General features: G+C 36.9%; 2 protein-coding genes across 4 annotated transcripts; one reads left to right on the top strand and one right to left on the bottom strand.

Moving 5' to 3' along the window:
- The first annotated feature begins 48226 nt into the window (after nucleotides 1-48226).
- Nucleotides 48227-72165, top strand: CLDN16 (claudin 16). The gene is made up of 5 exons (XM_061194344.1): nucleotides 48227-48820; nucleotides 62076-62178; nucleotides 65531-65695; nucleotides 68639-68830; nucleotides 69490-72165. Exons 1-5 carry the CDS (start codon nucleotides 48650-48652, stop codon nucleotides 69621-69623), a joined length of 765 nt encoding a protein of 254 aa, XP_061050327.1. The 5' UTR covers nucleotides 48227-48649; the 3' UTR covers nucleotides 69624-72165.
- Nucleotides 72166-83674: 11509 nt separating this feature from the next.
- Nucleotides 83675-104423, bottom strand: TMEM207 (transmembrane protein 207). Of its 3 annotated transcripts, XM_061193278.1 has the most exons (7): nucleotides 104171-104423; nucleotides 102271-102308; nucleotides 101733-101774; nucleotides 96519-96563; nucleotides 94867-95009; nucleotides 89711-89748; nucleotides 86697-86784 (listed from the first exon to the last, which is right to left on the bottom strand). In XM_061193278.1, the coding sequence occupies exons 1-6, from the start codon at nucleotides 104243-104245 to the stop codon at nucleotides 89717-89719; spliced, it is 375 nt and encodes a 124-aa protein (XP_061049261.1). In that variant the 5' UTR covers nucleotides 104246-104423; the 3' UTR covers nucleotides 86697-86784; nucleotides 89711-89716. The 3 variants fall into 3 exon arrangements, with proteins under 3 accessions (XP_061049259.1, XP_061049260.1, XP_061049261.1); XM_061193276.1 differs by lacking the exon at nucleotides 89711-89748 and having other exon boundaries at nucleotides 83675-86784; XM_061193277.1 differs by lacking the exons at nucleotides 89711-89748; nucleotides 101733-101774 and having other exon boundaries at nucleotides 83675-86784.
- Between the last annotated feature and the right edge of the window lie 13538 nt (nucleotides 104424-117961).

Genomic DNA, 117961 nt, shown 5'->3' with positions numbered 1-117961 from the left:
GCTGCTCTGTTATCTGTGTTAAACTGCACTGTTAGTTCCTAGTTCTTGTTGTCTTATCAATCTGATGACATCCAGGGAGATAGACAGTTGGCGAGAGCTATTAGGGGCAGGTAGGCAGGCAGGATTTGGGCTTGGATGGATACTATTAGATAACAGGTCTTTCATAAATTCTCTGTTCCTTCTACGGTATATCTCAATTTAGGGAATTTCTCTTCTCTTCCTTCCCGGATCACACACTTGTTGCACTTCAGGAATTTAATTTATCCTCCCTTAGTTACACATCCTCTGACTGCACTTAAGGAATTTGAGTTCCTTCCTATCAGTATTGACTCACCCTATTTGACAATCTTGGAGTCATTTGAACATATCCTCATCTCATCACTATTATTTCCATCCTCCGTAAACAAGTCTCGTGTTTTCCCCAGGTTCATTCCTTCAGTTGCATTATCTCTTATTCATTTATTTTTTAAAGGTCCCAGATCCATCTCTCTTAGTATAAGCAGCATAATGCTGTGGAAGAACTCTTTGGAGAGGAAAAGGAACACTGGTTCTAGTTTTGCCATTGATGGCTATTCAGCTTTAGGCAAATGCTTTACCTCATTCAGCTTCTGGATCATAAAATACAGGAAGGCGCTAAAATAAATGTGCTTCGGAGACTTCCTATGCACAAAATTCTATGACTCGCAGTTTGTCCTAGGTGGCCTGAGAGCCTACCCATCTGTTCTCCCTTTGTGGGCTATGATTGTATCTTTATTATTGTATTTATGGCATTGTAATTAAATAATCTTATTCATTTATTTATGTAATATATATTTATTGAATTACTGCTGACTGTATGCCAGATACTGGCAAGCACAAAGAAGAGAACAGTTGTGGTCAGTCCTTTTAGAGTTTACAGGGTAGCTAGGAATGTGATATGATGATATATGACTTGATGAAAGTAGCAGAAGATAAAAGTACAGAATATTAAGGGATTCAAGAGAGATCTCTCCTAATCAGGAAAGCCTCCCTTAAAGGACTTTATGCAGAGTCCTAGAGGAGGAGAAAGGAAAGGGAAGAATGCTCCAGACAGAAGGAATAGCATGTTAGAATGCTTGGAGATGGGAGAGCACAAGGGTTTCAAAGAAGGTCAGTATAGTTGGAGAAGAACGAATGAAGGAGAAAGAAGTATACAGAAGCTGTCATGTGGTCAGGTTTTGTTCAGGGCATTTTGAGCTGTCTTAAGGTTTTAGATTCTATCCTGTGGGCAATAGAAAGCCTCTGAAAAGTTTAAAGTAGGAATGTGCCCTAATCATATTTACATTTTGAGTTTCGATCTGGATTCATAATGATAATGAAAATAAAATAATAACTAATTTTTATTGCATGCTTACTGTAGGCACGGCTATAAATTCTTTACAGAAATTGTCCTACTTAATCCTCACAGTAACTATATTAGTTTCCTTGGGCTGCTGTAACAAATTGCAGCAAACTGAGTGACTTAGAGTAACAGAATTTTTTCACAGTTCTGGAGTCCAGAAGTCTGAAATCAAGATGTCTCCTAGGTCATGCTCTCTCTGGAGGCTCTGGGGGAGAATCCTTCCTTGTTTCTTCCTATCTTCTAGTGGTTGCCAGCAATCCTTGGCATTCCTTGACTTATAGATTTATCATTCCAATCTCTGCCTTCATCTTTACATGGCATTCTTCCCTATGTCTCACATTTTCTTCCCTCTGTCTCTGTCTCTGTGTCCAAATTTCCCTCTTCTTATAAGGATACCAGTCATTGGATCAAGGCCCATCCTAGTGCAGTATGACTCCATTTTAACTTGACTACATCTGCAAAAACTCTATTTCCAAATGATTACGTTCTGAGGTTATGGGTAAACATCATTTTGGGGGGACACAAACCTACCACAATAACATTAAGAGGTTAACCTAGGTTGAGATGTGAGGAAACATAGGCGCAAATGACTGGCATTTATAGAGGTTAGATTAATTAATGGAACCTTTTATTATTGTTGTTGTTATTAATATTACTTCTTAGTTGTTTTTTTTTTAAAGTGAAAAACATGCATTAGCAGGTCTGGGCTGAGGGCTATCTGTTGCTAGGGAGAAATAGGTATAAAATAAATGGAAATGAAATAATAATCAAGAAACACACTGTATACACAATTAATGCAAATATAAGTAGTCAAATAAATCACAAAGATGTAAGATTATTTCACTTGTTAGCCATCTAAAGTGAAAGGTGATATTTGATCCCAGGTTGAAGTAACCTGGCCTTGGTGTTATAGAGACACTGGGGACTGATTTTTCTTTTGATGATGGAAAAATTCAAGAGCATTCAGGTTAAACCAGGCCATCATTTCCCAAGAATAAATCAGTATGTCAGAGAGAGGTCTAGCAAGTGCAGCAAAATGTTTTTTCCTGGCTTGAATTATCCCAGTAATTATATACATTCTACATTTTGCTTAGGTTGAGGGCACACAGGTAATTAATGGTCTTAATTTGATAGTGATTACAATTTGGATCATGCTTTACTCAACATTATTTGACTGAAACTGGAGGGCAACTGAAGGTGGTTTTTTTGTTTGTTTTTAAGGAAAATAACTTAATAAAACTTTAAAGGGGAAGGGAGTTCAGGATTGCTTCTTTCTAATGTCAAACATAATTAAAAATTTTTAAACAATAAGGAAGGATTACTGAGGGAATTAGTTTTCTTTTTCAAAACACTGTGCCTAGCATGTAAATTTTCAATAAGTATGCTGTATTTAATTGTACTGGAATATTTCAGAAACAGGATACAGCATTGGAATCATCTTTATGTAGGTCTGCCCTATATACCTAAGTAGAAGGATGAATGAGATGATCATTCAAGATCATTTCCAGCTTTCGGAATATTTATAACACTATTTTGGAATGTTTAATCCAACTGTAAATTCCACTTTCTAGTAAAGTGCTGTTTGAATTACTTATTTCAGACAGAGCTAATCAGGTTAACTTCTAATCATGTAATTAGAAATCAAATTAGCTATAGCTGGGAAAAGTTGAACAAAAAAATTTCTGTATTTGTTTTTTTTTCTTTTTTGGGGGCTTATTAGTATAAGTCAAAGCTACAATTCTGGGACATCAAAAAGACCTTGAAATGTTGCTGTTGCCTCAGAAGAGTTTGGGACCCCCAGTGAGCATCTCTTAGAGTTTATCAGGGTTCTGTTGGTTTCCTCATATTAACTCCTCCAGGTAATGAGTAGATCATTGGTTTTAAGCAGTTACAATAGTGCTAAATTATTTCATATTTTACTCTCCTCTTTTTTCTGTCCTTCATTCTGCCCTTCAGAAATAGGTGTCACACAGACCTGAATGTGACAGCATCTCAGTAAGTAGAAGTTGTGTGTCCTTGGGAAAGGACCTTGACCCCAACTTAATCTTAATTTCCTCCCCAATTCCTAATAAACTACTAAGCCCATAGTAAATACTCAATAATATTTGTTGAATAAATGATTTTGTGAAATGGAATCAACAGGGTATTTACCCCAAATAATTATTATGAGTATTAATACAAAGTCACTGAGACTGCCACACACTTGTCAATCCTGTATGTTGCTAATTATTATATTATTAACTATATTAATGATAGGACTGTGCTACCTTCATTCACAATTCAGTTTGAATGACCTAGTGTGAATAATCTACTCCAATAACCTCTTAACCGCTCCCTGTTTTCTGTCTCTTCTCTTTAACCCTTACTTTCCACAATAATACCAAAAGTTATTTTTTTAATATATATTTTAGTACGACAAGTCCATGACCTGGAGCCTCTAATAGCTCCCATTTTTTTAATGGAAATGACCTTCAAACTCCTAACAGTAAGAAAACCAAAAACAACAGAAAACTAAAGCTCATACCCCCGAAATATGTATATTTAATTATTTATTTATTATATCCATGGACCACTAAGTTGTCATACTACTTACATTATAACACCTAAAAATAAACCTTAAAAAATTTGTGATCATGATTAAAAGGTTTTGCTGATCATAGTGGCTCTATTTTAATATTCAAGCCACCATATACACTTAGGATAAAGTCCATATTAATAATTGAGATATCAGATTGTCCTCTTGATACATATATATATATATATATATATATTTTTTTTTTTTCTGACCTTGCTAGACCTGCTTGAAATTACAGTTTTATTCATAAAGTTGCTGACAGAGAGCTGGTTCTAGTATTAAAAGTGACAACCCTGCCCTTCTCATGGAGTTGGCCTCTTTGTACATGATTAGTCTTACCTTTAATTCATGGTCTCTGTGTTCATTTCCTATGGTTACTGTAAAAAATCACCACAAACTCGGTGGCTTAAAAGAAAAAGAATGTATTCTCTTACAACTATGGAGGCTAGATGTTTGAAATTAGTTTCACTGGGCTGAAAACAAGGTGTTGACAGGGCTGCATTCCCTCTGCAGGCATCCTCCAGAGGACGATCCTTCCGTTGCCTCTTCTAGCTTCTGGTGGCTGCAGGGATTACTTGGTCTGTGACCACATCACTCCAATTTCTGCCTTCATAATTACATTGCCTTCTCTTCTGTCTCTAACAAATTTCCCTCTATCTCTCTTTTATTAGGATGCATGTGATTGCATTTAGGGCCTGGATAATCTACCCATCTCAAGATCCTTAATTTAATCACAGCTGCAAAGTCCCTTTTTGTAATATAAGATAATATTCACAGGTTTCAGGGATTGGGACATAGATATCTTGGGTAAGGGAGCATTATTCAATCTACCACAGTTTCTCTGCAGAAATGTTTAATAAACCTGGGTAGGCAGAATTCTGCAATGGCTCTCAAAATTCCCACTCCCTGGTGTGTATGTCTTGTATGAGTCCCTCCCCTTTAGTGTGGGTGGTGCTGTGATAGGATGGATTTCATTCCTATCGTTATATTATGTTATATGGCAAAATGGATTTTGAAGATGCGATTCAGGTCCCAAATCAGTTTATTCTGAGTTACTCAAAAGGAAGACTATCTGGGTGGCTCCAACTTAATCAGGCAGAAGCCCTTAAAAAGGAAGAAATTTGAAACATGAGAGAGATTTTTCTCTTCCTGGTGTTGGAAAAGGTGGAAGCCATTATGAGTTCTACAGCCAAAAGGAAGTAAATTCTGCCAACAACTTGAATGAGCTTGGAAGAGGATGGAAAGTCCCAGGTAGGATGGAAACTCCAGTCACCACTTTGATTGCAAACATATGAGACCTGAGCAAAGAATCCAGCTGACCCATGCCAGACTCCTGACCAATGAAAACTGAGATAATAAATGGGTGTTATTTTAAGCCACTTAATTTGTGGTACATTGTTAGTCAGAAACAGAAAATAGTAATAGAATAGCAGTACAAGGCCACTTAGCCTTTTCTGAGAATGAGATTAGCTAAACCTAGACAAAATTGTCCACTGATAGGAACCCATGTAAACTGCCACATGTGGCTGTACTCTCAATGAGAATAAAGGAGAGGAAGTGCCATTGTCAATCTCTCAGCCATGTGGGCCTCCCAATTTATTCATCTTAGGATACTTTGTTTAACATGTATTTGACATATAACTGGTTAAGTTGAATATCTGGCTGGTCTAACAGTATCTGAAATTATCACCATGACATTTAAGGACCTCTACAGTGTGATGTCAGCTATGTTTTGATTCCTCTCCCTCAGTCCACCTCTCATCCTCTTGGTCCATTTGTTAAATGATGCTGGAACACTCACTGCTCTCCAAATGCACAGTTCTGTTTTCCACGTTTTTTAAAACTGTATTTCAACAGCTTCACTATGAATGCCCTGTTTCTCTTCACTTGCTAAACTCTCTTTCATTATTCAAGTTCCAGCTCAAGTACAACCTCTTTAGGAATCCTTTTCCACCAAATACCATATTTGGTAGAGCTAAAATTTGTCATTGTCCATTAGGCCTTTGCCATATCTTGGGTATAGCACTCATATTACAGTATTATAGTTCATTTTTATTGCATTTATTGCTAAATTGTGAATGTCTTGAGGCCAAGAACTGCATTTTGTCAATGTCTCATTTCCCTATGGTGGTGGGCATCCTCCCTTCTGGTAATAGCACATCCTTTTCCTCGGGAAGCACTTCTTTCTCCATGTGTTTTGTGTTGACCATCACGGTTTTCTTGCCCCATGTTGGCAAGACAGGTGGACCAATCATCATACCTTGATGTCTGAGCCAAAGGCTGGGATGGCACAAGACATAAACTGGGCCATTACAAGCCCTTTCTACTTTCTAAAAATGATTCCAATAGGGAAGAGTTCTGTTGTCTTTGTAAGATTGTGGAGAATGGAAGTCTAGAACCTCCTGAAACCATAAGCTGGGTCTTGTGGAGTTTCTTTCATTAAAGGATGAAGCCAATAGGTAGGAGAAGTAAAGAGAAGAGATGGGAAATCCTAAAGGACCCTGAATGGAGATGTCCCTGAGACTAGATATAACCCTGCCTTTTCAGATATCCCTACCTTTTTATATTAGCTCATAAAATCTTCTTTTTTGCTCATGGCAAGTGGGTTTCTATATACTTTACAGAGTTCTGCTTAATACTTCTAGAGTACCTAACAAGTAGACTGGCTCACAGACTGTGCACACAGTAGTTGTTCAATAAATAAACATTATTCTAAAGATTTTTAATTTTTTGGTGTGTGTGTGGGGGCACTATTATATTTACCTGAAGAAAAGAGATTAAAAGAATCTCAAACATACATGAAACATTAAAAAGTTATTGTTAGAACTCCATTGTGTTGGCCTTACTCTTCCACACAACAAATCCTCCTAGTAATCTGGCCTCTGTTTCTTATACCATCATTACACACTTTCAGAGGTAATTAAATGTCTATGATGAGTAGGGATTACCATGGCTAGACTTAGACTCATTTGCTTTTGACTTGTTGACACCTTTAACTTTGTTGTTTTCATATTTTCATTTCTACTAACACATTGATTTCTGTGATCTTTCTTTACCCCACTTCAGCCAAATACTTAAACAATTACTGACTTGTGGAAAATCCCCAAGTCCTAATCCTTTCTCTTTCCATTTTTGATTTGGGAATACAAGGGCAATGTACTATGCACTTCTGTTTATTCATTACTTTTTGAAAACTTTCTAAGAAAAACGATTTGAGAAACAATTTTGTAGACAGCTTTACTTTTTCTCTAGGATGATGATTTATAATAAGAATTTAGAAAATCTCAGGTCTCACATTATTACAAAATGTGTAATTTATGGGCTTTAAATATCATTCTCAATAATTCTAATAGTAAAAACTTAGGTTGTTATACTTTCTTAAGAGAAAAATTTCCTCACAATCCTGTGAGAACCAATATAGGACATTTTAATGGAGTGTTCCCATTCACAAACATCCCAGTGGCATGCTCATAGTCAATGCCAGGAGATGACCCATATAGAAGGAAAACTGCAATATAATTAATTATTACTGGAGCTTAGGTATGCAAACAAAAAAGAATGGAGCAGTACCCAGGTCCATAACTTGATTTTTAATTTGTGGATTTTTTAACCTATTTTATTTTATTTTTTTACTTTTCTATTTGACAGACATCAGAAGTCCTCAACTTTTACCTTTTACGGTCTGTCACATGAGGATCTTCAGTCATTAAAAGTTGAACTGAGCCTAAAAGAAATTAAGAGGAAAACCAGTATGATTTTTGCAGAAAATAGTAAAAACCATCATCTTGGTGCACTGCGAATGTGACATCTTTTTTCTTTTCAGGTTCATACATCAAACAAGTGCAAACAATAATTAATAATTACATCTTTATTTTTATAACTGTATTTTATGAGATTAACAAACAAGCTTGAATATGTCTTTTTTCAGAGTGTTCTGCTTTAATTACTGGTAAAATACTGTTATAGTAAGCATAATATGATCAGAGAGCTGCAATAACTTTCAGATTTAGATGATTCTTTTTTGTAACACAATGTTTGTATACATGGAGCATAGATACATCATGTCTGGACAAATCTGTAGATTTTCCAACTAATGGAAAGTTTTTGAACTGCCAGGCACAAATAATACTGCAGTAAATTACCTATCTGTGGTAAACCAAAGGCATGTTTAACCAAAATGATTATATAACACTTCCCTAGTCTCATCTAAAACACAATGTTATTCATATTGAAACATATAAAGTAGTTTGTAACAAAGCTGGCGTTTAAAACCGTAGGGTTATGATATTCAATAAGTGGTATTGAAATAGCTCTCTATTTTGAAGAAAATAAAGTTACATCTTTTCCTTACACCATAAAGTCTTGCTCAAATAAATATTCAGTGTTATAAAAGAAAGCAAGGATTATCATTATGACTATAAATCATTTATATCATTTTGAATTTTAATGATTACAGATAACATTAATCATTTAGGTTTAAAATACCTTATTATTCAATGATTAAGCATGTTATGCAATATTGTATTCAAATTTGGAACTTATCTTGTGTGAATTAGTAAATAAGGACATTAGTATAGTAGGTATATGATTCTTTGTACTAGATTATACACAGTCGTGCATTTTATATTCTCAAAAGATAAAAATTAATACTTCATATTATGGAAATACCTTCTGATTGTTATCTGATTATGCAAAATCCTTTTCAATATACCCACTTTAAAGGAATTCAACTTAATCATAATCCTCATTTTTTGTTTTTTAACTTAAGAAATTGCCTCCATTTTTACAGAGGATGTTCATATGGCATGAGTATCCTATGGAGTGTGTCATATTAACTAAATTTTGGCAGAATTCAGGAGATGTGCTTATAAAACATGAAACTTCTCCAAGACTATGTAACTAGTAAACATCAGAGCTAGGATTAGAACCAAGAAAACCTTGACTATACTTAATCATTAAGCTATACTCTTCCCTGAGAACTTTGAATTTGTCTGAAAAATTTCTCATATTCATCGCCTCCTCTTTATCCTCACAGCCAACACTTTGGTTCAGATGCTCTTCACCTTTAAAAAAAATTATGTGGTAAAGTACATGTAATAAAATTTGCCACCCTAACCATTTTTAAGTATACGAGGCAATGGTATTAAGTACATTCATAATGTCATGTAACCATCACCACCATCCATCTCCATAACTCTTTTCATCGTGTAAAACTGAAACTTTGTACCCATTAAAGAATAACTCTCCATTTTCTTGTCCCACCAGCCCCTGGTAACTACCATTCTACTTTCTGTGTCTGTGATTTTGACTACTCTAAATACCTCATATAAGTGGAGTCGTACGTACATGTAAAGGTTCTAAGATCCTATTACAATGTTGGGGGTGGAGGTCACCTAAATATCCACCAAGCAATTCTCTGTGGCCCTAGCTGGGTGTACTACAATGTAACTCAATTCTGACACTATCTACCTGGAGATGGTGTCAGATCCCACGGGCTCAGTCCCACAAGATGCCCCTCCCCTGCCACACACATCAGAAGCCCGGTGCAAGCCCAGGTAATCACCTGTGCTTCTGACCAAACAGCTATAGAGCAGAGGTTCCAACTACCCTGTATTTGGGTTCAATTAGTTTGCTAGAGCGGCTCACAAAACCCAGGGAAACACGTAGTTTACCAGTTTATTACAGGATGTGATAAAGGATACAGATGAACAGTCAGATGAAAATTTACCCTAGGGCAAGTTCTGGGACAGTCCTAAGTGCAGGAACTTCTGTCTCTGTGGAGTGAGAATGCCTCATCCTCCCGATGTGGATGTGTTTGCCCACCTGGAAGCTCCCTGAACCCTGTACTATTAGGGTTTTATAGAGGCTTCCTCATATAGGTATGATCAAATATTTATGCCATTCCAGCCTCTCTCTCCTCTCTGGAGGATGAGGATGAGGGTGGGTGGAACTGAAAATTCCAAGCTTCTAATGCTGGCTTGATTTTTCTGGTGACAGCCCCTATCCAGGAGTCATCCAGGAGACTACCTAGAGTCACCTCATTAGAACAAAAGGTTGTCCTAGTGCTTTTATCACTTAGAAATTTACAAGGGCTTAAGGAGCCCTGTGTCAGGGATGGGCTCAAAGACAAATATTAGAACAAGAAATGCTCCTGGTGCTCTTGTCACTTAGAAAATTGCATGGGTTTTAGGAGCCCTGTGCCAGGCACCAGGCCCAGAGGCATATGTGTATGAATGTGTGTGTATATATCATATATATATATATACAGAGAGAGAGAGAGAGAGAGAGAGAGAGAGTTTTTTCCCCCTCTTATCTCAAATACAGTATTTGTCTTTTTTGACTGGCTTGTCTCACTTAGTATAATGTTCTTAAGATTCATACATGTTGTAGCATATGTCAAAATTTACTCCTTTTTAAGGCTGAATAATACTCCATGGTATGTACATACTGCATTTTGCTTATCCATTTATCCTTTGATGGGCACTTGGACTGTTTCCATGTTTTAGTTGTTGTGAATAATGCTGCTATGAACAAATATTCTTCAAGACTTTGCTTTCAGTTTTTTTTTTGCCTGTATACCTAGAAGTGGAATTACTGTATTATATGGTAATTTTATTTTTAATTTTTTGAGGAACTGCCATACTCTTTTCCATAGTGACTGTATCATTTTACATTCCCGACAATAGTGCACTAGGGTTCCAATTTCTCTACATCCTTGCCAACACTTGTTTTCTTTCTTTCTTTCTTTCCTTCCTTCCTTCCATCCTTCTTTCTTTCTTCCTTTCTTCCTTCCTTCCTTCCTTCCTTTCTTTCTTTCTTTCTTTCTTTCTTTCTTTCTTTCTTTCTTTCTTTCTTTCTTTCTTTCTTTCTTTCTTTCTTTCTTTCTTTCTTTCTTTCTTTCTTTCTTTCTTCCTTCCTTCCTTCCTTCCTTTCTATCTTTCTTTCTTTCTTGACAGTAGCCATTCTAATGAGTATGAGGTAGTATTTCATTGTAGTATTGATTTGCATTTTCTTAATAGTTAGTGACATTGATCATATTTTCATGTGTTTATTGACTATTTGCATATCTTTTTTGGAGAAATGTCTATTCAAGTCCTTTGGCCATTTTTGAGTTGGATTATTTGTGCTTTTTTGTTGAGTTTTAGGAGTTACCTATATATTCCGTTTGTTATTCCCTTATCAGATATATGATTTGCAAATATTTTCTCCCATTCTGTGCATTCCTTTTTTATTCTGTCAATATTGTCTTTTGATGCATACACTTTTAAATATTCATGAAGTCCAATTTGTCTATTTTTTCTTTTGTTACCTATGCCTTTGGTCATATCCAAAACATCAATGTCAAATCCAACGTGAAGATTTTGTCTTCTGTTTTCTTCTAAGAGTTTTATTGTTTTAGGTATTATATTTAGGACTTTGATCCATTTTGAGTTACTTTTTTAGTATGGTACTAGGTAAGAGTCCAATTTCATTCTTTTGCTTGTGGATATCCAGTTTTCTCAGCACCATTTGTCAAAATGACTGTCCTTTCCCCATTGAATGGTCTAGGCACAGTTGTTAAAATCATTTGTATGTATACAGGAGGGTTTATTTCTGGGCTCTCTATTCTATTCTGTTGGTCTATATGTCTGTCTTTTTGTCAAAACCACACTGTTTTGATTACTGTAGATTTATAGTATGTTTTGAAATCAGAACTGTGAGTCCTCCAGTTTTGTTCTTCTTTTTTATAATTGTTTGGGCTATTCAGGGTCCCTTGAAATTCTATATGAATTTTAAGATGTGTTTTTCTATTTTTGCAAAAAACATCATTGGGATATTGATAGGGATTGTATTGAATTTATTGATTGCTTTGGGTAGTATTGACATTTCAACAATATTAAATCTTCCAATCCATGAACATGGAATGTGTTTCCATTTATTTATGTCTTTTTAATATTAACATTATGTCTTAATATTATGTCTTCTTAATTTATTTCAGCAATGTTTTGTGGTTTTCTTTGTACAAGTCTTTCACTTCCTTGTTTAAGTTAATCTCTAAGTATTTTATTCCTTTTGATGCTATTGTAAATGGAATTGATTTTGTAATTTTATTTTTAGATTGTTCACTGTTGGTGTATAGAAATGCAATTGATTTTTGTGTGTTGACTTTGTTTCCCACTATTTTGCTGAGATTATTTTAGTTCTAACCGGTTTTGTGTATGTATGTGTGTGTGAAATAGTTAGCGTTTTCTACATGTAAGAGCATATCATTTGCAAACAGATGCTTTTACTTCTTCCCTTCCAATTTGGTATTTCTTTTTCTTGCCTAATTTTTCTGGCTAGGATTTCCATTACTATGCAAATGCTCTTTATCTTTGCCTGGACTAAAACAATAAGTCTGAACTATTTTCCTTGTTTTTATTTTTTTATTTTTCTCTCCTCATTTCAGTTATTCTTTCACATTTTATTCTGTTCTAGAGGAATCTTTCTACATTTCAAACATGATCTTTAAGGGCCTCTGATTTCCCAAAAACTAAAGTCCAATTTCTTAGCACTATACTCAGAGTTCTTCATAAACCTGATCTGAACTTACCTTTCTGATTCCTATACCACACCCTGCAGTCTATTACATAGACTACCGTTTACATTTTCCCACTTTGGTGCTTTACTCATGGTTTTCTGTCAGCCTAGATTGCAGGTCTTCCTCTTTCTTGCCATTCATAAATCTTCTCTTCCTTTAAAATCCAGTTTAAACATCTCAACCTGTCTAAAGCCATCTTTGAATCTCCCTGTCACTTACATTTCCTTCTAATTTATCCTATGACACTTTATACTAGTCTCATGGCCCTTTTTACACTTTAGCATTAGTTTATCTCTCTGCCACAACCTTTAAATTCCTTGAGGGAGGGATTGTTTATTTTACTTTTTATGTTTGCATCTTCTCCAGGTCATAGGGAGTAGCACAGAGGCATGTTAGTAGTAAATGTTCAATACATAGTTGCAGATTGGGATTCTAAATGTGAGATTTATAAATGTTGAGGAACAAGAAGTACAAAATAGTAGGGATCTGAGATTTTGATTTCTGTTCCTTGGGTTCTCTAATCTTTACATTTCTTTCACAAATGAGATTAAATATAATTTTTCTTTGTGATATGGGGAAAATTATTTTCTTCCTGTCTCAAATTCCTGTTTTGTAAGCCCAGAGTGTGACTCTGTGAATTTTATACCATAATACGGGCCACTGAGAGATGCTATAAAGATAAACCAGAAATAAGTATATTTTATAGAGCAAGTTTTCTCTCACAATGTAAGAAGAATATCTAACCATTAATGCACTCATTTCTCCAGTTCAGCAATTTTCAAAGTAGAAATGCTACATAGGCCTGAATATGTAAAGTAGAATGAAAACCTGGCAAATCCCTCCTGGGTACAAAAAATGGATCAGTCAGATAGAGAAACTCACTCTATAAATTCTCCAGCACACATAAAAGGTGGATTAGAGAGTAAGAGCATCCCCAGAGACAGCACCACTTGCAAGAGGATTGTAAATTGTGTGGGATTTTGAGATGAGAGCTAGATACTTATTCCCAGTGTATCATAATTAGTCTCTGCAGTGAATTTTTTCTGGAAAATTCAGACTTAAGTTCATTGCTCGAGACTTTAACAAGCCAAGATTATATTAGAAAACAGATGGTGTCCGGAACAATTGTATGGGCCCATCTAAATTGACATACAATGAATGTAATATTTTAATTCAATCAAATTCTGCTACAGATCATATTTCTTTCTCCCAGTTGTCATTCTTGGAAGGGCTTCAGTAGTTCTTGAAATTTATATTTCAATTTAGTTGGTAAATTTACCTGAATAAGAGATATTATGGCCCTTCCTTTGGAAAATATTCAAGATCCAGGACATTACTGAAACCTAATTTATTATTATTATTTTTAGAATACAATCTTACAAATTGCAGGTGGTCTCATTCTGGAATAACTTCCTAATATTCTGTTGTTTTGATACATACATTTATTCAAATTAATTAATAAACTGTTGTTGAAGCCTTTTGAACTTTTCTTATAGCACAGTAAGTATGATTTGTAATCCGAGTATCAATTTTCTGTATTAATTGGATACTTAAAAAGTGCTAGAATTTGGTTATCAAAGTGTTTTTAGCACTTTCCTCAATCTTGTTTGTACTATAGTTTGCCCTATCTCTGCAAAAATGTTGCCGAATAAAGATTATTATAAATTTTGTTCCTGAACAAACGTAACATTTAAATTAAGTTCAGACTTTACACACCTTATATGAGAGACTTCTAAATTTGACCTCTCTCTACCTATTCTGTATTATTAACCATAAGTTCCTTCCCTAGACTCTTGAATTCTAACTCTATGTAAGTTCTTAGTGAATTCTGCTTGAATTAAATGAGTGAATTCAGTGCGATTTTATTGCAATCCTACACTTGTTTCTAACCAGTTAATCAGTATAACTCTCCATTCTTTTTTCATAGGTTTCATGTTCTAGGTTGTGACAAACTATGTTTCCTCAACTGTCACTTAGTGAAAATCTTTTAAATATTTTCATTAGTAATAAGAGCAAAGAGGATACAATGATAAAATCTTTTTCCTCACAGGTTAATGGTTGGAGAAGGCAGACAGTACTTAACAATTTAATGTGATCTGTCCTGGTTCAAAGTAGCTTGGGACACTGAGGAAGAGGAGGCAGACTAACTCTGATTATTATAGTAGGTGTGAGATTTCAGCCACGTCTTAGAGGATGAATAAGAATCCCCAGAGCAGAGAAGGTGGTTAGGGTATTTCAGAAGGAAGAGGGAGCATAAAAATGCAAATGAATGACATGGAAAGGCATGTCCAGGGAATTTCTGAAATTTTGTAGCTGTAAGCTATGGTTTAAGAAGGAGCTGTGGGGCATGACATGAAGGAAACTGTGTGGTCGAGCTTTGACAATGCAAAATATTTGAATGTTCCTGCTGGCCAAGCTGGTAATATTCTGACAAAGACTGGGATTCTTAACTGGGTTTAGCTACCTATGTTGTTGGGTTGGGCTCGTCGGGATTGAGGCTTGGTTGACCTTTTGCCCCTAATTGTGGAGCAAAGAAGAGACTGACTACAGTATTTAGGACAAAGTAAACAGGAAACAAAGAAACCTTGCAAACCAAGTATAGATGCCCGAACAACTAGAACAGAGAGTCAGAAATCTAGTCCAAGATAAAAGGTCTGCAAAATTCTCTAAAACAGTAGAGGCTATTTCCAGGAAGGGCAATAGGGACATTTCCCCAGATTCCAACATACAGCTCCAGACCTCTTTTGTAGATAAGAGACCTGTAACCGTATATCTAGGTGGAAAAGTAACTGGTCAGGCAATAAGCAGGATTGTGTGAGCTGTTCTGTGACAAAGTTTGGGTTTCAGAAAGATTTATCTGGTATTGGTGTGGCATGTGAGGAAGCTGAGGCAGGAAGACCATTTTAGGAAGGCTTCTCAGTCATTAAAATGGAGATGATAAGAAACTGAACTGGTACAATAAGAGAAAAAATGGGGAGGACGAGTGAGGTAAGAACAATGTGTAGCTAGAGTTTTCAGGCCATTTACATTTAATGCAATTATTAATTTGGTTGAAATTAAGCCTACCATCATGTTATTTGTTTTTATTTTTCCCATTGTTTTTATATGTCTTTGTTCCTCTTTTGCTGCTTTCTTTAGATAAACTTTGATATCTTCTTAGAATTTCATGTAATTTTCTCTATTGCCATTTTGACTATGTCCTTTTTTTTCCCCCCCCAATGTTTACTCTAGGGATTAAAATATGCATTCTTAAATTATCACAGTCTATCTAGGGGTAATATTATAACACTTAGAAAAGTAAGACCCTTACAAAATATACATATATTTGCCCCTTCTCTTCTCTGTGCTATTTTCAAATGTGATAAAACCCATAATTCTTTGTTACTATTCTTGCTTTAAACCATCAAATGATTTTTAAATAAATTAGTTTAAGGAAATTAAGGCATTATGTTTAGTGTGAGTTTTCTGGGAGGAAATAATTCCCTAAATTTTTATTTATCAGAAAATGTATTTTTCTTCACCTTACTGTTATTTTTTCTGATAAAGAGCAAACATTTATCATAATCACACAGACAAATGTAATGAGGTTATTTCATTCTTTCATTCAGCCAATATTTATTGAATACCCACTACATGAGAGTTACCTAATAGTCAGCGAGAGCTTAGTCTTTATACTATTTATGAAATGTTCATTATTGATTGGACATTTGAGCATGCATTATCTCATTTAGTCCTTATTTTAACTTCATATTTGAAGGGTATTTTTATTGGATTAAATTTATAGATTGACTTTTTGTTTTGATTTGCTTTGTTTCTACCCTTTAAAGTGCCCTTCTATTGTTTTTTAACTTGCATTGTTTCTAATGAGAAAACAGTCATTCCTGTATTTCTGTTTCCCTATACATTATATATATATTTTTTTTCTTTTTTTCTTTGCCTCTGGCTTCTTTCAAGATTTTCCCTTTATTTTTGGTTTTCCTCAAAAACATGTCTAGGGGCTTCCCTGGTGACACAGTGGTTAAGAATCTGCCTGCCAATGCAAGGGACATGAGTTTGAGTCCTGGTCTGGGAAGATCTCACATGCTGCAGAGCAACTAAGCCTGTGCACCCCAGCTGCTGAGCCTGCACCCTAGAGCCCACGAGCCACAACTGCTGGAGCCCATGCACCTAGAGCCTGTGCTCCGCAACAAGATAAACCACCACAATGAGAAGCCTGCCCACTGCAACAAAGAGTAGCTCCCACTCACAGCAACTAGAGAAAACCCACATGCAGCAACAAAGACCCAATTCAGACAAAAATAAATAAAATAAAATAAATAAATTTATATTAAAAAAAAACAAAACGTGTCTAGGTGTGCTTCTCTTTGTATTTTTCCTGTTTAGGTTTACTGAACTTTTTGGATTTGTACATTGATATTTTTTCATCAAATTAAAAAAAAATTGAGCAATAACTTTTAAAGTATATTTTTCCCTTCCAATTTTATCTTTCCTTTCTTTCTGAGACTCCAATTACGACCCTGTTACACACTTGCTATTTATTCACAAGTTACTAATCCCCCCAATCCCCACCTTTTTTCTCTCTGTTTCAGTTTAGTTTAGGTTATTTTTATTGGCTTATCTTCAAGTTTACTAATTTGTTTTTCTTTTACTTTCCAGTATGCTATTGAGTCCACTCAGTTAATATTATAATTTCAGATATTGAATTTTTCAGTTATAAACTTTCCTTTTGGTTCTTTTTAGAGTTTCCATTTCTTTCTCTCTCATTGTATCTATCTTTACCTATAAAAGTTTTATCACATTTATAATTTTAAAGTCTTTGCTAATTCCAATAAATAGGTCTGGATCATTTGTGAGACTGTATCTATCAACTGTGTTTTCTCTTGATTATTGGTCACAAGTTTCTGCTTCATTGACTGCTTTATACTTTTTAATTATATTTTTATTTATAGTTCAGATGTTGAGAATAAAAAGACAGTGAAGACCAAAGTATAATTTTGCTTTGTTTTGTTTCTTTCCTCTGTCTGGCAATTAGGGTAATGTGCTGGTCAGTTAGATTTCTCCAAGTGTTGAGTTGAGGCTAATTTATGCAGCTATGCAAACAAGTTATACTTACTGACTGATGTCAACTGCCTATTTGATTGTTTATTGCCTCTTTCGTAATAGATATCCTCTGGTGGGCATTAACATGTGATCCAAGGATCACACTTTGTGCCCAGCCCCATAGATCTATCCCTAGACCTCCTTTTTCCAAATCTAATCTTTCTTCCAATCTCCTGGCCAACCATTTGCCATTGTCCTTGAGGTTATGTATATTCTTACTAAGAAATATTTATCTTATCACACATGGTGAATGATTACTTGTACTACCTGAAGTTCTGCCTACTAGGAGGATTTCTCCTCCCTGCTGTTTTTAGTGCTGTCCTGAATATGGCTGAAATGTGAAATGATCCACTTTTGGTTCTCAGCACATGTTGAGTCAAACTATCTGTGAATGAAACTTGTCCTTTTTCCCTCTTCCTTCATCCAGCCAGATATAAGGAAGCCCTATGTGAACATACTTTTGGCTCAGAGACAGGTACCAGTATTACAGTGATATATGGGTTGGGAGTCCAGACCACCTGTTCATGTAGCTCTGGCCCTGTTCATGCCATCCTGGATGTACCTCTTCGGTCTAACAATAAATTGCTGTGGACATACATGCCTGATCTTATGACTTTGTGGTTCTGATAGGATATAGTTCATGATGGGTAGCTCTTGCTAAATGTCTTTTTGTTGTCCCACGGATAGATACTCTATCTCTACCAGGCCCCAGTAACCCATCAGGAACTATTTTCCAAATGGTGTTTACTTGCATGGCCTTTTACCAGAACTTGCTCCATAAATCTAGGGATTTATATGTTATTCTCCTATTGGAACTTGCCATACTTCTAGTAACATAAAGGTTTGCTTGTTCATATGGCTCAAGTGATAAGGCTGCCTTCACTAGCGTCTAAATTAGTAACAGAACCCTTTATGATCTGGGCCCTCTCAAAGCTGGCAGACTTGCATATCATTTGGTAAATGAGACAGAATATATTGTCGTCAAAGAGGGCTGCTCAGTGTTTTTTGTTTGTTTGTTTGTTTCTGTGAGAGAAGCCTTAGCATGTCTTGCACTAGAGAGTCCCTCAAAACTTCACTGGTGTGGCAGGCCCCTGGATATTTTTAGATGTTCTCACTGGGACCTTGTCTCTCATTTCTCTCCTTTAGCCAACGGGTGCCGGTCTTGAGAACTGGCTCAGATCTGGAAACTAGGACTTTTATTAGGACAGTTGCTCCCAGCCTCCTATTTATCCATCCTTGATTCATTTGGTTGTATAAATTAAGCAACACATTTTTGGCTATCCAATTATCTTGTGCCTGAGAACACCATGGTCTATCAACCATCTTCGTAGGTGTGCACATCTCTCACCTCCCCTGGCTGCCACTTTGACCTTCACGATAATTACATGTCTTTGGTTCAGATGGTGAGTTGCCACCACTGGCCTATGTTCTTCGGGAATCCTCATTATTCTGTAACTGCCTCTCCTGTCATCAGTTTTGATCTACTGATGACAGCCATGACTGATCTTTTCAACCATGCTGATGCCCCACTCATTCTTTATTATATTGGTAAATGGAACATCTTTTGGGCTTTTCCATAGAAAATAATTGGGTGGTGGACTTCCAGCCTTAGGTAGTATAACTATTCTGGCATCCTCATGTCTTTAAGCCACTTGATATCTCCTGTCACCATCCTCCATGAGAGTTCTAGTATTTTTACTTCACCTAATATGAGCCATTTCTCTCCTCAAGCTTCCTAGAGCCATCCTAGAAGCCTGTTAGTACTGTCTTCTAGAGTCCTTGATCGAGCATTAAATCTTGCATCATGGAAGAGTGATTCCCATATCAATCTTCCTTACAGAGCTTTGAGTTCTGCCCACCCTCTTTCATTTTGCACTCTTAGGACCTCATCCTCTACATACTCTCCCACCTCCTGTCACTGTATTTTGGCTAAATCCAGTAATTTCTTCAGCATTGTGTCTCATTCCTCCCTTATGTGGCCCAGTTCTTCCCAGCCATGTTATGTTGTTACTTAACCCTAATTACTGGTCTAGAGGAGAAGTGTTGGTATATTCAAAGGTGGGGGGGGGCAGGTATGTATTGCCTTGCAAGGCAGAAGCCTCTACATAATTCTCAAGTAGGGGGAAACTAGTCTACAACTTGGAGCAGTGGGCCACTCTTACAGGCCCAGAACATTCAGGTTGAGTTCTTCCAGTTCATAAACTCAGTTATTCCCATTCCAAATCTAAGGATCCTGCTCCATCCCAATCAGAGCTCTGATCTTGGCATAGCAGACTTTCCAGGCAGCAGTTCAATACTCTTTGGAGCTCTTGAGTCCTGGTTTGCTCCCTTCAGCTATGAGAGGTGAGAGTCTTTGTATATATTGCCTCTGAATTGTACTTTAAATTGGTAATTTATATAGGTAATTTATCCCCTTTGTCTTTTTGTTGTTTTTCTTCACATGTATGGCATATTGTACCATCAGGGTATTCCATTCCAACATTATGCCATCCAAGTTAACCACCAGTGAAAGTTTTAACAATTTCACTAATATAGTATGACAATAACTATAAGTACTACACCAGCAGGTAATCTGGCTTCTAAAATCCCATTTTAAAATCTGTTTTTTAGTCCCACTCTGAATACTAGTGGTCTTAAGTCAAATTCCCTGGGAATGAGGATTCGGAGATGGAGACTAGGAATCAGATTTACTGAGACATACTCATTAGAACATACCTGTGAGTGGTGAGGGGAGAAGATTGGACAGAGGGAGAAGTTGAATTGTGATGCAGTTGCAGCAAGGACTTGGCTAATCCCATAGGGAAATCTTGACTTGGGATGACCAGAGTTGTCCCAAATTGGGGAAAGGGGCCATGAGTTTGTTTCCCTACATTCCAAGACATAAGCTGCTTTCGAGGAGGGAGTATGTGCTTGGGTGAGAAGTTCCCTATAACTGAGAGCAATACTGGAAGAGGGGTTTAGTTAGCTATGATTCAGCAGTGTCCAACACTCCCAGAATCTTAATGGAGTGAGTGCTTTATTTTTTAGGGAGGTTTGGGCAACATACCACAGCTTCCACTATATTTGATATGGCATGAGCTGGGGCCTCCAAAAATAAGAATGTCTGAAGATTACAAAAACCTTAAAATTGCTCCGGGGCAGGAAGTGGGAGTGTTCAAGGAACAAGATAAATGAAAACATTCAAAATGTTCATTTCAACCCAAGATTTGAAACCATGAGTTATTTCTAAATCCTTCTTATTGTAAGTGAAGACTATCTTCCATATTCTGCTTCTTTTTGAGTAGGGAGATTAATTTTTTATTCTGAAAGAAAAGTTTTTTCTTCTTTGTTTTATGACGGGGTAATATATTCTGTCCTGATAACTACAAACATTTGTATTTGACAATGGATATAAAAAGTGCAGCGTGAAACTGTAGAGTGGGATAGAAAGCAGGATAATATATATCATTATTACTTCCATGAAACAATCCTTCTATCCTGTGAGCTTCTGGAAAATTGGTGATGCCTAGGACTTGAAACTATAGGCATAAATTATCTTCCCTCAAGAATTTACTCACACTCCAGCTGAAACCTATCAACTAGTGAATTTGGCCCGTGAACTAGAGACTCAGAACTACTATTCTAGTGTGAATTTCTCCAGTGGGGACTTTCACTACACACTTGTTGACTAATCAAGGAGTATATAACATATTAGGATTAGAGGGGGATCAAGGTGAAAATTTTCTCCAAGTGTCCAATTAATTTTTGCCGAAGAGAATTCCATAGAAAACAGGGCCCACAGAATATTTTGTTTTAAAAAAGTTTTATTATCCAAAAAGAAACACGTTAGTTTTGTGTTGTTGCCTGAACTCTTCTGGTCACAGACTCCACTTTTTTGTGAAACTCCTTATAATCCATTAGAATTAGTGCTCCATGGGAATACAGTGAGGTGTTCCCACGAGGTGTTAGGGAAGTGGATACTGCTCCTGGTTGCAGAGTGGTACGTGGATGGGGTAGCCGGCCTCCAAAATAGCCAGCCTCCAAAATAGCCCCTCCAAAATATCTCCCCCATCCTGGTATTCACACCCTGTGTAGTCCCCTCCCACATTTTACAAGTCTGACTGGTAAAATTTGGCAGAATTGATGGTATTTTTGAGATTAGGTCATAAAAATGACTGCAGCTTCCTTCCTGGGAGCACACTCTCTCTTTTTCTCTTCCTGACCACTAGTCTGTGGGAAGTCAGCTGTCATGTCTTGAACACACTAGGCAGCCAATGGATACACCCATATCATGAAGATCTGAACTAATCAGCCAATAATCAGTGAGGACCTAGGGCCTGCCAACAATAGTGGAGTGGAAGCAGAGTTCTAAACTTATTGTGATAACAATTTCATGATGTATGTAAGTCAAATCATTATGCTGTACACCTGAAACTTAGTGCTGTAAGTCAATTATATCTCAATAAAACTGGAAGAAATATAAGTATATATATATATCTGATGGATATATTTTAGATTATTTTAATTGAGAGAGTGGTTTACTTATCTAGATTTTCTTTTTCTACAATGAACATTCCCTGAATAATAAAAATGATAGAATAATCAAATTTCACCAACCTTTCACTTCATGTTCCTTTATGAACATTTATTTCTCAAGTTTAAAAGATCTCTTATGTATCCTATATACATTTACTGAGCAACTATTATAAAATCAGACCTATACACAATTTCATTTGAATCTCATAATGGCTTCGTGAGTGAGTCAGTTAAAAGATATACTGGACCTGGGACCTTAGTGGTAATCACCAGATAGAAAAGAAAAGGTATGGCCAGGTAGAATGGACCTGTAGAATAGACCTGCCTTTAGCCTGGTCTCTCAAAGGCAGTTAATATCTGGAGATGGTGTCTGAATTAGAGAGTGGCATATGGAAGCAGGATTTGCTACTCAGTAGACAAATGGGGTGAACAACAGAGTTATGTCGAAAGGAATTCATCTGTTAAGAAACAAGACTCAAGACAGCATAATCCAGAGAAAGGGAAAGGAGAGCTAATCAGGTTGTTAAGCTCTATGACCAGGTGTTTGAGATCCAGAGAATCAGGATGTTTTATAAGACTAGTCTTTATGCTCTAATAATACATTATAAGCTAAGATGCTTGTTAAGGTTTAAAGGCATAGTCTTTGCCTGTGTATACACTGAGATATTTCTTTTGGTAGCAAGTTGACAGAAAACCCAAATCAAATTAGTTTAAACAACGGAAGTGTTTGGTTGGCTTGTATAAGTGAAAAGATATAGAGGAATGATGGAAACACAAGCATTTTTTAAAAATCACAGTTCTGGGTATGTCTCCACAATTCTTTATGTCCTATCCTCTTCAGAATGACAGCTTTGTCCTCCAGGTGGCTTTCCTCATACTGGCAGAATGGACCCAACATTTACATATGCACATTTTACCATCTAAGAGACAGGAGACTCTCCATGTACTGGAATCCCCCTAAGAATCTTGAAAGTCACCCCAAATGCACCAACTTAGATCAAATGCCCACCATTCTATCACTGTGGCAAGAAGAATGAAATGCACTGATTGGATTAGTTTAAATTATTACAATAGGTATCTAATGTTGTATTACAAATTATCCCCAAATTTAGCAGACTGGAATAACAAACATTTGTTTCCATGGGTCAGGAACACAGGGTCAGCTTAGTTGGGTGTTTCTGATTCAGAATTGGTCAGGGCTGCAGTCTCATCTGGAGGCACAACTGTATATATACAGGAATATTACTCAGCCATACAAAACAGAATGAAATCTTGCCATTTGTGTTAACATTGATGGACCTAGAAGGTATTATACTAAAAGGGAACTATTGACTGTTTAAATTTTGTAGTAAATTATCCTAGCCTTTTTCTTACAAAAACTGAACTCAGTAGGTGCAAAATAAATTATTGATTTGCTAATTAATGGATAGGACACTGGATTATTCTGTCCAGTTCAACTGGCAGCTGAGATTTTGCCCACTCCTGAACCTTAGTTCCAAGTTAGGCACCCAGACATCTGCCCTCACACTTTCTGCCATTCTTCTTGGTTCTATATGTTGCCAGACCCCAGACTCTCTGACACTGGAGCTTACATGCCTGCTGCCCCAGGTGGTTGAATATCTGCCTGGCTGGGCTGCTCCCTGTCCATGGCTATCACGATCTTTTTTTCTGTCTTCTACCTCGTGTGCTGTTTACCTTCATATCTCAGTGGGCTTAGTGTGGCTCTGAGCACCTGCTCTAACATGAAGTATGTCTCATCTCTGGGTCCCAGGCCCTACCTCCTAGCTTTCCTCATTTCCTACTTAGCTCACATCCTGGCAGGACTTACTGTACTTGAAGTCTGGTTAATGATAGATCTTTAATTTTGACAGCATTTGAAGGTTTTTTGTCTTTTTGTTTTTCCCAACCTAAAGAATTGAAAAGCTTTGCAAAAAGAAACAGGGTTCACTTTCAGCCAAAGGGCTCATCACCAGATCCTTTCAGAATTGACACCCAGCTCTTTCATGCCCCCTTGAACCTTGGGCCAGTTAGTAACACTCTCTGAACCTCAGTTTCCTCAAAAGCAAGTGGAATTAAAGAGTTAGCATTTGTGGAAGTACATAATATGGCCCTTGGCACCTAACAATTACATGCAAATTAGCTCTCTATTCCTTTTCTTAAACAGAAACACAAAGGCTTGGGAATTGGCAAAAACCTACCTTAGTTATCAAGGTCTTCGTAATGCAGGTGGCTTGTTTCTGATCTGTGTATCTGATCTGCTTGCCAGGGCCTGCTTCTCAGGCTCCTATTCCTGACTATTGGCATTAGCCTTTGACCGCTCACCTCTGGTATTTTTGGCTGCCTCTCATTCCTTATTGTATATGCTGATATCTGCCCAGTTCTCAAAATGCAGCCCCTTTGTTTTTTCTGCCTCCAGTTCCTGACATAACTAACCCTACTCTGTCCCTGTTCCGTGTTTGACATATGTAGGGTTTAGGAAATTCAAATTAGAATAAGACTTTTACAGAGCTGAGAGTTCCCTTCCCTTCCTCCCCTTGCTTTGAAGATGAGTCTAAAGGCAGTGAAATATTTTTCTTAAAATAATGAATATATGTCTGAGTCGGAGCTGAAACTTGGGTCTTGCAGAGCTTTTGTCCATTGAGTCATTCGCCTTGCTCCTTGTTCCTTATCCATAACTTACCTCTAACTCAAGGGTGTCACTGAGACTATTAGCTAACAAATTCTTACTTCATACCTATGACAGTAGAAACATTTTATTAGTGATTCCATAAACCATACAGGCAAAGAACATGTTGTAATTTTTTTTTAAGTTAATTTTTTTTTAATATTAATTAATTAATGTATTTATTTTGGCTGTGTTGGGTCTTCGTTTCTCAGCGAAGGCTTTCTCTAGTTGCAGCAAGTGGGGACCACTCTTCATCGCGGTGCGCGGGCCTCTTACTATCGCGGCCTCTCTTGTTGCGGAGCACAGGCTCCAGACGCGCAGGCTCAGTAATTGTGGCTCACGGGCCTAGTTGCTCCGCGGCATGTGGGATCTTCCCAGACCAGGGCTCGAACCCGTGTCCCCTGCATTGGCAGGCAGATTCTCAACCACTGCGCCACCAGGGAAGCCCAACATGTTGTAATTTTAAGAGTGACTCATTTATGAAAAAGAAATATGTTCCCTGGTTCCTAGTCTGCTTGGCAAGCTTAAGTAGAGAAACTTTGAATTCATTCTGTTTTTTAACAAAAGTCTTAAAAGAGACTCTTCTTTTTTGAAACTTCTTTAGTATGAGGAGTGTATATGCCTCAAATATAGCTGTAACACATGGTATTTAACTAACTTACATTACCCCAAGTGATGCTATTATGCTCAAGGTAGATTGTGAGCTCCTAGAAAACATTCTGTTAGTCATCTTTGATTATCCAATATCTAATACAGTGCTCAGGCAACAGTTTTTTTTTTTATGAATAAATTTCTCAGAATCCAGCAATGATGTAGAAAATCTATGACGGGTTCTTCAGAAGCAATCAATGACATAGAAAATATATGACAGTTCAGAATGTGCCCATACTTTTATAAACAGAAGGCAGTCATAGTACTGTTTTTATAGTCTAGTTAGAGATCCAAGAGATCCTTATACATAGTTACCCTGCAATTAAAAAGCTCTTCTTGCTTGTTAGGAAACTCCTGACTCCCCTTTTCTTCTACTTTTGTAAGGAGAAACTTCCCAGGGGTTATCTCGGGTGCTTCTCATCTCTTATGCTTGATGACAGTAAGAGGAGGGATTTTAGGCAGCAGAATTTGAGCTTGTTAGTTTATATCTTATGTAAGCATAGAACTCAGACACAGAAAGGTTCTATAGAGATCAAAATACAGATCAAAAAACTCCAGATACCGAGAATCTATATTGATCTACCATGTGAGAGGTAGGACCATCCATCACTGGAAGCAACAATAAGAGTTTCTCCATTTTCCCTCAACATTGAAAATAGCCTGTGTGTGTGTGTGTGTGTGTGTGTGTGTATGTGTGTGTGCAGTGGTGGTGGTGGTGGTTTCCCCTGAGACAGTCAGAGGTCCTTAATGTGTACAGGGTCAAACATGTAAGTTTTCAACAAGTTCCATGAACTGCTTTAGATCTGAAAAAGTTCAGTTTCTGAAGGATGCTATTGAAAGGAGTGGCAAGCTGACTGTTTACTTCCCTCTCCTCCTTCCCTTTCTAATACCATGAAACACTCAATTCCCTAACACTCTGCAGGACTGGACTCGCAGTTGGCCATCTGTTTGGAAAACAATCTTCTTCTGGTTGAACCTAGTACGTGCAGCATATGCAGTTCATCACGTAAGATTCATGAGTTCTCGCCCACATCCAGACACCAACTTACCTAGCTAGATCCAGGCACATCATTGGTTAGAATTAATTTTTCAGTTGACACCTATTTAAAAAAAAATTCAACAATACCAGTTATTAAACAGAAAAGAGTCTTTTTTGTTGTTTAAAAAAAAAACCTGAAGGCTACAATACCTAAAAGAAGATTCTAAAAAGTTTATACATACCATATGCTGAGTTTTAATACTATATTTGCCCTAATTTTAAGCCTATTTAATAAGAATATAACCAAAGAGTAATTAGGTCTATCATTGTATGTGGCATCTTCAAATTCAAAGTAGCAGAGTAGGGAACAGTTAAATAAGTTTAAATGGCATTAGATTTATAGGTCTATGGATTTATATCTGAACCATGTTTCTTTATAAAAAGGGGTATATGTTTGCAAAACTTTCAAAGATCTCTTGTGTGTTATTGTGAAGTACTATATTTCTGTTTTTCTCCTCCCTACACCTACCCCTCTTATTTTTATATATTCAGAAGGAATGTCCAAACTCCAGTTTAGTGAATTACACTTTAGGATAAATGGTAAGCAGTCCTACCTTTTCCTTTCACATATAATTCTGGAAGATCAAATAAATGGTGTTTGCTTAAAAACTTACTGACAGCATTTTTGCAAATGTTAACTGACCAAGGGGATTTAGGCTCTTTTATTTTGTTTTGAAGACTTAGCATGTAATTTTGCTTCAACCTCTGGGCTCTTTGGAATGTCAGGGTTATGAGTATAGCCTCATTATAGGTCTGAGTTGGGTCAGACCGGAGAAAACCCTTAGCCATGCAGGACCTCAGCTGAAGGGAGACCGACATGATGGGAGTAAGAGAAAATGCTTCAGACATGGATGTGGCTCATTAAGGAAGAAACCAGTTTGTTTTGTGTTGTAACCCAGTTACAGTTGAGAGATTTAGACATGTCTGCTTAAAGAGGATGGCAGAAGTTTCAAAGAACAGAGTGTAATGGTACTACTTGAAATTATGGACATAAATTGAGCCAGATATTCTTTCATGCATTCATTCATTAATTATTGATCTGTTTATTCAACATTTGCAGTTGATTCCCTTCAAGAGTCTACCCTCTACCCAACAGGATATTTGTGAGTTAATCCAAAGTAAGTGATTCATAGGTTTTCTATTTTTAGACGATTCAGCTTCTCCAACTCAAATGTTACCTTCCCCTGGTCATGTTCCTTCTCTAAACCTTGTCCATTCTTCACTCTTTCCTTAGCTTAGCTCTTTCATTTAAAAAATACTTGATTAGTTACCTAGTTCCAAATTTATGTCTCTGTTGTCTCAGTATTTTGATTTCAGATTTTCACATCTGCAAGAGTAAGTCCAGTAACCACCTCCTTCACTTTGTGAAGCATCACAACCATTCTCACTTACTGTTTTACTGACAGGTCCTGCTTGGCATAGCTTGGAACTGAAGGAACATTGGGGTTGGCTGGTTGAGGCACAATTTGCAAACTAATCCACACTGCCTTCAGAATAAATTTTTCCAAAACCGTCTATTACAGATTTATTTATCATTAAGAATCTTGTCTCTTTGGAAGAGCTTCAGGATGGTGGAGGAGTAAGACGTGGAGATCACCTTCCTCCTCACAAATACAACAAAAATACATCTACATGTGGAACAACTCCTACAGAACACCTACTGAACGCTGGCAGAAGACCTCAGACTTCCCAAAAGGCAAGAAACTACCGACGTACCTGGGTAGGGCAAAAGAAAAAAGAAAAAACAGAGACAAAAGAATAGGGATGGGACCTGCACCTCTGGGAGGGAGCTGTGAAGGAGGAAAAGTTTCCACACACTAAGGAGCCCCTTCACTGGTAGAAATGGGGAGTAGGCAGGGGGGAAGCTTTGGAGCCACAGAGGAGAGCCCAGCAACAGGGGTGCAGAGGGCAAAATGGAGAGATTCCCACACAGAGGAAGGGTACCGACCAGCACTCACCAGCCTGAGAGGCTTGTCTGCTCACCCGCCGGGGCGGGCGGGGGCTGGGAGCTGAGGCTCCGGCTTCGGAGGTCAGATCCCAGGGAGAGGACTGGGGTTGGCGGCGTGAACACAGCCTGAGGGAGCTAATGTGCCACAGCTAGCCGGGAGGGAGTCCAGGAAAAAGTCTGGAGCTGTCTAAGAGTCAAGAGACCATTGTTTCGGGGTGCGCGAGGAGAGGGGATTCAGAGCACTGCCTAAATGAGCTCCAGAGACGGGCGCGAGCCGCGGCTATCAGCGCGGATCCCAGAGACGGGCATGGGACGCTAAGGCTGCTGCTGCCGCCACCAAGAAGCCTGTGTGCGAGCACAGGTCACTTTCCACATCTCCCTTCCTGGGAGCCTGCGCAGCCCGCCACTGCCAGCGTCCCGTGAGCCAGGGACAACTTCCGAGGGAGAACACAGGGTGCACCTCAGGCAGGTCCAACGTCATGTTGGCCTCTGCCGCCACAGGCTCGCCCCGCATCCGTACCCCTCCCTCCCCGCGGCCTGACTGAGCCAGAGCCCCCGAATCAGCTGCTCCTTTAACCCCGTCCTGTCTGAGTGAAGAACAGACACCCTCAGGCGACCTACACGCAGAGGCGGGGCCAACTCCAAAGCTGAACCACGGGAGCTGTGCGAACAAAGAAGAGAAAGGGAAATCTCTCCCAGCAGCTTCAGGAGCAGCAGATGAAATCCCCACAATCACCTTGATGTACCCTGCATCTGTGGAATACCTGAATACACAATGAATCATCCCAAAATTCAGGCAGTGGACTTTGGGAGCAAGGGTAGACTTGGGGTTTGCTGTATGCAACAGACTACTTTCTGATTTTTATGTTTATCTTAGTATAGTTTTTAGCACTTGTTATCATTGGTGGATTTGTTTATTGGTTTGGTTGGTCTATTCCTTTTAATTTTTAAATTAATTTTTAATTTTTTAATTTTAATAATATAGTTTTGTAATTTTTTATTTTAATAACTTTATTTTATTTATTTTCTTTCTTTCTTTTATTTTTTCTTGCTTTTCTTCTGAGCCATGTGGCTGACAGGGTCTTGGTGCTCTGGCCGGGTGTCAGGCCTGAGCCTCTGAGGTGGGAAAGCCGAGTTCAGGACATTGGACCACCAGAGACCTCCCAGTCCCACATAATATCAATTGGCGAGAACTCTCCCAGAGATCTCTGTCTCAACACTAAGACCCAGCTCCACTTAGAGACCAACAAGCTCCAGTGTTGGACACCCCATGCCAAACAACAACCAAGACAGGAATACAACCCCATCCATTAGCAGAGAGGCTGTCTAAAATCAAAATAAAATCACAAACAGCCCAAAACACACCACCTGACACACATCAGAAAGACAAGATCCAGCCTCATTCACCAGAACACAGGCACCAGTCTCCTCCACCAGGAAGCCTACACAACCCACTGAACCAACCTTACCAACCAAAACAACAGGAAAGCAGGAACTACGAGCCTGCAGCCTGAGAAAAGGAGACCCCAAACACAGTAAGTGAAGCAAAATGAGAAGACAGAGAAACACACAGCAGATGAAGGAGCAAGGTAAAAACCCACCAGACCAAACAAATGAAGAGGAAATAGGCAGTCTACCTTAAAAAGAATTCAGAATAATGATAGTAAAGATGATCCAAAATTTTGGAAATAGAATGGAGAAAATACAAGAAACATTTAACAAGGACTTAGAAGAACTAAAGAGCAAACAAACAATGATGAACAACACAATAAATGAAATTAAAAATTCTCTAGAATAAATCAATGTCAGAATAACTGAGGCAGAAGAACGGATAAGTGACCCGGAAGATAAAATAGTGTAAATAACTACTGCAGAGCAGAATAAAGAAAAAAGAATGAAAAGAATTGAGGACAGACTCAGAGACCTCTGAGACAACATTAAATGCACCAACATTCGAATTATAAGGGTCCCAGAAGAAGAGGAGAAAAAGAAAGGAACTAAGAAAATATTTGAAGAGAATATAGTTGAAAACTTCCCTAATATGGGAAAGGAAATAATCAAACAAGTCCAGGAAGTGCAGAGAGTCCCATAAAGGGTAAATCCAAGGAGAAACATGCCAAGGCATGCATTAATCAAACTAACAAAAATTAAATACAAAGAAAAAATATTAAAAGCATCAAGGGAAAAACAACAAATAACATAAAAGTGAATCCCCATAAGGTTAACAGCTGATCTTTCAGCAGAAACTCTGCAAGCCAGAAGGGTGTGGCAGGACATATTTAAAGTGATGAAAGGGAAAAACCTACAACCAAGATTACTCTACCCACCAAGGATCTCATTCAGATTCGATGGAGAAATGAAAACCTTTACAGACAAGCAAAAGCTAAGAGAATTCAGCACCACCAAACCAGCTTTACAACAAATCCTAAAGGAACTTCTCTAGGCAGGAAACACAAGAAAAGGAAAAGACCTACAATAACAAAAACAAAACAATTAAGAAAATGTGAAAAGGAACATACACGTTGATAATTACCTTAGATGTAAAAGGATTAAATGCTCCAACCAAAAGACCTAAACTGGCTGAATGGATACAAAAACAAGACCCGTATATATGCTGTCTACAAGAGACCCACTTCAGACCTAGGAACACATACAGACTGAAAGTGAGGGGATGGAAAAAACATATTCTATGCAAATGGGAATCAAAAGAAAGCTGGAGTAGCAATTCTCATATCACACAAAATAAACTTTAAAATAAAGACTATTTCAAGAGACAAAGAAGGACACTACATAATGATCAAGGGATCAATCCTAGAAGAAGATATAAAAATTGTAAAAATTTATGCACCCAAAATAGGAGCACCTCAATACCTCAATTAGCACCTAATTGCCTCAATTAGGCAAATGCTAACAGCAAACAAAGGGGGAAATAGACAGTAACACAGTCATTGTAGGGGAGTTTAACGCCACACTTTCACCAATGGACAGATCATCTAAAATGAAAATAAATAAGGAAACACAAGCTTTAAATGACACATTAAACAAGATGGACTTAACTGATATTTATAGGACAGTCCATCCAAAAACAACAGAATACACTTTGTTCTCAAGTGCTCATGGAACATTCTCCAAGATAGATCATATCTTGGGTCACAAATCAAGCCTTGGTAAATTTAAGAAAATTGAAATAGTATCAATTATCTTTTCTGACCACAATGCTATGAGATTAGATATAAATTACAGGAAAAAAATGTAAAAAATACAAACACATGGAGGCTAAACAATACACAGCTTAGTAACCAAGAGATCACTGAAGAAATCATAGAGGAAATAAAAAAATACCTAGAAACAAATGAGAATGAAAACACAATGACCCAAAAACTATGAGCTGCAGCAAAAGCAGTTCTAAGAGGGAAGTTTATAGCAATACAATCTTACCTCAAGAAACAAGAAAAATCTCAAATACACAACCTAACCTTACACTTAAAGCAATTAGAGAAAGAAGAGCAAAAAAATCCCTAAAGTTAGCAGAAGGAAAGAAATCATAAAGATCAGATCAGAAATAAGTGAATAATAACTGAAGGAAATGATAACAAACATCAATAAAACTAAAAGCTGGTTCTTTGAGAAGATAAACAAAATTGATAAAACACTTAGCCAGACTCATCAAGAAAAAAAGGGAGAAGACTCAGATCAACAGAATTAGAAATGAAAAAGGAGAAGTAACAGCTGACACTACAAAAATTCAAAGAATCATGAGAGATTGCTACAAGCAACTATATGCCAATAAAATGGACAACCTGGAAAAAATAGACAAATTCTTAGAAAAGCACAACCTTCAAAGACTGAACCAGGAAGAAATAGAAAATATAAACAGACCAATCACATGCACTGAAATTGAAACTGTGATTAAAAATCTTCCAACAAACAAAAGCCCAGGACTAGATGGCTTCACAGGCGAATTCTATCAAACATTTAGAGAAGAGTTAACACCTAACCTTCTCAAATTCTTCCAAAATGTAGCAGAGGGAGAAACTCTCTCAAAATCATTCTACGAGGCCACCATCACCCTGATATGAAAACAATACAAAGATGTCACAGAAAAAGAAAACTACAGGCCAGTACACTGATGAACATACATGCAAAAATCCTCAACAAAATACTAGCAAACAGAATCCAACAGCACATTAAAAGGATCATACAGATGATCAAGTGGGGTTTATCCCAGGAATGCAAGGATTCTTCAATATATTCAAATCAATCAATGTGATAAACCATATTAACAAATTGAAGGATAAAAACCATATGATCATCTCAATAGATGCAGAAAAAGCTTTCGACAAAATTCAACACCCATTTATGATAAAGACCCTACAGAAAGTAGGCATAAAGAGAACTTACCTCAACATAATAAAGGCCATATATGACAAACCCACAGCCAACATTGCTCTCAATGGTGAAAAATGAAACCATTTCCACTAAGATCAGGAACAAGACAAGGTTGCTCACCCTCACCACTATTATTGAACATAGTTATGGAAGTTTTAGCCACAGCAATCAGAGAAGAAATAGAAATAAAAGGAATCCAAATTCGTAAAGAAGAAGTAAAACTGTTACTGTTTGCAGATGACATGATAGTATACATAAAATATTCTAAAGATGCTACTAGAAAACTCATAGAGCTAATCAATGAATCTGGTAAAGTAGCAGGATACAAAATTAATGCACAGAAATCTCTTGCATTCCTATACACTAATGATGAAAAATCTGAAAGAGAAATTAAGGAAACACTCCCATTTACCATTGCAACAAAAAGAATAAAATACCTAGGAATAAACCTACCTAAGGAGACAAAAGACCTGTATGCAGAAAACTATAAGACACTGATGAAAGAAATTAAAGATGATACAAACAGATGGAGAGATATATCACGTTCTTGGACTGGAAGATTCAACATTTTGAAAATGACTATACTACCCAAAGCAATCTACAGATACAATGCAATTCTTATCAAACTACCAATGGCATTTTTCACAGAACTAGAACAAAAAATTTCACAATTGGTATGGAAACACAAAAGACCCCGAATAGCAAAAGCAATCTTGAGAAAGAAAAACGGAGCTGGAGGAATCAGACTCCCTGACTTCAGACTGTACTACAAAGCTACAGTAATCAAAACAGTATGGTACTGGCACAAAAACAGAAATATAGATCAGTGGAACAGGATAGAAAGCCCAGAGATAAACCCACACACATATGGTCACCTTATCTTTGATAAAGGAGGCAAGAATATACAATGGAGAAAAGACAGCCTCTTCAATAAGTGGTGCTGGGAAAACTGGACAGCTACATGTAAAAGAAAGAAATTAGAACACTTCCTAACACCATACACAAAAATAAACTCAAAATGGATTAAAGACCTAAATATAAAGCCAGACACTATAAAACTCTTAGAGGAAAACATAGGCAGAACACTCTATGACATAAATCACAGCAAGATCCTTTTCGACCCACCTCCTAGAGAAATGGAAATAAAAACAAAAATAACAGATGGGACCTAATGAAACTTAAAAGCTTTTGCACAGCAAAGGAAACCATAAACAAGACAAAAAGACAACCCTCAGAATGGGAGAAAATATTTGCAAATGAAGCAACTGACGAAGGTTTAATGTTCACAATATACAAGCAGCTCATACAGCTCAATATCAATAAAACAAACAACCCAATCCAAAAATGGGCAGAAGATCTAAACAGACATTTCTTCAAAGAAGATATACAGATTGCCAACAAACACATGAAAGGATGCTCAACATCACTAATCATTAGAGAAATGCAAATCAAAACTACAATGAGGTATCACCTCACACCTGTCAGAATGGCCATCATCAAAAAATCTGAAAACTGTAAATGCTGGAGAGGGTGTGGAGAAAAGGGAACCCTCTTGTGCTGTTGTTGGGTATGTAAACTGATACAGCTACTATGGAGAAAGTATGGAGGTTCCTTAAAATACTAAAAATAGAACTACCATATGACTCAGCTATCCCACTACTGGGCGTATACCCAGAGACAACCATAATTCAAAAAGAGTCATGTACCACAATGTTCATTGCTGCACTATTTACAGTAGCCAGGACATGGAAGCAACCTAAGTGTCCATCAACAGATGAATGGATAAAGAAGATGTGGCACATATATACAATGGAAGATTACTCAGCCATAAAAAGAAACAAGTTCTTGGTAGTGAGGTGGATGGACCTAGAGTCTGTCATACAGAGTGAAGTAAGTCAGAAAGGGAAAAACAAATACCGTGTGCTAACACATATATATGGAATCTAAAAAAAAAAATGGTTCTGAAGAACCTAGGGACAAGAGAGGAATAAAGACACAGACGTAGAGAATGGACTAGAGGACGTGGGGAGGGGGAAGGGTAAGCTGGGATGAAGTGAGAGAGTGGCATGGACATATATACACTACCAAATGTAAAATAGATAGCTAGTGGGAAGCAGCCACATAGCACAGGGAGAACAGCTCGGTGCTTTGTGACCACCTAGAGTGGTGGAATAGGGAGGGTGGGAGGGAGACGCAAGAGGGAGGGGATATGGGGATATATGTATACGTATAGCTGATTCACTTTGTTATACAGCAGAAACTAACACACCATTGTAAAGCAATTATACTCCAATAAAGATGTTAAAAAAGAAAAAAATAATGTTGTGTCATTGTACTCTTGTACAGATTTTGTCCTACTCCAAAGGTCTGAAACCTCACCTCTCTTCTTGTTGGAGATGTGTGTGTGTGTGTGTGTTATACATACATATATATATATATATATGCATACATATACATATGCATACATATATAGATATCACATTGATATGAGTGTGGTCCTCATAAAGCTTGGGAATCAAAAGCTTTGCATATGAGATCAATTTAAGATTATTGGATGTATTTCTGCATGTTATATGTTATGTGATCATAAGGATTTTATTTACTCTAGGAATATGAAAGATTAGAAACCTAAAGAAATTAAAATTTTGGTTTAATTCAACAAGTATGGATAGCGTATATTGATGATTGCTTAAAGAGTCACAAAATTGAAAAAGACTTAGTCTCTGATATCGGGGGCTCAGAATTCAGAGGGAGCCATGCACAAATACATAAATATAAATCAGGCTATAAAGTGTTACAAGAGAAAAAGAAATAAAACTATCTGCCATAGTAATATACAGCAAGGAGAGATTAACTTTAACTAAGAGAATCTGAAAAGGTTATCAGAAAATAATGGTGTAGATATGCTCATGTATAGCCAGAGGAAACAATTTGAGCAAAGATGCTGGTGATTTGCCCACTTCATTTATTCATCCAGTGTTTATTACTGATCTAATGCCAGCTAGCATTAGAGAAATGCAAGGCATGTCTCTGCTGATAAAGAGCTCTTAACCTGATAGGGAGGAGAGATACAGACAGTAACAGTCTGATGTAAAAGGGAAGTTATCTATGGCAGTGAATTCCCCGAATCTCTGGGAGATATTTTAAGAAGTTATGATGTTTGGAAATCACAATCTCTGCGCGTATCTACTTTTTGGTAACCACACCCCAGGTGATTCTGTTGAGCAAACAGGTTTTAGAGTCAACCAGCTATGAGGTAATGAAACCTGAGTCCAGAAGGAGGCAGAGGAGTTAGTTAAGTGGTGAGGAGAGGGGAAGGGCAAGAATCTTCCAGGCAGAGGGAAAAGCTTTTTCCAGATGCTGGAGAGATAGTCATTGGTTCAAAGGAACATCACTGCATGTTAGAAGTCATAACAGGTGAATCTAGAGAAGCAGAGAAGGGTCAGATTGAGAAAGATCTTGCATGCTATGTTAAACACTTTGTATTTTATCCTTAGAGTGATGGGAATCTTTAAAAGGGTAATGGGGAGCAATGTGGTAAAGGAGGCATGAAGGAATTACTCCTAATGCATTTGATCCCCAAAGAATTTTTTTCACTAATGTTTGAATTTTGTAGTTGGAACATTTCACTAAAATGGAGGAATCACATGATTGGTCTCCTTCTATCATAAGAATTCCCACTCTTGGGCTCCATTTTGGGCTTTATCAATTTTAGTTAGTTTTATCTCTGTAAATCAGTTTAGCTTAGCAGAATTTAGTTGGTCCCAGGTTAAAAAAACAAAACCAAAACCAACTTTTTGCCCTTCTGTTTTAACGACTCCTTAGATATGCAAGTAAATGATAGTTACTAGTGTGTATTCTATGTGTGTAATTAATAATCATGATATGCTGTAATATCTCAGTGTGTTCTAATTAATGATCTCCGATCACAAAAATTCCAATAAATTGAATTCTTAAGCACTTGCTATAAACAAGATATCTGTGCAATACTGCAGGTGATAAGAGGATGAGGAGGTGCCTTCCATGGCCTTATGAATCTCTCAGGCACTATGTAAAGTGTGAAGTGGAGGGGTTTTGGGTCTAATCAATCTCAGTAACAACTGAGTCACCTAGGATAAGATATTTTCCTGGAGCCTCAGTTTCCTCATCTGTTAATCCAAGGTAGCTTTCCAATTTTAACCATGGGTTTCCAGTGACCTAGTAGAAAAAGGTATGGTGATAATGCAATGTGGAAGTCTATAGTGCATAGTGATATCAGGATCACCTTCCCTGGAGTGAGTCAGACCTGGATTTGGATCCTGGCTCCATTATTTGCTAGTTGTGAAAACTGGGATAAGTTACAATATCACCCTAATCATCTGTTTCCTTATCCGTAAAGTATATGTTTATAATAGAACTACCTCTTATGATTGTTGGGAGAATGTAAAAAGATAACACTCAAAAATCAATTAGCTTAGTCCATAGCACGTAATAAGCCCTCAATAAATGTTATACAAGCTAAGAGTTAATATTGATTCAAAGGAGAGATTACATAAAAATAGGAGCCTTGCAATGCACTGAAACAATGGTAACATTTGAGAAGATCCTGGAAGATGGAAGAGCATCTCAGCAGGTAGGTTTGGGAGACAAGAGTGAGAAGAGGCAAGAGTGGGAGGAGAAAGTTTTCCTGAAGGAGGGTAGAACTTCACAGTATTTATACACGTGCATAAAACAGGACATGAAGTACAATGGAGCTTTCCACCCTTCATGAGTGATGTCACTGCCTCCCTGAGGGCAGATTGGTTGAAACTATTTCACTGATAAATTCAAACAAGTAAAATGACATGCTTCATAGTTTCAGCAGAGAGCTTTCATCCTACCAGGATGGTAATCCAAATATCACGAGAGCCAGGTCCTGATTCTTTCCTATTCAGTGGTGGTTAGGACGGATCTTACATCTGACTCCTGCTTTAGGATTAAGGAGTCAGAATGTTGGACAGAAAACAGGTGGAGTGGAACTGTCCCTGAACACTTGCCAGGTTTAAGTGGGTCTGCTGTCCTCGGGAGGACTTCCATTTCCCTGACTTACCTCCATTGGCTTTTATAGTTTCCATTGGCTGCTTGCCTCTGCTCCACTTTGGTTGCCTTGGATCCAAACCCTGATTTTGCCACCTTCCAGCTCCATCAGGTTGGGTAAGTAATTAAACAAACGATCCTTATTTTCCTCTTCTGTATGTGTGATATGATGCCTCTCCAATTGTGTCTTTAATACAAAATGAAATAATACAAATGAAAATGTCTATAAACTCCAATTAAATATGATTAAAAGTAGGAATGTTGATACAGAGTTTTTTCATAAATTCTTTAAGCACTGGTATATAGACCATTTTGCTCATTTGATGCATAAGTAGAGAAATATACTTGATTTTCTTGTTTTAAGCCTCAGCTATATAGATTGGCTATCTACAATGATCAAATTACTGGACAGTTGTTAAAGGACCTTTTTAACATTTATTTTATTATTTTATTTATTTTGTTTTACAATATTGTGTTAATTTCTGCTGCATAGCAAAGTGATTCTGTTATACATATGTATACATTCTTTTTCATATTCTTTTCCATTATGGTTTATCACAGGATATTGAATATAGTTCCCTGTGCTATACAGTAGGATTAAAGGTCCTTTATTTTCATGTAATACAAGCTAAGAAAATCTAAAATGTACCTTGGACTGAAACCAAGTATATGGAATTCCAGCCCAATATTTTCTATTAAAATGCCCTGCATCTAGAATATAAGATACATTTCAAATAAGCTTTATTATAACTGGGCCATCTTTGAAGGACCTCTTTAGAATACTCATGGTAAATTTATAGCTTCATCTCACAGAAAAACATCAAATATCTATTAAGAGCCTAAATACTATTGAATATCTTTCCTCCACTAGAATATTTTGTTCTTTGATGTGTTTCTAGTGCCTAGCATGATGCCTGGCACATGGAACTTATTCATTCACTCAACACGTCTTTATTGAAACCTAGCATTCAGTAAAGCTACTCACATAGTTCCTATTTCAATGGGGCTTAAAATTTTAAACAAACAAATAAACATCCCCAGCACGTGAGCTTCTACAATGATGCCATCACTGTACTCGATATTGTGGAGCATTTAAAGTACAGACAAAAAATGAAATAAAATAAAAAAGGATTCCTGCTTGCTTATTGGTGCTTGTCACAAACTCATTTCTTAATAATGTGATGCACATTCACACACCTCTCTCTTTGCTGAAGATGTTTCCCTTGTCTGTTCTCTTCCTTTATGTTTAGCGAATTATTATCACTTAAGAACCAAATCAGCCATTTTCTTTTCCACGAAGCTTTTTGTAATGATTGCCTAGAGATATCAATCACTCCATCATTTATGCTCCTAAAACATTTTTCAAAAACGTATATTTCAATACAAGATCTATCTATCTATCTATCTATCTATCTATCATCTATCTATCTCTTCATCTCTTCTCCCAATCAACTGCAAACTTCTTGAATGGTGTTTTATTAATATTTGGATATGAAGTAACTAACCCTGTGCCTGACACATACTTTCTACTTGGTGAATTTTGTTTGTTTGTTTGTTAAACATCATCTGGAGACATCAATCTAATGTATAGAAAACTTGAAATGATGGCATGCTAAACTATGTGGTTATTGATCACATGTCAAACAGACAGAGAGGTGAGTGAGCTAGAGATATCATAGAAGGCTTTGTGAAGTTAATATTCATCCCTTGGTTCATGATTAGGATTATAATAAATGGTGAGAAAAATAAAAAGCATTCCATCCAGAAGAGATAGCATAAACATATGTTAAGAGACAGAAGTAACCAGAGGTTAAGAAAGAAACTGCATCATGTCTAGAACGGAAACTCTGTTGAGAAGGACTGAATGAGCAAAGAGAGGTGATATATAATCTTCTTATTAGATGTGTATTAGGGTTCTCCAGAGAAATAAACACACACACACACACACACACACACACACACACACACACTCTATTATGGAGGTGGGCAAATCAAATCCCAAGATCTGCATGGTGAGAAGGCAAGACCCAGGTGACCCAGGAGAACTAGATACAAAGTGCACAGGTCTGAAAACCAGGAAGACCAGTGGTGTAGTTCTCATTTTAAGGTTGGCAGGCTCTAGACCCAAGTTCAGTTTCAATTCAAGGCTGAAGGGAGGAAAAAAGCCAAATGCCAGTTCTAAGGCAGTCCAGCAGGAAGAATTCTCTCTTATTCAAGGAAAGGTCAGAACTTTTGTTCTACTCAGGCCTTCAATGGATTGGATGAGGCCCACTCACATTAGGGAGGGCAATCTGCTTGACTTAGAGTACTGATTTACATGTTAATCTCACCCAAAACACCCTCACAGAAATACCCGGTTATCTTGACCAAATATCTGGTCACCCTCTAGATCAATCAGTTTGACACAGAAAGTTAACTATCACAAGATGTATAGAGGAAACATTAGAAAGATAATTTTCATCCAGCATTATTAGTAAGAGGCTTTATGAAAAAGACATCTTTAAGGATATATAGGTTTGGGATAAGTGGACTTTGGGTTTTATTGGGGGTCATTCCTGATGACAAAGCAGCATGAACAAAGGTATAATTCAGGAAAGGATAGGGTATTCGTGGTTCGGGCAATGGTCACCTACATGGAGCATCAGTGAGGATACAGGAAGGGAGTGGCAAAATGACCCATCCTTACCTCCTCTTCCCTCAACAGTCAAGACCTTTGAGTTTCTGTTCGCTTCTCATTCCCTCCTGCTTTTCCAGCTCAAAAAGTTGACTGTGAAAATACTGCTGGAAAAAATTACGAAGATTTACAAAACTTAGGCTGGTGGATTTTTTATAAATTAGTAAAATTTTAGCTCACCTGCCAAGGAATCAGAGGGACAATCAAGGCTTGGAGTTGCTTCCCCTTGGTGGGCAGAAGGAAATAGATCTTGCAAATTAACTGATACCAAGTAGGGTCCCCAGGACCAGAGCTGCAGAGGATGCAATGGAGGTTATTCAGATTGGCCAGGAAGGTGAGCATGAGCTACGCCTTAGGGAGCACCAAAGGTAAAAACTAGGGAATACAGTCAACTTCCCAAGTCCAGGGGGTCAGTGCTCGGATTTAAATGACAGATAAACTACAAAGGCTCTGGATCCAGGAAGACAGGGCAGTGGTACAGGGTGATGTGCAGCAAAGTGCAAGGGACAGAGTGAAGAGGAAGGACCCGAAATAGTTTCCTAAAATATAATTAGTTGACTAGAACTTGTTTTTATTAGCTTTCCCCACACCTGGTTGGTAGCAGATCTTCTGGTTTAAAGGCTAAGGATTAGGGCAGTTAGGAATTAATTTTATTAGTAGTAGTAAAAAGGGAGGCTACCTGACCTGTCTGCTACTTGACCACTCTCACTCTCTTGTCTAAAACCTTCAGTGGCTCTCAACAAATAGCACGTTAATCCACACTCCTTAATCTAGGATTGAGGATCTTCTGCAATGTGACTCTAACTTGCCACTCCCACTTTCTTTTCCTCTACTGTCCTAAACGTATACTTAACTCTCTGCACAGCAGAGCACTCAGGGCTTATTCATCATATACTTTGTCCTTCTGCCTCTAGTCCCTTTATACTATTATTTTTATCAGTGATGTCATCTAGCACCAGTGTATTGAATGAAACCCCAAATTAGTCATCTATTGTCTTAGATAGGGACTTTGTGCAATTTTCATTCCAAATGAGCTGAGTTAAGAATACATCAATTGGGCTTCCCTGGTGGCGCAGTGGTTGAGAATCTGCCTGCCAATGCAGGGGACACGGGTTCCAGCCCTGGTCTGGGAAGATCCCACATGCCCCGGAGCGACTAAGCCCGTGAGCCACAATTGCTGAGCCTGCGCGTCTGGAGCCTGTGCTCTGCAACAAGAGAGGCCGCGATAGTGAGAGGCCTGCGCACCGCGATGAAGAGTGGCCCCCGCTTGCCGCAACTAGAGAAAGCCCTCGCACAGAAACGAAGACCCAACACGGCCATAAGTAAGTAAATAAATAAATAATTTTAAAAAAAATTAAAAAAAAAAAAGAATACATCAATTAAGCCAACTGGATTGTAAAGGTGAGCACAAAGGCAATGATAAGGACACAACCTGATGCTTTATAAGAACATCTCCTACAATTTCCTGACAATTTCAATATTTTCCTGCTCAACGTGGACTAAGTATACACTGAACATTCACCATTCATATAGCCGTCATAATTTACAAAGAAGAACTGAAACTGACTCCCTAAGTGAATGCTTAAATATGCGGAGAGAAAAGAAGAAGAAGGAAATGCAAAATGGTGAGGAAAAAAATCACAATTGTCAAGTGAATGCGCTTGAGTCAAATGAAGAAAGTTCAATTTGTGAAATAAACCCTGATTCTGATAGATTTATTTAATACTAATTTAATAATGAACATAAGGATATATATGGAACCGTGCAGGCCATTCAAGAGAAAAGTTTCATGTTAGAATGGCTTCATGAGTTACCTGTTAACTCAAAGAGAATAAAATGCTAACCTTTGATACCAGGTTTATTACATTTCAGTTCCCCTAGAGCATCCTTGATAGCTTAATCATACTGTACCATGATGAAAATCTTGTTTTTCAAGGTGAAGTAAGTTACAGAATGAGTAATGATACATACATTGCTGCTGAAGTTGAGGTGTGATTTTTGACGAATGATTCACTGAGTCATCGTTAAGGTTTGCTTAAGAAAGACTCAAATTCTGTGTAAGGTAAGAGATAAATTAGGAGCACAAGTTTTCCTGGACCCCATGCTCTCCAAGCATTCTCCAAATCAGAGTACAATTACCCCATCATGAACTGATTCATGAACCCTCTGCCAATGGTAATCCTTTCTCTGTTTGAACATCTCCAGTATCAAGAAACCCATCAGACCAGACCACTTCCCTTTCAGTCAGTTCTGATTTTTGGAAATTCTTCCTGAATTGAACACAACTTTGCCTTTCTGTGCTTTTACAATATTTTCTAGTTATGTGTTCTGAAGCCTCCTAGAAAGATTATTACTCCTTTCCCATTTGACAACACTTCCATTATTTAAAACCCACTGTCGTGTTTACTATCTCCTTTATTTAGATTTAAAATACCTTCTTCTTCCCAACTTCCTTCAGTTATACTTAATATGAGATAGCTGCCAATCTCCTCACTAACTTCACTAACTGGAACCTTCTCCTCTAGGTGGGCTCCAGTCTTTCTTAAATGATGGTACTCAGGAGTAAACTCAGTGAATCCAGCTGTGGTCTAGCCAGGATGAGCACTAGAGTTTCAGTCTAACACTAAATGAGTGTGTGTAGAGGTTTTTCCATTGAAACCATTTTAGTCCCAGTTTTGACTGAAGTCACTAGACAGTAAATACCACACTCCGAAATGAGATGAGGGACCCCAAGCAGGAGTTGCAAAAGAGGTGTCTTAGAACCAGTTTTGCAACTCTTAGTGGGCCAGCTATCTCCACCCTGCCCACTCTTCCCCATCCGTCAACAAAAAAAGACAAAGTTATCTCCAAGAAAAGAGATGAATATTAGGAGAGCTTTTTGGAGACTGACGTGTATTGAGTCCCACTTCCCTGGCACCATAGAGGAGAATGATAGTTCTAATACCTTACTTTAAGCCCAGAGAAAGGAGTTCCAACTCACCTACACTGAAAGCCTGGTATTTGTTCCCTGGACCTGGAGAGACATAATGGACTGCTGTTCGTCTTGGGCCCAAGAAATCTAAAGGGCAGAGACTGTGGCAGGCGCGTTGCTATGAGGGAGGCCTGCACGAACGAGGATTGGCTACAAAGGGCTTGGCCTCTGTACACTAGTACAGATGTTTACATAACTGGAATGAGGCTGTGTCTTTGTGCCTTGAAATGACCAGAGGAATTTACACTACGTAAGAATGACAGAAATGTCATGGGACCTACCCTAGATTTCATCCTAGAGGCAGGGGAAGAAATGGCCCAAAACGAATGGATTTGAAAGGATCATGGGAGAGAAAAATGAAATTTCTTCATGGTTACACCTTTTGTTTCCTCTGTGTTCAATTGACTAAGTTGTTTTACTATGTATCTATGTATGTATCTATGTATCTATGACGTCTATGTGTACGTGCATATATGCATACACCACGTATACATACCTATACACACGTGTATATATATTGATATATATATATATGGCACATATGTAGAAGAGCAAGATTGTAACATAAAAATAATAATAGCTATAATTTATTGATTGTTTATTATGTTCCAGGTACTGTATTAAGACCTCTACAAATGTTATTTATTTTTCACAGCCATCTTAGACAGAATTTGTCATTTTCATTTTATTGAGCCAGCTATTAATTAAGTAGCAAGTAGTGTGCCCAAGAGCTCACGTATGTTAAGCGGCTTAGTCTGAACTTGGGTCTGCCTGACTCTGAGGTCCACACATTTTAACCACTGGTTTATTTTGCCCTTAGTTATAGGCAGTATGGCCTTTGACAACAACAAATGATTTTATTATGTACTGTTTTTCCAGTGAACATTGGGCAATTAAAAAGGAGTGAGAAGATTATTCATAAGATGTGGTATAAATCAGCTTATTCCTCCTAAGGACGTATAATGAACATAGAAGGAACAGTGTGTGACCCTAACAGAAACAACAGTTAGCACAAAAACAACTTGCTGTTTTTCTCAACTGAAAATGCAGAGCTACTTCCACCTGCAGGCCAAAGGGACAACTACAGTATTTCCAGCTGAGCAGAGACCGACAGTTAGGGTGCTGGACCCAGGGCACCACTCACTTCATCACCAGGTGGCTCTAAATCTTCAACCAGGAGGAATGCACGTACTGGGTGAGTGGGAACACAGTGCTAACGAATCGACCACGATGTCTTAGGGATCCTGCAGAATGAAAAGCTCTGGAGCTGCAAAGATGATTGAGCCACTTCTGCCAGCCCAGTATTTATCCTGGGGGACCCTGGATGATTCAGAAAGAGCAAGCCCACCTTTACTATCTCTTCTGTCAAACATGGAGGCTTTGAGGATTAAATGAAATTCATCACCTAGTTGTTGAGAGCCTACTATAGGCCAGGCAGAATTTTAAGCATTTGGGGTACCTTGGTGAATAAAATAAAGCTGTCTGTCTTCATGGAGCTTAGATGAGATAATGTATTTGAAAATATTTTATAAACACTACTGGGTCACATGCAGAGGGATGATTGTCCTTTGTGTTTATACTATAATGGGAATCCCTGCATGTTTTTTTTTTTTTTTCTTTTTAACATCTTTATTGGCGTATGATTGCTTTACAATGGTGTTTTAGTTTGTGCTTTATAACAAAGTGAATCAGTTATACATATACATATGTTCCCATATCTCTTCCCTCTTGCATCTCCCTCCCTCCCACCCTCCCTATCCCTGCATGTTTTTAAGCAATGTGCCCGTGTACTACTATTGGAAGTCATACTATCACTTAAGACTGTACTCAGGGTTGCCTGAACGGAGCTCTTCACTTCCTCTCATGTGCCGGGCTCTGGTCCACTCACTGTCGCTTCTCAAGGACAGGGACCAGGTTTTCCATATTCTATTTTCTCTGTGTCTCCAGGACCTAGCATAGTGCTGGTCAGAGTAGGCTATATGTATATGTGTACTGAGTGGAATGGAACTAAAGTAGGATTGAGTAGATAAAGCTAAGTATTGGAATCTAGAGCATGGGCAGAAAGAAGAATTGATTTAATTACATAGGCTCATGAATGTTTTTTTGTTTTTGTTTTATTGAAGTATAGTTAATTTACAATGTTGTGTTAGTTTCAAGTGTACAGCAAAGTGATTCAGTTATATATATATACATATATATATATATATATATATACACACACACATATATATACATATATATAATTTCTTTTTTCAGATTCTTTTCCATCACAGTTATTATAAGATACTGAGTATAGTTCCCTGTGCTATATAGTTGGTCCTTGTTGTTTACCTATTTTACATATAATAGTGTGTATTTGTTAATCCCACATGCCTATTTAACCCATCCCCCGTCCCACTATCCCCTTTGGTAACCATAAGTTTGTTTTCTAGACTCGTGAATGGTTTATTCTGCATGTGCACCTCCGTGCTCACAGCTCCCAACACATTTGTCTCCTCCTTTGAAATGCACTCACACTCCACTCATGGAGTCCTTCTTACTCATCGGTTAGTCTGCATGTCTCTCCTTTCTTGGATCTCCTATCATATTATGGCCTCACCCACAGAAATAGACCCTTAAGCATGCTTGTCTTACGTTATTCTCTAAAAGTACTATACTTTGATTCAGGAACAGCTCTATAGTCACATTAATAGTCTCCCAATCCTTAACCACATAAGACGTCCAGTACAATTTGGGGAATGAAATAAATTAAGGTACAGCCTATATATTTCTTGTGAAGGAATCTCTGATTTCCAGAGATATATGTGTACTGGTGTGTGTTTGCATGCATAGTGCATGCATGGTGCTCGGTGTTTTTTTCCTTTACTTCACCTTCTTCATTAAGTCCTGATATTTGGATTTGGGACCTGTTATGGTACTAATTAGGGAAGACTTTGGTACCAAAGATGTAATTCTGGTGTCCCCCTCCTGCAGCTTTGTCTGTGAGCTATAGTATATGAGTCTGTAAAGTAATATGCTGGTTTTAATGCTGGTTTTTCTTCTCTTCTTCTTAGTCTCTCAAAGCATGGTCCTCTGGTTCAGAACCAGAATTTTATACAAGACATTTACAGGATGTGAACTCTTAACTTCTGTTCCCAATTTCCCGAATCCAGATCTCTGAGGGTGGACCTCCCAAGTCTGCATTTATAACAAGTGGCTTTGGAGATTCCATTGTGCACTCAAGTTTAAGAACCATTGCCCTGGGGTGCACTCTTAGCAGGAAAAGTACATTGTGGAAGGTCCCCGGGTGGCAAGCTAGCAGCCAAGTCCAGGACTTTTCCTGTAATGGGCATGTGCTTTTGGAATTGGTTTCCCTCCCAGATCAACAGAGCATCAGCATTTTAGATTTTAGGGCACAGGGACAGATTCACTTGTGACTCACCGAAGCAGCATGTGTGAGTTGTAGCTGCCTTACACCATAGGTAGTTCCATTCTTTGAATGAGTACTTTAAAAAATAAGTGTTCTTTTCCCCAATTGTTAAGTGAAGTAAGTCAAATAAAATAAATAAAATTAAAAGCAATTGTAATGCCGCTCACAAACTAATGATAATTACTGATAACATATATACTTTATTTATAGCAGTAAATAGACATATTCCACATATGGTTTTACAAATGATTTTACATTTATATTTACAGTTTATACTTTTGAACACAAATCAATTAAAATTAGAAAACAACAAATTTTAGTCACAAAAGTTTATTATTTTAATATAGACTTGAAGGATGTTTTATCAATACTGATTTTAGTCTTTTACCCTAAATATTATGACTGAATCATTATTAAGTGGAAAAAAGTAATCCCTTCCTGAGCTGTCACTAAAATAACTTTCTTAGTAGATGATTCTTCCCAGAGTAATGACCTATTTCTAATCCTTTTCCCTTGTTCCTCTTTCTCTTTCTCTCTCAATCTCTCTCTCTCCCCCTGCATTTCTCATTCCCTCTCTTGCATTAAGAACCATGTAAAATATTTTTTATTATCACTTAAAAATCTGTATTTTAGTGTAGAGAGGTCTATCTGATAATGATTAAATGAGGGTATGTATGCTCTTTTAAGTATTTTTTAAAAAATTCTACTGGTTATGGAATATTTATACTCAATAAGGCTACCCATTTGGGTGTAGGTAAAACTCTAGTTGCCCCTGCTATATCACAGACTTAAAAAAATCCTTTTATTCTAGAATAAACAGTTTCTTTTTCAAGCATATTTTCAAACATTGGTTCATGGGGGAAAAGTAATCATATAGGGAATTCTTGGTCATGTTAATATTTACCATTTAGCTACTTTTGTCAGACACTGTTCTAAGTGATTTACAGACACAGTATCGTTTAATTTTCCCAAACATTTCATGATGTCTGTTTGTATTAATATCCCCATTTTACAGAAACCACAGCCCAAGTGCCTTCAGCCTGTAAGCTTCAGAGCAAGGATTTATACCCAGAGCTCTTTGGGTTAAAATGCGTACTCTTTCCCACTGAATGATGTCGAAAGGTTAGGAGCCATGGCTCTACCTGGGGCCCAGGTGCTTGGAAACCCTTTATGGGCTGTTCTGCCCAGCACTTTGGAATGCAAACTCCCTTGAGCAAGCCCTTGTTAGCATAGTTTCACCAGTGGCCTGTCTGTCTAAGGTAGTCAGCGAATATTAAAATAGTCCTAATAATAAAAGCACTCAGTCAACCATATAGCCCCCTTACTGAGGGGCGGAGGAGAATAGCTCACTTTCTCTGGAGGGCCTGAGAAAGATCAGTTTACAGGCGTCAGCATGGGGTGTGACCCTTCTTCCTTCTCTCCATCTTGGCGCTGGCACGTGCCTCTGGTGACCATCATCTCACATTAGCCCACGGTCTGGGCAGAAAACATTACCGGGGCTCCTTTTCTCCCCCACCCAAAACATTCTCAGTCCTTTCACTGACCTGGCTTCTGATTGGAGGCTCGTTGCTTCAGATAATGACCTCCAGGACCCCTCTGTGGGTTACAGCCTGTTTGTATTACTCTTACCGCAGCTTAAGACGCCTGCAGTGGGGAGTAAGGAAAAGGAAAAGACCAGCATTTTCAACATCCCCAGGTACCAGAAGCACAGAAGACTGACAGCATTCCAGCTACCTGCATGGGTCCAGGGCTGACAGCTGCCCATGTGTCCCTTGCAGACAGGCTGTTCGTTAAGATGAGGGATCTTTTTCAGTATGTCGCCTGCTTCTTTGCATTTTTCTCTACTGGGTTCTTGGTTGTGGCCACCTGGACAGACTGTTGGATGGTGAATGCAGATGACTCCCTGGAGGTAAGAAGTCAGCAGCTTCTTTTACTGACCCGAGCCTGTCCAACTTTTCTCTAAGCCCCACTGGCCCATTACATTCACTAGGACTAAGATAGTAATAATAGCCAACATGGTTGGACTTGCTTCTTACTTACTATTTACTGAGTCTTTACATTATTAGCTTATTTAATCCTCACAGCTCATCTATGAGGTAGGTATTGCTGTTATCCCATTTTACAGATGAGGTAACTGAATAAGCCCTTTTTTCATAAAGGTAAATTTACACAAGCGTAATTATATAAGCTTTCCAGAAATTCACCTCTTCCATTGCTGCATATACCAAATTGAATAACATTCCATTAACATCCTTTCTCACAAACAGAAATTTGTTAATCTTGAAGACAACATTAAAAGTAGTATGATAGACTTTCTTAAGGAGTGATCATCTAAATGTTGAGCAAGTGATCAAACTCAAGTCATATAAAACCTACCCAATTACTGTGCAATGGAGAAATGTCATTGTAAGGAGTTTCCAAGTAGGAGAAAACATTCTGTGGGAAACCAAGTTTTTCCAGTGTGTCCCAAAGTACAGGAGACAGATATGGGTTTAAGAAACCCTCTTTTAAAAATGAGTTGCTCTTGGGAACCTACTGTTCATGTACAAGATGAGTGAATGGTTCATATTTGAAAATTTTATTTTTCTCACTGGAGAAGCTCTGAAAGAAGTAATTTTCAAATTTAGAATTATTTTCTGTGGTTATAGGAATCTGAGAGAGGTAAAACTAAGTAAAAATCAATTCTTCAGACTCAGCAACTATTCATTTGTAAGGTTTCAAAAAGTGTAGGTGAGAAAAAGAAAGAATATATCAGGAACTCACTGAGAATATACAGCAACTCACTATGTTCTCCTATGTACATCCTGAATGGAACAATTTACTCTAGCAAATGTTATACCTTTATGAAGTTTAAGAAAGATACCTGAGGGCAAGTTTTTATATTTTTTCTTCTAATTTTATTTATTAAACTCCCAAGTTGGAGTTTCGAATGGAAAGTAATAATCTTTTATTTTTCTGTGTATTATTTTTGTGTTTTATTTTTTTCTTGCTTTTAAATTTCCTCTGACTCTTACATGTTATTTCAAAACCAAGAGAGTTTTAAGTACTTCTTTAGCACTAGAAAATTATTTTTCTGAAAATTGTGATAGAACTGAAATACTATAAAGGATGTCTGCTATATGTTAGTCCAGTGATGCATTATCTGGCCATGCACATACGTGGTGAATGAACAAAACAAACCCAAACTGTCCTTTGAACAGTACTCAGAAAAGTGCCCATAGAAATGTTCTGCTGCCATTAGCTTGCTAGAATATGGGCTGCCAGTAGTAGGTGATGCATACAGAAATATGTTGTACTTGAGCTCACTTAAAATTATGTTTTTAAAAACATGCAAAATCTCATCTAAAAGCATTCTTAAAATATTTTCCAAAACAATTTGAAAATCTTTCTCCTTAAGCTGATGGAACTGCTAACTTCACTTGATAAGAAATGAAAGTTTAGAAAGGGTCAGACCTTGCTGAGGCAGATTGGGAGTTCTGGTATTTAAAGTGCCTTCTTGCTTTCATCTCAGTACATATAACCAATCTGCCATCTGTTCTTTGCAAGAACACTTCTAGGTAAAATGAGTGGAATGAGTAGTCTAGTTTATTCACCTTGAGTAAATCCTTGCTAACCTTGGACTATAGTTAGTAGTTCTTAGCTTCTTTCATATTTCCCATACTTGAGATGTATTGCAATAAATCTTCCCCAAGAAGCCTCCCCATTAAAAGAAGAACCCTTTAGTCATTTGTAGAGATGTGGATGGATCTAGAGACTGTCATAGAAAGTGAAGTAAGTCAGAAAGAGAAAAACAAATATTGTATATTAACGCATATATGTGGAACCTAGAAAAATGGTACAGATGAACCAGTTTGCAGGGCAGAAATAGAGACACAGATGTAGAGAACAAACGTATGGACACCAAGGGGGCAAGGGAGGGTGGTATGAATTGGGAGATTGGGATTGACATATATACACCAATATGTATAAAATAGATAACTAATAAGAACCTGCTGTATAAAAAATAAATAATATTCTAAAATTAAAAATAAAAAGAATAACCCTTTAACAAATGAGGCCCCCTTCTCTCCAACAGTCTCTTTATTTGCCAGTATTTTTAAAGGGACATGGATCTCTCATAACAATTACTCCTTCAGTTGGCAGATAAAGTCATAATATTATCCATAAATGTCAAGGTTCTGATACTCACTGACTCAATTTTACTGTTCTATCTCTTTGCTTCCTTCCTTGTGTATATATCGTCGTTGGTCCATATTAACAGCTCGCTTTAAACAACTACTGGACAAAAATTGACACAATAAAAGGGCTTTTAAAAAAAAGCATACCCATAGAAAATTTAAACAAAAAGGAATATAATGAATTTTTCACTTTGTTAATCTTTGACAGTGATGTAGGCATCAGTGTTGGAAAATGGATTCTGTAGTTCAGTTCAACGTAACAAACCGGAAATGTATGTCATTTCAAAGGTGCTGTGCTAATCCTCCAAGGGGAGTCAAAGCTAAAGCAAGAGCCATTCCTGCCTTTCATGAGCGCACGTTTAGGGAGAAACAAAGATGCACATAAAACTCTAATAAAGGGTGTAGACCAATTCATATTTGAGAAAGAAATGAACAAAGTGCCACTGGAGCAAAGAAGAGAGAATGATTATTTCCTGTCAGGGACGTTGAGACAGGCCTCAGGGAGGAAAAGACATTTGAACAAAGCGTCAAAAAAGATGCCAAGGATTTCAAAAGGTAGAAATGGCAGCAGAGGTCTTCCAAGAGAGAGGACAAATAACAAAACTACAGGCTAAAGGTGAGTAACAGGGAGCAAGAAGCAGACAGAGCTCAGATATCCTTTTGCCTTACTAGAGAATACTCAAAATACTACAAAATAGTATTGGGCCTCATTTATACCTGTCTTGAAGAGGAAAGTTCTTTGCGTTAAGTAAAAACATTAGGAAAAAGAAATAGCACATGGAATTGTGCACAGCCCCAAGTCAGGGACCAGGGGTCCTGAGCTACCATGCTGCCCCTGTCATTCTTGATTCATGTGTGTCTTGGGGAAGACTGATGTGTGAAGAGAACTTGGGTTTTGAAATTATTCCAGCCTGTGTTCGCATCTTAACTGTCTTCTATTGAGCAGTCTCAGCTCGTGTCTTTGGCTCAGTTTCCTCAATTATAAAATGAAGTTGAACTCAGTTGTTTTAAGGTCCTTTTTAGTCCTCCATTCTTTAGCATCAGAACTCCTTGACTATGACTATTTCTAGAGACATGACTATGTCTTCTAGAGAGATGGCCAGCCGCTGGAGGACTGATGGCATCTAGAGCCTCCCTAGAAATTTCCACTAGGAAATCTAGTGTGAACAGTCTTCATTTTTCTGTTAACTTTATATGCTCTTTCTTCCTATTCCCCACTCTACTTCTCTCCTTACTTTTTTTCCCCCTTCCTTTCTTCTTTCCTCCCTGCCTCTTTCCTCTTTCTTCTTCTTCCTCTTCTCCCTTCCTTCTCCCCTTCTCCCTTTCCCTCTCTTTTAAAAAACCTTTTATCCCCTACTTCTCTTTTATTCTTCTTTTTCTCCCCCCACGCTTCTCCTTTTTCTCTTTATCTCTCTCTTTTGTGCTCCCCTTTTTTTCTTTTCTTTCTATAATCTTTCATTCCACAAATGCTCTTTGATACCTACTGTCTACTTGGTATGGTGGTGGGTATAGGTTATGAAGGAGGAAGAAACTTGGATCTTCCTTAGGTTTCTCCCAGCATATTGGGGGAGACAGACAGGTAAACTGATAGACAGTATGATATGACCAGTGCTATGATTACAGATAACTCTGAGTGGCCAGCTCACTCAATCATGTATAATCAGTGAAGGTTACCCAGAAGAAATATCTAAACTAAGCTTGAAGAACAAGTGAAGGGGACAGAAAAAGTAGAGAGTATTGCATGCACAGGACATGATATAGGCAGAGATCTAGGTATGAGAGTGCTGTATGTTTATTACTTTGGACATATTGGAAAAAGTTTTCAACATAGGGAGGAGAATATAGGGACTGGATCATTGAGGGCTTGTGTTCATGTAAAATATAGATCTTATACCATAGACAAAGGTGGTTCACTGTAAGCAAATATATATGGGTGTTTTAGAAAGAGCAATCATTCTGGCTAATGTGGGGAATGATTAGAAAGGGTAAAATGAATTATAGGGAGATCAACTAGGCAGCTTTTCCCATAAAACAGGAGGAAAACATTGATGGTCTGAACTAGTGTGGCAGCAAGCATAAAAAGGGTACAAATGAACTTGTTTACAAAACAGAAGTAGAGTCACAGATGTAGAAAACAAACTTATGGTTACCAGGGGATAAGCAGGGAGGGATAAATTGGGAGACTGGGATTGACATATACACACTACTATGTATAAACTAGACAACTAATAGGAACCTACTGTATAGCACAGGGAACTCTACTCAATACTCTGTAACAACCTATATGGGAAAACAATCTGAAAAGAGTAGATATATGTATATGTATAACCGATTCACTTTGCTGTACATCTGAAACTAATACAACATTGTAAATCAACTATAATTCAATAAAAAATTTTTAAAAAGGCATAAAAAGGCATAATATGGGAAACTAAAGAACTCAAATTGATGGGATTAATAATTGATTGCATGTGGGGAAAGAAGGCTGATGGAGAAGGAGAAGTAAAATTTGAAATCTACTTTACTGTTTCGGGGTAATTGGAGGAAGGTTGGAGCCACTCACCTAGAGCTTAAATGGAGGTAAATTAGTCTCTATACAGAAGTCATTAAGCAGCAATATCCCTGGACCATGCCACTATTTTTTTCTTACTTAGATTGTTGCACAGCACCTTGAGGGGGCCAGGAAGGGAATGCTTTTCAGTGTGGATGTTTACAGGTTGAACTTGATGTTACAGGGACCTGAGATTAAATCCCACCCTGCCAGGCAGTAGCTGTGTGAATTTAGACAGATGTTTAAGTTGTGTAAAACTGCATTTCTTCTTCTATAAAGGGAGAGTAACAATATGCACATGGTAAGTGTCTTGTGAGGGTTAAATGAGCCTGTGTATCTAATTTACCGCAGTACCAGTCAAATACAAATCAGTCAATAAATGTTAGATATATTATCGTCTATTTGCAGTTTATTGTTTTGTTTTTGTTCTGGAGGAGGAGATGACATTTTGTACAATGTTCACTGAAGGGAGAAATATGAGATTTAAATTTTGTTCCTATTTTCTCTATCGATTCTCTTGGACAAATTTTGTTTACTTCTCTGAGCTGTTGTTTTTTCCATTTTTACACTTATGACTGTTCCCTTTTTGTCTAACCAGGGGAATAAGGCAGAGAATAGAGACAAAATAGCATAAGTTATATATTAAATACATTTTAAAAGAAAATAAATTATGAATTAATAACATAAATATGCTAATTACATCATAAAATGTGTAATTCTTCATTATCCACAGTGAAATAGAAAAGTAGCTTCTTCACAAAGTTACTGGTCTCTCAATTAGCAGAAAGAAAAAAATGTTTTCACAAGTTTATTTCATTTTTCAGTTCAACTTTTGTTAATTATTTACTGAGAATTTGTCATGTACCAAGCACTGTTATGATTAAAATTTTATGACCTCAAATGAAAGGTAATCCACATTTGGATTTATTTTATCTTCATTACCAGGTTCTCCCCTGGGATTTCTATTTTCATTAATGATGCTACAATTCTTTCATACATAAATATTGAAATTATTAGAGCTAGCATGTACTCTGATTATCTATGCACTTGCTTTGCTTTCCAACTGATTTTAAACTCCTTTAGCAGACATTTGAGCCTAGAAATATTCTTTAATTCACCTCATGGTCTCCTACAGCTCCTAGCACCCCCTTCCACATAATGGGAACTCAGGATGCATTTGTTAATATGAAGTGAATGGGTACCTATTATGATACTTGACATACTTACTGAAAGAATGAATAAATGAGTGAAATATAATGTGAAGTGATATTTGGAAATCTCAAGTTGAACACTAAATAAGAAGTATCTCTGTAGAAAGACCATCACCTTTTCTTAGGGAAGATCTTTCATCTTGCTGCAGTTTAAATTTTTTCAAGATATGGATTTGGTCCCTCTTTTTAATCAGATAGGAAAAAAGAGCCAATCCCCTGAGATGTATAATAAAGTTGGTGAAGAGTGTATTCCTACCTAGAAAATATAGCTTTTCTTCCTGGTGCTTCAAAGAGGGAAAGAAATGAAGAAAAGGAGAGAGAGAAAAGGAAATTAATATTTTGTAATAATTCACTCAACGTAAATTGTGATCTCTGCCACTGGCCAGTAATCTTTGCAAAGTTGTGATTCCATACTTTCATAAGGAAAACATTCTAAAATGATTAAATGTATGACTTAAATTAAATAATAAATATTAAAATTGAAATATTTATATAGTCCATATATGTAAATTAGGTAATATGACCATGAAGGCCACAAACATTATATTAATACCTACTAGGTTTGCATTATCCCATTCTTGCCATTTATACCTTTAGCCAGTGCTCCACAGCTAAGCAAGAAGAGTTAAACCAAATATATTTTAGCAAATAAACTCATGGTACATAAATGGAGTAAAAAAGAAAGGTGACATCTATTATATTTATTTTAATCTTGCTTTCTCATCCTTATAAATACCTGTCTTGAGTTCTTTTAGGCCCTGGGATAGTAAGAAAAAGAAAAGAAAATGTAAAAATTAAAAGTTCAGAACTCTAGTATGAGAAAATTCAAATGCCTTTTTGTTCAAAGTGAAAATGTTTCATGTTTTAGTAGTAAAACATTATTTACTATAGTATTATTAAAACTTTTGCACCCCAATAAATATATTCAATTAAGTACTGGAAACAAGTAAGTTGCATCTTCAACATTAAAGTACACTAGCACAGGGATGGTAAAGTGGTGTGAAAACTATAAATCTCTATTTTATGCATATGCAAGGTGGTTTTTAAAAGAATATATCTTCATGACTTATCCCATTTTTCTTTTGGCTAATGATTATTCTTCCTATATATATTACATTTACACATAAATCCCAATGCATATGCATTTATAACATAATGCATAGTGACAAAGAAAAATCTTGTTTAATTGTGGTCAACCAAGAAAAAACATTTACTAAGCCTGCTGTGTATAATTACTATATATATTGGGTTGGCCAAACGGTTGGTTCGTTTTTTTCCATAAGATGGCTCTAGTAGCACTTAGTTGTCTTTTAAATTCATTCAAAACAATTTTGTTAGATTGTATGTGACAGCTGTCATATCAGCGTGCATTTAAAAAAGATCAAAATTGGTGAATTTTTGTGTAGCCATTTTAATATTGAAGATGGAAGAAAAAGCAACGTTTTCAGCATATTATGCTCTATTATTTCAAGAAAGGTAAAAATGCAACCTAAACGCAAGAAAAGATTTGTGCAGCATATGGAGAAGGTGCTGTGACTGAAGGTGTCAAAAGTTGTTTGCCAAGTTTCGTGCTGGAGATTTCTCTCTGGACAATGCTCCATGGTTGGGTAGAGCAATTAAAGTTGACAGCAAACAAATCGAGACATTAATTGAGAACAATCAACGTTGTACCACATGGGAGATAGCCGACATACTCAAAATATCCAAATCAAACACTGAAAATCATTTGCACCAGCTTGGTTATGTGAATCGCTTTGATGTTTGGGTTCCACATAAGTTAAGTGAAAAAAACCTTCTTGACCATATTTCCGCATGCGATTCTCTACTTAAAAGTAATGAAAACATTCCGTTTTTAAAACAAATTGTGACGGGAGATGAAAAGTGGATACTGTACGATAATGTGGAATAGAAGAGATGGTGGGGCAAGCGAAATGAACCACCACCAACCTCACCAAAGGCCGGTCTTTATCCAAAGAAGGTGATGTTGTGTATATGGTGGGATTGGAAGGGAGTCCTCTATTATGAGCTCCTTCTGGAAAACCAAATGATTAATTCCAACAAGTACTGCTCCCAATGAGACCAAATGAAAGCAGCACTCGATGAAAAGCATCCGGAATTCGTCAACAGAAAACGCATCATCTTCCATCAGGATAACACAAGACCACATGTTTGTTTGATGACCAGGCAAAAACTGTTACAGCTTGGCTGGGAAGTTCTCATTCATCCACCGTATTCACCAGACATTGCACCTTTGGATTTCCATTTATTTTGGCCTTTACAAAATTCTCTTAATGAAAAAAATTTCAATTCCCTGGAAGATTGTAAAAGGCACTTGGGACAGTTCTTTGCTCAGAAAGATAAAAAGTTTGGGGAAGATCGAATTATGAAGTTGCCTGAAAAATGAGAGAAAGTAGTGGAACAAAACGGTGAATATATCGTTCAATAAAGTTCTTGGTGAAAATGAAAAATGTGGTTTTTATTTTTACTTAAAAACCGAAGACACTTTTCGGCCAACCCAATAGATATATACATAAATTTCTCCTATGTAACAGGAGGAGAAAATGCCAATTAATTAAAGTATTTTTAAGTTTCTCTCTTCTCAAAAGATATATAAAATATATGGAGGCATGACAGGCACACTCAAAACTGCAGAAGATAAGACAATGCAGGCAAAATTGTGTGCTGCTACTTGTAAATATTTTCAGAGGGATAAGAAAAGGGAAATTGGCAAAGGCTAGGATAGAGAAACCTTAATTGGAAACTGCTAAAGAGGTTAGAATAAGAAATCCCAGGATTAAGGAATTAATTTATGCCATTATAAACTCAACTAGGAAGAGGGACCATCAGTCCCTCTTCCTGAAAGTTTCCTGAAACTATTTTTCTATGTGGTATCCTGCTTGCTAATCCTTAGTATTGTGGTAAACACTTTCCAGAGCCAGTTGAGTAGATAGAGTCCAGGCTGACACCAAATCAGCATAAACTCTCTGGTCTCAATAATATTTCTTTAACTCCTGGATTTAGACGTTCTAGTCTGTTCAGTCAAGTCAAAAGGACATATTAAGCCTCAATTGTGTGTACAGTATATCAGTAACCATTTTCTATGCCAAATGAGAGTTAATGTGTATGAATTAGAAAAACTGACAAATATTTTCCCTCAGTAAACATCTGTTGAGCATCTATTATATACTGAGAAGGAGGGTTTGTAAGCTCCTTGAAGCAAGGTGCCATGCCTATCTTGGTCATTGCTATATCCCCAGCACTTAGCCGGTTGACTGACACATGACAGACATTCAGTGAACATAGTTTGAAAGGCAGACTTGGGAGACAGATGCTCATAAATGCACATAAAAAGATAATGCAATATTATAAATGCTATAAAAATATGGACTAGTTACTGTGGGATCCAAGAAGAGATTAACTCCAGCTGGAGAGACTGGGAGAATCTCATGGAAGAAGGGATATCTTTGAGGTGAGATTTAAATGACAGGTAGAAATTTGAAGATCCACTCAGCTCCTGCTAATTGCTGCTATGTGCAGCCAGGGAGTCCAGGTGGCCAGACTGACCAAGTTTCCAAGGGAAGCCAGAAATCTGTACTCTTCTGTAAAATCTCTGTGTTTCACTGTTGGCAGGTAATTAATATTAAGAAATTTAGGTTGGCCTCATGTTTGTGACTTGCACTTTTATTGCCACACCTTGGATAAACTGACTTCTTCCCAATTCAGGACCAACAGATATTTATTGAAATGATATAAAAATTCCCTGAGTATTATTTTATATGTTATTTCTTAATATATGAATCACATGATAAGAGCACAAAGCTTAAATTTGTAATCGTCTATTTTGAATAACGCTGTGAGATAAAATTATTAGTTAACATTGTTTTTACCCGTTAAGTAAGGTTAACCGTAATATTTTAAGCATGAGTCTGCTTTGTAAAAACCTTGTCTTAAAACTTTAAGAATGTAGATTTGCTTGTTTTAGAGAGTTCTTAATAAGCCATTGTACAACAGGAGGATAAGTGAAGATTCTAAATTATAGGCAAGGAGGGCTTTCCTAAATGTGATAAATAACGAACAGTCTTTTAACCTTGTATTTTGTGCACAAAGGCACCTTTAAGGGTGTCTCCAGTAAGTGCTATATTAACACAGAAGTTTAGTTAATTACAGCCACTATTCTCACGTACCTTAACTGAGTGTGAATACCAAGCAATCTAATATTGTGCCCCTAAGCATTAATACCTAATGAAATTGGATTCCTTGTTTCCTTTAATGAGCTCATTGCTTTTCTAAATATGGTCATTGCAGGTAAATGATCAATAGCCTTGAAAATGACACCACTACTGGTTTATTTTGGCAAGAAAAAAATACTCTTTTTAGTCTAAATATCCTCACATATATAGCTCAGCTATATTTATTATTTTCTAAATAACCTCACATATAATGAGGATGACTATAGTAGGTTTTATTTGTTTGTCTTAGTGGCTGAGTTAGACAGCAGGAAATTGGAGACAGTCACTCTCTGATTATAGAATAGTGACTTCAGGTCCATATAACCTAGCTCAAATTGGAATGAACTGGATCCAGTGTGTTCCTGTTAATTGAGAGACTGAAGGGTAATAGGCTATGAGAAGGCTTGTCTTCTGTTGTGGTATAATAGTTCAGTACAAATCGTCTCTACTATCCATTTCCTAGGGCTTCCATAACACTTTGCCACAATTTGGTGGCTTAACACAAGAGACATTTTTCTCTTACAGTTCTGAAGGCCAGAATTTTGAAATCAAAGTTTTGGCAGGGCTACACCGCCTCTGAAGGCTCTAGAGGAGAATGCATTCTTCGCCTCTTCCAGCTTCTGGTGACATAGGCATTCCTTGACGTGGGCCCACGTCACTCCAGTGTCTGTGTCTGTGGGCACATTGCTTCCTTCTCTTCTGTCTGTTTCTCCTCTGTGTGTCTCTTCTTATAAGGACACTTGTCATTAGATTTAGAGCCCACCCTGGTAATCCAAGAGGATCTCCTTATCTCAAAACCCTTAATTTAACTATGTATGCAAAGTCCCTTTTTCCAAATAAGGTCACATTCACAGGTTCTGGGGATTAGAACATGGATACATCTTTTGGGGGGCTGCCATTCTACCCATTACATCTACCTTTCTCCACTTTCATACGGTTAGTTAGTAATGCTGAACTTAGTCACTACTCAGGTTACTATGCTGTTTAAGTACTTTACTAGTATTATCATTTATTGAGCAAATCATTTATGTTGTGTGTGTTTGTAATTTTTAATTCTTATAGTCACCCTAGCATTAGCTCCTTTATAAAGATAAGGAGATTGAGGCTCAAAAAAGGTAAGGCCTTGCCAAGGATGCAACACAGCTAATAAGAGTGTCAATTTAAAGTCTATGTTTTTTCAGTTATAGCTTAAATTTCATGTGCGTTTAAGTTTAGATATTCACATCCTTCTTTAGAAATTGATATATTAGGTTTCACAAGATGGCTTTTCTTTATTAATATTTTGGTCTCTGTGGTGCCTCAGGTCAGATAATATTCCAACATTCTAAAACATCACTACTAGATTTAATCTTAGGAAGAGAAAGCCAAAGTGGGGTTTCATAGAATAATGGCCATCGGATGAGATTAAAGTTAGGGCTTACTACTTCATCCAAAACTATCTTCCAGTTTCCAATTCTGGAGTACTTTCACCTGAAGTAAAATTGGAATTAAAAAAAATAGGTTTTAAGTATACTGCAATGCTTAAGAGCGTACACACAGACTGCTGTGTTTGAATCCTATCTCCTCCATTTAACTACACTTTCTGGGGTTATCACTTAACTTTCCTGTGCCTCATTTTCCTTATTTGTAAAATGGACAGTAATAATGATAGATCACAGGATCCTTTAATTAATAAGTGAGGTGATAATACACTTAAACAGTAACTGCTTCAGAGTATAGATTCGATATAGAGTTATTAATTATTACCAATTATAAGCATTTTACATACAAAGCGAAAATAGAAGTCCAACATTCAAAATTGTGATGGAGTAGCCAGCAGTAGAGTTTTATTTGGTGCACAACACAACTTCAAAGCAGAACATGGGTCAAAGAGTTTCATAGTGCAAATATTCTCTGATATCATGTTCTTTTGCAAATCAAAATGTTTCATGTTCCTTCCTTCCTTCTCTGCACCAGTTATAATCTCCCTGCCTTTGCATTTCTCTTCCCACTCTGCTCTGTTATTTATTCTTACTTCAAGGAAAACTTTAAGCTTTCATTTTCCAAGATAATTTGTGGTTAAATCTTACGAAACTATTCCCAGATTGCCAATGTAATGTGAATCTGTAATCAAATCAGAATAAACAGTCATATTAGTTCTGTTCCATAAGTATGAGCTCTGTCAAGAATACTTGAAAACATTTTCTGTTGGCATGTTTCCAATTCTAGAAAATCTATTTTGACTTACAGCTTATAGGTAAAGTATGAGAAGGCTCAGGACACTTATACCTTTTAGCTCTAAGTGGATACTTAGAATCATCTGTACAGCATTTCTAAGTGATTTACGACTGCAAGGTTGTATGAAATTAATGTTCAGTTTGTTTACATCCATCTCATAGCTTAAACATTGGTAGTCCGTCAGTGGAGCAAGGAAGAAGTAGTATGGTCTTTATATTTCATTTATGGTCGTCTTTATGTATAACTTTCTTTGACCATTATTTTAAATTTATGAACCTCATATATAATAACATGTTTCTTCATGGGACTCATTGTTCATGATGAAGAAAAATTAATGTACATTCCTAATAGACTCAAGATGTCAACGGTTATCACCTATTGTTATATTGATTTTTTTTTTTTTTTGGATAAGTAAATGTCAGCATATGGTAGTGAAATGAATTGTCGCCCTATTAAACTGACTTGATGATAGAACCAGCCATAGGCATTTGCATATGTTTAATTCTGATTTTATCCATCTTAGGCATGACTTCTTCCTGCCCCCCACCCCCAAATCAGGAAGTGATTTTACTTCCTGGTGGTGAAAGCCTTGAATTGTTAGTGCTTAAGGGAAAATACTCTAAAATGCATTGTGTTTGTTGTAAATGAAATTCTGATCATGCTTGTAACCACTGTACTTGGCTATCAAACTCACAACAGCCAAGTTCTTCCTTTGATCAAGGTGAATTGAAGTGTGTCTGCCTGAATTGTTTCACATGGTGTCTTCTCCAACATCTAGGTGAGCACAAAATGCCGAGGCCTCTGGTGGGAGTGTGTCACAAATGCTTTTGATGGGATTCGCACCTGTGATGAGTACGATTCTATATTTGCTGAACACTCCTGTACGTATGCCTTAGACATCACCTTTGTCAGGGAGGGAAGATCAAAGGAAATTGAACTCAGGTTTCCATTATGTGTTTTTGTTTTTTTACTATTCTATATTAAGGTTCTGTCCAGTTTTAAGTGTTTCAATTAGAAATTTTGTTTATTTCTAAAATGTGAATTGAAACATTTTTAGCATATTTTATCTTTTCCCATTTATAAATTCCTTTAGGGTAAAAATATTATCTTATTCAGTTCTGCTCTCCCACAAAGGGTCTGGTATAGTGTCTTATACACAGCAGGCTTATAGTAAACAATTTTTAAATTGAAATGAAATCTTCAGGGTGCAGTGATTTTATGATTAGAATTGACCGGTTAGATGAAAAGCATTTTGGAGATGTCTTTTAGCTATGACTTAGGTCAGATAGAAAGTTTACAGTATTTCAATGGATGACTTGTTAAGAAAGAGAGACAGTGGCTATAGAGAGGCAGAGACAGAGACAGAAAAACAGATAGGGAGACAGATAGGCAAAGAGAGACCAGACTGTGGGATCAGGGAATGAAAAACATTAAAATATGTGACACATTCTTAGCAGAAATAATAAAGCCATCTCTTTCACCTTCCCTACCTTTAGCTTTAAATTATAATTAGGTGTTAACAAGGCCCATGTTTCTATGAATAAAAGATATCATAGATTGAAAAACCTTATTACTGATTCTCTCAACTCTTCTCCATACCATTTATTTATTTATTTGTGTGTGTGTTTGTTTATTTATTTACTTATTAGAACACCCAATCATGCCAAGAAATACTGGTGCTGTTATTAAAGCAAATTGGTTTTAGTCTCTTTCAAATCAAATGATGGGTGGTGGTACAATATCACAACTTCTTTTCTCAAGATAAATGAAAAGTAAACCCTTAGAATGTGACTTTTCCCCTGAACAGCTATTTCGGTCCAGGGAAAAGCACTTAAAAGGAGCTGTGCTCTACAAATATCTTTCTCTGCCATTTAGGATTTGAGTGCCTGAAACATTTTTTAATTCATAAAGCTTTTATTTCATTTTTTAGAAAAAGGCCTTTTATATTTTCCTCTTTTTTCCCTTCTTGCACTAACCTAGTTCTATCTACAAAGAGGCACGAATTGGTCAATAGGAATGGGCATTCATGTTCATGTGGACCTTAGACTATTCCAGAAATGCAGTGCTATGGTTAGAGTTGAGAAGAAAATAGAAAGATGAAATATTTCAAACTTTTAAATATTTGTTATGTACATTTATGTAAGAAGAAAATAAAATTATTCATAAGCCTACTACACAGAGAAAAATCACTGTTTATATTTTAAAATGGTCCTTTATCTTTTGCCTATACTATCTCACATTTGTCTTTTGATATATTTTTACCTATTACTTTCAAATAATATACTAAAAATCCATTAATTTTCTTTAAAAAATTCTATCGTATGCTTAAAGACAAGAGAGATGAAAATGTGTTCTAAGAAAATAATACAACTGTACCCTCTAAGTTAGGATGTTACCTGTAAGAGAGTAGGATTTTATTTTTAGTCTTTGGTATCTTTTATACAATCACAATTAGATCACCTTTCTCATTACCTTGTATACTTAGAGTATTTAGACCCAGATGCCTTTTTTAGGGTTCCTGTTGATACTGTTAATTTTAACCCTTCTCCACCCCCCACATCAGGGTATTTAATGTTATTCTGGCAGCCAAATCTCAGATAATCTCCAAAAGGAAATTCCTGGCTGGCCAGCATTAGCAATCTCTTGCAGAGCTGCCCTCTTGGAACTGGGCTCGCCATGTGGCCCCTGGATGACACCACAGGCATGAGTCCTGTAGTTCCACAGAGCATCTGAGACACACTTTGTATGGGAGCAAGGGTCAGAGAGGGGAAGACCAGGGCCCACAATGATTTCAGGGCACCCCATCCAGATAGCAACCCTGGCCCTGTTGATCCCAGGTTCCAGAAGAGGACTTAGAAAATTTCAAGGGAGGCACTCCAAAATGTGGGACCACTTGGTTTGGGGTGCTGAATAGGAAGCCCATTTATATATAACATTTGAAGATCAAGGACATCTGCTAAAATATAAAAACTGATATCACCTAATGAGTTACATATTTTTCTCTTTCCTTAATTTTGAAAAAAAAAAAAAGAACCTTAGATTTGGCCTAAATTTGAAATTTGAGCCTAAATTTTAAAAAATAATGTCACATTTTGAGATCTTAAATATTCACCTATTAATAAGGTAGAAACTGATTTTATGCATTGATTTCCTCTCTTAGATGGATTATAAAAATATTTTATATTTGAAATGAGGAAAATTGGCCACATTTTTACAAGCCATCTGTAACTAAATAGCCCCTAAAGTTGTCTCATCATTGGGGAAAAATTATTTCAATACAAGTAAACTCCAGATCACTATGAAAATAAAACATAATTATGATACCATCAAAGGAATAAATTTTATTACTCCTCTCCAGTAGCCAGCTAAAGTAACAATAGTTCTGACTTCAGATAATTAACCCTCCGTTTGTGACAACATTATTCTAGTTTTAATTTAGTGTCACTGGGACTCACAGGTGAGGAGGCTTTTACAGTTGATGATGCTCCCATTGCAGGTGACTGCTACTATTCTACCTCTATTTACCTGATCTTCTCTTTCCTGGACTTTCTACCACATATTCTCATTGGCAATAGCTTTAAAATATGCTTCGTTGACAATGCAAGGTTGAAGGGTTAATGCAGAGTGTTGGCCGAGAAGGGTCACAACCTGAAGGAATAAAAGAAAATAAATAGTCTTCTGTTTAATAACGGAAACTCCTTCTCCTTCTAAAGATCTGCTGATGGCTCCTACCTGAACTGGCATGAGATGTCTTGAAGTATTTTATTCTGCTCCCCTATTTTAACCAATTTGTTACATTGTTTTCAATAACACTTCAAACAAATGTAGTGATTATTTATTTATTGAATATTTATTGGTTGTCTTCAGAAGAAGAGATACTCTACTTTCAATTCAGCATTAAGCTAATACTTGTGAATGAGACTCATTCCAAAACAGGAGGCAAAAAGGAAATAGTTATTTAGTCCCCACCATATGGCAGGCATTTTACTAGATGGCCAACAAGACTATAATAAGCAGTCCTTAACCAAATAATACTGTTGATAGTCTCATACTATTTTTGCATTTTATGAAAAATTAAGGGTATTTATTTTCAAGTTCATGCATATTTAAAGTCTGATTTTATTCAGTGGGCATGTGTTAATGTACGTGGTTGTCTGTTATTTGGTGTACCTCTGTGTATTAACATGTCTCCTTCCTCTGATTATGCTGAAACCACATGCTCTGATCTTCTAGTGAAGCTGGTGGTAACTCGGGCACTGATGATTACTGCAGATATTTTAGCTGGATTTGGATTTATTACCCTGCTCCTTGGTCTTGACTGTGTGAAATTGCTCCCTGATGAGCCATACATCAAAGTCCGCATCTGCTTTGTTGCTGGAACCACATTACTTATAGCAGGTATTGGTCTGGACTAGTGATGGGGATAAAGATACTCAACTAAGGTCTTGGGATGAAGAAGGGTGCTGTTCTGAAGTAGTTCATTTTAGGATAATATTTGACTTGTTTTTCTAGATTGAAGGAATAAGGAGCACATCCACCAACCCTGCTTTCCTTAGTTTTGGAATCAGATAATTAATCTTTTGTTAATATCCCTGGTCAAGGTTTATTGATGTCCTTGAACTATTTTTTAACTATTTAAAAAGTTATATAAAGCTTTAAATTAAAAAAAAAATTTGTGATTATTCCTGAAGTTAAATCCTAAAATAAACCTCCAGCCGCCACCTTCTTGCCTGTACACACCCTTACCAGTTCTTCGTGGCAATGAACTAAATTGTACCAAGTCCTGTGTTAGACTTTTCTCATGTGCCAACTCACATGATCATATCTGTAACAATAAACAGATTATGCTATTATCTCTACTTAAGAAGCTGGTGGATAAATGGGGTTCTGAAGACACAAATCAAGCATGAGTAATAAACAATAAATCAAGAATCACTTTATATGGTGTTTATTAGTGAAACAGCAAAATTGATATTTTACTGAGGTCTGTCATCAAATTCAATTTAGTCTTCCTTTATCACCATGTCTTTTTTGGATCATAATACAAGTTGGGAGGAAGTACACTGTGAAAGAAATCAAAGTGTAGGAAGATTGAAAACCAATGTGTCCACCCTCCAGAGAGAAAACCATCTTCTTTTATGGTAGCAGCAAAAAGTTAGCAAATGCTTGTATATATATATATATATATATATATATATATATATATATACACACACACACATATATAAAATGTGTGACCTTAGGCCAGTTAATCTGTCTCCTTTTCTTGGTCTGCAAATTAGGGTGAAGCCTCAGCAATAATATCTACTCCTAATTGTTGTTGTAAAGATCCCACTGTGGGCAGAGTAAGCCCATAGCTGAAAGTCTCACCCATCACATAGTCAAGAGTGGGGCCTCCCTGATATTTTCACACAAGGCCCTAAGGATCCTTAGGTTGTACTAAAAAGTCACAAGAATTTAGTACTTTTTTTTCCTTTTAAAGATATTCATTCCCATATCCAGCCTAGTGATAACATAAAGCTTTTGTATGTAACAACGTGTTCATGTAACAAATTTAAACATCATTTAATGTTTTGCAATTTTATTCTAGAATGCTTTTTGAGACATCACTAATCTACTCCATTTTTTGTAAAATAGCAAAACGAATTAAATTTAAAGAAAAATAAGTCACTGAAGAAAATCCCTGCAGGAACGGCTAAAGAGATACTAAATTAAATTGCCAGAGATGGCCAAAGCCTTGGAATGATCATTTGAAATTAGTATACCATGTATATATTTATATATATACACACACACATATATATATACACACACATAGATATATACACGTAACTAAAAGTGGGGTCTTGTTGCTTGCCGCTCAAAAGCCAATAAAGAGGTAAAGATGGTGGAAAGGAAAGTTTGCTTTATTTTGTATGCAGGCAACCAGTGGGGAGGGCAGACACCTGTCCAAAGGCTGACCGGCCCCCCCGCCCCGCCCCGACAATCGCGGGGCAATAGCTTTTATAGGTGGAGGGAAGGGGCTACATGTAGAAACAGTACAGTCAGCTCTGACAGCCATCTTGAAATCGGTCATCGGTGGTCTGACCAGCATCATCTTGATTGTTTTAAGTACAGTTAATCTTCAGTTCCATGGTCAGTTTGTTCCCATTTCTTTGAGGCCAGTTCTCGGAATTGTGGCAGCTTATGTCATGGCTACAGTCTGCTCATCATGTAGTTAACGTCTTCCACCTGGTAGGGGTTTCAGTATCTACAAAACAGCTCAAAGGATATGGCTCAGAGTACTATCCATAGCCCTTGAGAAGGAACTAAAGGTCCTTGACTTTGCTTACTGACTAAACTATCATTGTTTTGTCCTGTCTGACTGCTTTTCTTTTCTTCTGCATTTTCTCACATCTCTGATTAAACTTATTCTTTGGCTAAAGTTTTTCCACAGACAAAAGGCAGACTGAGGACATGGGGGAGAAAGGACCATAGGGTCCTGCTCCGTTTCACACACACACATATATATGTGTGTATATATATATGTGTGTATATATATGTATGTGTGTGTGTATATATATATGTGTGTGTGTGTATATATATATATATGCATATGTATATATATGCACAGATATATATGTATATGTATATATACCGTGATCTGTTTTTAAGTTTCAAAAAAAGAGTTTTCATCCTAAACCTATGGGTTACAGTATTATGGAAAAGGTGTGGTAATTTACATCCTGTATTTTAATGGTTACTATGTGTTCATGATCTGGTCCTTCTTAAACTTCTTGCATGAAACAATTGGGAAAATAATGCAATTAAATTGTGACTTCAATAGATATCACAGACAGACTTATTAGAGAAAAAATGTGAGAGTTTCTTGGGGGTTACAGATTTCAGAAACACCATTTTCATATAGCCTTTTGTCTCACGACTCCCCACCCTTTTTTCTTACCTCTGAGCCCCGACATGAAATTTATACCTTTAGAGCAAGAGGACTCTAGTGGCATCGTTTCAAGACAATCAATTTTCAGAAAGACTAATCTGTGAGGATTAAATTTTATTTAAAATGAACAAAATTTCTTAGTCTATCCTAATATGGTGTGGGAGTGTTAGATAAATTTTCAATTTCTGCTTTAGTTATTTGTTTTTAACCTCAAAGTACTAAAATGAAGGACTTTAAAAACATAGTTTCCATATGGGTGCTGATTATGTAGCTGACATAACTTCAGTCATGGGTCTGGGGAGCCATAGAATACTCTTAAATACAATACAATAGAATACTCTTAAATCTCCTTGGATTTAAATTTTTAAAAGGCCTGCATTATTTTTAGCAATTTTCATCTCTTTCAGGTGCCCCGGGAATCATTGGCTCTGTGTGGTATGCTGTTGATGTTTATGTGGAACGTTCTTCTCTGGTTTTGCACAATATATTTATTGGCATCCAATATAAATTTGGTTGGTCCTGCTGGCTTGGAATGGCTGGGTCTCTGGGTTGCTTCTTGGCTGGTGCTGTCCTCACATGCTGCTTATACATCTTCAAAGGTAAGAACAAAATAAAATAGCACACTTCCTTGCCTCCAGTATCATTCCTCCCAACCCAATGGAAACACATCTCACCAGCTCAAAGTAATGTTGATAACTTGATCCCTACCTATTACCATTAGAAATTTCAGTTGTTCAAGGACAACTGATTTGCAATACTAGAACCTTACTATCCTGTTAGTGGTATATTTGTTGAAAAGAAAAAAAAATATACTACAGCTACAACTGTATCTAACATTCAAATATATAATGGTTATTTTGATGTGTCATAATGTTATATATCTCACTTCACCCAATCAACTAAATTTATATCTAGAGTTAAACAGAGAAGTAGACAGAGAGCCAAGTCAAATGCATACTTGTTGTTAAAGAGTGTAATGTGTTACTATTGGGTTTCTCAAAATGTCACTGAAAAAAAATAAGGAAATCCCTCTTCCCATAAGAAAGAAAAGAAAAGGAAATTACTTGACTGAATTTTAAATCTAAAAATAACTTCAAGTTGAAAATCTTAGAGTTTCTTCTAGGTTCTTAGATGATTCCTTCTTATAATATTTATATTATTGCCTCTTTTGGGTAAGAGTATATAAAATTACATTTTCCCCCAAAGTTTACTGAGCCATAATTATTTTTATATCGCTATGTTTATTTCTTCCAAACAGATGTTGGACCTGAGAGGAACTATCCTTATTCCAGGAAGAAAGCCTATTCAACTACAGCTGTTTCCATGGCCCCGTCATACGCAGCCCCTCGGACACAGACTGCCAAAATGTATGCTGTAGACACTAGGGTGTGAAGTGACACATATCAGTCTGTGTGTATATGTTGTTTAACTAACCAATCAATATGTTCAAGTTAATAAAATAGCTGGCCAATCCAGGGACAGTTATCTAGACTTCCTGTTCAACTAAATTAATTGCTTAGCTTAATCAGAAAGTTTGATTCTCCTATCACTTCTCCTTCTCAATTATTCTTATATTCTTCCACATTCTTTTACCCTCTCTCTCTCACATATATACACACGTACACTTTCCCTGTATTTTAAGATAAGGTTGCTGGGATATAAAACTGTTTGTTGTGATATTGCTGCTAGAGATAGTGACATGTTGATATCAAAATTAAATGACACTTTAAGAATAGAAAACAACTTTCAAAAGAGGTCAGAGATTCTGATCTTTGAAAGGATTGACAAGCTCTTAGCTCTTTCCCCCTGGCTTTTGGCTCACTTTTTGTATTCTCAACTGAGTGAGTTATTTGATAACTTTGAAGAAGATGATTCTTCCAAATTCAAACCAGTATATCAAAACTTACCATTGCTCTGATACTGTTAAAATAGAAAAAGAAAATAACAGCTTCATGTACCAGCCACTGGTGGGAGTTAAAGATAAAAAGGTCCCCCTCCAAACTCTAAATGTCAAAAGCAAATGCTAAATTAATACCAGAGTCAGTGCTGACCTTCTTCCTCATTAACCACATTAAAGATCTGTGTATTTTTTTAATCACTACTCCAAGTTTGCCTATATATTTTCAAATATTAAACTACAGCAGTTAATAGCTAAACCAGGGAGTTCACTTAGTATTGATTGAACATCCAAATGTATCTCAAGAATGTACCATATTAGAATTCACCAATTCAGGTGTCCTCTCACCACTGGATCCTCAGCACCCAGCAAAATAGCTGACATATGATAAAATGTAAAAAAATATTTGTTGCTTGAAAGCAATAAAGGCGCAACAATTCTCTACTGAAAAAAATCAATTTTCCTCACAAAATATGTGCTTTTTTGAAAAAATAGAATTATATACACACTGAAAGAAATCAATGAATAATTACTAATGGGATTTTGTTCGTATCCATAATATAACCATATTTCAATTTTTTTAATTGTAGAGTTTTTTTTTAAAGTTATAAAATTTAACCTCAGGTTTTCTGGTTCCTTGAAACTCACATGAATAGCATTAATAGCCATACAGTACCTTAACAGACTATCAACTGAACTAAAAATTAGTTCTTTGGAAAATGGAAATTTAGCTGTGAACGTCTGAAGCTCCCAAAAGAAGTGTTTCCAATTTAAAAAGCTAAAAATAATGTGAAAACGAGATGATGGAAACTGGTACATACATTGCTGAGAATGATGTTCGTGACTTCATACGACATCTCTTTACTAGTATCTCAGGAGAATTTATAATCTAATCTTAGAATTAAGAGCAATTGATTCACTTTTATTTCATGGATGTTATTAACTGTAACTGACATTTAACAAAAGTAATTGTAGATTATGTTTACTAGTTATATGGGTATTATTCTAAGCATTTTAAAGCTTATTTTGTGTTGTTCTTTCTTCTCAACCTGAGCTTTTAAATTTTTTATTCCCATATTTATTTTATGATATATTGTCTGTCATGTTTTATATATTCTAATAAGTCTCTTGAAATACTTCTGGGGAAAGACAAGGTAAAATTAATTAAATAATTAATTAGATTTTAGAGATACAAATTTTTCCCTCCTTAAAGGTTTCATTTCTATGAGGAAATATTTCAGAGGATTATGGTGATAATCGAAATCTATTAATGTTTTGAATATTTTTCTCAATAAAAACATTTTGCATATCCTGGGAAGAATATTAGTATTTTTTTAAAAAAATCCCCTTGGGAATTTTCATTCCTAATCCACTGTAATCTAATGAAGCATTCCAAAATAAAGCATAACAAAGAATATACTTTGTATAGCAACTACAAAATATATTTGTTGTATAGTGAACAGCAAAATAAATATCAAATTGTGAAGAAGCAATAATTGATATAGTGGTAGCTCAACATGCTCAGAAAGAAAAAAATAACATAAGCCCAAAGTATACTCATATCTGTTTATTAGGTTGAATCGTTAAAATAGCCCACAAAATTCTGAGTACTATAATTTAGTCATGTCCTGTTAATTGCAATAGGAAAAAATAAAAATGTATAAAATGGAACAATCTTATTTACCTATCCCTTTACTAATCATGACTTTCTAATATCACATTTTTAACTGAAATTAGCCTTTTGTTATTATAAAAGTTATATATGTGCATTGTAGAAAGTTGGAAAACAAAAACAACCAAAAATGTATCTTGTTTAAATATCATGGGACCATATTCTCTCCACCTACATCACTACTCCTAAAACCCTATTGAACATCTGCACATTCTTCCACATATTCTGTTTATACACATACACACAAAGACTATATATTCTTCTTTAAAAGATCATTCCATATCTGTGGCTTTGTAACCTAATTTTCCCCCATTAATTATCATTGTCTTTTCATAGCAATAAATGTTCATCTTATTGATAACCAATCCATGTTTAAATTTACCCAAGTTTCTCAAAATGCACCATATTACTGGTTTGTTTAAACCAGCATTCGCATTTCCTCTGATTATTATGCCCCTTAAGTCTCTTTTAGTCAAGCTACATTTTTTTCATCATCCCTGATTTATTAAAAAAAAAAAACAACAAAAAAAAACTGAACCAGTTTTCCTACAGTTTATTCCACCTTCTGGATTTGTCTGGTGATGTCACTTAGCTTGTTTCTCTATACCTTGTATTTTCAGTAAATTGCAATTTACATCAAAAGGCTTTGATGGAATCAAGTTAAATAGTTTCTAAAATAAACCGTAGGTGATGTGAAGCATATCTGGAGACCTAATATCTTGTTGATTTAGCCTTAATTATGATAAAGTTGTTCACTGGATTAGGGTGATGCTAATCTGATCCCTCCATTCTTCAGTTGTACATACTTCTCCTTTAGTGACAAAAACAAGTGATTATTGTGGTGTTATTTTGGAAACCATAGGAATATCCTATTCTCCATCAACCATAATAATAATTTTAAAATAATACTTTTAACAATTGATAATCTTTATTGGAGTCAGTACACTTGTTACAGTTTGTAGAAAGATGGTTTTCTAATTCTATTTTATCTTCATCTGTAGTAAAAACTCTTCTGTAAAATAAGCCTTTGTCTCTTCATTTGAGTCTATTTAGTTACCCTGAAAAGGCAGGATAAATGCTTAAAATTCTTCCCCTTCATTTATCAATTCACAATACAAAATAAGGAGCTGGCTTATTAGTGAGATAATATGTAATTTATCAGCCAAACAGGGACAATTTGAGAGTAAAAGTGGGGCCCATTAATAATTAAATCCTGGGAAAGTAAGGAGGTACTGTCTTTCTTTTAGCTCAAAGAGTGATGCATATTATTTTTCAATATTTCTTTATATTTGAGTGTCATTATGAACCTACAGATTACCATTGATTCAATGTGCTTTAATCCATAATAACTATTATTATTATGCTACTTAAATTGTTCATCTTTGGTCTGCATGGGCTTTTTTAAACCGGCTCCTGTGTTTTCTTGATACAGTACTTAAAAAAAATTTTTCTTCGGTAATCGTAATGTTGAGGTACATCCAGAAGAGTACATGTTTACAGCTGGATGAATTTTCACAGAGTGAATATACCTGCATAATCTGCATTCAGGTCAATAAATAGATTATCCTTTCCCAGAAGCTCCCTTTGCCCCACCTTCTTGTCCTTACCCTCACCGTTCTGTGGGTAACCACTATCCTGACTTCCAAAACCATAGATTAGTTTTGTCTGTTTTCGAACTACTTACTGTATATTTAATTCTTCGAATCTAACTTCTTACCCAACATTATGTCCTAAGATTCAAAATTCATCTACATGGTTTCATGTAGTTTAGTTCACTTATTTTCATTGCAGTACAGTATTCTATTGCAGAATATACCACAACAAAATGTTTAATCCATTTTACCGGTAATGGACATTTGGTACGTTTCCAGTTTTTAGCTATTACAAATAGTGCTGCTATGAACATTCTTTGTTTCTGTTTTTTATTGAAGTGTAGTTGATTTACAATATTGTGTTAGTTTAAGGTATACAGCATAGTGATTCAGTATTTTTGCAGATTATATTCCATTATAGGTTATTACAAGATATTGGGTATAATTTCCTGTGCTATACAGTAAATCATTATGCTTAAACATTCTTGTACTTGATTTGGGGAGAGCTATACCTTCCCTTCTCTGATACCTAGGAGTGGAATTGCTCCATCACAGGTGCGCTTGGGTTCAGGGGTAGTGGATATTGCCAAACCATGTTCCAAAGTGCTTGTACCAATTTACACACTCACAGCAGTACATGATGTTCCACATCCTTGTCAATGCCTAATATTATCTATCTTCTTTCATTTTAGCCATTCTAGTAGGTATGTAGGGGGTCAAAAAATAAGAATTTGTAGTTTTTAACTCATCTTCCTAATAACTAATGAAACCATACACATTTTACTATGGTTATTATCTATTTGAATATTTGATTTAGTGAATTATATGTTCAATTTCTTTGCCAATCATTCTATTTTCTTTTTTCTTTAAGGATTTCTTTATATATTCTTGACCTGAGTCCTTTATCAGATATATGTGTTACAAATATCTTCTCCTAGCCTGTGGGCTGCTTTTCCACTTTATTAATGAAATTTTCTAATGACAAGTTATTTTTAATGTAGTCCAGTTCATCATTTTTTCCCTTTATGATGATAATTTCTTTGTATCCTGGTTAAGAAACTTTTGTATGCCCAAAATCGTGATGATATTCTCTTCTGTTTTCTTCTAAACTATTTTAGTGATCTCTTGTATATTCTTTTATGTATTTTCTTTCTTGTATTTAAGTATAACATATATACAGAAAAGTGCACATAGAATAAGTGTATAATTTGATAAATTTTACAAAGTGAGCATACTATGTAATCAGCATCCAGATCAAAAATAATACTATGCCAGAATTTCAGATTTATTTTTAATATACTTCCTAGATGATTCCTATGCAGCTTGCATTGTCCCACTTAACTGACCCAAGGGTGAAAATCACTTTTAGAAAAATATCTAGGTAAAGATAATTTCCATAAAAGGAGATAGGATAATACAACTGTACAGATTTCCGATTATGTCCTTCACCATATAATTTCCTTGTTCATAGTACCGTAAACTTTAAAAATTTCAGATATACTGATATTAGAATCATCAATATATAATTCACAATTGATTGTGTGTGCACACGTGCACGCACACGCACACACACACACACCCCTACATACACAATACTTACCAGGAGTAAAATCAAATAGAGCAAATGGAGTACAATGTTGAAGAGTTTTTCTTTGGTCTCCAGAGTTTAAGTCCTCTAAACATAGGTTATATTTCATGGGTGCCTGGGATTCATAAAGATTCAATCTTCCATTTTGTTTGAAAGCATGAACAACTGTTTCTTTTTAAGTACAATAGGAATCTCTGTCACTTATTCACCTTGGGGATCAAGTTTGCTACTTAATTTAAATATGAATCCAAGTGTTTTTGAATAAATTTAAAGAACAAAATAAATAGTATCCATAAACCGCATTTTATTGGAAGATTAAAGAGTCCAGGAAAAACATCTTATACATATCTCCAATGAGTAGGTCAATTGGCTTTAACAAATTTCTTATAAAAATATTAATACATTTGGTTAGAATTTGTTCCCAGACAACTGAAATGAGGTCCTGAAAATATAGTTCTAATATTTATTTTTAATTTGACAATTACTCAAACTAATAATTTTAAAATAATTGATTCTTTTCAGTTTTTCTTCATAAAAATGTATATAAAAATATAAAATATAAAAAAATCAAGAAAGGGTGAGGGTATTCCAGAAAACATTATAATAATGCAAAATATGTAAAAATAATAGGATGTCATCTAGATTATTATTCTATTTGAAAATTAGCCTTCCATAGTGACACCTATCGGTTTAATTATTCATATCACCTTACCCTCATTTAACTCTCATGTTAGAGAGAAGTAATCATAGAAACGGAAATCTAAGTATCACAGGGTATCTTAACTAATTCTCTGCATAGAACTAGAAATTCACACACACACACACACACACACACACACACACACACGCACAGAGTGATCATTGGGAATATGGCTATTTTCTTTCAAATTGTTTTTTAAAACATAAAAGAAAAAGTTTAATGTTAGAAAGGAATCACTACAATAATGATTTAGAAGTAGAGATTTAGTCCTAGAATGAATTATTGAGGTCATCTTGTTTAACTTCCTCATTCTATAAATGTGCTTACTGTTTCAATTACTTTTGATAATAACATGATAGAAGTAAAATAGAGAAGTGGTGTGGTGGTGGTGGGATGAATTGGGAGATTGGGATTGACATATATACACTAATATGTATAAAATGGATAATTAATAAGAACCTGCTGTATAAAAAAATAAGTAAAATAAAATTCAAAAATTCAAGAAAAAAGAAGTAAAATAGAGGATTTTTTTAATGTAAGAGGTGTCATACACCACTAGACACAGTATTATTCATTAAACATAGTGTTACTATTACTATATAATATTCTGTAAAAATATTCTTAATCTATGAGACTCTGTTGTTAGTTCATTCAAAAACATTTATGTTGTTCTGTGGGCTAGATACCAGGTATTTTATGCTTAATAGAAAAATGAGAAAGTTGTCTTTGTCTCTCTTATTACCTTCATTTCTTATTTTATTTTTTTTATAAATTGCTCAGTTTTCTTTTTTTTTTTTTACTATTTGAAATGCATCCTCTTTATTTATTTATTTATTTATGGCTGTGTTGGGTCTTCGTTTCTGTGCGAGGGCTTTCTCTAGTTGTGGCAAGCGGGGGCCACTCTTCATCGCGGTGCGCGGGCCTCTCACCATCGTGGCCTCTCTTGTTGCGGAGCACAGGCTCCAGACGCGCAGGCTCAGCAATTGTGGCTCACGGGCCCAGCCGCTCCGAGGCATGTGGGATCTTCCCAGACCAGGGCTCGAACCCGTGTGCCCTGCATTGGCAGGCAGATTCTCAACCACTGAGCCACCAGGGAAGCCCCTTACCTTCATTTCTACAGCCAGCTGAACATTAAATGTCCTTAAAAGCCCTGTAAATCATTGTTTTGGTTCAAGTCATTATCTCCATCCTAGTCCAAATTGTTATCTTTTCTCTCTTTGATGATGGTGGCGGCTTCCTCTTTTCCTTCTTCCAATCCATGTTTACACTACCGCCAGATAGAGCTTTTAAAAATACATATCCAATCATGTTACCCCTTTGCTTAAATGTCTTCCTATTGTTTCTAGGATAAAGTAACAAAAATTTTAACATGATTTTTAAAGGTCAATCATGACTTGGTCCTTGGGTACCTCTCCTGCTTCTTTTAGCACTCTCTCCTTTGCTCCACCCTCCAACCAGACTGCATTTCTTTCTCTGCCTCAAAAGCCCCATGTTTCTCTTGCCTCTGGCTCTGGAACAGCTTCTTCCTTTTCCAGTTCTTATCCCTATCATCCTTCCTATCTCCAGTAACACATCACTTCTTCAAGGGAGGCCTCCCTGACTTCCACTAGACTAGGTTCCCTAACACCTGAGGGCTCTGCTTTCATTGCCCCCATTGCACTTCACTTATGAGTGTATGATCTCCTGCAAGTTTGCAAGCTCTAAAAGGGTAAAACACTTTATACTTTGTGTACTGCTCTGTTCCCAGCAACTGGCACAGTGCCTGATGCATAGTAGACCTTCAATACATATTTTTGAATAAATGAGTGAGTGAATGATGATAATACCCTAGCCTGGAGAAACTAAGCATTTTATTTGTATCCATTGTATGCAATTATTTGTTCATTGGATTATTCCTTCCATTATTAATGCATACATTTGTGCAGTTTTATTGAAAGACCATCTCTATGTTTTCAAGCAACCAAAGACACAGAGAGGACAGAGGCATAAAAAAAGAAGAAACTTAGAGTACAATAAAATAATTGCTATAATGTAGGTATGTATGGAATGTCATGGAAAAAGCAATCTTTGCACCTGCCTGTGGAGTCAGGGAAGGCTTCATAGAGGAGGGAAATTTCAGTTGCATGAAGAAAGATGACAGGCGTTTTCAAAGAAAACAAATTAGGGGAAAGAATTCTGTGTAAAGAGGAAAACATGCACAAAGAAATAGAATCAAGAGAGGGCAAGTAATGTGCTGAAAATTACATGTAGTTCAATGCCCTCAGAGCATAATTGGGATAAGGAGGTTTTGATACATTCACAAATTAACTTTAAAATGAAAACCATAGGAAGATAGTATTTCCTTCTTTCCAAGTAGGAAAATGGAGATGAAGATGTTTGCTAAAAAGCCCTCAATGCCACCATTAGAAATGCAAGCCAAGGTCATAAGGTGCTAGTTTTATTCTGTAGGATAACTATCCTGGTTTCCCTCCTACAGTCAGCCGCTTTGAGGCATCATCCAAGGAGCAAAGTCTTATTAAAGACAGCCTTCACCATCACAGAGATAAGTTTCATTCCCAAATTAATACTCCTACCATATCTTCTCCTTTACACTTTCATCTTCTTTCAAATCAGTTCTTTTACCTTTTTGGTTTTGTTTCTTTGTCTCAACATCCTCATGCTGGAGAGAATAGTTCCAATTTCATTTTAAGGAGATAAACTGGGGATTATGTGGAAAAAGCATTCCTAGAGCAGGTTCTGCAGCTTCTGAGCTACAAAATAATTGCTCTCCAGTGAATAATGTTGGCCCTTGATATGCTGTAATTAATTGGAAAACAATGTAATACACAGTCCTATACTGGTTACTCTATGTTTCCATTCAAAAAAGCTGGTGATTTGTCATTTAAAATTTTATTGAAGTAATCTTTACTTTCTTAAAACAAAAAAGAATAAAGAATAAAACAAACAAAAACATCATTTATCCCTGTACCCAGAGAGTGTTTGTTAACATAGAGGAAAATTATACGTGCATAAGATTTTTCAGAAATTAACAGTACAGAAATGTAAATATTAAACAATGTCTCTCTTACCCACCTCCATGGTTTCCCCTCACCACCTCTCTCCCAAGAGATGTACTTATCACATATTTCTTATGTCTTTACAAAGAAAATAAATTTTATGGCATATATAGATCCTTTGAAAATGTATACACCATACTCTTACCTTTATCTTCCCTTTAAAAATAAAATTAACAGTTAACTATACTTATTGGCATTTTCCATATCACCTTATTCTTTTTAATGGCTGCATAGTTCTTTGTTCATATGTACCATTATTTGTCTAATTTGTCTCCTTAAATGTCTCCATTGCTTCCTCCGCTTTTTGTATCATAAGCACTGTGGCAATGAATATTCTTTTAAAAGCATCTTTGTCTTCTTATAGGGTTACAACTATAGAATTACTTTCCAACTGCGTCTAAAAGTAGAAATGCTGAATCTATGAGAATATGTATTAACATTTTTGATACACATAGCCAAATTGGGTTCCAAAAAATGTTATGCTAATTCACACTTCTCCCAGTGGTATATAAAAAGGCTTGTTTCCTCATATCCTTGCCAACATAAGATATTAGCAATGTTTAATATTGTTACCAATTTTATGGGTAAAAAAATGATATCATATTATTGTTTTGATTTGCATTTATTTAACTAAATTGAGTACAGTTGATAAACTTTTAAAAATAATCACTAATTGTTTGAATATTTATTTCTGCAGATGGAAATTATTTTATTGTTTTTACTACTCTGCTATGGTCTATTCACAATTTCAAAACATATATTCATTTTCTCAAAGTGTGTTATACTTCCTACCCATGGTATTTGAAATATTTTTAGGTGGTACATAGAATATTTTTATTTTACAGCCGTCTATTTATTTTTATGTGGATATGAAAAAACATGTTTTCCACTTAGAATACAATTTTAACTTTTCATTTAAATACATTTAAGTTTGAAACTGAGTTGATTTTAAAATACATTAAATAAAAATAAGTAAAAATGCTTTTGGGGTTATGAAAAATGGGTAAGTCCATATTTGGCTGACTGAATTTTGGTATACAATGCGCTAATCAACGTAATATTCTTAAAATAAAATATATGCTAAGCAAAAGGTTCAGTAGTTTATTAAGTTTCATTGCTCAGGCAAACTAGAGCCACAGGCTAGAATTAGAGTTAGCAAGTGAAAAATGGACATATGCTCAAATTCAACCTATAGGCTTTCTCCAGAGCCAAAAACTAAGAAAATAAGAGTATTTTTTTATTTGGTTATTTAAAATAGATCTCAGAAATCAAATCATTTCACTCATAACTACCTTATTATATATATATATAACAGATAAAGACTTTTTAACAATGTAACTACGATACCATTATCACAGTCAACAACATAAACAATTAACAGCTCCTGAATATCATTCTTCCCAATGTCTATTTTGTTCCAATTGTCTGAAAAATGTCTTTTCCTTTTACTAAATTTAAGCTACATTATACAGTGCCTTTGTTTTCTAAAACTATGGAGCAAGAAGTATTGATTAGAGGAGGAAATCAGAGGGGGGTTTTATTTTATTGGTGAAGAGAAAAGCTTCAAGTTTAGTAAATAAAAACAAAATAAGCTAATTTGGTTACTATAGCAGCAACTGAAGCAGTTAGCAAACCTTGTCTAAAACAGACAAAATAAAGGTGAAGGAAACTAAGAATAAAATGCATTATTGGAAAATAAAAATTGGAGGCTAAAAACACAGTGGAGGCTTAATCACATGGAGTTAATGTTCCAGTATTGGCTGTTCTGAGCATATGTCAATCCTTGTTTTCTTCTTAATGGAATCCTCTCCTTATGCTAATAAATTTATAGTAAAACTGTATTTATAAAGTAGAAAAACTCTCCTCTGAAGCCTTACACAGTTTAGTTTTGGTCCCAAACACTTAAACCTTAAACAGCAAAGCAGAGTTCCTGGGGTTACACAGACTTACCCTTTTTAGTGACCATCTATTGTTACTTGAGTGTGTCCCTTGACTGGCTTACACAGCTTATCAAAGCGTTCCTTTTAACCACAAACTCTCCTTTAAGAAAACCCTTATCTCCAGAAAGACCTTAGAACCTCAGTAATGTTTTGGTATCCTTGAGAGATTGGCCTCCCAACCCTCCATCCAACTCTCCTCATATAGCATCAATCTATTTTGTTGGCCATGTCACAGGTGACAAGCATTCCACATGGTATCAGGTAAGCATGCAATCGTCCACTGATTGTTTAAAATCAATCCCTAGACTCTCTTATTTTGTGTCTCTCAATACTCTTCATGAAAAAATAATAGCTCCAGACCTTCTAAATCTAAAAGGCAATTAGTCAGTGGTACCTAAGGCTCTTTAACAGTATAAATGTATCCAGATTTAGATACATAAATGAGAGAATAATCTGAATTGACAGATGAATTCAGGTTTCATATTCGATGAAAAAAGTTAAAGTTGACAATTTACTAAATATAAAGAGAGACAAAATTATATTAATTACTAGTGAAAGGGAAATTCTCTTAGTTTTGCTTACTGTATCCCATAAACAAATTTTCCGAAGAGGAAACTTTTCCTCAATAAACATGAGAATGAAACTAAGACACCTGAATTCTTTGATAATTTCAGTGCTTCTGAGCAATACCATTTTTCATCTTACTAATATAAAAATCTGACATCTTGATTGATATACATTACTTGCTTCATGAATCAGATAGATCTAGGCTGGCATAATTTTAGAAGGGGAAAAATAACTATTTCCAAATGCACAAATATAAATTACATTTTGTTTATCACCAAATTATATCATTTTGTAAAAGGATATTACTTTCATTTCATTTTCCCAGAACTACATTTAGTAAAATAACAAAAAAATATATACTATTTTTCCAAGATGTAGTATTAAACAGGAAGAAAAAAGCTTGTATTGTTATTTTGTACAAAATCACAAAGCAAAATGTATTTAAAAGTAAAAGATTCCTTTGGAATGTATACTCTATTTCCTTTCTTTGTTCTAATTAACAAAATCTTTATTGAAAGTGGAGCCTTATAGCCAACACATTTTCATGGTGTCATTTTCTCTTATTCAAACCTGAAGTATTTCACATTTTGCCTTAAATATAATATTTTGGTTGAGTTTCATTTCATTGTCCAGCTGAATGCTATTCAGTCTTATCCTAGCTCTATTTCATTTCCATGAAAGATATTGAATTTTATAGTTGTCTTTTATAAAAGTTGTGCTCCTAACACAAATGAAACAAATTGGAACTACAAAACTGAAAATTAAAGGGGAACTCATGGTCAGGTAGAAAAGTAATAGACTAGACCTATAGGGTCAGTGCTGTAGACGTTATAGACCACATAAGGAGCATATACACAAATTACCCTGCCTTTTTAGGCAACTCAAACTTACAAGTGTCACCCTCAGAAGTACAAGTATATTTCAAATTTTCTAGACTCTCTGATGGCAGGCGTCTCACCTGATGCTCAGCTTCACTGTGATCAACACGAGCTAAAGTACTAAATTCCTCTTTGCAAATTTGAACCTCATTATTATTCCATTCTGCTAGAGTGTGTCAAAAACCTAGCTTCACGGTTTCCCTTAGCCATTAAATCAAATCTAGCTATTGGGCTGGAATCATGGGTAGGCTTTCATGCCCTCTGCTGGACATTCAAAGAAAAAGCTACACCCTTCAGCAGTAAGAAAAACCTTTTAAAACATGAATGCTCTATAACATGGGAAGAAAAAGAAAATCTAGTCCTATCAAAATTAAAATCTGAGATGCCAGGTTAAATTGAATTTTAATGACTTACTGATGAACTAAGATGCAGGCAAAGATTTTCAGAAATGAGATGACAGAAAGGAGCACAGGTTTCTTTTTTTAAATTTCTATTTTAAATATCATGATAATCTTATAACCCAAATTAGTTTTATCATTTTATTATTTGCAGTAGTTTTCAGTGGACCATAAAGGGCACTTGCTACGGAACTTTCAAGTCTCTGTCTGGAGGTCAGATTAAAGTAGTGGAAACTCTAGTATCATGAAAAATAATACTAACAAAGTTTATCGGAGAAATACATCCAGAACCTTGTACAATACTTGACATACAGCAGTCATTCAGTAAGTATTTCTAAGACATTAAATTAAAATGTGACCTGTGATATTCGATAAAATATCTTTGTCAGAAAATTTCTCTGAAAACAAACTATTTTCTGTCAACCCTACCCACCCGCTTACAGCCTATTCTCCACACTTCTTCCCCAGCCCCCAAAAGTAAACCAACCAACCACACACCAAGCATGAACTTTGGTTAGACTTGCACTGACACATAAAATGCAAGTCACTTAAAAATGAATTCTGACGGCTTCAACCCTGACTTTCACTAATGTCTTCATCAAACTCCAGCTGCTGAATCACTAGCCCTGTTTCTAGATGTGCTTATACTTTTCTATGGGTTAATTACAACCTCTGCCTGTTCTGTAACTGGAATGGATTTTAACATACGTAGCTTATAGGATATGACCAAATCTCTTTCGTTAGAGTTACTTATTTGAAATAAATGTAATTATAACCCACATTCTCTGATGTTTATTTCTATGACCCCTTTTGAAGATAAAAGATCATAGTGAAAAAATACTTGCGACAGGAATTAAAAGATCAAAATAGTCTCTAGTTTTGTCTCACACTAATTAGCTATGTACCTTGAGTAGTCAATTATATTTCCAAAGCCCATTTTTCTCATCTATTAAATGAAGGCAGTGTTTTGTGCTTTTTTAAAACAGAATTTTGCTGAGATTTTCGATTATAAAAGTAATGTACACATGTTATTGAGCAAATAGAAAAATCCAAAAAAGTGAATAAAAAATAAAATCACCTGTAGCCCCACCACCTAAAGACACTTATGTTTAACATTTTTCCTTGTGATATGACTTCCTCTGTTTGCTTGCAACTGCAAAGTATAAATCTGCCAAACCTTTATTTGTTTAACTTTATTTTTATTAAAGTAACACTTGCATTTAGTTTTAAAAGTCAAATAGTACTATAGGCTCATGATGAAAATCAACACACCTCTGCTCTACCTGTTCCCACACAGCATTATCTCCAAATACTATTTTTGAGGAAATAATTTTCAACTCTTTGGCATTTTGTTTCAGATATTTATGATATTTCCACATGATGTACTTTACTACTATTTCTTGATTTTTAAAAAAATTTGGATATTATTCATTGATTCCACACAATCTGAGATTAGGATTTACTTTCTAACCCTAACCCACCTCCCCTCATCCAAACTTTCCTCCTCTGCCTACACTGTCAATATGAATAACCCTCATTTTATAATTCAACATCAATCATTTACATTATTCACAACTTAACCATTTGGGTGGTTAATCCAACTTTTGCTTTTCATAGATTTATAATCACCTTGTTTTTTCAGTTTCTTCACTTTCCATTTAACAATCGTTAGTTTATCACCACATTTTCATTACAGATTTTTCCTTAATCTTACCTCTTATTCTCCTATAGCTATTCACTGTCATGTTCTGATTGGAACTGGCTCTTCTCTGGGCTGCTTCAGTGCTATCTTCCTGTAGATGAAGTTCATCATCATTCCCAAAATTCTCCTCACCCCTCTTGCCTCTAACTCTTGGGCATTTCTGCATTGGTACAGCAGGAATTTGCTTGATTATTCTCAGTTTCTTTCCATAAGTCCTTTAGCATAGCAGAGAAACTTGAAACCCCAGTCAGTTATGATTTATCTATCTTTATCTTAGACATCTTTCCATGTACTAAAACTTGTTGCTAATTTTCTTCATCATCTTCTTGCTACTCTCTCTGTTCTTGTGAATTAAAAAGCCCTTTTACTCCTTTACTATAATCTTCATGGGTTTAAGAAGAGAATGGATATGTTCAATCTACCATGTATAACTTAAAGTTATACAGCATTGTCAGCTGTCCCTGGCTCTTAGCCACAGTCACTTTTGTAAGGCTTCATTCCCGTCAAATTCCCGTCCAGTTATTTTTGGAAATTTCGAGAACTAGTGAGCTTTACTTATAAAATTGTTTGAATACATACTAAGTGCCAGGCTGCTTTAGAGGCTTGGGATATAAATTAGTGTATAACACAAAGATCCCTCCCTTCATGGATTTATGTTCTAGCAAGGGAAGGCTGACAGCAGATTATAAATAGAATTTTACTATGCAGTATAGTAGAAGATGATAAGTAGAAGACAATAGATGTTATGGGAAAAGGAGTAGTGTACCTGAGACAATGAGGTGAAAGTGCTAGAGTTGGGAGAAATTGCAATTTAAAGTAGGGTAATCAGGGAGGACCTCACTGAAAAAGTGACTTTCAAACAAAGACTTACAGGAGGTGAAGGCGTGAAGCAATGTTGATATCCGGGAGAAGAGTTTTGCAGGCAAAAGGAACAGAAAGCGCTAAGGCCAGAAAGGTCAGATGGGGGTCGGGTACAGCCTGGCAGGTTTGAGGGCAGGGTTCCTGGAGCAAATGAGTAAGGGCGAGAGTCACTAGAAAGGAGAACTGAGAGGCATATGGATCCTCTAGGGCCATGTGTCGAGGACTTTTGTCATTTTCTGAGTGAGGTGTGTTGTCATTGGAGTTTAGTTAAGGAACATGATCCTCCTTATGCTATAAGAAATGCTACTCTAGTTACTGTGTTGGAAATAGAATATAGGAGGGCAAAGCTGGGAGCAAACAGACCCGTTTAGATGCTGTTACAGTAATCCAGGGAAGAACTGACAGTACATGGCTCACATCAGAGATGGAGTAAGAAATGTTTAGAATCTAGAACTGTTCTGAAGGTAGAGCCAAGCTAAGGCATTTCCTGATGTAGGAAGTCACATAAACGGAAAACTCAAGGCTCAAGTTATTTGGTCTGAGCACCTGGAAGTTTGCTATTACCATCAATTAAGATAGGGAAGGTTTGGATGAACATGTTCAGGAAGAAACTAGGAGATAAGCTTGGTCAAAGTTAAATTTGAAAGATATATTAGACTAACAAGTGAAGATGTCAACCGTTCTGTTCAACAAAGACCATATGGCGTCTGCCATGGATGTCTTTTCCTGGACCCCTTGCTCATGGCCACTGCAAAAATGTCACTTGATGATATCTCACTGCTACTTCTGTAGGTAGAGTCCTCAATGGGAATACTGATATCTATGCCAAGGGTTTTTACCATGGTTTGCTAAGAAATGCCAAGTCTTGAGGCACCGGTCTTGGGCTCTGGAGTCTGCACTCACTCATATAAAATGGGAACCTCTGCTTCTCCACACTGTGGGATTACATATGCCTCACAGCTTAAGTAGTCTCCTTCAGCTTCAATCAACACTTTCTCCCTTCTCAGGCTGTGACATACAACTCCTTGAACTTTTAATCTTCCTCTTCATTCATCCTTCACCCTTCAACTCCAAATGGTCCTTCTTCCTACTCTCTCCCCTCACCCTAATTCAAATATTCTCTTTCTGGTTCTGGGTCTGGACATGTATGCATCTCTATTTGGGTCACTGTTAAATTATGATAATTTTATTCACTCCGTACTAGGGAAGAGGTCAAATTAAAATAGAGATTGAGGCAGAAAAATTTGTGATGTGTACGACAGCGGAGTCCTAAACTTAATGGGAGCCACTCCTTGAGTTAAGTACTGCCTATTTGAGTACATGGAGAAACTTGATTAGGAGCATAAAAGTATAAAGCAGCAGTGACATACCAAGAGTCCACTAATTTACTACGGAAACATCTCCATGCTCCAAATTCTTTTCCTACATTCATGCTTTGTCTATTTGTCCTTTTTTAGACTACATTAATTGATCTCTAGGAATTCCCACTAAATGAAAGAACTGTTCTTAAATTTTATGCTTTGGAATTAAGAATATTTCTAATAGTTTCAATTAATCATCCAGATCTAAAATCGGCTTGATTTTAGAATTTTTTCATATGGAGGTGGGGGGCCTAAAGCACCAAAACGTGCAACATGATACAGTTCAGGATTTTGAGTTTGAAGGTGCATTCCAACAGTTGGATTCACAGCTGCTTCTGTCCCTGGAAAGAGAAAGGTGGAGACATAATCTTTCTAGTCAGCATAAAACAGAAACACATGAACTGCCTAATAAAACCTGGCATTTCTTGGATCACTGGAGCAACAGAAAATTGTTTGTTCCCTTGAGAAAAAATTTACAACCGTATCACTCTCTGCCATGATAGTTTTAGTCATTACAGCAAGAAAATTTGCTCTCATGAACCGATTAGACCATCATTGACTAAGCCATCAAGAAGCATCTACAACTTAACAGCTGAAACTAGAAGAAATATCCCTTTTGGAAGATCAGAAGACAAGATTCCTGTAAACACTAATGGCATTTTAGCTAATGCTTCCATCATGAGATATGCAAATATCACTAGAAATGTTAAAGTATTACCTCTGAACTTCATTATTTTATATGTATGCTCTGTAAACTGCAACTAACACAATTAATTTCAACATGTCTATGATGAATAGTAAAAATATCAAGTTGTGAAAAGTTTGCAATTAAAGTATACATATGCAATAAACGAAAGGCACTCTCAAATTTTAAATTTTGAAATCAAAGCTCTTGACTTTAGATTATGCACACTACAAGCCATTAAATATCAAAAAAACAAACATTTTCTTCCTTAAACTGATCACCTTGAGAGATCATGTACTTATTCCAATAGTTCTTTGGGAAGTCTTCTCTTAGTATTGGCTTGAAAGACTGTTTTTGAGTCACACAGGAAATCAACAGTAATATTTTATAGCCATTTCTCTCTTTATATTTTTTCTTTTATTCACAGGGGTCTTTACCTTTCTGGGAATGATTTGGCTTCTTCTCCGCAAAACAATAATAACAACCATAAATTCACCTTTAAAAAAGAAACTACACCCTTAAACTAAATCTGGCCCTTTGACTGTTTTTGTATATTAAATTGAAATAGCACAAACATGTCCATTCATTTGCATATTGTCTCTGGCTGCTTTTTCTACTATAATTGCAGAAGTGAGTCGTCCACACAGAGACCATACGCTTGCAAAGTCAAACATATTTTGGCCTTTAATACAAAAAATGTGCTGACCTCTTTCTTAAAGGATTAAGATTCAATACCATTGAGAAGATTTCAAAGAACATGCCACAATTATCAATATGATTCCAAGAGTAGTTACATATTAGGCAATAGCTGCTTCATTGGAATCTATATGTAGATTACTCAAAATTATTACTTTGGAGTGCAATCTATTTATTTAGAATCACGAATTTCCATAATATAATAATTCAAATATTATTATAATATGTGATGGGTGGGGTCATATTTAGAATATAAATCTCACCTCCTGGTTCAACACTTTTCTTAAGGGGTTATTTATTTAATTGAATAATCTACTCCTAGGTCATTACACAATTTTTTACACCTCAGTTTGCTGTTGTGCCATAAAAATCTAGTGATGGTATCTACATCTATAAAAACAAGGCTAAATGAATGTAAAGTGCTTAAAACAAAGCCTGACACACATTAAAATTGTTTGTCACTATTATTAGTAGTGATAATAGTATTAGCATTATTACTATATAGCAAGAACTGTACTATGCTAGGAGTATGATGCATTTTCTTTTATTTACAATAGTATTTCCCAAACTATCCTATCTTAATGATTAAATAATGATTTAATCATTATCCTTACTAATGTTACAACACAGAGATTACTGAATGAAAACTTTCTTGGAGTTAGAGCCTTGAATAGTTAGGAAGTTTAGGATGACGTAAGCTAAGTCCAAGGGTCTTGATAAAACAGAGTTAGCACTGGCAAAGTGGACTTGACTCAGTACTTCCCTCCGTATGGACACCAGTAGTAAACACTGTCCATTTTCCAGATGAACTGCTCCTGGCATATCCAATACAAAGTCAGAGGTCATTTGGCTATCATTGTACCTGGAGTGGTTGACCAGATTGACTTGACACAATTATTAGCTCACATTTATTTCCACCACTGCCATTATTAATATCATGCTCCAAGCAACAAGATATGACACTTGCTCTATGTGATAGAAAAGTTTTACTGTTATTTCCTTACTACAAATTTGCCCATTGCTCTTAAACTGGTGAAAACCACAGGGCATTCATTTGATAAACAGAACTAAGCTCAGAGAGCTTTTGTAAAATTGAATATATAGCACTTTTCAATTTTTTTTCACAGCATGTTTACATACAATATCATGTGATTGTGAGGGGGACAGGTATTATTTTTATCTTTTGACAAATTAAGAACCTGAGAGAGCTCAGTTAAAAATGCCTACAAAAATCCTATGGTTTTGACAGAGCTGTTGGTAAAGATATTAGAGTTTGTTTTTTAATTTTGTAAAATACACTCACTGCCAAGTTTTTACAGCCAGGTTTCAGATTCCCCAAGTCATTGAGAATCACTCCAATGGACTTAGCTTATTTTAACATGCCTGTCTTCCACTTTCTGCTCTGTTCCCTTCTCTGTGTCATTCTGTTCTCTTACAGGGGGGTGACTAAGATTGCCTGAATTTGAGTCACTATTCTACCATCTACTCTGTTGCTTAATCTCTAAGTGCCTTTGTTCCCTCATCTTTAATGTTCAGAATGTTAGTGAACCCCTCACGGAGTTGTAGGGAAGAATAAACGAGATGAGAGATGTCAAGGGTTAGCCCAGTGCATGACACATGAGTGCTCAATAAACGTGAGCCATTACTATTATCATGCCCGTGCATGACAGTGTATAAAGGAAATACTCTCATTCCTTTCCTACAATGAGTCCCAGAATATTTACATGAAGAACACACAGTACATGAAAATGACATTTCAGAAAGGATCCTAAAATAAGACAGGATCCTGGGAGAGGGGAAGGGAGATGAGAGCAGAGTGTGTAAGGACCAGCTTTTTGCCTGACTCTGTCCAGTCCTCCTTCCCCTCCGCAAATCGGAGCACTCACATTTAATCATTGCTGGAAGACTGGTGTTTCTATTTGCCCTGAAATAAGAAAAAGGTAAGATTATTTCTGAAATTGCAGAAGAAATGGGGTCAGGGAGATTGGATAGTTGAAAGGCAGCATTATCAAGGAGATCAGGCCAAGGCGGAGCTAAGCCAGGATGAGTCCCAGGAGGGGTGTCTCTGTGGCTCTCACCTTGCTGTCTTCTCAGGAAAGGCATGGGACCTGCCTGCTGCCTCGTCAGGCACCCAGCTCTGATCCACGTGAGGTAGGAAGAAAAGGATTCCATGTAGATTTTATAGTAACTTATTATATTTTGTTAAAACTTATCTTTTGTTAAGACAGGTAATGGTTGGGACCCCTCTCCTAAGCTCTTAAATTCTCTCTTCTCTAATGAACACTAGATTTTTTTTCTGCTTCAAGCCTTTTGTTCTTCTCTCACCTCCTAAACCCCAAACATCTTTCTCTTCATTATCTTTAAATGTCATATTCTTCGTAAATAAGGGCTTTCATTCAGCTTCACAACCTTATTTCCAATGAAAACTTATTTTCATCCATATTTTTGGTGAATTTGAAAAAAAATTGTTTTAATAAATTTTAAAACTCCTCTGTCACTACTTATTTTTAAATACAAATTTAAAAAAATAAAGCAATTAATCTAACAAACCCAAAACATTTTATTTTTTTTAAATCACTTGTATTGTCTACCTCTTCACCCTGCCTGTATAGACTTATAAAGTGGAGAGCGTTGATCACAAATAATAGATATTTGGGATATGGATTTTTGTGTGAGAATTTTAATAATTTTCTCCTCTTCTTTTCCATCTTTACTAAAAATTTGCATACATCCTTTTAAAAAATCACTTTCTATGGTCCAATATGTGTTCTCATTCTCCATGTATACATTTGGGGAAAGAAAAAAAAAAAAAACTGGTTGCAAATCTCCTACGTTTTCTGTTGAATTATCAGAAAGGAGGTTGTCCAAAAGCATCATTAAAATAGGAAATATAATGAGATAAGAAAGCTTTGAAACATTAAATTATTTTTACCACTTAGATAGGTGCTAAAAAAAAATGAATTATACCAGAACTGTTAGGCTCTGATAGTTGAGAGAAGAGAGCAAGAAGGTCTCAGAGACTACTTCATGGATGCTCCCGTTCAAAAAGATGGAGAGAACAGAATGGATCCCTTCTGGGCTTAGAGCAGAGATGGTAAGGGAAAACTGGATCCAGAAGATGAGCCGGGGGTAGGGGCAGGAAAATAACAGAAGAAGGAACTGTTTAGGAGACCCTGGACCTGGGTCCAAGAAGAGGAGGTGGGCCTGAAGAAGAAGAAAGAGCATAATTTTAGGGCTTGTATAAAATAAATAGGTTTAATTTCTGCCTTTAAAATATCTCCAACTTCAAACTGTAAGTTCCTTCTCCTTTAGCTCTTCATTCTTCCCCTCCCCCTGCACTTTCTTGACTTTATTTTGGTCTTCCTCCTACTTTTTCTCCAACAATACCTCCCCTTCCTCCGTAACCTCCACGGGAGTATCAGAGAGATCAATTCTCCTTTTATTGGTGCATAAAGAGCTTCATCATAACATGTTATGACATGGAAACATAGATCCTATAAAAGGGGAAGGAAAAGTGAGAAATCTGATCACTGAGCCAGCAGAGAACTGTGAAAAGGCATGATTCTTGGTCCAGGAGATGCTCTTGAGGCCTGAGTGTTTGGCTGAGATTCCTAAGGACCTTTCCCAGACAGAAATCTCATCAGACACTGTGATGGGCTGGGCTGGCAAGGCTTTCCTTAAACATGTTTTACAAGGATTCCCAAGCCAAGTGTTTCCCTTTCTCTCTTTAATATTTCTAATCAAGATAATTGACTACCTGAGCCATGAAATATTGTCAGGAATTCCCAGTGAGAGAAATTTCCTATTTTATATATTTCAACATCAGTGAAGTTCACTCCATTCCAGCCTCTGATGATCAGTCAAAATTCTCCTCTTTGCTCTTCTCAGTTGAGGGCAGCTTTCATGGGATCCTGGGAGTCAGACTTCTGACCCACAGGTCAGAAGAGCAGAGTTATTTCAACTAATATATTCAACAAATAATGGGAATAACATGAAATAAGTTTTGAAGAAATAAAACGAAGGTCTCGGAGGAACCCGAGGTTTATATATCAAATCTAGTCTCACCTTTAAGATGCTTTAAATGACTTATTTCTTACATTCTGTATTCAGGAGGGAAGGTCCTATCTGCGCCTTTGTGCTCAAGGGGTGGCAGGGAGTCCAGAAACCCTATATTCTAATATGTCACCAGTATTTTTCAAATGAGTTCTCATTTTCCTCTCCTGCTTCTGAACAGGGGCTATAGGGAAGACTCAGAAGTACAAACCCATAAGCTGCGGTGTAGACAGATGAATCCAGCAGTAGTGGACTCAGCTCTAAGCTGGGAGCACAAACTTTTTCAGGGCTGTGAAGGTAGAACTGTGGTTCGACCCTTACTTTCCTCTGTAGCCATAAAAAGATCCTGTAGTATTTCCCTCACTTCTCTTTTGGAGAGCACCTCCTTTTATGGAAATATTAGGTAGGGAGGATCGTTTGTCTGGAGAAGTAAAAGTGTAATGAGAATCCAGTGTGGAAAGGAAATCCAGTGTGGGTCTGGGTTTCAGACTGCCTTAAAATATTGGTTCTCTAGAGTTTACTTCCAGAAATTACTAGTTAAGAAGAGGTGACTAGAGATCACAGAGAATACCACTTCCTAAATTACTCTTTTGTGTTTTGCTTTGGAGGGCAGAAACAGGAATGGCAAGAAGCACAGCTCTGAGAGCCATATCCACATCAAAGATGATGTGAATGGCTGTTTACTGCCTGTACAGCCACCCTGGGCATCCATAGGACAGGATGGGAGATGGACGGTGGGTGGGAGAACCCAACACTGATCCCAGCATAGGTGAGGATAAAAATAAATGCGAAGAGGCCACTGAGGTTGTATTCTCTGAGATGGACATCAACAGAAGTGAACTTGGTAATGCAATTTAAGCTGAGAAATAGTTAAATGTTGCTTGCGCAAAAGAAGAGCCAGAGCTATACCAGAGGGATTAGGGAGGAAAGGATAGAATGAGGAAGGGAATGAGGGAGGAAGTGAGGATTCTGGAGAACAATACCTACCATTGCGGAATCACCCAATGGAAATGTCTGCAGGTTCAGGATATAAAGCCGTACTTAGTGTCCAGGGGTAAGGTGGCTAAGCCATGTGTGCCCTGCCTAAATTTTCATTGCTCTCTATACCCTCAATTCTGGACAATCTGTAGTTGAACTGCAGCAAAGATTTATGGGGTATATTTATACAGTAGAGTGAGAAAAGTAGATAACATCCTCTAAGGGAAGTAAAAGCCACTTTTCTGGGTTGGTATTTAGGAATTAGAGATAATATCTGAGAAGCCCCTGACCTAGTGCCTAGTACTTGGTAGGTGTGAATTAAATTATGATATATATATATATATTCTAAACAATTTCTTCCTACATATTTTCTTCTGTCCGTAATGACTTCAGGGTAATGTAGAGAATGTGACTCTAATGTAACTCACTGCACTCAGTGCTATTACATGCAGATTATTGAAGTACTATCTCAGTCTTGACTCCTTTTCTCACACTCATATGTGTTCAGGGAAATTCAGACAAATTCAAAAGCATGTATGTAAACCACCATCCAGGAAATATAAAAACATTAGATAAATGGGGATTTAACTGTGGCACATAAACTGCCTGAAAAGTTATAACAGTCTAACTGGGTAGCTTATTTACTGAAAATTAAAAACAAATTTTTTTATGCTTCAAGGCTGTCTAGTGAAAGAGTCTTCCTCAGGATGAGAGAGGGCTGAAAAGACCACTGTGGATTTTCCTCTTTAGGAACTCAGGTCAAGTTGGAAGAAACATAATTGCATTTATTTATTAAATACCTCTTGTTAGATAAAGAAAAATAAACCAGTGTGACCATGTTGATCCCTTTGACTAACGTATTTTGTTAGAAGGTCAGTGACCCTATTTCCCTGTACGCTCAGTGGAAAGTGTTTTTGATTTTAGGAGAAAAAGCTATTGTCATTGGAGACTTTAATTATTCTTCCCCAAATAACCATTTCTCAAATTGACAATGTGTTTCCCTGTTAAATAATAACTTTTAAAAAATCCAATAGTGAATATAATCACTAAATCTTAGTACTGAATTTTGATATTAAAACATTTTAGTTTATTTTTACCCCACTTCCTATTTAGCTGTTAGTTTTTCCAGGACATCTCCTGCTCTGTTGAAAATCTTATGCTGATGAAGTTTCTGAAGGGCAGCTGTTAATCTCTACCAAGCACTCTTGAGGCAACTGTAGTATACAATGCAGTGCCTTAACTGGAAAGACTCATAACAGACGGTCTCTGGATGAGGACACTGCTTAACATGAAGAAATAAACTATCAATTGTCACTTCCCAGAAATCAGAAAATTATCATTTCTCTATTTACAGCTGAGGCTGGCAATTACAAATAACTCAAGACCATACTTTCCTCCATTTCATACCTCTTAATGCAGACTGGAAAATAATAAGAAAGGCATGGTTTGGGGGGTGGGGTTTGGGGGCAGACAGGATCAGGCTGCTGCCAGTATGTCTGGGGAGAAAGGACATGAGTATTGACACTCGCCTGTCCTATTCCAGTATTTCAGGCTCTGCAGTGGCAGCAGACAATCTGGAAATTGTTGTTCAATATTACTGAGAGTAAGTGAGACATGGGGAGCTTTGTAAATGAGACTATGAACACGGGGTAGGATAGATGGATATCAAAAGCCCAGAGATGCTCTTCTGTACCTTAAACCTTACCATTCACTTGGAGTGGCCAGCCCTGTGTATCTTTTCCCTTCTGCTTGTTGACTGAATGACATGTTTAGGTTCTATCCCCATACTCAACTCTGAGTCACTTCCCCAGGACACATTTTTTTTTGGGGGGGGTCTTTTTCTTCTGAAGTTTTCTCATTTAGACTCTCTCCCCAGTGCATGCCTTTGAGTCTTCAATAAACCATGTCTTGTTCTATGTTTACAAATCTGCTTTTCATAGATTAGCTTTTCAACCCACACAAAACTATAAGGTTTCCAAAGAGGAAGTCTAGAAGTGTGTAGACAGCTTACCATAAACAGGGTCCAAGTCTCCAACAGCAAAAACAGCCATGGTGCGTCTTCGGGGACCATTTTGGAGTTTCCTCAGCCACCACTGGAGGCAGAAGAGCACTGCTCCACAGAGAAGAGCCACCAGGAAAATCAGCAGCAAGAACCTTATGCCAGAAGAAGAAGGGGAGGAGTGAGCTGGAGCATGCTGGGAAGTTAAGAGCTCCTGCTACTTCCCAGAAAGGGGCAAAAACTCAGCAAGACTGGATGCAAGCAATCTGGGAGGCCAAATTCCTTAAGCAATCCCCCACCACCACTCATACATTTTCACTGACTCTGGAATGTTCTCTGAGCTTAGAGGGTGTCAGTCTTGCCAGGTAATCGTAACTGTTTTCTCTTTAGAAATTGGGGAGTTGTTCAAAGGAACAGCATCTTGATTCCTTAACTCATTCATCCATTATTCCTTCCATTCAGCCATCCATTCATTCATTCAACTAGTACATAAATGACCAAATAGATTTTAGATGTTGGAGCTGGGGATTCACAGGTTGACAAGACAGGGTCTCTGTCTTTGAGGAGCTAACCATCTAATTGAGGGAACTGGTAATGTTTAGTTTTGAAAATACAGAAGCCAAGGTTTAGGAAGTTATAACAATCCTTTTTTGTCATATTCTGAATGGCTTTTAAGGTCAGAACTAAAATCAGTGGAGGAGTCATTTTGGGAGATTTCAAGATAAAGAACAATGATTTTACCTTTAAAAATATCCAACTTGGGAATAAACTATTATTCTTAAAAATAGTGAGTTCCGGGCTTCCCTGGTGGCGCAGTGGTTGAGAATCTGCCTGCCAATGCAGGAGACACGGGTTCGTGCCCTGGTCTGGGAAGATCCCACATGCCGCGGAGCAACTGGGCCCGTGAGCCGCAATTACTGAGCCTGCGCGTCTGGAGCCTGTGCTCCGCAACAACAGAGGCCGCGATAGTGAGAGGCCCGCGCACCGCGATGAAGAGTGGCCCCAGCTTGCCACAACTAGAGAAAGCCCTCGCACAGAAACGAAGACCCAACACAGCCATAAATAAATAAAATAAATAAAAATTAAAATTAAAATTAAAAAAAAAAGTAAAAATGTTTCAAATTATTAAAAAAAAAAAAAAAATAGTGAGTTCCCTGTCATAGGAAGTGTTTAAGTAAACACTGGCCAACAACCTGAAAGTGATGTTTCTGTTGATCTACATGATCCCTAAAGTTTTCTTATGCTCTATGATTTCATATTTTATCTCAATTATTTAGGAAAAGGAGTGTCATATACCACCAAAGGTTTTTTTATTTTTATTTTTTTAAATTTATTTATTTATTAAATTAATTAATTAATTAATTTATTTTTGGCTGTGTTGGGTCTTCGTTTCTGTGCGAGGGCTTTCTCTAGTCGCGGCGAGTGCGGGGCCACTCTTCATCGCGGTGCGTGGGCCTCTCTTGTTGCGGAGCACAGGCTCCAGACGGGCAGGCTCAGTAGTTGTGGCTAACGGGCCTAGTTGCTCCGCGGCATGTGGGATCTTCCCAGATCAGGGCTCGAACCCGTGTGCCCTGCATTGGCAGGCGGATTCTCAACCACTGCGCCACCAGGGAAGCCCCATATACCACCAAAGGTTTTATAACACAAATTGAGGATGTCCTTACCAGATATACCAGCCACTTGTGTACTGATCTTTATAGTTTGTGCACCTGGTAATAAAGGAAGAGCAGTTAGTGCTGGACCTCTAGATGGCCAAGGATTATTCTTCTGGACCATAGTATTTGTTCTGACCACGTTTGTTTCCTCAACAATCACCTACTCACTGCACCCCCCATAATTAAACACATGTTTACTGAATGTCCACTTCATTTAAGGCACTGAGAATACAGGTAAATGTGAAACTGTCAGATATGTAAGCAGATAACTGCACTGTAATAGACTTGATTCTAGAGTTACAAATACTGTTGTGCATTGAGAAGGTAGTAACTAACTTTTCAGGGCTAACATGTCATAGGTGTTAGGCATTAGGCAGATAACCATCGCAGTATTCTGTTTATTCAGAGACCTAGAGTTTTTCAAAATGCAAATTCTCCAGGGAAATTTCATAATCTCTATTATCCTTTAATATCTTGGTAAGGAAGATTTTACTAAACCAGGCCTGTAACCTGGTTGGAGAAAAAAAATTAGAATAAAAGGAAAATGGGTGTGTGTGGTCACACATACCATTTACCAAGGAGTTAGAAGTTGATCTTCCATTTGGATGGTTAAACCATTTTTGTATCTAGGCACAACTCAGTCATTCCTGGGTTTAAGTTAAAAAGATGTCACAAAAACAAAGTTCACAGTGTAATTTTCAGGAGGTTTAACTCCCCAGGGATAGACACTCAAGTGCTATTCATTCCAGAGACCCTCACTATATCAGACACGGGCACTAAATGTATGTTTGCTGATGGACTTTTTTCACACCTTGCTGTATGGGCCGCTGTTAAAGTATTCTAGCATTAAATAGTGGCAAATCATTCATCACAGCCTGATAAACTTCTGAGATGGAGCTGTACTTAATCATGTCTTCTTCAGCCATTGTTAAAATAATACTTAGTACTTTTCAGCTTGAAAGCATTTTTAAATGTCAGCTAATTTATTGCTCCCAGCGTCTCTAAGGAGGCAGTGTGTCATGTTTTTTATTATACTAGTCAGAAATGACTTTTTAACATATGTGAAGTATCAACTTAAAAATTTTACCACAAACATTTAAGACAAACGTCAGTCACCCAGACGACAAGACTTTTTTGTGTGTGTGCACCTAGAGGGTTTAACCAAGTACATAGGTACAAATGGCAGGGGGGAAAATGGCAGCTGAAGTATAAATTTCAAAAACATCCTAAAACAAGTGATCATCAATAAAGGATTATAAAAATAATTAATGGAACATCCTTATAAAGGAATATTACCCATTCATCAAAGAGAATATAGATTTATATTTATAATTAAATAAAATAATACAGAGAGCTCAATTCTACTTTGTATATTTCCTTTTATGTAAATACAATGATTTCACTGCATAGGTGTTATACAGTTAGTATGTATATATATATACCAACTTACTAACAATGCTTGCTTCTCTTGAAGATGGTATTGTGAGGCACTTTATATTTTCAGTATTTCTATATTGTTTGAATTTTTATAATGTACATGCATCACTTTTGTAGTCATACAATTTTTACATAGTATATTATAAATACAAAAAATCTTTAAAATGTAGTATCTCACTTTAAAGATGTATGCAGGGAAATTCTCCTGGTGTCCTGGCTCAACAAAACAGCTCAAGGTTCTTGGTTTTGAATCTTGAAATCTAAGCTTATGACCAGAAAAAAGTATGGATTGCTTTATCTTCCTCCATATATAAATCTCTGCTTCTCTTCTTTACATTTAAAAATAAACCCTATACTTATTAAAATGTCAATTCTAAATATTAACTACCTTATGTCATTTCTTTTTGACACTCAATAAGTGTCAATTTTTGAGTGGCTCTTATTGAGCCACTCAATATTTTTTTCAAGTGCTAACAATTATCCAAACTTATTTACTTTACTTCCTTTTTCTGACCCTGTCACACTGGTGAAGTTCCTGATATGCAATAAAATGGCCAGGAAGCAGTTAGCTGGAGAAATGCGAAGTGGTCATACAATTTCAAAACTGCAGGCTCCTTTGGTATCATTTATTTCACCTTTAGGATTTTGCACACTGTGCAACAGACACTCACAGTGGGAAAGGAAATGGGGAGGTCACTACCTGACCAAAGAACGTAAACTAGAATAGAGGTCATCTGACTCCATGTGCCTCCTTCTTCACCATTGTTTCCATGTCTTTCACAAGTTCAATTTTTAAACAGAAAATTTTGAGTTCTTAAAAAAAATTAAGTGTCTGAACAGTATCAATATTTTAAATATTCAAATTTTAGGTGCAAGATCTTCAGTGTAGAAAAAGTTATTTACTCAGAGATTTACTTATGCTTGATCAAATTAGGATGAGGATGCCAAAAAGATTTTAAAAAGTGAGAAGTGAGAGCTGAATATAACATTTAAGGAAGACATTTCCAATAATCAGAGCTCTCTAGAAGTAGGTGTCGAAGGAGATAATTTCTGTCCCTTCCAGAACAACCAGTGCCCTACTTTGATGTATGGAGATAATTCCTGCTCTATAGGGATGGTTAAACTAGTTGATCTTAATTTTTTTTCTCAGTGCTGAGAATCTGTGGACCTAAGATTAATTGAAAATTCATTACTTTGATAAATAGAAGAAGAGTGCGAAGATGTTTCATTGGCTTCTCTACTAGAATTATCCATAATTTCCTGTGCTGGGCATTCTTCTAAACCAGTTGTATAACTTCATGTGAATTAACTCACTTTCAAACTTAAAATGCTATAAAGTGGGGTCACACTATTATAATCCTCACTTTACAGTTGAGGCAATTCAGTCATAAAGAGGTTAAGTAACTTGTTCATGATAACATGGCTGGAAGTGGCAGAGACAGGCTTTAAACCCAAATGGTCTGGCTGTGGAGTTCATGTCTCTTACCACCATGCAGCATTGTAACTGGGGAGAGTAAAATTCATCTCTAGCCTCATATTACTATGTGGACTACTGCCTGAATGGATTCAATATCCTGTGTTCCAAAATGCTTTAAGAAAATATTAAAAATACAAAAAAAAAATTAGAAATGAGAGCACAGAGTATCAGGCAAAGAGAATAAGCCAAGAGTGAGATCAGTTTGTAAACTGAATATAGTAAATCCCATATATAAAATTAGTACTGAACTCCAGATCTGGCTTAAGCTTTCTAGCAGTTAATAGGATGACAGGGAGAATTGGTTATATAGTATCCTCTAAAATTAACAAAAACAGGCAGCATTATTCACCAAATGCACAACTATTCCAGCTATAGAAACGAGAGACAAATTCAAACTATGGGGCTTCATAAAGAGGCTGTCTTTAACAACAGGAACAATGTTTCTCACAGTACTCTTAGAATAAATGCAATAATAAATTTCATGGGTCCTTTTTGTACAAATTACTCTTAACAGAAGCCAGAATGCAATTCAGCTACAATAATTTGGGGGAGGGATGGGTGCCAAACCATATCATCCAGAGACTAGTGGCCTGACCTAATTAATCTGGGGTGGGTAAATTGTACAGTACCCAGAAGGGTGGATGGATTGTGTATCCCTAGGTATTTCACCAGGTGTGTAATTTTATCTAAATATTGGACATGCAATGTGCATTTGTAGTGAAAATCCCAGGCTCAGGGATCAGTCATAGGCCCAGATGCAAGCTCTGCCTTTTACTTGTTTACTCTTGAGCAAAACACTTAACTTCCCCAAGCCAGGTAATATGGTAGACTATCATCAGCAATGTATTAATGCAATTAATTTACAGAATCCCATATGTGTATGATTTTATTTATGTTTTGTAAAATACCCTGTTTATGTACATACATGTACATCAGTGTACGTGGTTATTTCTGGGGAAGGGAAAAGATTAAAGGTGTAATTTTTCAGAGGGACTCTGACGTGTTTGATTTCATACACTAAATTACTTATAATATCTAAATTATACACAAAAAGTCTAGCAATGCATTGTTTATACTAAAAATGCTGTTATAAAAATAAATTGATCGGCAGCCGCATAGCACAGGGAGATCAGCTCCGTGCTTTGTGACCACCTAGAGGGGTGGGATAGGGAGGGTGGGAGGGAGACGCAAGAGGGAGAAGATATGGGGATACATATATATGTATAGCTGATTCACTTTGTTGTACAGCAGAAACTAACACACCATTGTAAGGCAATTATACTCCAATAAAGATGTTAAAATAAATAAATAAATAAATTGATCGGGTTAGAGCAGAAAAAATTAGTCTTGTGCTGGAAAAAAAATGTAAATAGAACTAATAATAGATCCCACAAACACCTTCCTGTGGTGGCAAAATATTTGAAATATTGTGTCTGCCTTCAATACATTTACTTACCTTATACGAGCTCTCCACAAAATCAGTCACTTTCTTGCTTTCTCTGTCTTAATTTTCTGTTAATTTGCATTATATTTGAGGTGGTTTCTTGTTTTTATTCAAAAGCAATGATATTAAATAATGACTGATATAACAGACATTTACATGCAAAATGATGTAGCCAAAAAGTTTGTACCTAAGTACTAATTTAAGTCCTGCGATTAATTTGTTACTATCTCTCTTTGGGCCTCAATTTCTTCACCCGAAAAAAAGGCCAGTAGCCTCAGTGACTCTAAAGTTAGCTTATAAAGTTCCTCAATACCATATTCTCCTGTCATGTTGACTGGGGAATTAGATTCAACATTTCTGATCCTTTCCAATTATGAATTTCTTTATTCTTTTGTTCTGGGTCAAAGGCAGAATATGAAAGGGCAAGATGAGACAGCCATGAGGTCCAAAGTTAGGTAAGCACACCAATAGTCAAAAGTCCATTATGTCACCAACACCAGAAGACAGAGAAAAAAGCAAGTCCAAAATCAATGCAAAGAAACAGCAATGGAGAGCCATGCAGTAGCTGAAAGAGTGGCACACATTTAATAAGCAGATGATCAATAATGGGATGATCTATCAGAAATAGGTGAAGGATTCCAGGGCCAAGGAAAGCATCCCACCCAGCACGGCCTCATAATCTGGAGACAATGCCCGGAGACCCCAGCCTTGAGGGTAACAGTCAATGATAATTAAAAACAGCTAGCTGGCAACGAGGGCTGCTCCCAGGAGAAGATAGGGCTTGGCAGAAGTGCTTTCTGACACTTGCACAAAGTCTCAGTACATTACAGTTATCGTTAATCATCAGCAGCTTTATTAATGGCACCTTCTCCCCATCTCCCGAATAGAATTCTGAGAAGAATTAAGCCTACAGTACAAAAAGTGAGAAAATAGTGTCAATTATTGACATAACATATCAAAAGCACTTTGAAAGGTACACATAATACAGGTTAGATCTTTGGTAGTTTGCTTATATTTGAAACCAAATTATCCAGAAAACTATCTCCCATCATCCCTGTGAGTTACACATGTGGATGGAGTCATAGAGGAAGTCATGATTCTTTCATGAACTTAAAGGATGCTTAAAACTTCAAGGGTGGAGAATGAAGTGAGCAAAAATACCTAGAAATCAACTAGGCCCCTTATTTGTTTAACAAAGCTGATCATAATGAAAGTGCATCTTTTCTGCTTTTAGAAAAATTGAGCCATTTGCATTTAAAAGCAATTTACTTTTTATTTTTCCAGCATGATTATAATGATCATTTGAAACTCATTTGGGGCTTCTCAAATGACTTGAGACATTTTTATTCTTTGAAATTTGAAAATGCTGAATAAAACCATGGGGCCTCTTGTTATTTACTTACATTTTGTTTTCTTCACATGGTGAGTCCGATAGCACCAACTGAAACACATGTTTAGAACAATGAAATCCAAACATCTCATGTCTGATCCTTTAATACAAACAGTGCCTAGAGACAATGCGGGCTTATATTATTTCATTTATTTTTCTTTTTTAATTAAAAGCTCCGCAGCAGAGTCTATTGGTGCACAGAATTGTAATTGAAAAAAATCTCTGGGTAGATTCTCCAGCTCAGCAGTGACAGGAGATATATACTGGGAGCCAGATTCCTATCCTACACACTGCCATAGGTGGGTGTGAAAACACTTTGTTTTTTCTATAGGCAGATTTTGCTTTATCTAAAGAGCTTTTGTGTACCTTGCAGTTTTTCTTTGTTTTCACATTTTAGCTAGAGGAAGGAGCTTCATTACTTGTGAATATTATTTTCACGCAAAGGAATCAAGTTCCCTACATGAAAACTGAAGTCCATTCCCTTAGCGTTAGTGGATGTTAAATACATGCACGAAGGAGGGAGTGATTTTAACCTGCTCTAAGGCTAAGGTCAACCTAAGATCCATTGACATTCCTGTTGAGATTTACATTTTTCTCTTTATCAAAGAAGAGGGGAAAACTAATAACCTTGATTGCTTTGTTTTAAAAGACCCAAACCATAAGTATTCTAACACAACTATCTTAGTCCTCTGTGTCGAGCCTTATAGGTTACAATAACTCATGTCACAGAGGAAAGAAAGTACTCCTATCTAGAGGACTTGCTTGTAGGTTTGTTTTTCTCTTGAACTGAGACCCTTTTCATGTACAATGAGAAAAATTGTTGAATATTATTTATATGTAGCCCTAAAAATTGTGTTGATGAGGTCAGTGAAGTATTTATTTTCCTGGACCCTACATACAAATATCAATACAAGTAAGAAGTTACAAAATTTAAAATCATAGACTTGGAAATTTTGTGTGAGATACGTTTTTTTTCCCTTAAGCCCAAACTCATCTTCTTCAGCACCTCATATTTATTCCACCAAGTTTGTCTGGGCAAAGAGATTTGTGGAGTTGCTGATGGAGTCATGAATTGGCCATCAGAGAGCGTGGTAATGAACAATTTATAAGCACAGAAAATGAGTTGCACTCTCTTTTGCTAGAATGCTGCAAATAGACTTGCATACTAACTGAGAGGAAAATGAACGTTCAAATTTTGTCCATAAAGAAAGTTTATTTATGAGCAGATGAAATCATTTAGGATCCAGCTTAACAGATAAACAAATAAAGCCAGCATTTCACTTTCAAGTCACTTCCTTGAAACCCTAGCAAGAAGTACACAGTGTTACATTATTACCACCTCACTTCCAATGTCAGACTTTGGAGTTATCAAGAAATGGGGAGTGAAGTCTTAATATATTTCATACCTAAATCTTTCAGATATGCTGCATTCAAGAAACACAGATACAGAAATGCAGGTATTAGTCAGAATGAGATACTAGAGCAGAGGAATCAAAATAGACTCTAAGATGGTTCTCTCTGCACTGTTCAGCACTGAAAAACTGTTGAACCTCAAGTATGTCTTTGGGCAACAGTAAACATGTCTTAAATTAATCCTGCCACAGCATTTTATGTCAATAGCACTTCTGATTTTTAAAAATTTTACAGCATAACAAAGTTAAAAAAAAATTTAATCACATCATATTTCGATAGCAATAGAACTAAATAAAGAAGACATAGGACTAAGGTCATAAACCATTTTGTTATCTGTATGTTTAACCAATATATATAATGTCATAAGATTCTGGTAACACATTCTTAAAGGAAATCTTCTAACTGTCGGAGTCATTGTTACCCAAACCACAAATCCATAACAAATCAGATCCTTAGAGTAGTAGCTTTGAAAATCCTTTCCCAGAAAGAGAGATGGTTACCTGGAATAGTGGCAAACACAAGATTCCTGTTTTTGAGACCACCGAAGTGACACTTAGAAGTCTGGATCTCGACATAACTTAAAGGACAAGAGGCTCAAAGATAGTGGTTTGCTGTCTGTGTTTATCTCCGTCTTTCTCAGAACTTGTTAGCTTCTCTGTAAGTTCTGCTTCCTGCCAGGGCACTCATTAATGCTGGCTCCTTGTGACTGGTAAAGTGCTGCCAGGAGCAGGAATTTTAGGTGCAAGCTCACAGGTACTGAAAGTTCAACGATTTCAGTTTAAGCTCAGAACACTGATAATGTTTCTCAAACCCTTAAAAGCCAGGGTAATACATGCTGACCTGCAAAACTAGCTGGCTGCTGAAATAGCTTACAACATTCAAGTGCATGTTTTATTCCAGGGTACTTCTGGGTTGTTTGTTTGTTTGTTTTGTAGAATTTTTTTTTTGGAAAATTTATTAGTTTTCTTCCCTTTGTTGGTCCTCTTTGCTCTTCTTTTCCAATACATCATTTTCAGTCCCAGGTGTAACCCAACCTTGGGCATAAAGCTTTCCCTGTCTCATAATAATTGCAGCTTACTTTTAAACAGAGTATATTTCAGTATTTATATAAATGAAACAACTCCAACACAACTGCCAACAAAAAAGTTACCAAAAATGTCTAAGGAAGTTCTGAAAAAGAACAATTAAAGAGGCACTAAACTACTATATATTAAGACATTATAAAAGTATAAAAATTTAAAAAAATCGGTACTGACACATGTAAACAAAAAGATAGATGGAACAGAAGAGAGTTCAGAAATAAATTAAAATACACATAGAGATTTATTTCAGCTACCATTTTATTTTATTTTATTTTTTTAACATCTTTATTGGAGTATAATTGCTTTACAATGGTGTGTTAGTTTCTGCTGTATAACAAAATGAATCAGCTATATGTATACATATATCCCCATATCCCCTCCCTCTTGCGTCTCCCTCCCACCCTCACTATCCCACCCCTCTAGGTGGTCACAAAGCACTAAGCTGATCTCCCTGTGCTATGTGCTGCTTCCCACTAGCTAGCTATGTTACATTTGGTAGGGTATATATGTCAATTCGAATCTCTCACTTCATCCCAGCTTACCCTTCCCCCTCCCCGTGTCCTCAAGTCCATTCTCTACATCTGCGTCTTTATTCCTGTCCTACCCCTAGGTTCTTCAGACCATTTTCTTTTTTTAGATTCCATGTATATGTGTTAGCATATGGTATTTGTTTTTCTCTTTCTGACTTGCTTCACTCTGAATGACAGTCTCTAGGTTCATCCACCTCAATACAGATAAATCAATTTCATTTATTTTTATGGCTGAGTAATATTCCATTTTATATATGTGCCATGTCTTCTTTATCCATTCATCTGTTGATGGACACTTACATTGCTTCCATGTCCTGGCTATTTTATATAGAGCTGCAATGAACAATGTGGTACATGAATCTTTTTGAATTATGGTTTTCTCAGGTACATATGCCCAGTAGTGGGATTGTTGGGTCATATGGTAGTTCTATTTTTAGTTTTTAAGGAACCTCCATACTGTTCTCCATAGTGGCTGTATCAATTTACATTCCCACCAACAGTGCAAGAGGGTTCCCTTTTCTCCACACCCTCTCCAGCATTTACTGTTTGTAGATTTTTTGATGATGGCCATTCTGATGGTGTGAGGTGATACCTCACTGTAGTTTTGATTTGCATTTCTCTAATGATTAATGATGTTGAGCATCCTTTCATGTGTTTGTTGGCAATCTGTATATCTTCTTTGGAGAAATGTCTATTTAGGTCTTCTGCCCATTTTTGGATTGGGTTGTTTGCTTTCTGATTTCGAGCTGCATTAGCTGATTGTATATTTTGGAGATTAATCTTTTGTCAGTTGCTTCACTTGCAAATATTTTCTCCCATTCTGAGAGTTGCGTTTTTGTCTTGTTTATGGTTTCCTTTGCTGTGCAAAAGCTTTTAAGTTTCATTAGGTCCCATTTGTTTATTTTTGTTTTTATTTCTATTTCTCTGTGAGGTGGGTCAAAAGGATCTTGTTGTAATTTATGTCACAGAGTGTTCTGCCTATGTTTTCCTGTAAGAGTTTTAAAGTGTCTGGCCTTACATTTAGGTCTTTAATCTATTTTGAGTTTATTTTTGTGTATGGTGTTAGGGAGTGTTCTAATTTCATTCTTTTACATGTAGTTGTCCAGTTTTCCCTGCACCACTTATTGAAGAGGCTGTCTTTTCTCCATTGTATATTCTTGCCTCCTTTATCAAAGATAAGGTGACCATACTTACGTGGGTTTATCTCTGGACTTTCCATCCTGTTCCATTGATCTATATTTCTGTTTTTGTGCCAGTACCATACTGTCTTGATTACTGTAGCTTTGTAGTATAGTCTAAAGCCAGGGTGCCTGATTCCTCCAGCTCCGTTTTTCTTTCTCAAGATTGCTTTGGCTATTTGAGGTCTTTTGTTTTTCCATACAAATTGTGAAATTTTTTGTTCTAGTTCTATGAAAAATGCCATTGGTAGTTTGATAGGGATTGCACTGAATCTGTAGATTGCTTTGGGTAGTATAGTCATTTTCACAATGTTGATTCTTCCAATCCGAGAACATGGTATATCTCTCCATCTGTTTGTATCATCCTTTTTTAAAAAAATTAATTAATTAATTTATTTATTTTTGGCTGTTTTGGGTCTTCTGTGTGAGGGCTTTCTCCAGTTGCGGCAAGCAGGGGCCACTCTTCATCACAGTGTGCGGACCTCTCACTGTCACGGCCTCTCTTGTTGCGGAGCACAGGCTCCAGACGCGCAGGCTCAGTAATTGTGGCTCACGGGCCTAGTTGCTCCGTGGCATGTGGGATCCTCCCAGACCAGGGCTCGAACCCGTGTCCCCTGCATTGGCAGGCAGACTCTCAACCACTGCGCCACTAGGGAAGCCCCCTGTTTGTATCATCTTTAATTTCTTTCATCAGTGTCATAGTTTTCTGTATACAGGTCTTTTGTCTCCTTAGGTAGGTTTATTCCTAGGTATTTTATTCTTTTTGTTGCAATGGTAAATGGAAGTGTTTCCTAGATTTCTCTTTCAGATTTTTCATCATTAGTGTATAGGAATGCAAGTGATTTCTGTGCATTAATTTTGTATCCTGCTACTGTACCAAATTCATTGATTAGCTCTAGTAGTTTTCTCATAGCATCTTTAGGATTCTCTATGTATAGTATCATGTCACCTGCAGACAGTCACAGTTTTACTTCTTCTGTTCCAATTTGGATTCCTTCTATTTCTTTTTCTTCTTTGATCCCTGTGGCTAACACTTCCAAAACTATGTTGAATAATAGTGGTGAGAGTGGACAACCTTGTCTTGTTCCTGATCTTAGTGGAAATGGTTTCAGTTTTTCACCATTGAGAACGATGTTGGCTGTGGGTTTGTCATATATGGCCTTTACTATGTTGACGTAGGTTCCCTCTATAACTACTTTCTGGAGGGTTTTTATCATAAACGTGTGCTGAATTTTGTCAAAAGCTTTCTCTGCATCTATTGAGATTATCATATGTTTTTTATCCTTCAATTTGTTAATATGGTTTATCACATTGATTGATTTGCATATATTGAAGAATCCTTGTATTCCTGGGATAAACCCCACTTGATCACAGTGTATGATCCTTTCAATGTGCTGTTGTATTCTGTTTGCTAGTATTTTGTTGAGGATTTTTGCATCTATGTTCATCAGTGATATTGACCTGTAGTTTTCTTTTTTTGTGACATCTTTGTCTGGTTTTGGTATCAGGGTGATGGTGGCCTCATAGAATGAGTTTGGGAGTGTTCCTTCCTCTGCAACTTTTTGGAAGAGTTTGAGAAGGATAGGTGTTAGCTCTTCTCTAAATGCTTGCTAGAATTCACCTGTGAAGCTATCTGTCCTGGGCTTTTGTTTTTTGGAAGATTGTTAATCACAGTTTCAATTTCAGTGCTTGTGATTGGTCTGTTTATATTTTCTATTTCTTCCTGGTTCAGTCTCGGGAGGTTGTGCTTTTCTAAGAATTTGTCCATTTCTTCCAGGTTGTCCCTTTTATAGGCATATAGTTGCTTATAGTAATCTCTCATGACCCTTTATATTTCTGCAATGTTGGTTGTTACCTCTCCTTTTTCATTTCTAATCCTATTGATTTGAGTGTTCTCCCTTTTTTTCTTGATGAGTCTGGCTAATGGTTTATCAATTTTGTTATCTTCTCAAAGAACCAGCTTTTAGTTTTACTGATGTTTACTATTGTTTCCTTCAGTTATTTTTCATTTATTTCTGATATGATCTTTATGATTTGTTTCCTTCTGCTAACTTTGGGTTTTTTCTGTTCTTCTTTCTCTAATTGCTTTCAGTGTAAAGTTAGGTTGTTTATTTGAGATTTTTCTTGTTTCTTGAGGTAGGATTGTATTGCTATAAACTTCTCTCTTGGAACTGCTTTTGCTGCATCCCATATGTTTTGAGTTTTCGTGCTTTCATTGTCATTTGTTTCTAGGTATTTTTTGATTTCCTTTTTGATTTCTTCAGTGATCTCTTGGTTATTTAGTAGCATATTGTTTAACCTCCATGTGTTTTTATTTTTTACAGATTTTTCCTGTAATTGATATCTAGTCTCATAGCGGTGTGGTTGGAAAAAATACTTGCTACTATTTCAATTTTCTTAAATTTACCAGGCTTGATTTGTGACCCAAGATATGATCTATCCTGGACAATATTCCATGAGCACTTGAGAAGAAGTGTATTCTGTTGTTTTTGGATGGAATGTCCTATAAATATCAATTAAGTCCATCTTGTTTAATGTGTCATTTAAAGCTTGTGTTTTCTTATTTATTTTCATTTTGGATGATCTGTCCATTGGTGAAAGTCGGGTGTTAAAGTCCCCTACTATGATTGTGTTACTGTCAATTTCCCCTTTTTTGGCTGTTAGCATTTGCCTTTTGTATTGAGGTGCTCCTATGTTGGGTGCATAAATAGTAACAATTTTTATATCTTCTTCTTGTATTGATCCCTTGATCATTATGTAGTGTCCTTCTTTGTCTCTTGTAATAGTCTTTGTTTAAAAGTCTATTTTGTCTGATATGAGAATTGCTACTCCAGCTTCCTTTTGATTTCCATTTGCATGGAATATCTGTTTTCCATCCCCTCACTTTCAGTCTGTATGTGTCCCTAGGTCTGAAGTGGTTCTCTTGTAGACAGCATATATACAGGTCTTGTTTTTTTTCCATTAGCCAGTCTATGTCTTTTGGTTGGAGCATTTAATCCATTTACATTTAAGGTAGTTATCAATATGTATGTTCTTATTTCCATTTTCTTAATTGTTCTGAGTTTGTTATTGTGGATCTTTTCCTTCTCTTGTGTTTCTGCCTAGAGAAGTTCCTTTAACATTTGTTTTAAAGCTGGTTTCGTGGTGCTGTATTCTCTTGCTTTTACTTGTCTGCAAAAATTTTAATTTCTCCGTCGAATCTGAATGAGATCCTTGGTGGGTAGAGTAATCTTGGTTGTAGGTTTTTTCCTTTCATCACTTTTTTTTTTTTTTTTAAACATCTTTATTGAAGTATAATTGCTTTACAATGGTGTGCTAGCTTCTGCTTTACAACAAAGTGAATCAGTTACACATATACATATGTTGCCATATCTCTTCCCTCTTGCATCTCCCTCCCTCCCACCCTCCCTATCCCACCCCTCTAGGTGGTCACAAAGCACCGAGCTGATCTCCCTGTGCTATGCGGCTGCTTCCCACTAGTTATCTATTTTACATTTGGTAGTGTATATATGTCCATGACACTCTCTCACCCTGTCACATCTCACCCCTCCCCCTCCCCATATCCTCAAGTCCATTCTCTAGTAGGTCTGTGTCTTTATTCCCGTCTTGCCACTAGGTTCTTCATGACCTCTTTTTTTTTTTTTTTTTCCCTTAGATTCCATATATATGTGTTAGCATACTGTATTTGTTTTTCTCTTTCTGACTTACTTCACTCTGTATGACAGACTCTAACTCCATCCACCTCATTACAAACACCTCCATTTCATTTCTTTTTATGGCTGAGTAATATTCCATTGTATATATGTGCCACATCTTCTTTATCCATTCATCCGATGATGGACACCTAGGTTGCTTCCATGTCCTGGCTATTGTAAACAGAGCTGCAATGAATATTTTGGTACATGACTCTTTCTGAATTATGGTTTTCTCAGGGTATATGCCCAGTAGTGGGATTGCTGGGTCATATGGTAGTTCTATTTTTAGTTTTTTAAGGAACCTCCATACTGTTCTCCATAGTGGCTGTATCAATTTACATTCCCACCAACAGTGCAAGAGTGTTCCCTTTTCTCCACACCCTCTCCAGCATTTATTGTTTCTAGATTTTTTGATGATGGCCATTCTGACCGGTGTGAGATGATACCTCATTGTAGTTTTGATTTGCATTTCTCTAATGATTAATGATGTTGAGCATTCTTTCATGTGTCTGTTGGCAATCTGTATCTCTTCTTTGGAGAAATGTCTATTTAGGTCTTCTGCCCATTTTTGGATTGGGTTGTTTGTGTTTTTGTTATTGAGCTGCATGAGCTGCTTGTAAATCTTGGAGATTAATCCTTTGTCCGTTGCTTCATTTGCAAATATTTTCTCCCATTCTGAGGGTTGTCTTTTGGTCTTGTTTATGGTTTCCTTTGCTGTGCAAAAGCTTTTAAGTTTCATTAGGTCCCATTTGTTTATTTGTGTTTTTATTTCCATTTCTCTAGGAGCTGGGTCAAAAAGGATCTTGCTGTGACTTATGTCATACAGTGTTCTGCCTATGTTTTCCTCTAAGAGTTTGATAGTGTCTGGCCTTACACTTAGGTCTTTAATCCATTTTGAGTTTATTTTTGTGTATGGTGTTAGGGAGTGTTCTAATTTCATACTTTTACATGTACCTGTCCAATTTTCCCAGCACCACTTATTGAAGAGGCTGTCTTTTCTCCACTGTATATGCTTGCCTCCTTTATCAAAGATAAGGTGACCATATGTGCGTGGGCTTATCTCTGGGCTTTCTATCCTGTTCCATTGATCTATATTTCTGTTTTTGTGCCAGTACCAAACTGTCTTGATTACTGTAGCTTTGTAATATAGTCTGAAGTCAGGGAGCCTGATTCCTCCAGCTCCATTTTTCGTTCTCAAGATTGCTTTGGCTATTCGGGGTCTTTTGTGTTTCCATACAAATTGTGAAATTTTTTGTTCTAGTTCTGTGAAAAATGCCAGTGGTAGTTTGATAGGGATTGCATTGAATCTGTAGATTGCTTTGGGTAGCAGAGTCATTTTCACAATGTTGATTCTTCCAATCCAAGAACATGGTATATCTCTCCATCTATTTGTATCATCTTTAATTTCTTTCATCAGTGTCCTATAATTTTCTGCATACAGGTCTTTTGTCTCCTTAGGTAGGTTTATTCCTAGGTATTTTATTCTTTTTGTTGCAATGGTAAACGGGAGTGTTTTCTTAATTTCACTTTCAGATTTTTCATCATTAGTATACAGGAATGCAAGAGATTTCTGTGCATTAATTTTGTATCCTGCTACTTTACCAAATTCATTGATTAGCTCTAGTAGTTTTCTGGTAGCATCTTTTGGATTCTCTATGTATAGTATCATGTCATCTGCAAACAGTGACAGCTTTACTTCTTCTTTTCCGATTTGGATTCCTTTTATTTCTTTTTCGTCTCTGATTGCTGTGGCTAACACTTCCAAAACTATGTTGAATAATAGTGGTGAGAGTGGGCAACCTTGTCTTGTTCCTGATCTTAGTGGAAATGGTTTCAGTTTTTCACCATTGAGGACAATGTTGGCTGTGGGTTTGTCATATACGGCCTTTATTATGTTGAGGAAAGTTCCCTCTATGCCTACTTTCTGCAGGACTTTTATCATAAATGGGTGTTGAATTTTGTCGAAAGCTTTCTCTGCATCTATTGAGATGATCATATGGTTTTTCTCCTTCAATTTGTTAATATGATGTATCACGTTGATTGATTTGCGTATATTGAAGAATCCTTGCATTCCTGGAATAAACCCCACTTGATCATGGTGTATGATCCTTTTAATGTGCTGTTGGATTCTGTTTGCTAGTATTTTGTTGAGGATTTTTGCATCTATGTTCATCAGTGATATTGGCCTGTAGTTTTCTTTCTTTGTGACATCTTTGCCTGGTTTTGGTATCAGGGTGATGGTGGCCTCGTAGAATGAGTTGGGGAGTGTTCCTCCCTCTGCAATATTTTGGAAGAGTTTGAGAAGGATAGGTGTTAGCTCTTCTCTAAATGTTTGATAGAATTCGCCTGTGAAGCCATCTGGTCCTGGGCTTTTGTGTGTTGGAAGATTTTTAATCACAGTTTCAATTTCAGTGCTTGTGATTGGTCTGTTCATATTTTCTATTTCTTCCTGGTTCAGTCTCGGCAGGTTGTGCATTACTAAGAATCTGTCCATTTCTTCCACGTTGTCCATTTTATTAGCATAGAGTTGCTTGTAGTAATCTCTTATGATCGTTTGTATTTCTGCAGTGTCAGTGGTTACTTCTCCTTTTTCATTTCTAATTCTATTAATTTGAGTCTTCTCCTTTTTTCTCTTGATGAGTCTGGCTAATGGTTTATCAATTTTGTTTATCTTCTCAAAGAACCAGCTTTTAGTTTCATTGATTTTTGCTATTGTTTCCTTCATTTCTTTTTCATTTATTTCTGATCTGATCTTTATGATTTCTTTCCTTCTGCTAGCTTTGGGGTTTTTTTGTTCTTCTTTCTCTAATTGCTTTAGGTGCAAGGTTAGGTTGTTTATTCGAGATGTTTCCTGTTTCTTGATGTAGGCTTGTATTGCTATAAACTTCCCTCTTAGAACTGCTTTTGCTGCATCCCATAGGTTTTGGATCGTCGTGTCTCCATTGTCATTTGTTTCTAGGTATTTTTTGATTTCCCCTTTGATTTCTTCAGTGATCACTTCGTTATTAAGTAATGTATTGTGTAGCCTCCATGTGTTTGTATTTTTTACAGATCTTTTCCTGTAATTGATATCTAGTCTCACAGCGTTGTGGTCGGAAAAGATACTTGATACGATTTCAATTTTTTTAAATTTACCAGGGCTTGATTTGTGACCCAAGATATGATCTATCCTGGAGAATGTTCCATGAGCACTTGAGAAAAATGTGTATTCTGTTGTTTTTGGGTGGAATGTCCTATAAATATCAATTAAGTCCATCTTGTTTAATGTATCATTTAAAGCTTGTGTTTCCTTATTTATTTTCATTTTGGATGATCTGTCCATTGGTGAAAGTGGGGTGTTAAAGTCCCCTACTATGATTGTGTTACTGTCGATTTCCCCTTTTATAGCTGTTAGTATTTGCCTTATGTATTGAGGTGCTCCTATGTTGGGTGCATAAATATTTACAATTGTTATACCTTCCTCTTGGATCGATCCCTTGATCATTATATAGTGTCCGTCTTTGTCTCTTGTAATTGTCTTTATTTTAAAGTCTATTTTGTCTGATATGAGAATTGCTACTCCAGCTTTCTTTTGATTTCCATTTGCATGGAATATCTTTTTCCATCCCCTCACTTTCAGTCTGTATGTGTCTCTAGGTCTGAAGTGGGTCTCTTGTAGACAGCATATATATGGGTCTTGTTTTTGTATCCATTCAGCCAGTCTGTGTCTTTTGGTGGGAGCATTTAATCCATTTACATTTAAGGTAATTATCGATATGTATGTTCCTATTCCCATTTTCTTAAATGTTTTGGGTTTGTTATTGTAGGTGTTTTCCTTCTCTTGTGTTTCTTGCCTAGAGAAGTTCCTTTAGCATTTGTTGTAAAGCTGGTTTGGTGGTGCTGAACTCTCTCAGCTTTTGCTTGTCTGTAAAGGTTTTAACTTCTCCATCAAATCTGAATGAGATCCTTGCTGGGTAGAGTAATCTTGGTTGTAGGTTTTTCTCCTTCATCACTTTAAGTATATCCTGCCACTCCCTTCTGGCTTGCAGCGTTTCTGCTGAAAGATCAGCTGTTAACCTTATGGGGATGCCCTTGTGTGTTATCTGTTGTTTTTCCCTTGCTGCTTTTAATATGTTTTCTTTATATTTAATTTTTGATAGTTTGATTAATATGTGTCTTGGTGTGTTTCTCCTTGGATTTATCCTGTATGGGACTCTCTGTGCTTCCAGGACTTGATTAACTATTTCCTTTCCCATATTAGGGAAGTTTTCAACTATAATCTCTTCAAATATTTTCTCAGTCCCTTTCTTTTTCTCTTCTTCTTCTGGGACCCCTATAATTCGAATGTTGGTGCGTTTAATATTGTCCCAGAGGTCTCTGAGACTGTCCTTAGTTCTTTTCATTCTTTTTTCTTTATTCTGGTCTGCAGTAGTTATTTCCACCATTTTATCTTCCAGGTCACTTATCCGTTCTTCTGCCTCAGTTATTCTGCTATTGATCCCATCTAGAGTATTTTTAATTTCATTTATTGTGCTTGTCATCGTTTCTTGATTCCTCTTTAGTTCTTCTACGTCCTTGTTAAATGTTTCTTGCATTTTGTCTATTCTATTTCCAAGACTTTGGATCATCCTTACTATCATTATTCTGAATTCTTTTTCAGGTAGACTACCTATTTCCTCTTCATTTGTTAGGTCTGGTGTGTTTTGACCCTGCTCCTTCATCTGCTGTGTGTTTTTCTGTCTTCTCATTTTGCTTATCTTACTGTGTTTGGGGTCTCCTTTTCACAGGCTGCAGGCTGGTAGTTTCCGTTGTTTTTGGTATCCGTCCCCAGTGGCTAAGGTTGGTTCAGTGGGTTGTGTAGGTTTCCCGGTGGAGGGAACTAGTGCCTGTGTTCTGGTGGATGAGGCTGGATGTTGTCTTTCTGGTGGGCTCGTCCACGTCTGGTGGTGTGTTTTGGGGTGTCTGTGGCCTTATTATGATTTTAGGCAGCCTCCCTGCTAATGGATGGGGCTGTGTTCCTCTCTTGCTAGTTGTTTGGCATAGGGTGTCCAGCACTGTAGCTTGCTGGTCGTTGAGTGAAGCTGGGTCTTGATGTTGAGATGGAGATCTGTGAGAGATTTTCGCCGTTTGGTATTACGTGGAGCTGGGAGGTCTCTTGTGGACCAGTGTCCTGAAGTTGGCTCTCCCACCTCAGAGGCACAGCCCTGATGCCTGGCTGGAGCACCAAGAGCCTTTCATCCACACGGCTCAGAATAAAAGGGAGAAAAAATGGAAAGAAAGAAAAAAAGAGGATAAAATAAAATAAAATAAAGCAATTATAATAAAAAATAAGAAAAAAAATTATTAAGAGTAAATTTATTAAGAAAAAAAATTTTTTAATTTTTTAAAATAAAAAGTATGAAAAAACTTATTAAAAATTTTTTTAAAAATAGAAAATAAGGAAAAAATTATTAAGAAAACATTTATTAGGGAAAAAAGAAAATTTTTAAGCCAAAAAAAAAAAAAAAAACAAAAACAAAAACGGACGGACCTAACCCTAGGACTAACGGTGAGAGCAAAGCTATACAGACAAAATCTCACCCAGAAGCATACACATCTACACTCACAAAAAAAAGGAAAAGGGGAAAAGTTAATATATCCTGCTCCCAAAGTCCATCTCCTAAATTTGGGATGATTCGTTGTCTATTCAGGTATTCAACAGATGCAGGCACATCAAGTTGTTTGTGGAGCTTTAATCCGCTGCTTCTGAGGCTGCTGGGAGAGATTTCCCTTTCTCTTCTTTGTTCGTACAGCTCCCGGGGTTCAGCTTTGGATTTGGACCCGCCTCTGCATGTAGGTCCCCTGAGGGCGTCTGTTCCCCGCCCAGACAGAACGGGGTTAAAGGAGCAGCTGATTCGGGGGCTCTGGCTCAGTCAGGCCGGGGGGAGGGAGCGGTATGGAGGAGGCGGGGCGAGCCTGCGGCGGCAGAAGCCGGCGTGACGTTGCAGCAGCCCGAGGCGCGCCGTGCGCTCTCCCGGGGAAGTTGTCCCCGGATTACGGGAGCCTGGCCGTGGCGGGCTGCACAGGCTCCCGGGAGGGGCGGTGTGGAGAATGACCTGTGCTCGCCCACAGGCTGTTTGGTGGCGGCAGCAGCAGCCTTAGCGTCTCATGCCCGTCTCTGGGGTCCGCGCTGATAGCCGCGGCTCGCGCCCGTCTCTGGAGTTCGTTTAAGTGGCGCTCTGAATCCCCTCTCCTTGCACGCTGCGAAACAAAGAGGCAAGAAAAAGTCTCCTGCCTCTTCGGCAGCTGCAGACTTTTTCTCGTGCACCCTCCCGGCTAGTTGTGGTGCGCTAGACCCTTCAGGCTGTGTTCACGCAGCCAACCCCAGACCTCTCCCTGGGATCCGACCGAAGCCCGCGCCTCAGCTCCCAGCCCCCGCCCGCCCCGGCGGGTGAGCAGACAAGCCTCTCGGGCTGGTGAGTGCTGCTCGGCGCCGAGCCTCTGTGCGGGAATCTCTCCGTTTTTCCCTCTGCGTCCCTGTTGCTGTGGGATCCGCGCTGATAGCCGCGGCTCGCGCCCGTCTCTGGAGCTCGTTTAGGCGGCGCTCTGAATCCCCTCTCCTTGCGCGCCGTGAAACAGAGGCAAGAAAAATTCTCTTGCCTCTTTGGCAGCTGCAGTCTTTTTCCCGGACTCCCTCCCGGCCAGCACCGAAGCCCGAGCCCCAGCTCCCAGGCCCCGCCCGCCCCGGCGGCTGAGCAGACAAGCCTCTCGGGCTGGTGAGTGCTGGTCGGCACCGCTCCTCTGTGCGGGAATCTCCGCTTTGCCCTCCGCACCAATGTGGCTGCGCTCTCCTCCGTGGCTCCGAAGCTTCCCCCCTCTGCTACCCGCAGTCTCTGCCCACGAAGGGGCTTCCTAGTGTGTGGAAACCTTTCCTCCTTCACAGCTCCCTCCCACCGGTGCAGATCCCGTCCCTATTCTTTTGTCTCTGTTATTTCTTTTTTCTTTTGCCCTACCCAAGTACGTGGGGATTTTCTTGCCTTTTGGGAGGTCTGACGTCTTCTGCCAGCGTTCAGTGGGTGTTCTGTAGGAGCAGTTCCACGTGTAGATGTATTTCTCATGTATCTGTGGGGAGGAAGGTGATCTCCTCATCTTACTCTTCCGCCATCTTGCCCCTCCCTTCCTTTCATCACTTTTAATATGTCCTGCCACACCCTTCTGGCTTGCAGAGTTTCTGTTGAAAGATCAGCTGTTAACCTTATGGGGATTCCCTTGTATGTTATTTGTTGCTTTTCCCTTGATGCTTTTAATTTTTTTTCTTTGTATTTAATTTTTGTTAGTTTGATTAATACGTGTCCTGGCGTGTTTCTCCTTGGATTTATCCTGTATGGGACTCTCTGTGCTTCCTGGACTTGATTGACTATTTCCTTTCCCATATTAGGGAAGTTTACAACTATAATCTCTCCAAATATTTTCTCAGTCCCTTTCTTTTTCTCTTCTTCTTCTGGTACCCCTATACTTCGAATGTTGGTGCATTTAATGTTGTCCCAGAGGTTCTGAGACTGTCCTCAATTCTTTTCATTCCTTTTTCTTTATTCTGGTCTGCAGTAGTTGTTTCCACTATTTTATCTTCCAGGTCACTTATCCGTTCTTCTGCCTCAGTTATTCTGCTATTGATTCCTTCTAGAGAATTTTTAATTTCATTTATTGTGCTGTTCATCATTGTTTGTTTGCTCTTTAGTTCTTCTCGGTCCTTTTTAAACGTTTCTTGTATTTTCTCCATTATATTTCCAAGATTTTGGATCATCTTTACTATCATTACTCTGAATTCTTTTTCAGGTAGACTGCCTA

This window comes from Eubalaena glacialis, chromosome 6, assembly GCF_028564815.1.
Source record: "Eubalaena glacialis isolate mEubGla1 chromosome 6, mEubGla1.1.hap2.+ XY, whole genome shotgun sequence".
NCBI classification, from domain to species: domain Eukaryota; kingdom Metazoa; phylum Chordata; class Mammalia; order Artiodactyla; family Balaenidae; genus Eubalaena; species Eubalaena glacialis.
The sequence above is the reverse complement of the archived record's forward strand: the minus strand, read 5'-3'. Positions and strand labels throughout refer to the sequence as shown.

Excerpts from the sequence above, each read along its gene's own strand:
- TMEM207 (XM_061193276.1), bottom strand. The coding sequence starts at position 104,245 with ATGTCGAGATCCAGACTTCTAAGTGTCACTTCGGTGGTCTCAAAAACA. Across the intron at positions 101,775-102,270 it reads CCATGTGAAGAAAACAAAAT|GCTTAATTCTTCTCAGAATT; the intron begins GTAAGTAAATAA and ends TTTGTACTGTAG. Across the intron at positions 86,785-94,866 it reads AGACTTGGACCCTGTTTATG|GGACAGAAGCAGCTGTGAAT; the intron begins GTAAGCTGTCTA and ends TTCTCTTTCCAG.
- CLDN16 (XM_061194344.1), top strand. The coding sequence starts at position 48,650 with ATGGGTCCAGGGCTGACAGCTGCCCATGTGTCCCTTGCAGACAGGCTG. Across the intron at positions 62,179-65,530 it reads TATATTTGCTGAACACTCCT|TGAAGCTGGTGGTAACTCGG; the intron begins GTACGTATGCCT and ends CTGATCTTCTAG. Across the intron at positions 68,831-69,489 it reads CTGCTTATACATCTTCAAAG|ATGTTGGACCTGAGAGGAAC; the intron begins GTAAGAACAAAA and ends TCTTCCAAACAG.